General features: G+C 46.5%; 2 protein-coding genes across 3 annotated transcripts; both read left to right on the forward strand.

Moving 5' to 3' along the window:
- The first annotated feature begins 12,163 nt into the window (after window positions 1–12,163).
- Window positions 12,164–67,347, forward strand: LOC149875192 (gap junction beta-6 protein). 2 transcript variants are annotated; one of them, XM_090029237.1, is made up of 4 exons: window positions 12,164–12,458; window positions 19,807–19,945; window positions 20,328–20,549; window positions 65,549–67,347. In XM_090029237.1, the coding sequence occupies exon 4, from the start codon at window positions 65,571–65,573 to the stop codon at window positions 66,357–66,359; it is 789 nt and encodes a 262-aa protein (XP_089885363.1). In that variant the 5' UTR covers window positions 12,164–12,458; window positions 19,807–19,945; window positions 20,328–20,549; window positions 65,549–65,570; the 3' UTR covers window positions 66,360–67,347. The 2 variants fall into 2 exon arrangements, with proteins under 2 accessions (XP_089885363.1, XP_089885353.1); XM_090029227.1 differs by lacking the exons at window positions 12,164–12,458; window positions 19,807–19,945; window positions 20,328–20,549 and adding an exon at window positions 56,855–57,025 and having other exon boundaries at window positions 65,549–67,346.
- Window positions 67,348–96,234: 28,887 nt separating this feature from the next.
- LOC149875193 (gap junction beta-6 protein-like) lies at window positions 96,235–104,135 on the forward strand. Its single transcript, XM_090029250.1, has 2 exons — window positions 96,235–96,566; window positions 100,358–104,135. The coding sequence occupies exon 2, from the start codon at window positions 100,380–100,382 to the stop codon at window positions 101,055–101,057; it is 678 nt and encodes a 225-aa protein (XP_089885376.1). The 5' UTR covers window positions 96,235–96,566; window positions 100,358–100,379; the 3' UTR covers window positions 101,058–104,135.
- The last annotated feature ends 15,581 nt before the right edge of the window (window positions 104,136–119,716 follow it).

The following is a 119,716-nucleotide window of genomic DNA, read 5'->3' on the forward strand; positions in this document are numbered from 1 at the left end:
GTTGACTTTATCAATATTTTAAAATCTTAAAAAATACTTAAAAGCACAATTAAGATGTCTTAGCAGCAAGGTGACTTATCTATCCCATCATTTACAAAACATAAGCTAGTAAAAGAAAGGAAATAAATGTTTATGAATGGCATAAATGTATCAATGCTATTCACATGTTATTCATAGACACTACAAAAGAAAAATATCTCTCATTCTACCACAACAAACTTAACTTTGCCCCCCCCTTGGATTAATTAGATATATTATTTTTGTTATTTTGATTTTACTATTTAAACATTGCATTTGAAGAGATGGTGTTCAATGGGAAAATGGTCCATTCCTACATTAATCAACAGGAAAAATTGTGGTAATTTAATTATTGTTTGAAGCTGTGATTCTCAGGCTGTTGTTATGTGGTTCAGTATTACTTTTTCTGCTTATTACATCCACTTCTAGTTTTGTGCCTTCCAACTCCAAAATCTTTCCTTGACCTGGGATCTCATTTACGATACTATGCAACTGTTGATGAAATCCATTTTTCTCTTCCCTTTTTGCTGCTTTTATTGGAGTGGAACAATAGATTATCATTATGCAAAGTTTGCCGTAAGCAGTAGTAAAAGCTGGCTGTAAGAAATTGCTCAGATATCAGTTTTCCAGCTGTTTGCTGCAGTAACTGTCTTCTTGGTCACTGCTGTACAACCTCATCTCTATGGTTCATTTGTCCATGTGAATGTCCAGGTAAGAGTGCAATTTCTAGCTGTCACCTCTCCTGTACCCTGCCGATGTGCCTCCTACAGGGCAGCAAGGGTGACTTGTAACTTCCTTAATTCCTCCATTACTAGCTCATTCTGGCCTGAAGCAGAGTTTTTGCAGTCCAGCATGCAAGGCATGTTGTATGTTTACCTGTTGCCCAAAACCCATGACCATTTCTATTTGTTAGGCATCATAGGCTTCAGCTGAAATCCATATAAACTAGATTGGTTTAGCTGTGGAACAACTTGGTAGTCCGATTCACCCATTCCCACTCACAGACATGCCATGTCACAGCCTGCTGGACTGTCAAGAGCAGGTGACTGAGGTTCCACCCTTGTCAGCTCGCCTTTCAAGATGAACCAGCGTGGATGGCTCAGAGTGTTCCTTTCCCAGAAAGACTTGGCTAGATAGGCTCAGCACTCTCAATCTGCCCCAGCTTGAAATGAGATATTTTTTCTCAGCTTATTCATAGCATCTGATGAAGGAGGATGTCACCTAGGAAAGCTCCTGCCTCTCTGAACAAGCTAGTCTATGAGGTGCCATCCTGCCTTGCCTTCTGCCTCACTTTAGACTAACACAGCTTGCTGTGTCTCACTCTTTCTCATAGTTAGTGTAGGTTCATGGGAACTTATCTTGAATTTTCTCTACAAAACTTTTGGATTTCTTCATAATAACAGGAAAATACAGTAAAACTCTACTCCCATCTCCCTTCTGAAGATGCACCTCTGGCACACTGTCCCCCAGCACCAGCATAGGAGAAATGTTAAACACGTTCCATGAAATGCACAACCTGATTATTAATGGTAGTTTGTTCCTTCACAAAGATGTGCACAGAATTTTAGGGAACACACAAGAGGCTCCAACCAAAAGCCAGACTGACCACGTCATTATCAGTAAAAGCCACAAACAGTCATGGCTGGAAGTTAAGAGTCTGCAAAAGTGCTTAATGCACATACCATTTGTGGGAAAGATGAACTTGAAGTCCAAGAAAAGGGTGTATTCAAATTGGATCTTGAAAAGTTGAAGCACAGCTCTCTGATGCTGATGCTTGGAGGCCATTTCAAGTTATTCATGTGTGAGAAAACTTGGCAGACCAGATGGGAAATATTCAAGGAAGTGATGCAATCATGTCTTAAGTATTGACCTGGCCACAAGTTCATTCAATTATTGGCAAGATAAGAGAGGGAATAAGCCACAAGATTGTTACTTAAATTTGTGTAAAACGTATGGAATAGCTTTGTGTCTGGTTCCCATTGCACCTTAAATTGAATGTTTGTCCAGCACTCCCAGGCTCCAGAGCACACCAGAGCCCTTTAAAAGTCTGGTGCCCTCTTAAGGGCTCCCTCCAGCTGACAGCTCAGATCAGCTGATCTTGGCTCCCAGCTGGGGGAGCACAGAGGAGCTGTTTGTTACCTGCTGGTGCAGGAGAACCTAGGATCATGATCCCAGGCTCCCCCTGCACCGGCAATATGGCATGATTTGGATCTGATCCCCATATCCCACAATCGCACCTCCTGCTATGCACACGAGATCCCATAGTGCCTTTAATTTAACATCTGTCAATAGTCTCAGTAACATTAGGTGTTTTTTAAGCAAATATTTTATAAGATATATCCTTTGCATGTTGTGATTATAGAATCGTAGAAAATGAGGGTTGGAAGGGACCTTAGGAGGTCATCTACTCCAAGCCCCTGTTCAAAGCAGGACTATTCCCAACTATATCATCCCAACCAGGACTTTGTCTACCTAGATCTTAAAAACCTCTAAGGATGGAGATTCCCAGCCTCTCTGGGTAGCTTGTTCCAGTGCTTTACCACCCTCCTTGAAAGAAAATTTTTCTTAATATCTAACCTAAACTTCCCTTGCTGCAACTTGAGACAATTGCTCCTTGTTCAGTCTGATCCTGGGTTGGGGGTGGTGAGTGCATACGTGCATGTGCACCCCCTCCCCCCAGCCCAGCAGGTCAGTCAGTGGGGGAGGGAAGGGGCAGGAGCCAGATTGCAGCCCCCACAATCAGGGACAGAGTGCAGTGGAAGCAGGAGCAGACTGGTGAGTGGGGCCCCAGCCCGGGGCAGTGGTGGGAGGATCAAGGCTGGGCAGCTTGTCCAGGGCTGTGGGGGTTCCCACCGCTGTGTGTACCCCAGGGGGGCACATGCCCCTCCATCTCTGTGTGGTGCAAGTGATTGCTGCTACAGGCTGGGCTTTGCACCCTGAGCCCAGCTGCAGCTGGCCTGGGAGTGGCCTGAGGCCATGTATCTCCCCGCCTGGGTTGAGCCTCACTCCCTGCCTGCATGTGGCATTGGGGTGCTCCCACATGGGAGAGCTGCTTCCACAGCTGTCTCCACTGTGCACAGATTGGGAGGCACATGCTCCCTCCAAATGCAGGGCAGCTCAGGCGGCTGCAGCAGCTGAGGTAGGGAGTGGGGCTGGGGCAGACCCTGCACAGCCAGTGCAGGGTGGGGGACAGAGCCATGAGTGGCTCATATGGGGGGCATGGGGGGGGCCCACACAGCCTAGGAGGGCATGGTGGGGGCGTGTGCTCCTAGATCTTCCCAGTGGGAACTGGGTGTCAGTAGCAGTGGGAGCAGGGCCACGGGGGGCGGGGGGGGTGGGGGGAGGGAGCTGCAACACTGAAAGCAGGGGTTGTGGGGGCTACAGCAAATTTTTGGGTGGCTGCAGCCCCTTGCCCCGCCTCATGGCCCCACTCCCAGTGCTGCTGCGACTTGCCATTCAGGCCCTGCTGGGAAGATCTGAGGGCACATGCCCCCCATAACTGTGTGCCCCCACTCTCCCTGTGCCCCCCAGATGAGCCACTCATGGTTTGTCTGCTGTTCCACGCTGGCTGTCAGGGCCTGCCCCAGCCCCATCCCCTCCCTCACTGCTGTTGGGTAGGGGGGTGGAGGGGACACAGATTGAGGGTCCAGCAGTGAGGGCAGGAGTGGAGCTAGGGCTGGGGCTTCAATCTGCTCTGCCCCCAACCCTGGCACTTTTCCCTCCCCTATTCCTTCCCCACAGGCTTACCTGCTGGGTGGGGCGTGGGGTTGGGGGGAGATTTTGGTTTTCTTTTAAATTCCAAAACTGATTTCCAGCTTTAAAAGGTTGGAGACCACTGGTCTAGCTCCATCCTCTTTGGAATGACCCTTCAGGTAGTTGAAGGCTGCTATTAAATCCCCCCTCAGTCTTTTCACCAGACTAAATAAACCCAAACTGAACTTGTCCAAATGTACTTTGTCATGTATTATCATTGCTTGAATTGTGTTCCTTCCTGCAGGGCCAGACTGGCTATGAATTAGGATAAGAACCTTTCCATTGACTACAGTATGTGTGGGACTGGGTCTACAAATTCATTCAGATATTCATTAATCTGAAGAGGATCTTTCATTTGGGAGTGCTGTGTTATTTTTATCACATCAAAAATAGAAACCATTTTCAGGAGTCCTTTGCTAGGAACAAATTCCATCTCACAGAATAATAAAAATATAGCTGTAGGAGGGACTTTAGAGGTAATTTGGTCCATAACCCCACCCTGAGGCACACTGTTTCATGTTTGTTTAAATCACTTAAAAGCTTCCAAAGAATTGGCTTATACAACCTCCCTAGCAGCCCTTTGCAATGCTCCCTTGCCATTATAATTATTTTTTTCCTAACATCTAAATATTCTTTACATGCCTTCCTTTTCTGCATCCTTGTGACAAGGTATTTAGCAGAATTCACAGACTTGTTGGAATACTTCATGGCCACACTATGAGAGCTCCTGCTATGGCCTCAAACTCTCAATCTCTGGGCTTCCAGCTGTTCATCCCAGAGCACAGACAGAAGTATACCTCCCTGCTGTAACTCAGCATGCTTTTGCAGGAAGTGATCTGAGTTACAAGAATCCCCTGGACCAAACAGAAATTCACTGTTGGTTCCAGGGGTTAGGGGTATCTAGCTGCTGGCTGCCTCCTAGCCTAGCCTATGCTATTTTCAGAATGGGAGGGAAAAGGCAGCAGAGGGAGCTCATTTTAGGAGTTCTGTAGCAAGCGCTGGAGGGTGGGGTAGGTGTATTGGAGCCATCAGAGGGACTCCAATACACCCACCACACCCTCTAATGTCGACTGGGGAACCCCTAGAATAAGCTCCATTTCTTCCCTCCCATTCTGAAAACTTGGGGTAGGGGCAGCTCCAATATACTGGGCTCCAAAATTGTGGGTGAGGGGGCAGGTGGCCTCTAATATACCTGCCCAACCCTCCAGCAAGGGCTGTAAAAACAGACCGTACTCCCTCCACTCCCTTTCCCACCTCCCATTTTGAAAACAGTGAGAGGTTGGGGGGCAGTGCAGACACAAGTTACAGAAGATGCTGTATTTTGAAATGTCTTTATCAGAACCCTCTGAGGGTTCAGATTTTTGCCCTATCGGCCATGTTTTAAGTAGTCTTCAGCCACACACTTGTGTATGGCCATGGCTCTAGGGTTCTTTGCATACTAAGACTTTTTGAGTGGAGGATGAGAGTGGAGATCCCAATCTGGGGTCTGTTCTGCTGCAATTATGAACAATTATGAACCTGCTAAGGCACCAGTCAGTGGTTTATGACCCAAGGCAGAAACAGGGAATGGAAGAGCTAATTCTGGCGAAGCCGTAACTGTTGTGGAAACTGATCCCCTTGGTCTGGATCAGGCTTGGCCTGTGAAGGAGCTTTAGGGACATTTAGAACCTAGAGATCTCTGGGGTTGGATGCTGAAATCAGAAAAGCTGAGGATGCAGCAAGATGAATGGTCCCACTCTTGGGGCAGGATTGCAGTGTTTCCTGCCAGAGGGAACTACAGCAGATCAATTTTCACTTCCCAGCTGAAGGCTGGAGGACACTTGTCTTTTCCTTAGTACATTCTTGGCTAACTTTCATTAACTTACTAATGCACTCACATTGGGCTTGGTTATAAGCCTCATGAAGCATTAGTGCAAGAAGGTTCCCTACTACCTGCATGGCCAAATTCTGTGGTAACACGCTGCTACTGGCTGTCCTGGACAGGCGAGCAAGGACAGAGCGGGAAGTAGGTGGAGCTTTGGTTTGAATCCTCGGTCTCATAAGGCTCTGCCCGGAACAGCTAAGCCAACATGACAGGGAAAGCAGGGACTGGATTGCAAAGGTGAGTCAGTTTGGGGCCCTGCCTTGCTCCTGGGGCTCTATAGCTACATGCTGCCTCATATTGAGACTGAATTGCAAGGTGTAAATCCAGGCCTCTGTCCAAAGGCTTTGTGGAAATGGTGCTTTGATTAACCTGAAATCCATTGGCACTGTACAAATTGTATACAGCACAGCTGAGTACCCCAACCACTTCTACTGAAAAGTGGCCTGTAAACTTGAGGCTGGGGCTCCATGGTACTTGGTAGAAACCTATAACACAGACAGCTCCACTGCACTGACTAAGCAATTGTTTAATGAGTTTAGGTTGGTCCAGCGCAAGCATTCAGACCCACTGCAAAAGCTTGTTTGCGTTGTTGCAACATTAAAGGTGGGTCAGGCAGGCTAAAGAGAAAAAATAATAATTTAATACCATGACAGAAGTGCTCAAAGGCCCCACTGTTGACAGAGCCCATTGTCCTGGCAGTGGACAAACCCAAGCGAAGAGGCAGTCCCTGGCCTGAAGAGCTTAAAATCTACTTAGTAATGAGCAGCGTTTAAACACATTGCCTTTCTGGATGGAAACCTACTTTCTGACAGCTGCCATTAATGCTTCATAGGCAGAAAAGAAGATGGAGATATATGGACCTGATTATTGAATTAATAAGTGTGCTAAAAATATGATGAGATGCATATATAAATGTTCCAGTCCATCAGAGACTCCTCTTAGCCTAGGCCCAACATGCCACCAGTTGAATTAGTGTCTCAAAATGCTTCTTCCTCGTAATCACTTCATGTGTTAGGCATGGGTCACATGCAGGATCCTCCTGATAAGAGCTGTTTAGTCAGCCATTTTCAGTGTACCACAGTAACTTCAATATTGCTGGGAAGAAGTATTGAAATGTGATGAGCCAAGCCCTTCCAGAATGAGACCAGCTTAGAATTCATGATATTTATAAAAAAAGGTGTCATGGATTATTTCTGTTTGCCGTCCAGTTTTGAGCTTTTTGGGTATACTGATGTTACATTTTTCAGCTTCTGTCTGCAGGAATGAGACTAGAAACCAGCTTTTTTCTAAGTCAGGATTCTCGTATATTCACATGATTCCAGAGGTTGTAGCTTTAAGAAAACCACCAAGTATCACTAGTCACAACAACAGTGTGAAAACTGGCAAAATTATAACTGTTCATAAACAGTCGGACCAGCAATCTTACAATGGGGTATTGTGGAATTAAATGATTTTTGTAAATGAGATCATTCTGAGTGCTATACAAATATGAAGACATGGCGACTTGTTTTGGCTGTTCAGACTAGAACAGATTTCTCACGTCATTTCTTCCCTTAGTATAACCTACATATGCTTAGTAGTTGCGGTTAGGATTGGGGCAGGCAATTATTTCGGGCGGAGGGCCACTTACTGAGTTTTGGCAAGCCATTGAGGGCCGCATGACAGGCAGCCACGGGCAGATAAATATTAATTTTCTAAATTTTTAGGGGCCCCATGGGCCAGATAGAATGGCCTGGTGACCACCCCTGGGTTAGGATGATATGAAAACTAAATGTTTGACTATGCTTGGTAATAACAGGGTTGTAAGGGACCTTAAGGATCATCCAGTCTAACCCCAGTAAATGTAGCAGTTCCCTCTAGTCTTCCTGTCCATAATTGTGGTTACAAATTATACCTCAGTCCCAACAATATACTTGGCTCTGTATGCATACTGAAATATTTTGCTCTCAGGATTATAGCATTTTAGGGTATGTTGTCTTCCCTGTGAAGATACAGGAACACAGTGACCTGAGTCTTCTCATGTCAGGCCACTTTTCCTGTTCTATCACTTAGTAATGGAATAATAGTAATAATGTCTCCTGAATCCTCTGATTCCTGAGTGATTGAGCTTCTCCCTTCTGCTCAGGAGGGTGGGAAGGACCCATCTTCATTCAGCTCTTTGGGGATAGCAACAACATGCACCATCCTCTGGGTCTATTGTAGGTTGTCAGTAAGCGCCCCCTTGCTGTTTCCATCTTTAGAATCCCCCCACTTAGAGGGAGCAACCTAGGAAGTATTTGCTTTCTGTCCTCAGTGAGGACAGACTCATCCATCTGTCATGGTACAAGGTAAATCAAGGTGTGTCTATACCACCCCTGTGGTGCTCTGGAGAAAAATAAGCTTCACCTGCTCTTGAGATCTCTCTGCCATGCTTGAGAGCAGCAGTGCAAGGCATCCCTGATGTACCCTCACGGCCTCAGCTCCAGGGCTGCAGCCTGCAGAGTGGGTAGAGTGGGTAGAGGTGCTGACGGAGAACCTTGTTTCCATTGCTATCTCAAAGAATTACCAAGGGACTGTAGTGCAGAGGGCAAAGCCCAGAGCTAGAATGCCATCGCCTCTTCTGCGTTGGCTGGTCCCAGGCTACCAACCTTCCAAGAACTACTGCCTTCAAGGATAGCTTTAAGTAGCTAAACCTGGTCAGGGCACACACTTGCCTTTTATTTAGTGTTTCTCCTCCCACCCCTGCTAACCCGTGACACTATAAAAATAATCGTGACCTGAAAAGTACTCTAGGGGGGCAGAAGTAAGACCCCCATGCAGGAGGAGGAAACCACCAATGGTCCCTTCTTGCCTAACTACTGCTGCATTAAGGTCCTCTTTCCTATTGCAGCATATACCAAGTTCTCACATCTGATGCAAATGCAAGGTGGTACAGGCACTAAGACTTGTATCCTGGATACTAGGACTTCCTAGCAGGGTGGTGGCAATCCTGCCCAGCTGTACAACCACCCTAATCCTCTCCACTTAAAATTGATCTGGTTTTACATAGGCTTGCAACACCATTACCACTTGAATGGGAGCAGATATTAAATCAGTACTCTAAAGGTAACTCAGTCTGTTTGAGGCAATTAGTCATAAACTGTTTCCTAACTTCCCAGCTGCGCTCTGAAGAGACATGCTTGACTCACCTTATTTAAAACATCTTGAAGGTCTGGCTGGTACCAGCATGTAACTACCACACCCTCTCCTTACTTGTGATCTTATGCCATGCCAATGTCAATTGGAAAAGGAGCTTTAATTGGCTTTGAAGACTGACTTTAGCACAAAGAAGCATTTTAGTGGTTCCTTTAAGGCATTAAAATTGCCATGTTAAGGCATTTAAACTTTAATCCATCTGTGTGTGCACCCACCAAACTACAGCAATGCATTGTTTGCAACATTGCACGTATAAAGGGCTCTGTGTTCGGTAACCAGCTTGCCCCTTAAAACAGACTAATCCTCACTTCAGCTTTATTCAAGTAGTCATCCCAGCAGCCTTTACAGACAGTACAAGATTCTATATTGCCTTTATCTACCAGGTGATTAACATGCAAAAAACCAAAAAAGGCAATTCCTGTTTTGACAACTTACAGGTAGAACTACCCAGACCATAAAGCTGGCATACTTCATGGATATAAGCAACGCCCCTATGGTGTGCACTCCAATATCCCTTGGGTAATTTTTTGTCATTATTTATGCATCAAACCTGTATAATCAGATATGGTTATCTGCATAGGCATTGATTTTTTTATTTTGCTAGGAGGGGGCCTAAGATGATGCCCCCTTTCCCTGTGATGTCACAGCTGGATCAGAGTCAAAAAGAGCCCATGGGGGGAGAGGCAAATGCAGGTTGCCTGCTGCAGGCTCGGGGCTCCCTGCCCTGCTGCCCCCCCCCGGGAGCCCCTCGTTGGCTGTGCTGCCATGGCGAGGCACCCCTTGCCCACCCAGCAGCAGCAGTGGGGGGTACAACTCTGTGCTGCTCCCCCCACTGCTGCTGGGCAAGCAAGGGGCACCTCACCATTGTGGCATGGCCAGCAGGGGTGTCCTGGGGGAAGGGCAGCAGGGCAGCCCATATCTGCCCCTGCCCCACTCACATATCTGGGCGGGGCACGGCTCCCCCATACCGTTCTCTGGGAGTGTGCGCAGTGACAGGGACCTGCTCCCCCCACCCCCAAGACAAACTGCCTGTGGCTCTGTCCCACTCCCTGCCCTGGCTGGTCAGCACGCCCAGGCCCAGCACCCTACCCACCCCCTCCCTCACCGTGGGGGCCTCAACCTATTCCTCCCATAGACTTACCTGCAGGCAGCTGGGGAGCTGCTCTCCACTGCTTGGGGCATATTCCTAGTCACGCATGTGTGCACACACACACATACACGTGGCATCCCTGCAGCCCACTTCCCGCAGCCCATTTCAGGGGCGCACAGCAACCTGGGTCTGTCAGTCTTCCATCAGAGATGGTTGTCACCCTGGCCTCTTGCTGAGGAGGGTCATGGCCCTTGGGTCCCCATGTACTCAGCACCTATGGTTATCTGAGGAACAGGAAAGAGAAATATAAATCAATGGGCAACAAAGATGGAAAGAAAGACCATATTTACCCAGATTACTCTGATTATAAGATGACTCCCCAGTCTAATTATACATATATATAATTAGATTCTATATATGGAAAATGTATAAATCTGTTATAATTTTCAAAGTATAGAATCTAATTATTGGGGGTTGCCTTGAATTTGTCTCCTGCCCACTGCTACATAAGGGGAAAAATGAGGAGGGGGAGGAGGTCAAGTAGCCCTTTGCTCTCTGCTTCCCCCAAAACTTTTTCTTCCGACAGTCCCTTCCCTCACTCTTTACTATCATCAGATCCTGCTCTTCCTGAGCACATGGAAGTGAGGAGCAAATTTGAAAACAATGACCTTGAAATTAAACATAGCTGTAGCAATTTGCATATAGTGCCCATGCATTTGGTTTATTCAGGATTGATGCGTGTTAATTTATTTTTAAACAGCTGCAAGTTTTAGCACAAGTACTCCATAAACACACTTTTGAGCAGCACATTGACACCTACTTATATGTAGCACAAACTTTTTTTGTGAAAATATGTATTTCTCTCTCTCTCTCTCTCTCTCTCTCTCTATATATATAGATACATAACCCTAGCCATGGTGCTACCCACAGCCACGTCCAGATTCCTGGAGACTGGAAGCAGAGATCAAGAATCTGTTGGAGTATGGATTAAGGTGGGGAGGAGGGGATGAAAGAAGGTAGGGGAAAAAAGGTGTGATGGGATTAGTGGTTTTGGAGGAGGCTTTATTGAAGAAGGCAATGAGTGAAGAGTCCAGTGGCAGGAAGAACAGGAGAAGAGGAGGAGAGGAGGTCAAGATAGAAAAATGAGACTGAAACAGTGATTGAAGGGAAGAAGACGACTAGTGGGAGGAATAAGCCAGGCACGCAAAGAGAAAGAAGATGTGAGGAAGCAAGAGATAGAGAGAGTGGCAAGTAATCTGTGCTTGAGAATAAGAGCCGTAGTAACAAGGGAAGGAGAACAGAGAAGCTGGATGATGAATGGATATGAATTGACAGAAAAAATATTGATTGAAGTTTTGGATGTTAAAGCAGAACACTTGAATAGCCTTGTTACCTTTCCTAGCCAGAAGTCTTGGGAAATTTTGTATTGGAGCTGAGAAGGTTATGAGGATTTCTAGAAGATGTATGCAGCAGTAGGTTTCATAGATTTCATAGACATTAGGGCTGGAAGGGACCTCGGGAGATCATTGAGTCCAGCCCCCTGCCCAAAGGGCAGGAAGTCAGCTGGGGTCATAGGATCCCAGCAAGATAAGCATCCAATTTACTCTTGAAGGTGTTCAATGTAGGTGCTTGAACCACCTCCACTGGCAGACTGTTCCAGACCTTGGGGGCTCAGACAGTGAAGAAATTCTTCCTTATGTCCAGCCTGAAACGGTCTTGCAGGAGTTTGTGACCGTTCGACCTCGTCATCCCTTGGGGCGCTGTGGTGAACAAATGTTCCCCCAGATCCTGGTGGTCACCTTTGATAAACTTATAGGTGGCCATCAGATCACCCTGAGCCTACGCTTTTCCAGGCTAAAGAGTCCCATGGCTCTCAGCCTGTCATCGTAAGATCTGTTTTCCTGACCTCTGATCATGCGCGTGGCTCTCCTCTGGACTCTCTCAAGCTTCTCCACATCCTTTTTGAATTGTGGAGCCCAAAACTGGACGCAGGACTCCAGCTGCGGCCTCACCAAGGCCGAGTACAAGGGGAGAACGATGTCCTGGGATTTGCTCGAGAAGCATCTATGGATGCAAGCCAGCGTTTTGGTCGCTTTACTAGCCGCAGCATCGCATTGGAGGCTCATGTTCATCTTGTGGTCAATGATGACCCCCAAGTCTCTTTCTTCTGTAGTGCTATCCAACGTAGCACTGCCAAGCCTATAAGGAAGCTGCAGGTTTTTCCTCCCAAGGTGGAGAACCTTGCATTTTTCGGTGTTAAATACCATCAGGTCCTCATCTGCCCATTTGCTGAGCTTGTCCAGGTCAGCCTGGATCACCCACCTATCTTCTGGCGTGGATGCTTTGCCCCAAAGTTTGGTGTCATTGGCGAACTTGGCCAGTCCACTCTTGACTCCAATGTCCACATCATTAATGAAGATGTTGAACAGTATGGGTCCCAGGACAGAGCCTTGAGGGACCCCACTGGTCACAGGACACCACGATGAGTGACTGCCATCAATTACAACCCTCTTGGTCCGACCACGGAGCCAGTTTCCCAGCCAGCGGATCGTGGTGGAGGTAAGGCCACAACTGGCCAGTTTGGCCAAGAGGTGATCATGGTGAGAGAGAAGAACTTAAGAGGATAAATTTTATTTCAGGAGGGAAAACAAGAGAGAGGACAATAATTATTCAAATGTACATAGACATGCTTGAGATGGGGGAGACAGAGAAACAGTTGAAGTATTATATACAAAAAGTTATGTATGTTGAGAAGATACATGATAAATATGGTATATGGGTGGGATTGTGGAGAGCTTGGGTAACGAGGGGGGATGAGAGGAGTCCTGATGGGATAATGCACATACCGTCAGTAATTCAAGTAGGGCCACACCAAGGGTTTACAATTTGATTTGAATAGCCTAAACTCTATAGCAACTGTAGGCAGGAAGGACATCTGGCAGCATATTGCCAGCATGCAATATGCTACAGATGTGAAGGGAAAGGGCACAGGGTGGCAGGGTGCCAAGAGGTACTGAAGTGTGTTATTTGTGGGGAAGACAGACACTACAGTGGTGATATTTCTTCTCAAATAAATCTAGATCTACAGAAGGGAAGTAAAGACAGGAAAAGGAAAAGTGGGGATGAAGAAGGTGCTGAGTGAGAATGCATGACACTGGAGGAGATGTCCCAAGAAGGAAGATCAGGAGAGGAAGAGAGTGAAATTTCAGTTGTCAAAGTGACACAGCTGGTGGCAGAGGAGGGAAAAGACGGGAAGACAAGTGGAGCAAGTGACTTTGAGACACAGGAGAGAGAAGGGAAAGAGGAGAGAACGATACAGGAAGAAGAAAAAGGAGTGAGGATAAAGCAGAAAAAAAAAAGATAGCCAGATTGGGAAAAGAAAGAAATCATATGCTATGAAGCTTAGAAAAAAGTAGGCAGACAAAGAGTGAGGGAGAAAGACAGGCTGATGAAAAGCTTATCAGAGCTAATGTGTTCTGGGACTAATGGAGAGGGAAAAATGGAAGGAAAGAAGTGGAAAGGTAGGGAAACCTTTCTTGAATGTCAAAGCAATAAAACAACTGGCAAAAACTATGGAGATGTGAAGAGGGGGAGGATTAGAGCTGACTGCATCAAGCAGCAGCATAGAAGACTTATAAAGTGGCAGAGATGTGTAATTTAAATGGACAAGAATGACTTTGTGTCCCATAAATGTCAGAAGTGTGTTATTGAGGAAGAGGTGGGATAAAATTATGCCAATATTGAGGGGGATTAAATTGGACAGGAGTGTGGAATCCCATGGGAGAGGGATTTGTAAAGAGATGATGATGGGTACTGTCACAGTAGGTGGGGCCAGATGTAAAAAAAGCGTTTGGCATCGTGATTTTGTTCAAAAGTGACGAAGTGTGGCAGGTGCAAATGATTCTTGAAGGTAGACTGAAGTGGATGATGGTGGAGTTTGTAAAGAAGGCACTAGGGATTTTTAAATATATACATACCAGCTGGAAAAGAAGAAAGGATCACCCTGTTTAAGAAATTAGAGGTGTATGTAGGTGGATGTAGGCAGCATATTCTAGTGGAGGCTCATATCAAGGAGGGGGATAGGAGAGGGGATGGAGGGAAGGGAGAGCTAAACAGCTTGTCAAAGGTACTGATTAATCTAATAGAATGAGGTTTAAAGGATGTATGGGTTGGTAAGAAGGTGACTACAAGGATGGAACTGAGTGGGAGACAGGTGTCAATGACTGATTTTATATTAACCCCAAATGGAGTAGGGATCGGAAAGAAGGAGATCTTAGATGTGACCTTCAGTGATTAGCAGAGCTGAGAATGGAAATGACTTTAGATAAATGTGAAAGTAGGGATAAGGGATGTGGAAGTTAGATGTTCAATTATTACAAGATGAGAAGACCTGTCAAGAATATGGAACTGTATAAAGGGTGGAGGACTCTGAAGAGATACTAGAAAAGCATCTGGGAGTGGTGGATCAAGAGAAGAGGAGAATTTTTCAGAAATATTGGTCAAAGAGAAATGAAGAACAGGGTGGAAGAGCTAGAAGACCTGCAGGCAAGGAACAGGTATTATTAAAAGAGGTGGTAAGAGGAGTACAAGTGAAAGAAAAACTGGAAGACATAAAGTGACAGACTGAAAAATAGTTCAAAAGGAAAACAGATGAGAAAATCTTTCTGTCCAGAGCATCTTGGGTGAAGAAGGGGGAAGGATGGTGTACATATATTTCAATGAAAGTGAGGAAAGAAGGAAGGAATTGAAAGCAGTAAGAACTAAAGAAGAAATCTGAAGAGAAGAGAGCGTGAAGGTGTTGGATGGAGCGGCAGAGTTTTATAAAGAGCTGCACAAAAGAAGAGCAGTGGATGGTGGAAAAATGAAGATGTTACTTGAGGGGATAAAAGGAAGGAACGGGATGGAAAGAAACATAAATTGGAGAAGTTAAGTATGAGAGAAGTGGAGGACTGTTTAAAAGCTTGCAAGAGAGGGAAGGCACTGGAAAGAGACGGACTTCCAGTGGAATTATGTAAAAAATGTTGGCAATGGCTGGGGACAGATATAATAGAGATATACTTAAGCATTTTGTGAAACTAGAATCCAGAATAAGAGGGAGTTTGCTAGGCAGTTTGCTTGGAAACTCTTTCTCACATTCCTTCACTGTAAACTAGCTGAGATGAAAGTGGTTTGCAGGGAAAAGGGAACCTTTAGGATCAAGGAACAGCAAACAAGCCAGCTACAGAGGAGTTTGCTAGGGCAGGTCTTCTTGGAAAAAGAGGCAGACAGAGAGAGGCAGCAGATTAGAAGACCTAGAGAGATGGAAGAGCTACAAAGAGAGGGAAGAACATCTTCCCAGACAAGCTTACTAACCTAGTGAAGGGGGCTTTAAACTGTGTCTGCCAGGAGATGGAGATCAAAGCCCTGAGGTATGTGGGGAGGTACAGATCAGCAGGATGAGATACATGAGGCTTTCTTCAGACAGGAGGATGAGGTAGATGAAGCTTTCTTCAGACAACCAGCACAAGTTTCCAGATAACAAGCCGTGGGTCTCATGGGGGATTTCAGTCACCTTGACATCTTCTGGGAGGGCCGTACAGCAGTGCACAGGCAATCCAGGAAGTTTTTGGACTGTTGAAGACAACTTCCTGGTGCATGTTTGAGAGACCAACTGGGCACCATGCTCTTCTTGATCTGCTGCATACAAACAGGGTGGAAGTGGATGGCAGCTTGGGCAGCAGTGACCATGAGATAATCGAGTTCAGGATTCTGACAAAAGGAAGAAAGGAGAACAGCAGAGTATGGACCCAGGACTTCAGAAAAGCAGACTTTGACTCTCTCGGACAACTGATGGGCAGGATCTCCTGGGAGGCCAGGTTAGGGGAAAGGGAGTCCAGGAGAACTGGTTGTATTTTAAAGAAACCTTATTGAGAGTGCAGTAACAAACCACCTTGATATGCAGAAAGACTAGTAAATATGGCAGGCAACCAGCTTTGGTGAGTTTAACCACAAAAAGGGAGCTTACAAGAAGTGGAAGCTTGGACAGATGAGGATGTAACAGACTGCCAATGTGGGCTCACCAGATTGGCTTGAGATACTTACCCTGGGGTAGAAACAGGGCTGGTGAACTCTGAGCGACCCCAAGGGTAGAGCCGGGGAGCCCTGCGCTTGGAGCAGGATTGGCAAGCTGCGATGTGTGTGGGGTGCCAGGCCAGTCATCTGGGGCAGGGGTTTAGAGCAATGAACCCTGGGAGCTGCCTGTGCTGCTGACCCTCTGCCACTGACTGCCTCAGAGGGGACTTAGTCCTGTCCCTTATTCTGCAGCTGATTGTCATCAGATGGAGTCCCTGAGCTTTGTGCTTGGGTCATGCTGATTGCTGCAGGAACCTACTCTGTTGCTTGTTGCTTGCCTTTTTGATTGCCATGGAGGGTCGCCCTTCAGCCTCTTTGGGGGGTTGGGGTTTGATACAATTTGATTGCTGCGGGAGTGAGCACATTGCTTCCTTGTGGTAGCATCTCAGCAGTGGCTGAAAGCTGCCAGTTACCCTGCCTGTGGTTCTTAAGTCAAGGGTTGACAAATGCATTCTGGTTTGTTTTGTGATTCTGGTTATGCCATTTAAATTCACTTGTAAATAACCTTTCCTACTGTTTTGTAAATAAAGTGTAAATAGTTAAATCGGTTAAGTGTTAGACCTTCTTGGGACCACAGGCTGCTCTGTGGGGAGCAGGGGCTGACTGGAAAGTAAATTGGTGCTGGCCGGAAGCCCTGCCCCACTCTCACCACACCATCCCTGATATTGGGCAGGGGTGGCAACTATTGGGCCGCCACCCAGGTTACAAGTAGGAAAGAGTATAAGACTATTGCTTGGGCATGCAGGGATGAAATCAGGAAGGCCAAAGCACAATTGGAGTTGCAGCTAGCAAGGGACAGGAAGGGAAACAAGGATTTCTACAAGTATGTTCGCAACAATAGGGAAGTCGGGGAAAGTGTCCCTTGCTGAATGGGGGTGGCAACCTAGTGGCAGATGATGAGGGAAAGGCTGAAGTACTCAACACCCTTTTTTCCTTGTCTTCATAGGCTAAGTCAGCTCCCAGTCTACTGTACGGGGCAGCAAAGTTTGGGGGAAGGTGAGCAGCCCTCAGTGGTGAAAGAACAGGTTAGGGACTATTTAGAAAATCTGGATGTGTACAAGTGCATGGGGCCAGATGCAGTGCATCCAAGGGTGCAGAGGGAGTTGGCTGATGTGATTGCAAAGCCATTAGCCATTATCTTTGAAAACTTGTGGTGATTGGGAGAGGTCCTGGATAATTGAAACAGGCAAATATAGTGTCCATCTTTAAGAAAGGAAAGAAATAGGACTTAGAGAACTACAGACCAGTCAGCGTCACCTCAGTCCCCAGAGAAATCATGGAACAGGTCCTCAAAGAGTCCACTTCTAAGTACTTGGAGGAGAAGATGTTTAGGAACAGTCAGCATGGATAAACCAGGGTAACGTCATGCCTGACCAGCCTGATTTCTTCCATCATGAGATAACTGTCTCTGTGGAAGTGGGGAAAGCAGTGGATGTGATATATCCTGACTTTAGGAAGACTTTTGATATGGTCTCCCACAGCATCTTGCAAGCAATCTAAGGAAGTATGGGTTGAATGAATGGACTGTAAGGTGGATAGAAAGCTGGCTAGATCATTGGGCTCAATGGGTAGTGATCAATGGCTCAAAGTCTAGTTGGGTGAGATGGGGAAGGAGAAGGCAGAGAAGAGATAGAGAAAAAAAATGTGGCAGTGTTTTTTCCAGAAGGACAAAGGAATGGAGTGAAAGTTATTACTCCTTCCCGAGTTGGGGAGTTTCTGGAGAGGTTAGTGTATTAATGATGAAAAGGGGTGTACCAAGAACAAGGTATAGTTATAGGTGGAGCTTGTCACGTTTTGATGTAGTTTCTTTTAGTTGTTTTGCAATAAAAAAATAAGTTTTCCATCAGCATGTTTGTCCAATGTGGGCCATGTGTTTTATATCATGCTCAGTCTTGGCTGCATTTACTCAGCTTTATAGCTGGTTTCCATTGCTGAGCACATGCTTTTGGCAACAGTTTAATGATAGACCATGTATTTAGTGAGATTTCCATGTATGTGATTATAAGATGAGGGGCTTTTTTCCCCCATGCTAGTTGGGGGAAAAACCTTCATTTTGTATTTGAGTAAATATGGTAGAAACCCTTTCAATGCCTGCCTTCAAAAGGAAGGATTATAATAACATTGCACTGATATTCATTGGAGAAAAATGCATTTCCTCAAATACATTGGTTAGTTTATATAGAATGAAAACACTAATACAGTGTATTCTGGGACTGAGAAGTTTTTGGATAAACTATTTGGTTTGAGTGCTACTAGCTGTTAGGATTTCCTCCCCCTAACACTTGGGGAGGTGGTATTCATGCTGAGGGGAGTTGCTTGTGCAGTCTTTAAAGAAGAAGCAACAGGAAATGTTGGGTGCAGCAAACACTGGCATGACTCCTTTTGGCTGGTTTGTAGCAATGTTTCCTAGAATTTTGTCTTGCAGGCCATTACTTTTGTTACACCTCCAGAGGGATGACTGAGTTGTAGGTGTAGGTTGCCATATTCCGGTTATAGCATATTCCGCTGTCCTTGTGTCCAGGCTGTCAAATTCAGATACCTTTCATATCCAAATATCAGCTCATTGGACCACCTAACAGCCCTCTCCTGAACGCTGTTCTAAGAAGCAACGGAACCTCATTTATATCGGCAATCATCATTTTGGTGGAGGCACCTGGGAGGTTTTGTGTCTTTTTAAAAAAATCTTTGAGGACCCCTTGAGTCTCCACCTATCCTATTTCTTCACAAGGTAGCTATCTGACCTATGGCTCCATGTACTTGGGTCTTCCAATAGCAGCACAAACAACTTCAATATGGTCAATGGATACAATGGGACAAGCCAACCAAACTCTCAGTCACCCCAGTACAGCTGAAAATTCAGTGGGTCAGATGAGGATGGATTAAGAGGGCCACTATTCTTGCCCTTTAATGAATTTTATATTCTGTTTTCCTCTCCCAACAGTTTATTCTCCCTCTCTCCGCAGTTATAATTTCTAAGTCCTTGAGCTGGAAGAGGTACCTTAGTCTGATATGCGACCCGTCTTGATGAAAGGGAGGCACCATAGATCAAACCATCAATTTTGAAGTCAGTTTTGCAATTCAGGGTGGATTATAAAACATGAGCATTAATCAGATATTTCCCAAGATGAAAGGGTGATAAAACTTGCATAAGATTATTTTGGGGAAGAATTATCCTGGGATTAATACATTGTCCATGGATCAATATACTTTGGGTTTTTTTCAGGCATTATCACAGATCTCTAGTGTAACTTCAGAAACTTAACTCTTCTCTGGTCCACTGTCTCCCATCTGTTAAATGGAAATGCCATTCCCTTATCTAATGAAAGCCTTAGTTAATTGATGCTGGTAAAACTTTTTGAGAACTGGTGATGGAAAGTGCTATAGAGAAGCAACATTATTGATATGGCTATCTGATTTGGGGGATTCAAGTGTGATTCCTAATTGCTATCTCTCTACAAAGGCAGCTCTGGGGATAAATAATTCATGTGTGGCAGGGCCCTGCCTAGCTTACCTCTGTACTGTAGCCCAGGTGGCCAGGCCACCACTGGCACAGCTGCAGCTCTGTGGCCAGAGAAGCCAGGCCCTGATTGAAGCATGGCCCAGCAGCTGTACACTGAAAAATGGCCTAGAGCTAGGAATGTAGCAGGATGCATTCGGTGCTGGAACCAGAATCAGATGTGCTCCCCTCCACTGGGAGCACTCTGTTGCTGATGTTGCCAGCCAGTAAGCCAGGGAAACTGGCCCAAGCCTGCCTGAGCGTAAAGGGAGCTGACCCAGAGAGCCATCTATGTTTCAGGATGAAGACTGCCCAGAGGAAGCTGGGCACAGCTCCAGTGGCCCATCTGGGACCCGACCCAGGTGCCAGGACTGGGCAATCTGCACCGGAGCAGCTGAGCCTATCAGCCTACACCACTCTGGAGCCTGCTGCATTACAGGTTAGGCAGCTATAGGAGAGGGTGAACCAGGGGTCCCAGAGGGCACCTGACAAAGGCAAACCCTGGTGGGATGGCCTGCCATGCCCTAGCCTTCTGACAACCCAACCGCACACATGAAGTGCACTGTCAGGGGACACCCACCATGTCTGTCCACAAGCTGGCTCAACAGGAACCACATGGACCCACTGGGACACCTGACTTTGGGGTAGTAGGAAAAAGCCCTGGGAAAAAAGGAGCCACATAGAAGAAGGGGAATGAGGGGTTGAAAAAGCAAACCCCTAAGCCCCAATGCTTAGGAATGAACAGCTCATCATGGGGACAATGATGCCCCACCCATTGCTTAGCCTGAGCCACACTGAGTTATGTTGTTTTCTTGTGTTAGCAATTTTTCTGCAAGTGCAATAAGGCACGGCAAGCAACTGTGACACTGGAGCATCATCCCAGCTGTGCATCGAAACACCTGTAATGGCATCGAGGCACAGCCTGTGATCTACAAGAACACCCGAGTGGAAAGGGATAGGGTGTAGGGGAGGAAGAGCCCCACAGAAGACACACCAAAGGGTTGTCTCTGAACCGGCAAGAACCACTGAGCAACATCACAGAGGTACGAATAACACCCAAAGCTGTGGTAGGTGAGTAGACTCTGGGATGGTCCATCCCCACAAGGCAGAAGGGCTAGGGTCTGCCACACATGTCTCTTGACAATCAGCCCAGTGACTGCATCTGCAAGGCATCCCATCTCCCTTCTGCTTTGAGAGATTGCAATAGCATTCTGGGCCCTTCAGGGTGGGAACGGGGTAGATATGTTCTCCAAATTCTCGTTCCCTACAGGGATCCTCTGCTCACATGGCTAGGTGGTGGGATAACACCCTCCATCTGGAGCTTCCTTGAAGATGGAAATGCTACAGAACTGAATTACAATAGATCCTGGACCCTGGACTGCACAAATCATAGCTTCCTGTTAACTCGGTGAGATAAACCTTCAAACTTTATGGTGTAAGCCAGCCTCCAACTCAGGAGGTAAGAAGCACACCCTAGCCAGATCCAGATGTGAAGACACATGTGGTTTGTGATGTGCAGACCTCTTTGTGGTGCCACAAACTGCCTGCCCAGCACATTAAGATGTGCCCTATACTGAAAATGTTCAATGTGGGGGCAAAATTTGCTACTGGGATTTCCCAGTAGCAAAAAAATATGCTGAGAAAAAAGTGGCATGGCACATACCACAGGAGTGTGCAGTGGCAGACATGGAGGCTTGGTCCTTGAAGAAGATGCTCTGGCTGCCAGCCAGAGTGTCTCCCCTCCTTAAGTTCTACCCCAACTCCTCCAACATGCCAGCAACCAGGAGAAACAGGAAAATGGCAGTTTGCCCAAAGTGAGGCATTTTACCCCACACCAAAGCGCATGTGCAGGGGCATGTGCAGCGGCACAAAGTAGTGGCACAAATTTGTGCCACTACTATTTTTGCTGCTGCAAGCTCACACCACTGCATATGAGAATGTGCTCCGTGGGTACATCTACATGTGTGCTTTACTGCAGAGTTGACTAACTAGCTCCACAGTAAAGTGTCATTGTCTACACGTGCACCTATTAGGGCTCAGTAAATTAATTAACTCTGCTGTAGGATAGTACCATCCAGGGCAAGTACTACCCTACAGCAGAGTAGTTACCTGAGCTGAAATTCACATGTAGACAGTGACCAGGACTGGGTGGGGCATGAGGGTGCTACAGTGTCTGTCTGCTGGCAAGCCCCACACTGTAGTACCCTCATGCCCCAACCAGTCCCTCCACAGCATGTTGAACCAAGGCAGAGCAGCTCTGGGGTGGCAGACTGATCCCCTGGGCCCCAGCTGCTTTGCCCCAGGTCAATGTGCTGTGGTCCTAGGCACACTTAAATGCTGCGCCTGGGAGCAATAAACTCTGGCGTGAACTGCACTGGAGTTTATTGCTACATGCTAATTGCACATATAGATGCACCCTCCGTGCGCCATCAATCCCATAATAGCATACTGTAAGGTATCTTTTACTTTGCTCTAAAGCATCTGGTATTGGCCACCGCCAGGGACAGGGCAAGATGGATTTGTGGCTCAAGTTCCTGCTTTCCTATCAGTATTTTTTTAATATAGTGATAACCCATATTATAGTCATGGGTGGCCTGTGAGGTAAATGGTATGTGGATTGTACCATTGCCATCTTTCCCCCACACCTCAATTAAAAATAAAACTTTGCAATTAATGGTGTAAAGTGTCTTGTAAAAATGTTTACTGGTTGACAGTGGTCCATTTCTCCAAAATGTTTTGCGCATGTGTTTTGCACATTCATTAATGTTTTAATTTCAGCCAACACAGTTCATTTATAGTTGACAGAGAACACATCAACCTATTGCCTGCTTAATACGAAGATCAGGTCCTTGTTTTGATAAGGCTTTACATTCAAAAGACCTGCAATCCATAAACCAGGCACACCCATTGCAGACGACTCAGTTGGTGGAAAAAACCCCTATATACAGTAATTGTTCTCAACAACACCTGATATTCTTTTCTTAGTGCAAGATGGAGGTGATCCCAACTACCTGATGAGTCAGCACTTTTGCAATGTAGGAAAGTCACACCTTCTTCTGTTCCTGGTCTTTCTGTGCCAGTTCTGAGCTTCACAGAAGCAGGGAGGATTAGGGAGAATATGTACCATTGGCTCATGTGGAACATGCTTCCCAAAGATTACCAAATTGACCCAGGTTATATGAAAGTTGGGTGCCTGTTTCTTACAACACTCAGAGTCCATACTCATGTCCAAGCAACATTGTGGAGTTTCCTGTTTACTGTCTCAATAAGTCAACATCATATCTGCTCAAGTTACTAGAGTAAGGGTGGTTTTCCTAACTGCCATGCCTGCTAACTTATTGAGAGATCAGCAAGTCAAGCCGTTTCCTTTGCATTTATAGTACAAGAGATGCTCATACTCACCTTCCATACAGTCCTGGGAGCAATGACGAGAAAACAGGAAAAGGGAGGTCTGACATGTAACCAAAAATTCTCCTTTTTAACAAAGGTGGCCAGATAAACATGCATAGCAGAAGCAGACCCAGACTTTGAGGCAGTCTCTTAATTCTGGAGGGCCAAATTTGGGGCCTTGGAAGCAATGACACATTGGCTCCTTCTAGTCTTACATTCCTAAGAGGTTACCAGTCATGTGTGTTATGTAGGCTATGCTGTATAGCAGTGCTATCCAACTAGCGGCCCATGGGCCATATCTGGCCCCCAAGGGGGTAACCTGTGGTCTCTGGGCTACTGGTCCAGGCACAGCTCCCCCATTGTTCTTCTCTTGCTGTCTCCAAAGTCTCCCCCTCCCTCCTCCTACTTCTGCTTCCTGCCCCCACCCCTGTGGGCAGGGTGGGGCAGCCTATGGGGCTGAGGGAGCCCCCAGCTCGGGTACTTGGGGCATCAGGAGGCACTGCAGTGCAAGGGCAAAAGGGCACATCCTCAGCACAGCAGGGGATCCCAGATGGCATGGTTCAGTAGGGGAGACATTTGGGATGGGATGAGGGGGCAGTATGGTGCAGCAGAGGGGGCACCACACTGGGCGTGTGCCATATAGCACAGAATGTGGTCTGGGGAATATGCAACCCATGCAGCATGTATCTAGGGCCTGTGGCTCCTGGCTGCTCAGAAGTGGGACAGGCTCTGTTGTAGGAGGAAGAAGGGCAAATACAAGTATAATATATTACATTATTATCTTTTTTCTCTTCCATATAGTCAACTGTGCACGGGTCCCTCTAGAGAAAGCTAAAATGACAAGGGGATGTGCAGATGTAGGGTGACCATATGTTATGGATTGTCTGGGTGAATCCTGGATTTTGCAGGCCATCCCAGTGTCCCAGCTGCTTGGTGTAAATTGAAGCACGGAGAGGCTGCTGCTGCCTGCAATGCCCAGGCCAGCTCCTGCTGAACAGTGGCTGGAGGCAGGGAAGGTAGGCTAGGCTGGGCACCGCTCCTCAGCCAGGATGGCTGCCTGCTGCTGGCAGCTTTGTGCTGTGCTGTTGGGGCCCCTGTCAAGACCTGGTCTGCGTGTGGCAGCCCTGGGCATCTGCTAGCAGTTGTGGGAAGGGCCGTATCAAGCCGGGTCCAGCCCCCATGCATGGGAGGTGGAGCCCGGCTGTGGGTCGCCGCATTGTCCACTGTCCTCCTCCATCCCTGGCATCAGGGCCCCTGGGAGCTGCAGGGAAGGGGATGCATGTGTGTGTGTGTGTGCATGCACACGCACATGCAGGCACCCCCCATCCTGGATTCTCTTACACCTGTCCCAAATTTCCTTAACAAAATATGGTCATCCTAGAGAAATGTAACATTTGAAGCTCTTCAAACACTTTTGAAGCCCTTCAGGGGACAGCCTTACAGATATATGTGCCTTTCAAAGTGCTCCAAAAATGGCAGAAGTGAACCAAACCAAAAGGAACCTTGAAGGAAACATACTGTTTGGAAGCATTTCATAATGAAGTGCTTCCTGTTACATGGGCATGCTCTAGAGCAGTGGTCTGCAAACTTTTTTGATCACACACCCCTATCAGTAAAAATTTTTGAGCACACCCCCCCAATATAGTATATTTATATTCACGCACCCCATCAGTAAAAATTTTTTGAGCACGTACCCCCAATATATGTATATTTATTTATTTATAAATTATATACATGTACTACTGTACTAATATATTATGTACATTATAAAACATACACAAAAAATAGAAATTAAATCGTCATTGTTTTTACCTGGTAATGTGGCTGACAAAGAGCTCGTACTAGGAGTAGGAGAAGTGTCAGCTCTGCCATTTTCTTGTTGTTCACTTGTGCTTGCATTATTAGTATTAGTATCTTCAATCTGCGGTTTCTTTGCAGGAATCTCTTTAAGCCACTTGTCCATTTTGTGAGGGTTAGTTTAGTTAAAACTAGATAATATAATCTGTAAATCCACTTAACCGGGCACACCTAAGCTGCAATATGTTGCAATATGCTGAAAGCGAACGAACGCTTCTTCCCTCAGGATACCTCATGTACCGTACGTGACACATGACCGTCCAACATACGGACTGAGTGAGGGCGCCAGTGTCAATCTGTATATTAAATATTAGTAAAGCTTAATTTCTTTATTATTTTTTTATATACAAAATAAATAAAAATACGAGTTCTAATATTTTCTTTGTGCACCCCCTGGGATCATCTCACGCACCCCCTGGGGTGCGCTCACCCCACTTTGGAGACCACTGCTCTAGAGTGTAACAGGGGACCTCTGGGTCGCACAGTGGTCCTCTCCCTCTCCCCACCTGCCCATGGGGTGAGACCATTAGCAAGGGCAGGACAGGTTCCAAAAACAGGACTTCTCACAAATACCAAACATTTCAGTTTAGTTTTTTAATTTTATGAATCTTATTCCACCCAAGTATCCAGAATGACCTCGATAGTCTGGAGAAACAATCCAAAATCAATCAGATGAGATTCAACAAGGACAAGTGCAGAGTCCCCCACTTGGGACAGAAAAATTGCATGCACAAATACAGGCTGAGGAATGACTGTTTAGGCTACTATAGTCGTGCAGCGAGGACCTGGGGGTTACAGTTGACAACCAGCTGAATCTGAGCCAACAATGTGCTCTTGCTGCAAAGAAAGCTAACAGTATACTGGGTTGGATTAGCAGGAGGGTCACTTGCAAATCAAGGGAAGTGATTTGTTTGCTCTACTCGTTTGGTACTATTGAGTCCTCACCTGGCGTACTGTGTCCAGTTGTGGGTCCCACACTTTAAGAAGTATGTGGACAGATTGGAAAGAGTTCAGCAGAGAGCAAAAAAAAAGTATTAGAGGCCTGAAAAATGTGACTTATAAAGAAAGGTGGAAAGAAGTAGGACTGTTTAGTCTAGAGAAAACTGAGGGGGGACTTGAGAACAGTCTTTGAATACCTGAAGGGTGACTATAAAGAAGAAGGAGATTGACTTTTCTCCATGGCTGGAGTGGACAGGACTAGGAGCAACAGCTTCAAACTGCAGCAGAGGATTTTTAAGTCAGACATGAAGAACTTTCTGAGTGGCAGCAGCATTTTTAGTCAGGTGGTGCTAAAGGAGTGAGTCACATGACTACATGGTTCATAATCAGGGATCTGGATCTTCTGTCCACTGCAGAAAAACATGGGGAAATGTGGATTTTCTCCTTTAAAGGAGATAATCATGGATTTTCCACTTTAAAGAAGAAAAATGAAGGAAACCATGGGTTTCCTCTTGCAGGCTGGCAGTGTTTTAGCCTGTAAGGAACTGCTTGGTGCTAGGGAGAGCAGGGGGAGGGTGATTAGAGGCAGGGGTGCCACATGCGTGCTCACACACACGTGACCAGCATACAGCCAGGCAGGGTGGTGGGAGCAGCTTCAGCAGGTAGATACAGGGAAGTCTATGGGGAGGAGTTAAAAGACCAGGACTTGGGGACTGTTCAGGGGAGCTATGGGGATGGGGGGATGTGGGGCATATGTGTGTTTGTATGTGGGAAGGGTGTGTGGAGGGGATGTACGTGGGGTGCTGAGAATTTGGGTGCTGGGTATGTGGCAAGCCAGGGGGGTCTGAGGCAGCGCTTGGCACTGCCAGTGAACCCATCTCCATGCTGTTGCCAATGAGGCCTGCCCAGAGGCAACTGCCCTTTCAGTGCGGGAAGGGGGTGGGGGGTCCTCCAGGGGTGCTGGGGGCCAGTGCCCGTGCTCGCAGGTGTGGGGTGGCTGGGAGACGCTGTCCAGGGGAAGGCCCCTGTCAAGACCTGGTCTGCGTGTGGCAGCCCTGGGCATCTGCTAGCAGTTGTGGGAAGGGCCGTATCAAGCCGGGTCCAGCCCCCATGCATGGGAGGTGGAGCCCGGCTGTGGGTCGCCGCATTGTCCACTGTCCTCCTCCATCCCTGGCATCAGGGCCCCTGGGAGCTGCAGGGAAGGGGGTGCATGTGTGTGTGTGTGCACAGCATGGGAGCCTCAGCCTGGGGTGGGAGGTGCCATAGGCATCCCCTTCTCCTTCCTTCATCCCACACCAGAGCTAGACTCGCTTTGCCTCTGCCTACATGAGCTGGAGCCATCGTGCTCCAGTCTGGGAGGGACGGAGACCACCTGGAGCCCCCTTGCCCACCTGCTGTCTGCAGCATGGCCCAGGCCAGAGCTATACTCCACTTCACACTGATGCTGTGGAGTGTGGCACTGGTCCTCCCCACTGTGCTGCAGCCCCAGCCCCAGCAGGCATCATGGGGCAATGTGTGGTGCCCCAACTGCTGCCTGTGCTTCAACAAGGCATCACCTCACGCTGGAGGCCATATCTACCGTATCCCCACAGACCACCATCCTGTGAGTCTGCATGGGGCAGGGAGCAGCTGGGGGCCCCCACTGGCATGGCTGGGGGAGCAGTGGGCTGCAGGCTGGGAGTGAGGGGCACTGGCAGGGACAGGGGGCTGCAGGTTGGGAGTGAGAAGTGCGGGGGGGTTGGGGAACTGAGAGTTGGGAGTGAGGGGCACAGCAGTGCATAGCAGGGCTGCTCAGTGCCACAAAGCAGGGATGGGGGTGGGACACAGCCTCAGCTGGACCCGTGTCCTGATGAGTGAAGGGGGGCGGGCGGAGCTCTGATTTTCCATGATAAATAACCCCAAAATCAACCACCAAAATATATAGGTATTTAGAATTTATTTTAATGATTGAGGCACTCATAGGCTTTCAAAGTGCTTTAAAATGATAAATATATCAATAAAACATTTTGTTCAACTAATATCTATATACTGTATATAGTGGTGCTTCATTTTAATTACAGAAAAATGTGGATTTTGGGTTTTTTAATCAGAATTTGGGATTTTTAAACAGAAAACAAGGAACCCTGATATAATCTACTTAATCCCTTCTAAACTCTTTATTTTACAGGTGTTAGCCCTCTCTTCTTTCTAATAGTCTTGATGTTCCACCAATCAAGCTATCCTTTGTTCAGCAATTCTGCTGTCTATTAGCTGCTCCTGGTAACAAAGCTCCTATTTCACAGCTCTGCAGAGTGTTTTTAACTCATTCCAATGAGGCTATATTTGTTTGCTTCAATCTTAAACTGAATAATCCGGCCCTAATTTCCTAGGCCAAGGGTGGCCAACCTGCGGCTCTTCAGAAGTTAATATGCGTCTCCTTGAATTTTTGTGCAAACACATGACATGATGTAATGGCTATAGGAGCTGGTCACCGTGTGCTTGTGCAAAGATTGAAGGAGATGCATATTAATTTCTGAAGAGCTGCATGTGGCTCCGGAGCTGCAGGTTGGCCACCCCGCTGTAGCCTATTAGTAAAGCTAGTTTATTTTTAACTGGAGAACGTGTGTTGTCTAATATGTGATAACGCACCTCACCATCTGTATCCCCTTTGGAAAATTCTAGATCTGCCCATGCTTACGCGGTTCTTTCCAGCCATCAATTTCAAAGCGCTTTACAAGAAGAAGCAGATATTATCACCTGCATTTTACAGATGGAGTCTCTATACCACAGGGCTTACCCAACATCACATAGTAGGTCTGTGACAAAGCATAAAGTCAGATGCCCTGGTTCTTCCTCTGCTGTTGTGCCTTCTAGACCATGCTGCAAGCTGAGTAACTTTATTGTCTCCTCTTGCCATGTTGCCACCCATAATCCATTTCCGTCATAAGGATTTGACAGTCTGATCTCTTGTTTCCCCAGTACTGCAACTCCCATAAGGAGTTCCCCAGACCATATGCCTTCTATTATACTTTTCTTTTACATTAGTTCCTAAACATCTTTGGTCTGAATTTAGCCCCTTGTGAGACAGATGGCCCAGCCCAAACCCAAACTCTGAACCTTTGGTGTTTCCCCATTACTAGCTAGCATTCCTTATTACCTCCTCCTCTGCACTTTGCTGGGCTTGTGCACCTTTGATTCCATGCCAGTGATATGTAATACAAGTCATCATGTGGGATAAACAAATGAGTAGCTCCTATTTTGCATGTCTCCTTGTTTTGGTTATGACACAGCTCTTCCCAGCTTCTGAATTGTTGTGATATATAAGGTGTGTTCCAAATTTATGTAGTGAATTAGGTAATTTCTTGGCCTCTGCATTCAATCTTAATAACATCATAAATACTGGGAACAAATGTTCTCCAGCCTTTCCATTCTGTGGACCACTTTGTCAGGAAGCGAGTGTTTTAACTAGGAAAAATTTGTGCGTGCTATTTAGGTCTAACTCATTTTCCCCCTTTCTAGACATGTGTAAGCACCTTTAGCTCAAATTTAGTCAATCATGAATCCCTTGCCTACTTAAAGTTGAACATGTCCTTTAGTATTTTCCTGAACTGGGCTAATGAACTTGCTGGAGCAGGGATTTTTTGTTGTTGTCTGTTTGTTTAATTCTTGGTATAATGGAGGCATCAGTCTTGCTTTGGATCTGTAGGCACTTATAAAATAGATGTAATGGATGAAATAAGAACAATTAATGTCAGATAGATGCAAACTGACTAGAGAAGGATGTTAAAGGAAGTTAATGATCAAACAAGTCCTAACAAGCATTAGATACTGATTTCTCAAAATAATTATTTTATTACTAATTGCTTTAAGGGAAAATCCATGCTGATTACCCACACTGGCAAAATCCTTCCTGCTTTGCAATTCAAGTTCCTTGGCAATGCAGTGGGCAGGACCATTGTAATGGCTCCCCTAGCCTTAAAAATGTTTTAAGACCTATAGTATATATATGACTTACAAAACAACACCATGCCTTCCGGACAATGATTTTACAATTCGGTTTTGTTCTGCGACTATAAGTCCCCATCCTGCACACTTAGCTTTAAGCAACTGAATAATCTCTTTGATTTTGGTACATTTACTTCTGTGCAAAGCTAGGCATGTGTGTAGGCAGTATCAGGAGAGCTGGAAAATCATATCTAAAGAGACCTGGAAAATGTTCGTGGTGTTTTGGTTTGGTCTTAGGTTGTGCTACAGAGTTTAGTCTACCCAACCTGGTGACTGAATCTGGAGATTATAATTCAGTTATTGTAAGAAGGAAAACTGACAGAATAAGAAAGTCCAGAATTTAGATTTATACTTTTCCTGACTTTCTTATGTTTTTTTTCTCTACAAGGGTTTACATTAAAAGTGCTTAATTATTTTTATTTGTAAGTAGAATTTGGCAGCACTACACCTATACCCATACTCAGGAAATAGCTTAGGATTCAAAATGAGCACATAAAAACAGTAGCATAACTTGGGAGGTGGGTAGGCAGGGCACCGGTCCTGGGCGCTGATTCAGAAGTGGCACTGGAACAGCAGGTTGTGTTCGGGGAGCTTACGCTAAAGCAGCAGCAGACTGCGCCACCACAGCAGCCCATGTGCGAGCATGTGAACCCTTGCTTCCCCCTGCTCATGCACCGCCTGGGCTGCCACAATTTTAAGTTACGTCTCTGCATAAAAAGGTCTCATGGTTGATGTAAAACCGGGGCAGGGGAAGAAGAATCATAAATCCGGTGTCAGTCTGCCTGAGGTAACTCATTTAAATACATCATTATTGTTACTGCTTATTAGAAATCTGAAGCATAACAGATTTGGGGGAATCAGGCAGGATCAAGATATGACAAGTCACAAGGGAACAGCATAAACAGACATGGGGCAAGTTTGAAGAGGTGAGACAGTGGAGCAAGGGTGACAGGAAGGGGATTGTGTGCTAACTCAGGCATGTGAACATCTTCAAGATTTGGGTCAGTGTTTTCCTGGAGAGTTGTTATCTTTCTTTCTTCTCTTTTCTCCTTGATAAGTTGTGAGATATAAGTTAATGTGTAATTTTTATTACTTGAAATATACTTAGTCCAGAGAAAACTGTTGCATCATTTTGGGAGGTTGGCATTCCTAAGGACTAGAAATAGAACCTAAAACTCTAGCTGAACTTCTCAGGCAGCTCAGTACTGATACAGGAGAGTTTGTTTGCTCTCCTGAAAAGCTAAGAGTAAGCAAGTAGTTAAACACTGGTAATTTTTTGCTACTGATAATGAGTACAGATGGACTCTTAATTGGGCTTGCCATTCCTCCCCAGCAGGGAGCCACTTTTTGACAGAAAAATCACACTGGTTCGTGCTTCCTACTTAAAGATCTTAATGGAGATTTCATCTTTTGGGAGGCCTGTTAACTTTAGCTTTTGCATATTAACCTCACCGTGATTAGGCACAGGAGGCTTCTATAGTCAGGGCTTGATTCTGCAAGCACTATGCATATGAATAAATTTACCTGTGCAAATAATCCCAGGTGTGTGCACCATTATGCAGGATCAAATAAGGATCCCCCAGCTTGTACAGATTTTACTAGGACTCCACCTGAAGTTAGTGGAGCGGTGACAATTAACTGCCAGCCATGAATCAGCCCCTTAAGTGTTCTGATTCTTCCCTATCCATCTTCCAAGAAGTTAGATGCAATATGCTGTAAAGTTGATTTTTTTTAACTGCAATATTTAATATTATTTTTGTTGGGGGACAATTATATTCTCAAGAAGGGTTACCAAGCCATGGGGTATAAAATCAAAGACCAAAGAAGAGTCTGTTAATCACACCACAGTCACCATTGTACCTCAGTTAAGGACGTTTTCTTGTGCCTGAAACATATCTGTTTTTTCAAAACCTTTCACAGGATCAGCAAGTCATTTGAAAGCCTGGATGTGTAACAATGTGATATCTGTAAACAACCATAGAAGAAAAAAAATAAGGCGTTTAAGACACCCTGATGCTAATTTGGTTTCTTTCTCTTCTTGATTTCACAAACCCTCACATAGACTACAACTCCTTTTGCAGCTCAGTCAGCTAATCTCATATAGCACCAGGCCCCTACTACATGTTACTTATGTTACACAGTTAACTGATTAATTGTGCAGTAAATTTACAAAGTAAATGCAAAGTAATTATCACATGATAAAAATGATGATCCAGCTATAACAAGTCAACTAGCTATTAAGTTAGTTCTTGGAAATGTTTAACAGCTCTGTAGCTGGTTTCTATCCAGCTTTAATTTGAACTTGTAACAGGGTATTTAGTTACATAAAACAGTTTAAAACAGGTACATGTAAAAGAAAAGACAGAAAAATTAGAATTAGCAAAACTTGAAACGGAGATGTGCCTTTAGATAAATCCTCAGAGTAGAGGCTACAAAAACTAAGGTATAAAGATGGAGTGGTGAGAAGAAATGTACTCAAGGCGGAGTTCTGAACTGGGGCCTGGAGAACGCCAGGGCTGGAGTTGTTCAGTGTAACTAGGTCATCTGGAAATCTTCCTCTGACCTCTTATAATCTTAAAATAAAATATTAAAATGGCTTAATATTTGGGAGGTTTATTTAGTGTCCTGCTTTCTTTAAAATATGAACATTTCACACAAGTAACTAAGATTAATGAAGTTATTTTTTTCTCTTGACAGAATGTAGCTTCATCATGGTTATACAAACCACATGTTAGAAATAAAGCTAAAAATATTTTCACTAACTCACAAAGCAAAGCATTTGTTTCCCTTTTGAAATAGCTGATGAGAAGTCTGCCTGACTGATCCAGCAAGGATAACAGTTGTTTTGTACAGTCGTGATGTGTGCAATCAAAATTCTCTACCTTATTTAATCATCATCCAGTTTTTAGTAAATAAAAGCACTGCAAGTTTTTTGGTCAAATTCAGCTATTATTTAAATCAAGATATCTCAAAAATAATTCCACAGACAGCATTTGATTTCTCTCATGTGAAGGCAGAATTTGGTCAAATTTGACTTGTTCTCAGGGGTGTATGAGACAGACAGTCAGAGAGACAGACAGACAGAAGGATTCAGTTTGTTTGGATCACTAAGGGCTAGATGGGTGCACCATCCCAGGAAGAGCTCCAGGAGAAACTGTACATAAGAGACACCTCACCTGGGGCATGGTTGCCTTCACTTTCTCTTTTGTTTTGTGGGGAGGAGTGATAATAAAGTGCTGTCTTCATATACTAGCAACACATGGTAACATCTCCCTGTGCCATCTCAGACATATTGGTCAGTGCCTTGGAGCTAAGGAAAAGCCAAGGCTTTGTCCCTACCTCTTCCCATCTGCCCTCTTCAGGCCTGGTACTAATAAGGCCTAGAGCACCTGCTCACATCTCTGTGCTTGGCCCCACATCCTGGCTTGTCCGCTCACAGAAGTAGGCAAAGATTCTTATTCCCCTGTGTAGCAGGCACACAGGTCAGGCTCAGCATAGCCCAATGTGTGAAAAATTTGTGCTAGAAGAATACCGGTAGCACTTATTCTAAGAACAAGTTCTCCAAATGGTCCCCAGACAATACTGGGTCTGGTATAGGCGTTTTCCAATTCCATGTATCATTTTTGTTTTCCTTTCTAATAGTTAACTATTCATGTAGTGAATGCAGAGCTGTCCCTTGGAGAGAGGAGCAGGTGAATTGGGGCAACCACCTGCGCTTTGGGGGGGCCCCGTGGACTGTGCCATACAGGCTCTGTGGACAGCCCCTTTGGCACGTGCGGAGGGTGACACTACTCCGCGCAGATGCCACGGGCTTTGTACTCCAGCCGCTTGCCACCCCACCCCCCCCCAGCCCCAGACAGGCTGATATGCCGCAGGCCGATATGCCCCAGGCCCTGCACACCCCTAGGGTTGGCTTTGTGTATATGGGTCACGTATAGCTGAGGCTGGGGAACACACCATGTGTCAGCAAGGGAGCATAGGTAACGGGCACCCTTGTGCTCCCCAGTCCTTAGCCAGTGTGTGCTTGCCTGATCTTCTTAAGGCCCCAGAGGACTGTGGGAGCTTCTGAGATATACAGGAATGGAAGCCCCACTCCATTTCCTCTCATCCATGTACATTGTGCAGAGACATCTCTGGATGCTGTAGAGCAGGGAGGAAGTAATGTAGGAGCCATTTGGGATGGCTGGGATGATCCCAGGAATGATCATGGTTACATGGAATTGGCTGTGTTGCACAACTCTGACTTTTCAGAACAGCCCTAATACAGCTGGGTGGCAGGGTCACTTTGTACAAATGGCAGCACTATTTTATTTAATTCTTAGGAAACATCTTCAATAGTTATCTTGTACCATCTTATGCTCCTGCAAAAAGGCTTAGCAATTTTGGCAGATGCAAAGCTTTTATCATTATTTTTCTTATGAAATTTGTTTCCCTTAAGAGGCCTCAAGTACAAGCATGTTGTTAACTATATCAGGGCCAGATCTTACAGCTGTTATTTATCAGGACTGTGAATATTTGGAAGAGTTTGAAGATCGGGCCCTGGGACTATGATACAACATAACATTTCCTTTGTAGTCAACTACTTTTGAATGCCAGGCTAGACAATGAAGAATATCTAAAAGCAAATATTTACTTAAACTACTATTTAATCCAGGAAAGACAAATTACCAAGAAAAGAACACCTTCTGTTTCAACAGAATACAGCAATGGTTTCCAAGTTAGGAGCACTTAACAACCCCCAGTCTGATTCAACATAGATATGCGCTAGCTTCAATTTCCTAGAACTGAGGTTGTCAACTGGGGTGTGTGTACCCCTGGCGGTATTTGGGAAGGCCTCAGGAGGTATGTGGTGGCAGTGCGGTGAAGCAGGGTACTTGAGAAGTGTGCCACCATGCACTGTTGCTGCCACCTGCTGTCATGCACCTGCTGCCATGTGCCTGCTGCTCCCCTCCCCCACATCGACTGGCCACCAGGGGACCCCCTCTCCCACCCTTGTCAACCCGGGGGTACAGTCCATGAGGGGTACCGTCCATGAGGGGTACCCACCAGAAGGGTGGTGTCTTAAACCATAAACAAAGAAGGTTGAAAACCCCTGACTTAGAAAAAAAATCAGAGAATAAACATACCATAATAATACTTGAAGTGCACATATATGTAGTGCACCTGCATAAATCAATAACAACATATGCAGCATTTGGCATTTTCCAGCTACTCTGTGAGTGTTAACTAATGGTTGGCACATTAATGTGTCCCATACTCATAGTAATCATCTGAAGTAGGGAAGTAACATTAAGTTAATTATCAAACCTTTGGTTTTACTCCTAAGAAAAGAAGAGAACATGTAAAAGAGATTCTTCTGAAATATCATCATCATCTTGTTTCTTGCAATGTACCAGTGCATATATAGAAGATGCCAGACTAAACATCTAAGCCAGGAGCAGACAAAATATTCCACCCAGCCCATGGGGCCCATCCATAAGCTGAAAGAATCATCATGGGTCCTGACCCTTACTGTCCCCCTGAGGGCCAGCACCCCCATGCAGGAGGTGCAACTCTGGTTGCTAAGCAACCAGCCTGGTCCCCACCCCAGTTTGGCCTGACCCACCCCAGCCCCAGCCCCAAACCAGGGGCAATAGAGAAGAGAAGCTTCTGTCTGGCAGAGGCTTTTACCTCCCCCCACACCCCAGCCTTCCTGCCCAGACAGTGGGAATTCAGGTACAGGCCCCACTGGGCTGGGGCCATAAACTGCCATTGGGAGAAAGGGGGGTGGGAGTGTGGGAAGCCACATGCTATGGGGACAGGCTGCGCCGGCCCCACACTGCCCTCACATGTGGCTGGGGACTTGGGCAGGAGCTGTATTTTATGGGGCTAGGCTGGGCTGGGCTGGCCCACCATGCTGCCACTATGCTGCTGCATGCTGTATCTGAGGACTTGATTGGGAGCACAGGAGCTGCATGCTGTGGGGCCAAACAAGGCTGGCCCTGCTCACTTCTATCACATACAGCTCCAGGGACTTGCACACTCCAGGGACTATGAGGACTCCCCCCAATCCCCATCCCCTCCACTATACCTTCCGACACATCCACACCCTCCCACAGGCCCCATACACTCCCACATCCCCCACCATACCCCTCACACCCACTTTTTCCCACAGCTCCCACACATGCTCTCACCTCTTCACCATACCCACACATATACCCACACTCTCCCACACCACACATTCCAGACCCATAAGCCCCCACACCCACACTTACACTCACACCCTTCCCCCACACACAACCCCATCACACCCTCCACCCTCCCACACACACATTCACACACCCCCACACCACACATACACACATACACTCTCCAACCAACCCCCCTGCACACTCCCCCTTGCCCCTGCACACAATATACAAGAATAGGATTGTATTTTAAACTATTATGCAATTGCTTCTAGATACACTATGCAAACACATATAAATCAGGACAAAAATATTTTTTGTCATAAAATTAAAATATGTTGTATTAGATGTTTGATTTTTTTTTTTATATGATTTGCTTTTTTTCCAGTTCCAAGATGACAAACTGCTCTTCTCCCCCAAAAAGGAATATTTCCAGGGCAAGGGGAGGGACTTCAGGTGCCAAAGGTCAGAGGTTAGGAGTAGTCCCGAGATGGCAACCAGGAGGCAGGGCACCTATAAAGGGGCGGGACTACCTTTGCAGCCCCCAACAGCTCACCAAAACTCATTAAGTGGCCCTCCAGCCAAAATAATTGCCCACCCCCAGTCTAAGCTGTGTTTGCTTATTCCCAGAGCAAGAACTTCACTAAGCCTCATCATCCTGTTTGCTCTGGTTGGATATAGACCTAGTTGGTTAATAAACCCTCATTTTCACAAAGGCTAAGGAATCTAAGCCTATGGATTATTCAGGTTCTACTGTACAGGCAACACCCACTTAATGCTGCTTTGCTTGGCACTATTTTGATATAATGCTCATTTTAATTTGATACCTAAGCATTCCACTTAGTGCTCAGTGACTTTCGTTATAATGCTGGCGGTTGCCATCTTGTGTCATTAAAAACACTTGCAGTCGCCATCTTGAGCCATCAAAAACTTTTGATTTTGCTTAAGGCTCGGTTTTTCAGGAATCAATTCAGAGCACTAGGTGGGGGTTGCCTATATTCATGTTTTTAATGTATTTGTGTAGTTTGAGACTCTTGATTAAATTAGGCACCAACAAAGCTCATTTGAAACTGATGGAGCTAAGCCTATTAAACCAATGAAGGATCTAGCCCACGAGTGGGCAGTTATTTGGGAAGTTTTGTTGAGCTGCTGCAGGCTGGGTCAATGCCTGCCCAACCCTCCCATGGAGGGTCAGCACTGCCCCCACCCTTGGCTCGCAACAGCTCACCAAAATTCCTTAAGTGGCTCTGCCCCAGGCCCCAGGCCCCAGCCCCATGCTGTCAAGGGCCAGAGATCCTGACCCTAGGGTCTCCATGGAGACCAGCCTGGGACCTGCATGGGCAGGGTGGATAGGATGGGGCCAGGGACAGTGGAGAGTGGTGTGCTCAGGAGTGGGACGGGCAGGCTGGGCTGTGTCCAGGGCCAGGATTGCAGGGCAGTGACAGCGTGGGGCTGGGGCCTGGGGCAGAGCTGCAATCCACTCACAGCATACCCCTGCCATAGGCCAAGACACAGACTGCCCTCCACACCTGGGCCAGGTGGGATTGAGGGACCTGCTGCAGGCCAGAACAAATCCCTTGGCAGGCCAGATCTGGCCCGTGGACTATATTTTGCTCACCCTTGATCTAGCCTATTATATTTTTGGATTCATAATAATCCTTGGATGCCCAGAGAAGTTGAAAGAATATTTTATTTCCTTTCTTCCCTTCCTTCTTTTAGGTTATAATAAAACAGTACCTCATCATGTTGAAACACTTCTTAAAATTTATGATTGGATCTGCTTCAAACAAAATATTTATCTCCTGAGAAACAAGCCTTCTGCCTTATATTGTTAAAGCTTACATTCAGCAAGTTAGTCTGACCTTAATTATATACAAGGATGAAACACTAGTTGGTGACATCATTATAACACAGTATAGTCTCAAACTGATATAGTATGGCAAGGGACTATCATGTTTACTTATGCAGGAGATAGGCAGCAAGATGGGCAGCAGAACATGAAGCAGTGCACTATGAAGCCTGGTGCCCCCTCCTCTTTCTCCTCCTCCCCAGCGCTGTGCAGGTCTGTGCAGAGCAGCCCTGTGGGCAGACAGCCTCACCCAAGCACACTGCCTCCCTGAAGCTACCGGGTGGTTCCAGGAGGGTGGGTAGTGTCCTGGGCCTCACTCTGGTCTGGGCAGTCACAAGGGCACCCATCACCCTGACATCTGGGGAAGCCCAGGGCCTCCAAAGGCAGGCTTAGCTGCCTGTACACAAGTGCCAGGAGCATGGGGAACAAATAGGAGTCACTGGCCCTTCTGGTAAGCAAAAACAAATACAATCTCAGAGGGATAGCAAAGACCTGGTGAGACTCTACATATGACTGACCACAGGTATAGATGGCTATACCTTGTACAGGAGGGATTGTGTTGCAAGGAAGGGCAGGGGTATAGCACTCTATGTGAAGGAGCGGTACACTTCCCTACAAGCAGAGATTGGCACCCAAGGAAGGCGACTTGAGACCCTCTTGGTTAGAATATGGGGAGAATGTGGTGAAGGGGATATAACTATAGGAGTCTATTATGGACTTCCTAACCAGGAGGAAGAGCTTGACTATGAATTCGCTAGGGAACAGGCAGAGGCTGCATGCTCTCGATGCATGGTCATCATGGGCAATTTCAATCACCCTGACATCTCATGGGAAGAGCATCCAGCCAAATTTGATCAGTTGTGAAGCTTCCTTACTTGCATTGACAAGCTCTATTTGACTCAAGAAGTCTATGGGCCAACAAGAGGTAAGCCGCTGCTGGATCTAGTACTGGCCAAAGGGGACAATCTAGTCAGCAACCTGAGGATCGAAGGGAAGCTTGATAATAGTGATCACACGTTGATTGCTTTCTCTATTCATCACAAAGCTGGCAATTCAGTCAGCAATGCAGAAATCCCCAACATCAGGAAAGCTGACTTTCACAAGCTCAGGAGGTTGGTTGTTGAGGCCCTGAGAGACCATTGTGGCAGAAAGCTACCTTGGTTTCTCCCCAAAATCTCTGCCCTGTGACTATGTGATTAGATAGGCCAGCACAGAGAATTCACACCTCAGCCTGTCTCTTTAGGTAACCTGAGCTGGCTGCATTCCTGAGGGAGGGGGGAAACCTGCTCCCTCTGCCTACATGACTGGCATCAGTTACCTGGGTGAGGGGCATCTACCTGGTGGGCTGGAATCTGCCCAGTAACTGGTGATGTATTTCAAATTGGTTGGTGGACAGCCAACCGCAGCTGGCCTCCACTGGACCAGGTGAATGAGGTCACAGGGGCTATATAAGTTAGGACGGGCTAGGAGGCAGCCTCTTCGGCCATGAGGTGAGGCAGCAGCCAAGCGGGGGACACAGAGGAGCATGACCATCTAAAATTGGCTCTCTCCCCTAAACTCACGAGCTAGAAACCGCCTGCCTCCAAAGGGAAACTTCACCAGCCTTTGGAAGATGCTTGTGAGTAAGCTACTCGAGATCTGATTAGATATCTAGCTGGCAGTAACTCAGATGCGTGATGAAAAGGCTACCTCAGCCAGACTGTTTGCTCTTTAGGATTTCTAGAATATTGCTCAATCTTGTACCCTATTTTCACCCTACCCCTGTAACCAATAAAGTCTTCCTTTGTGACTGGTGTGGAAGACTTATTGAGGGGTGGGTGTAAATTATGCCTAAGAGACCCCTTAGGTCTGCAGACTAAGGGAGACTTTACTTTTTGCCCCCTGACTTTGGGAAGTGCCCCAAGTGGCTGTACTGGGTTGAGTACCTGTAGGACATTAGACCTGTGTTTCCCCAAGGACACAGGGCTGACAGTGAGTCCATTCTTGGGGTGGTGGCAGCTACGTTACCCCCAGGCTAGCGAGTGTGCTCCAGAAAGGGGGTCATCCGGACATGAGGCGCCCCTAGGGAGGCATTCGGAGCCTGGAAGGTGGTCGGGCGCAGGGAGGTGGGCGGCTTAATGCAGGAGCGCCCCCTACTGGCCCGTCACAACCATTATCTGACAGCGAGGGGAGCCCATGATGAGTGGTAACTCCTTAAGGACATGATCCTAAAAGCAGAAGGGAAGTCCATTCTGGCCTGTAGGAAAGGTAGCAAAAGGGCTGGGAGACGCCCTCAGCTCAACAGGGAACTCGTGGACCTCCTGAATCTGAAAAGAGAAGCTTATAAGGGATGGAAGTTAGGAAATACCACTAAGGAGGATTATGCAGTACTGGCCCACACCTGTAGGTACTGGACCAGAAAAGCCAAGGCTGAAACCAAACTCAAACTGGCTATGGGAATCAAGGACCATAAGAAGTCCTTCTTCAAATATGTGGGAAGTCAAGTTAAAAACAAGGGTAATGTTGCACCCTTGCTGAACCAAATGGGGCAGCTGACAACCGACACCCAGCTAAAAGTTAATTTCCTCAACAATTACTTTGTGTCAGTTTTCAGCCACCCCAAGTGGATCATCCTGCCTGACAGGACACAGGACTATCAGGGTAGGGGCGGTCATGCACCTATAATTGGCAAAGATCTTGTGAGGGAACAGCTTGAGAGGCTGGACATCCGCAAGTCAGCTGGCCCAAATGGCATGCATGCAAGAGTGCTAAAAGAGTTGGCTGACATCATAGCACGACCAATGGTGAGGATATTTGACAACTTGTGGAGCTCAGGAAAGATTCCTGAAGGTTGGAAGAGGGCCAATGTGGTGCCTATCTTCAAGAAAGGAAGGAAGGAAGAGGATCCAGGGAACTACAGGCCAATCAGTTTGACCTCAATCCCTGGAAAGATCTTAGAAAAAATCATCATAGAAACCACCAGCAACAGGCTAACAAAAGGCAACACTCTGAGAGATAGCCAACATGGCTTAGTTGCAGGTATGTCTTGCCTGACCAACCTAATTTCCTATAATCAGTGGATGTATCACCTAGACAAAGGAGAAGAGGTTAATTTCATATATTTAGATTTGACTTGGTCTCCCATGATGTCCTCATAGTAAAATTGGGGAACTGCAGCCACAACAACCTACATTCCCACTCTGATAGTTGGGGAACTGGCTCCGTGATCAGACCCAGAGAGTGATAGTTGATGAAACCAAGTCAACATGGTGCATGATGACCAGTGGCATCCCCCAGGGCTCAGTACTCAGGCCAATACTCTTTAATATATTCTTAAATGATCTGGATTCGGGTGTCAGAAGTGGACTGGCTAAGTTTGCAGATGACACCTGTTACGAATTATGCTCTTAAAGCCATGTGCAGTTCGCTCTAGGCTGGGGCAATGATCACGCAGAGCAAGTATCTAAAGTCCAATACAGAACCTTTATTTGCTGCAGCGAGGTGCTTCCGAGGAGGGACCCCGCCTACTAGATATAATACTATTTTATACTTTGTTAGTACGTCAGTGTTAGTTCGTGATTAGCTCGTGCTTGTAAAAATACCCAATTATCTATTAACTAAATTACTATTCTATCTAATCAAGTGGCACTGTGAGTGTGAACACTGAAGTTTAACTCTCATGACTACATGCCCCATATATTTTTGCCAAGATGAATCTTATCTTACAAAAACAATCCTTGTACTGCCTCTAAGGTTTCTCTGTTGACGAGACTCCTCTGTTGACTGGATTCAGCTAGTTTCATATCTTATCAGTAACCCTTACACAGTACCCCTCTTCCCCCAGCTGTCTCATAAGTGCTGTGTCCGCTTTAATGTAATGGAGGCAAAAGGACAAGGAAATAGCCTCACTGGCTAAGCCTTGCTTTAGCCCTACAAGATTCATATACAACACACCAAATTATGGGGAAGTGCGGTTGCGCCTAGGGGGATAGGTGGCAATTCAGGCCAACCTGGACAGGCTCACAAGGTGGGCGGATCAAAACTTGATGACATTCAACATGGAGAAATGCAAGATGCCCCCCTTGGGAGAACAAACCCACATCATACTGATAGGCTTGGCAGTGCTATACTCAGTAGCACTACAGCCAGAAGAGACCTGGGAGTCATGTCTGACCACAAGATAAACATGAGCCACCAATGCGATGCTGCAGCCCACAAAGCAAATAAAACTCTGGCTTGCATCTACTGATGCATCTCAAGAAAACTCAAGAAGTCATTCTCCCACCTTGCTCGGCTTTGGTGAGGCTGCAGCTGGAGTACTGCATCCAGTTTTGGGCTCCACACTTTACAAAGGACATGGAAAAGCTTGAGAGAGTCCAGAGGACAGCTTTGTGCATAATTAGAGGTCAAGAGAGCAGGCCTTATGTGGAGAGGCTGAAAAGCCCCTTTTTTCCATGCCTTCACCCATATGATCAAGCCACAACCATAGAATCTGTCACTGGCCTTTCCCTTGCCATCTGGCCCTCCTTTCTGAGCACTGTCCCCCATCCACTCACACCCCTTTGCCCAGATTCTGATTAAGCTAAGTTCAAGAAAGGATCCCAAATGTACCTCCTCATGTTTATTGAGCAACAGCCCTTGAATGTCCTGTGATAAAGTACCTGCTCTTTGTTGCCTCTAAGTATGAATACAGGAAATAATTTCAACTGATGACTTTAGAAAATCTTATGCAGTTTTTCTGTCACACAAGCCTTCCAAAAAAAACTTTTTTTGCTGCAAAGAAATTAAAATTTCGTCCAAAGCCCCTGGAAGAACCAGGACTTTGCATGACCATGACACTTTAGTTCCTCTGAAACCTTTTCCAACAGTTTCTAAAGTTTCAGTGAGCTACATCTGGCACTTCTTACAGTAGGAGGAGACAGTAGGTCATTTCAAACTGCAAGCACTGTCACTCCAGTAAATAACTGCAGAATGGCTCTGATAGTGCAGCAAACATCCCATATGAGATATAACATGGGGTTTCAGATACAGAAAGTGCTCTAATGGGCTGTAAAATTACAGAGTAAGGCTACCTTTTCCTTGACTACTGGATAGGTGTCTCTGCCCTTTCTGTTACACAGATCTCTGGAGCACCACCTGGTAAACAACAGCAATGCATATCTGGCACGATTCTCCTTAGACTTCACAAATAAGTATTTTCTGTTGTTTTATTATATGGAGTTGGAAAACATCCTCCAAGGTTGGGAATGCCTGCAGAAGCACTAGTACAACCACTAACCTGGCCTCAGCAGTCCGCTGACTATCATCCAGCTGTCCCACTAACACTGCCTTTGGAAGCTCCCTATGATAAAGCAAGCACAGCATCAAAGTAGCATGTAACCCACACTTCTGACTACTAGCACCACGCTTAGCTTATTCAGGAACTGTAAAGCATCTGCAAGTGAATGAGCACAGAAGGAGAGCTGCAAAAGGACTCATACCCTCCACTGTCTCCCATGAGAGAGGCTCTGGTGACAATATCCCAAAATTGCGGCCTGGACAAAAAACTTTTACCTTGGAAACCAAACAAGGAACAATAACTGCTTCTTACAGTTCCTCTGCTTCTCTTCCCACCTTTCAGGATCAGTATTCTTGAGTTTTTGACCCTGATGGCCACTAGCACTAACCATAGTTTAGCACCTGGCTATCTGAAGGGTCCAGAGGAAACAAACAGAAGCAGAAATTTTGTAATCTTGTTAGCAAAGAACAGGAAGGCTGCCAATGGGGTTGGAGAAAGGATGGGGAATGGAGAGATTTCCTAAAGCAGAAGAATAGTATGACAGTCACTAAGAAGGGAATGGGATAAGCCAACCTTGTGTAGAAGCAAGATTTTACTTTAATGCAAGGAACCTGGCCATAAAGGAGAAAATGGTGGGACTGGAGAGGGAACAGCAGGGACAGCCAATGGACATAATGAACAAATGGACAGTTATGCTGAAGGAGGAATGTCCCCGCTCACATTCCACCTCCTCCCAGCCTGACACCCCACATCACAAGGACACACCCAGCAGGTCCTGGTCCTGCCACTGCTTGAGAACTAGGCTACTGAACCAGGCTTTTGGCAGCAGACATCCAGCCACAGCTGCCTCCTCCTGGGAGAGCAGCATCCCAGGGGAACCTAGTGTCTTTTAGCAAGCCAGCACACATGTTGGCCTGTTGCCATGGACCCTCCACTTTTAGAGCTCCTGACGTTGTGCAGGGAGAAGGGACTATGGAGCACCATCTCTGAGCTCCTTCCCTCAGCACTCTGTTTCTTTTAAAAGTTGTGTTTACTCCTCCTTCACGCCCCAGACCTCAGTCATACCTCTCAATTTCTTTGGCACATTTTGCACATTTTTTAGTTTTTACTTTACAGATGAATCAAGTCTGCCTTTTGTTTCTTTCAAAAAAAAGGCCCCCATATGCAAGCAGCTAGTGTTCATATAGTTCACAACAGACATCACTGGAAAATGAGCCGGCCTCAGCCTGTATGAGCTGGCCTCAGCCTGTATGGGCAATGACTCCATATACACATTCCTGCCCAGAGAGCTAAAGGTACAGAGTGTTTAACATTCAGAAAGGCACACAAAGGAGGCATAACAAACCCAAGAGCCCACTCCACAGAAATCCCAATTGACTGTACAGCACTACTCTTAAAAAAAAAAATCAGCAGAGCCACAGGACTCTGAAAAGCAGCATGCTGTAGCCAAGAAATCACAAGTTGGGTCTTTAGGCTTTTTACTCAGAGTTAGTATACTTGGCTTCCTGTAAACTCATTCCAACAAGGTGTCTTGGGGGGTCTATCAGTCATGAATGGGCAGTTTGTAGGCTGTTCAAATCATCCAGCAAGTTTCTTTTCCTCTGTCTTCTAGCCCCTGCAGAGGGCTCACCTCTGTTCTTGCATGTATGCAGAATGCAGTGTGGTTATAATTCAAGGCATGTATGACTCAGCTGCCTCTAGTCTTCCTCCAGGCACCAGCCATCTACCTTCCAATCTCCCATAGGCAGGCTCCACTCTCCTCCTGCAGCTGCACAGTTGATAATTAAATAGTCCTCCTCTATGATCCACATGCCCAGTTCAAGGCCTGGTCAGCCATAGTGTTAGAGTGTAGTCAGGGTTCCCAGGAATAGGAGGAGGTGTGCTGACAACATTGATATTAATGCCGATTACTGGACTGGCAAACCACCCCTTTCCATTAGGAAAACAAGCAAGAATTATGAAAAATTCGGGCATTATGAAGTGTTCCAGTACAACCTGAACTTACGTTAGTGAATCTGCTGTGGTGGTCAACCATGCCTGCATGTACAATGAAGAGGTTCCCCTTTCTCCTGATGAACTCTAAGGCCCAGGGTCAGGGGCAAAGAATGGGGATATGGGCTCCATCAGTCATGCCAACAGAACTGGGGAACTCCAGCTTTGTGAGCCCTGTAACATGTTACAACAGTAACTTTTTAATGGTACTGTACACCTCCATCGCAACAGCCCCAGTTGTCTTCCTATGGGACGCTGATTCAAGAACAATGAGTGAGCATAAAGGAGAAAAAGTGGCAGTCACTGGGTCAGAGGTATCCTTAATGGAGAAGCTGATGCCCCCAAAGGATAAGAGGGGAAAATGAATAGAAGAGGAAAGGACAGCTAGGAGCTGAAATCAGAGCTGTTTTAAGAATTAACTAGAGAATGGTAGGCAACAGCTCCAAGGACAGAAGAAAGGAGGCAAAAGCTGAATGGAGGATACTTTAAAGGAGAAAGGAGAGATACAGGGAAGGGTTGGAAGAGGCAGGGACAGAAAAGCATCAAGCTAGTGGGGCTCTATGGCATAGGTGGGGAGTATGGGATGAAGAGACACCAGTACAATGGGGCAGCCAGGGAGACAAAGGAGGAGCTTCACTGTGTGAGAGGACATGGAGGGGATTCCCTGTAAAGCAGTTTGCCGGTGTAGCCTGGGTGTTCATGAGTTTGTACTTCCCTCTCCAGTTGAGGGAAGTATTGGCAGGGCAGTGTGCTATGGAGGGACACAGCAGCCCAGTGGCTGCCTCCATCCCCTATAGAGTCAGGTCCAGTCAATCAATTACTTAACTATATGCAGATCTATTATTACAACAAAACCATTAAAGGGTAGGGACATAGATTATATGTACAAATTTACAAAACAATAAACCCCATAATATATATATACACAGATATACACACACCTAGTTATCATTTAAAATACAGATGAACAATAGAACAAACCAGACCAAAGGGTATTGACTGGGCAACCTTATAACTATTCATATATGAAGTATTAATTCAAATTATTCACATAAACTGTAAGGCACAGTCCACAAATATAATCAGCAGTCCTTAGACATCCTGGGTGCTCTCCAGGGCAGGGGCCCTACTCCCAAGGTACCACTACAGAAAAGGAGGTGAGGGGAAAGAAAAAGGAGAGGAAGACCCCAAAGACTCCTAAGCTCCCCCGCTATCACCCAGGAGCGGCCCACGTGGTGCCCCTTCACATCCCTCAGGGTGGGGGACCTTCTCTCCAGGGTAAGTTACTACTCCACAGTCCCAGAGGGTTGCCTCTTGTTCTCCAGGTCAAGCTCTGCTGCCTGCTGGGTTTTCCTGCTGCCTTACTCTGCTGCTGCCGTCCTGGCTTAGGGCCACATGCACCTCTGTGTAGTGGGCGCTTCACTTTGTGCTAGGGGTTGGAGGCCTGGACAGCCTTGTGCAGCACTGGGGCTTGGTCTGTTCCAGACCCTCTGGGCAGCGTCGTCTGCACTGAGCTGCTGCCCCGTGTCAGCAGCTGTAGACCCGAGCCACCTCAAGTGGCTCGCAGGGTCTCTCACTTTCCATGCAGCACCTCCTCCACTGAGCTCCCAGCCTCATTCCAGAGGTTGAGGATTCAAAGATCCTGCTCCATGCACCAGCCTGTGCATCGTGTTTCTGGCTGCATGCCAGAGGTTGAAGACCAGAGCTGCTTCACGCAGCTCCCAGGGTCTGGACGCCATATGCCATGCTGGGCACTGAGAGCCTAACCACTGGAGCTGTACCCTGCTCCTTACTAATAGAAGTTTTCAGGGGTTTTTCCTGGGCTACTGCTTCGCCCTGCTGAGCAGCTCTCCTTAGCTTTTCTAAGCCCGACTCTTCTCTCTTCTCCACCCCTGACGCATCTTCTTGTGCTAGGCTTGCAGCTCCTTTTATATGCTTCAGGGCTCTGCCCGAAAGGACCTGACAGTTTGCAGTCTTCAATCAGGTCTGGGGGAGCTCTTCTTCCCCCGCCCCCCGCTCAGGAAAGGGGTGTGAGATTATTTCTCTTGCTGCCTCCTGATTGGTGGATGGGCTCCACCAATCAAAACAGCAGGATCTCAAGCCTGGGACTCAACCCGAGCTCTGAAAGGTGCGCCTGCTACACTGGGGCCAGAAAAGAAGTTCCAGAGAGCACAGGAGACTGGAAGGAGGGTGGTAACAGGTTTCTCTGGGTCAGGGTTAAGTGGTGGGAGGAGGGATGGAAGCTGGACAAGGGCTGGGACCAGGAAGAGAGAGGAAGAGATGTGATATGGATTCCTAGGGACATGGGAGCAGCAAGACTAAAATCAAGAGGTCTGAAGAGAGCACAGAATGTGTGTGAAGACAAGAGAAGGGGCACAGGGGGAAAGCAGAGGCAGCAAGCTGGTCATTTAAACTAGGCAACAATTAATTAAATCAGATCAGTTAAAGTGGGTGACAATGACTCAAGTAAGTTAGACTGGCAGACAGTGAGCTAATCATATCAAATCAGGAAACACTGAAGCCATGAAATCAGTTTGGGCCTCCATGTGTACCTCCAGAGACTGGGCTACCTGCCTCAGGAGTTGAGGAACAAATGACACAGCTGACCCCCTCATGAAACATCACACGGACAGCCTCCTTACAACAATGACAGCCTCTCTGCTCCCCACTGCCTCATGGAAGGAGAGAGATGTTAGCAAGACATCTGAAGAAATCATTTGTAAGGATGATGTCTTGGCAGTCAGAAAGGAGCCCTCAGCCTTGCTAACTGAGAAGAAACGTGGTTACTGGCCATTCTAAGGCTGGAAAACATCCTACCCTTCAAATCAGGCTGATAATTGGACTCCAGAGCTATCAGTCATAACAAGATATCAAATGAATGGAGAGGCTTGGTTATACTGGTGACAGGAATAGTATAAAAATGATACAGATAATGCAGCTTCTATGTCACAGCACTGAAACATCAGCCTTTCCTGACATGCTCTGCAACTCCAACTAGGGCTGCAGGGCAAAGCATTTTAAAATGATGCGTCAGGGGAACTGGGCTAAATACATGGTTTTTAGACATCTCAGGGATTGGGGACCCCAGGATGTGGGGAGAGGCTCCCTTATCCTGGGGTTCTGGTGTCCTGGTGCAACTAGGCAGTCCTAGGGTTGTCCAGGGGCTGTGTCCAACAGTCAGTTGATTGTTAGCCTCAGCCCTGACATCCCCCAATCTGGAAGCAACTGGAAGCTGAGGGGCAGTCCTTGGTCTGGGACAAAGCCACCCCCTACCCAATTTGCAGGATCAAGCTGGGGGCAGCTCCAGAGTGGAACAATTGGGACAACAGAAAAATAATTTTGTGTCCCATCCCAAACTGCATCTCCTGCTATGCACATCTAGCATGGTAGAAGGCATGATGTGACATAAAGGGTTCTAACAGAAGTGATATTGGTTGTGTGGTCCGCCCATTAAAACTGCTCTGCAGCCATGCCCTAACAGAAATGCATGGTTGCAGAGTGCTTTAAAAGTGCTCAATTACATGATAAATTAAACCTCATTTACTGAGGGTTTAGATGAAGGCACTCCAAAGCAAAGCACCTTTATTAACTTCTGTCAGTCCCTATTATAGACTGTGTGTAAACTCAGTCTGTCCCGGGAAAGAATGGGGGGATGGACCCCAAACAAGAAAAGAAAGTTATGGGAGGCAGAAGGGACAGGAGAAAGAGAAACAAACAAACATAGAAGCTAAAACAAGGAAGAACTACTTACCCTCAGTCGGAGTCGTGACACCACAGGAGCAAGGAGACAAGCTTGCGCAGCTCGTTAGCTTATTCAGCTGAGGCTGGCCGATGATGTCACCAGCGATAAAATGGCCGGTGGAAAAGGAAAGAGAGAGGAGAGACACCAGAACCTCGAGAGTGTGGGGATGCCAGACCCACGGTGGGATTCTCCCAGGGAGGAAGAAGCAGTGGAGGAGGAGCCAGAAGAGGCTCCAGATGCCAACAATGGCAACAGTGGCAAGGAACAAACCGCCAACACTGGAGGCGAACTAGAAGCAGCCCCTGCAACCTGTGAGAGCAGCAGCACTAGGAGAGGCAGCAAAGGGCATGCGAAGACCCTCACCACAACAGGTAGGAGTATTGGGAACAGTAGGGAGGAGGAGGAATTCTCCCTGCCGGGACAGTCCCGGCAAAAGCAGCAAGAAGGGCCACAGAGAAGCGGGGCACTGACCCCGAATGGAAAAAATAGCCAGCCACACGCCAGGGAACGGCGAGACACCCGGATTGGGACACTCCAGAAGGGAGAGAGGGGCAACACCGGGTTCACCAAGGAGGTAGAAAGGTGGGAAAGAGACGACCTGAGCAGGAGGCCACAAGTACATGACCTCGAGTGGAGGTTGGTGCTTAGCTAGACCATAAGGAACTCAGCACGCGGTATCCTGGCCCAAGGAACCAAGGGAGGGAGTTACCCTGATTCCTAGCAATATGTCAGACATGTTGTAGTATATTTTCTTTCATGTTTTTCTTTTGTGTTGCCCCAGTGTGAAGGAGTTGAGAGTCAGGAGGGGCTAATAGAGATAGAATAGATGGTGTAAGGCCTGTAGGGCTTTGTATTGGATTAAGACCTTAGGGCGAGAGTGCACCCTATGCGAGTACAGTTTCCACGAGCGAGACCTCCAAATGTGGACAGCCCATGGCAGAGTAAGGAAATTGGCCTCAGGGGCTGACATCCAGGATGGGAAGAAACTTGAGAGGCTCTTCAGGGGTGTAAGAAGAGGCCCATGGTCACGAAGATCAAGCAATACATCGAGGTGGCGTGAGGATAGGGTGTAGGGGTGGCTGAGCCCCATGGGTGACTGTCAGGTAGACAGTGCGCTGCAAAAGGACCCCAGGTAGCCAACCCTCCACTGAGGAACATTCAAAGTCGTGGCAGGAAAGATAGGGGATGACTACCTGCAGAGGGAACACCTACTTGAGAATTCACAAGGCATACACCACCCAGTGCTTGAGCCAAGGCTGCACGGGACCGAGTGTTTGAGGCCTGGTGGTCATACAGTCTTATTCTCTTTTTCATATAGCTGAGTAGTGGATCTTCCTTTTTTTCCTCTCCAAGATGCTCCTCCTTACACTCACAATGGCTACAGGGTAGGAGGACTGAAAGCCTTGTCTTCATGAAAAAGTATCACTGGTTTAAGTTAGCTTCTGAATTTAAACTGGTGTAATGAATGCAATTCTCCCGTATAGACGCAGCTTCTTTTCCCTTTTGGGTCTCTCTATAGGCATAACTCTATTAGGACAAAATATTTAACAGGGTTCAGACAAGTCTTTATACATGTTAGAAACCTAATTTAGACAGGGCAAAGTGTCATTAGCAGGAATCTGGGTTTTCCATTTGCCACAGAAAAACAGAAAAAAACCCCATGGATTTTCCCTTTTAACAGAGTAAAAAAAGCAGATTGTCCATTTTAATGAAGATACCTGTGGATTTTCCACTTCTGCAAAAAGCTGTCTTCAGGCTGGCAGAGTTCCAGCCTGCAAGAGCTTCTTGCAAAAAGGGTGGCAAACCCTAAGCCCTGTCCTGAAGGAGAGGGAGAGGGAGAAGGGGTAGGGCCTGAGCCTCTCAGTCACCAGGACTTGGCTCAGGCTCACTTTCCTTCCTGGAGCCTTTAAGGCAAGTGGGACCTGGGGGCAGGGGAATGAGGGCCAGCTGGGGACACCCTCCAGCAGAGCTGGGAGGGGCTGGGGAGATGTGGGTCAGGAATGGGGGGCACTGGCAGGACTGGGAGAGCCCTGTGGGGCAGGTGCAGGTGACTTCCAGGACTCTGGGGTGGAGGTTGGGGCTGTGAGAAGAGCCAGTGGGGCAGGTAAGGGGTAGGGTGGGGGTGTGTGGGGAGAGGTTGAGGGAGTGGGAAGGTGTCCATTGGAAGCCCCACATGGAGAGCTGGCCTGGCTCGATGGTGCATGGACTGGGAGCTGTGTGCCATCAGGCCTGGTGGAAAGCCACACATGGAGGCACAGAGTTGTGTACCATCAGGCCAAGCAGGCTCTGTGCCTCCATGGGCAGCTTCCTGCTGGTGTGCTGGAAGCCCCACCTGGAGGCATGGAGCCCACCCAGCCCAATGGTACATGGCTTCTGGTCCATGTGCCATCGAGCCAGGTCAGGTGGCTGCATGCTTCTATGTGGGGCTTCCAGCAGGAAACTGCCCATGGAGGCACAGAGCCCAGCCAGCTCAATGGTTTGCAGCTCCTGATTACAGTGCTGCTATCTGCACATGCCAGCAGGACGGTTTGGTGTGAAGGTGTGTCCCAGTGGGCTGGGCCGGCCCTATGCCAGGACATGTAGGCCCTGGGACTCAGCCAGAGGTGTGTGCCACCAGGGGCTCTGCCTGCCATGGCCATGAGTACCCTGAGGGCCTACTGCCTGCTGCTACTGAGTCACCGGTGATGGGGGCTGTACACCATGGAGGCATTATGTGTGGCAGGGGGCCCATACCCACCTAAAAACCACACACACATGCACACCCCACACCCCTTCAAAATCCCATCCTACAAACACCACACCTGCCAGCAAACCCCACATACCCCCATACCCACACACAGACACCCACACCCCTTCACAACCCCCAAAAACCCTGCATACTCCCATACCTACCCCCTCCAACTGCACACCCCCACATACCCACCAACAAACCCCACACATATCTGGCGATAGCTGGTGCCAGAGGGGAGCAAGTGGGAGGTAGGCAGGGGCTGCAGGTCTGAAGTGAGGGGCACTGGTAGGGCTGGGGGTGCTGTGGCTTGGGAGTGAGGGGCAATGGCATATTAGGTCTGCTCAGCACCATAAAGCAGGGGGCAGGGCAACCGCAGCTAGACTCGTGTCCTGGTAAGTGAGGGAGACAGCAAGAGCTCTGATTTACATGATGAAAAACCCAAAATCAAATGCCAAAATATATAGGTATTTAGAATGTATTATAGCTACTGAGGCACTGGTAGGCTTCCAAATTGCTTTAAGATTATAAATATATCAATAAAACATTGTGTTCAACTGATACTTATATATATAGTGGTCTTTCATTTTAATCATGGATTTGGAGTTTTTAATCAGAAATTTGTGATTTTTTTACTAGGGAATTTGTGATTTTTTTATCAGAGAAAACCAGGATCCCTGGTCATTAGCTGTCCAAAGCAAACATTAAGCTTCTTCTTGGGCAATGGATTCTACACTTCTTACACCAATGGGCCCCTGCTAACTGTCCAAATGGTCATGGATCATTGGGCACAGTTATCTTCAAATTCTTAATTGAAAAGGAGGGAGGAAGGACTGGTGTGATCTGTCTTGCAGATGACTACTGTCTTGAACCAGTTTGGGAAACACTGGCCTAGGGTTTACCTACCATAGGATTGTAGGTCCAGATTTTATTGTACTTATTGGGCATCTGAGTGCCTAAGGGCAATTCTTTTCCACCCTGTTTAAGTCTTGAGAATCAATTTATACATCTACATTTTTAACATCCCACCATCTTGCCCTTAAGACTGAGTCATAAAAGAGCAGGGAGGAAGAAGAGGATCCACCCACCTTTTGCATTAACAGTTTTTCAGGGACTCAAGCAGGGGGAAAATATAGTCAGTCCACTTTTGTGCTTAAGAGATGGAATAGATTCTGGCCTGTCATGTGTGCATTAGCACATGCTAACACAACACTTGCTCCTTGACTAGTTTATGCACATTATAAACTTCTATAAATTAATAAGTTAGGCCTTGTCTTCTGTACTATGAAAACTACATTTTTTTATTTCAGGATAACTTACTCTGAGAATAAGGGTGGCAATGTTTGGCTTACTTTTTATTTTTATTTTTTTGCTGTTCTTCTTCACTCTAGTGTTGCTTTCAACTCCTAGTGGAATATGAAGTTGACTTTGTTTAGTTTGCCTTATAGCAAAACTAAAGTGTTATGTCTTCACTGTGTTCTTACTTTAGGATAGCTTGTGAATGTTAGATTACCTAAGATAAAACAGGTAAGCCTTTAAAACAAAGTAGAGGAGTGATGGGAACAACTCCATGTCAAAGATAAGGATATCTGGAATCTGTTTCATTATTCAGATCAGGTCACAAGGTCTATGAAGCCCCCGCAGCTGAGAAAAACGTAGTGCTCTTCACAATATGTGCTCTTCCTATTAGTATGAACTACATGTAAAATATTATGCTGTAATGGTTAATAAACAAGAGTGTTGCATAGGACACATGATAATACATGTTGTCATTAAAATAATTAGACTAAAAAGGAAGTGACTCTTCAGGTGTTGTTTTGGAATTTGCAACTTTGTTGTGCTTTTGTGAATGCTTCGGTTGTGCTTTAGTGAATATCTGTGACAGGCACAGTGAGCATGCATGATCAAGGCCTTGCTAACCCCTCTGCATTGGTAAATTGTACTTATACAGAAAAAAGCCTGCCTTAAGATTCAGAATTCCACAAACGTACATGCAACAATAACTTTCCACTGCAACATCCAACAGTGCTGGTAGTATACTTAGTGATTAGGTGTAGGCAATTATTTAGGCTGGAAGGCCACTTAAAGAGTTTTGGTGAGCTCTTGAGGGGTGGGGGGGCAGGGAAATGCCAATTAATCCTGCTCAGCCCACCAGCCACTGCCGGGACCCTGAGGAGGGAGGGTTGTGCCCAGCATGCAGACTCCTCTGCCCTCCTCCCCCATATTCATCCTCCCTGCTCCTGCCTGGTCTCCTGTTGGCGGTGTGCAGTCCTGGCACCATGGCTGCTAGCAGCCGAGCCTGCACAGGTTGGGGTGTGAAGCAATGCACAGAGTAGCCATCCAGCCCATCACAATGAGCCACTGCCACCGTGCCACACCAGAAAAGTTGGGTTGAGCCCCCCTGCAGCCAACATAGATTTACCTCCCAGTGGTATCGCAGCAGTAGTGGCTCAGCATGGCAGGCAGGTGGACAGAATGACTGCTCCACATGCTACGTCGCACCCCATCCTGTGCAGGCCCGGCTGCTGGTGTCTGTGGTGCGAAGACTACAGCACCAACAGGAAGCCAGGCAGGGTGGAGAATGGATGGGGGTTTGGAGGAAGAGGACTCTGTGTGCTGTGCAACCTGGCCAGGTCCCAGCTACAGCAAAACAGAGTGGCACGGGGCACAGCCCTCCCTTGTCAAGCTTTTGATAGTAGCTGGTAGGCAGGATAGGATTAATTGGTGAGCTGGATATGGCCTGCAGACTGTATTTTGCCCACCCCTGGATTAGCATATAGTACAGTATTAACTGCACAAGTGTGTCCCTAAGAAAATGTGCCAGAGGAAATCATTTACTTTGTACCTGCTAAGGCAGCAATTTCAAGGTAACTTGCTGGAGTCAGATCTTTTCAATAATCCACAAATAAAGGAGGCATGTGTGTCTTGGGGGTACAGGTGGTGTGCTGTTTTCCATATAGTCATTTATACCTGTGCCAAATAGGTATCAGCTGCTACAAAATTACAAGTGTAGCATTATAGACACCCTTTTCCCTCAGTTTGTAAACACCTGCAAATCACCACAAAAGGTGGAAGATGGCAGAGTCAGACCCTGCAGGCTGGGTCCAAAGCACAGTAGACAGAGGTAGCTCTGACTCATCTACACAATAGCTTCAATTTTGTTCACTGTTAAAGCATAGGCATGTGAGAGAAAGCTTTGTCCTCAGTGCCAAAAAGGTGCATTTTACCACTGGAGAGCCAAAAGGTATCAACTCCTCTATTGTAACCTATGCAGATAGACAACCTCTGCCTTGTTGTTTTTACTGGTGCATAGCTGGATGAGGTTCACACTTTACCACTGTCCCCTGGTTTACCTCACCTAACCTACTTCCCAGTAGGCATGTCTACATAAGACACTTACTGCGCATTAGTCTAATAACACTGTGCAGTACCCTGTCACAGCACAAACCATGCTAATAGCCTGCTGTGCAGTGTTGTTAGGCTAATGCGCACTAAATAACTGTGTGCCGGAGCTATTGCGCAGAAATTCTAGGTACTGTGCATTTAGTTAGTACTTTATTAAGGAAGTACTAAACTAAATGTGCAGTATTCAAGGTGGATTAATGAATGTGTGGACACACCCACTGAGTATGATAGGGCCTTGCCTTTAAGAGGCGAATGCTACAAAAAACAGCATGAAGACAGCTAGAAAAGTCCTGTTAAGCTTAGGACCCCCAGAGCAGCTGAACTTGTCCTTTGTCCACACTATTACTGGACTACTGGAGGTGAAAGAAGAGATGGAATATACATTTCTGATCGGTAGCTGAGGTGGGGGCTAGAGTGGTGCTTTTGCTAAGGTGACTGATTGGCAGCTCAGAGGTTGCAAGTTTGAGGCCACACCAGAAGTGCTCACTGTGTGGCCCTGTCAGAGTCCAGCAAATCTATGAATTCTGCCAAATACCTTGTCACAAGGACAGAAAAAAGACAAGGAAGTAGCTGAGGCGAGGATGCCCCTCCTACAGGAACTCTCACAAGAAGAAAATATTGACAGCTCTAGCTTAATTTTAAACCCATTTTGCATTAGGAAAAAGTCTTTTCCATAGCAGAGATAAGGTGCTAAAAGCCTAGGGTTCATGTTGCTAAAGAAAACACATCCCTTTGTGACACAAGCTGAATATGACCCTTGAGCTTTGGCTGGTCTTGCAGTCACCCCATGAACACACTTCCCTCTGAAGTCTGTTTGTGGGAAAAGGATCAGGGATTTACTTCTCTTCCAGCTCTCAGTGGGGCCTGATCCTGAAGCTTTCTTTGAGTCTCGGGCTCCCAGTGAAGTGAAAAGCAAAAAATCTACCAGTCCAGGTGCTGCTGGCTCCTTCTACCTGCAAGATGGCATTTGGTGATGATGACCCTACTGTCTGATTAAAGTGCTCATTCTAGACATTTCCACCCCGTGCTTAATCAACAGACCAAACTAGCTTTTCACTGCTGTAAAGCATTTATCTGGGATTTTTTTTTATTCCTTTGAGTGAAAAGGGTAGAGAAATTTAGCTGGATGTTGTTGATCACCTAGGCCCTGATGCTGGTATCCCTGACAAGAATAAGCACATATCCTTCACCTGAAGCACAGGGCAGCAGTGCTAGTGGTGTCAGCCACTGTTCTGCTTCACCGGTGGCGGCACTGATCCAACCATACATTTTGTTTGGGAACTGGGAGGCAAAGAAACAGGCCTACAGATGATTAATAACTGCAATGTGTATGAACAAAGCCAAGGGATTTTGATTCCTATAGATATGGGAGCTGGGGGGTGTATTTCCTCCGCAATTTTACCCCATGGTAAACACTAGGCAAATCCCAGTCTTGTCTCAAGTTTTCTGCAGCTGGATGAAAGCTTTTACTTCTCCATTTCATTTTGGTAACGTGCTCAGACCGGGGCCTGATCCTTCTCCCATTTGCCAGTGGCAAAATCCCTGTGGACTGTGATGGGAGCAGGCTAGAATCCCTTTTTCCTGCAGGAGCAGCTCGTTTTGTTCTCGAAATAGGAAGGAGCCTTTCTTTCTTCAGACTTTATGCCTATCTCTTCAGCGAGAAGGACAACATAGTAACCAATACAGATGGGGAGAGGCACCACTCCAGACTTGAACTCCTTATATCCCGGGCCAAACCTTGCTCTGGGCTAGGCCAAGGCCACCCCAGGGAAGGCACCGAGGGAGACCTGGACCCGTGCTCCTGCCTGGATACACCTTGGCTTTGGCTCGGATCCCCGCTGCCTCCGTGGGGCCCGGGCCGTGCGTTTACCACGTTTCCCACCCGCTTCGCCGCCCCGAGGACCGTCGCAGGGGAGAGGCCACCATGCTCCCGCAGCGGCGGGGCTGCGGGGCGGGCACGGGGCACCTGCGGCCCCAGCGCGGCTGCGGCCCCGCCCCGGGGCCCGGCCCCGCCCGCGGCGCCCGGAGCCCGGGGGAGGCGGCGGCAGGCGGGTTAAAAGCCGCTGCAGGTGGCCGGGGAGGGACCGTCGAGCGCCGGGACCTGCCGCTCGCAGCCCCCGCCGGCCCGGCCCGGCCCGCAGCGACACCGCCCGCGACCCGCCGCCCGCCCATGGTGCCCGGCGCCCGCGGGCTCTGATCTCCGACACAGGTGAGGCTCCGCCGGGGCGGGCCGGGACCTGCCTGTCCCGGGCCCCGCTGCCGCCCCGGCCCGGCCCGGCTGCCGGCTTGTCCGACGGGCCGCGCGCGGGAGGGCCGGAGCTGCTCGGCGCGTCTTCGCCCGGCCGCGGCCGCACAGCGGAGCGCGGCGCTGGCGGTGCCGCCGGGCCGTGCCGCTCCCGCGCCCCGGCTATGCCGGGGCTCCGCGGGCCCGGGGCCGGGGCCGGGGCCGGGGCGGCTGACAAACGGGAGTCGCAAGGGAGATGCGCCCGGAGATCGCAAGCCGAAACCCGCCGCAGCGGAGGGGCCGCGCCAGCCCTTCCCCGCGCTCCGAAACCCGAGGAGGCGAAGCGTTGGCGCTTTCCAAGAGGTGCCTCCAGCCCAGCCAGGGGGCCTCGCAGCCAAACCCGTGAGAACTGCTGAGCCAGGACTCGTCTCTCCTGTGCCTTGCCCTGCAACACGGGAGGAGGTTTCAGAGCCTCGGTTCTGGCGCCTTTCGGCTCTTTGAATGTTTGCATTTGGGGGAAGGTTTAACTCCAAAGAGCGTCCTTGGTTTAGTTCATTAAAAGAACAAAACAAAACTTCAGTTATTTTTCCCAGAGTTACTTATTTATCCAGCAGTTGATGGTGTGCCTGTGAAGCTGGCCGGCCCATGATTTCAGGGAGCTGAACAAGCGCCTTGTATACAGATTATGCAAAGTACAGGGTAAAACAAAATGACAAGCAGAATGAAGACCTTGGCAATTAAAGATAATCTGTGACGCACCTACTCTGATGCACTTATTTTTTTTTTCAATGGAGACTCCCATGAGACTAAACACCTTGCATTAGTATACTAGACGGGTCCTGTGACCATTGGGTCACACCACCTCAGACATGCTTCCTTTTCACTGAGGAAATGACAATAAAACTGTGGGAGTCGGGACAAATATTTTGTGATGATTGGGGTGGCTGAGGTTGACAAGGACTTCATCACAAAGTCCTTATTTAGCCAAACTTTTGCAGATGCCAGTGAGAAGCTTGCCTGAGTACAGGCTATGTACTGTACAGAGCCCACTGTCGCTGACAATGGTTGAAATCTTCCCCATGGCACTCTGGGCAGATCTGTCTTCTTCCAGCCAGGAAGCGGGTGTCATTAGTACTGACAGAGCCAGATTCTGCAGGATTAAGTCCAGTTTCTGCTTCCATCTATGCAATATGCTCCATCACTCTTCATCCCCTTGCACAGAGCTATTCTGAGTAGAAGGGACTGTTGGTGATTCTCAACCAGGGTGACCCAAGAGCCTTTCCAGGGTGCCCTGGGGTACTACTCAATATGAGTACTGTTAGGTGTGTAAACATGATGTACGTGATAACCAGGGTTTTCAACTAGGAATCCAGTGTTAAAAACATTCTGACCTGTTGTAGTCTTTCTGCATCCCTTGCAACAGAAAAGCTGTTCTGCTATTCTTCCATAATCTGTGAACACCAACCCTTTGGCTGTGGCGTATGCAAAATGATGTTGTACTCTCAGTCTAGTTTCTAGTACAGAATTACTGTAAGAAGTGTGGGTGTCATAAGTCGGGCATGGGAGCAGGCTGCTAGAGATCTAGGCTTGTTGCTCATGCTAATCTATATTTCATGTATGATACACCTCTCTGCCTTTACCCAGTCTGTGAAATGAGGCTATTGGCATTTATTTTCAGCTTTTAAAAAAGGATGCTGTTGTCAATATTTGTGGGATGTTTCAATACTAGCAGAGAGGTGAAAAGCAGGGAATGTTCAGGTTATACAATCTGCTGTCCTTACCACTGCGTTTGTTCCTAGCTTCTGCTGAGGAGACCAGGTTCACTGCTACAGTCAAAAGTTTCCTGTTGCCTGTAGAGGTGGTTCCTCCAGATGTTGGCAGGGCACTGCAGAAACTCATTGCTCTTCCAGATGGGATTTGGGGCATGTCGGCAGGGCACAGTGGGGAGGCTTGCATTCATACTACCCATTTTGTCTGAGTTCTCTAACCCAAACTAAAAAAGGTTTTGTCCTCCAGGATTGTCACCCTAGTACGTCTCAAGGGGACTAAATAATATGTCAGAATGAGAACTGCTTAGTTCTGATACTCCTAGAGTGTATTTGGTACCCGTGTTGGTCTGGGACAAGAAGACATACAAAAAAAACTAGAACTCTCTTGTGATTTCCCAGTTGGTCTAATAAAAGGCATCACTTTGGAACCAAACATTTTAATTTTTTGTGTGATACTCTCAGAGAGCACTTTCCTCCCCTGCAGTGACCTTACATTTTCTGATCTTTGGACCTCTGCCCTGAGCTGCTGTTGTGCATCCCTTTGTGTATTTGGGAGACAGCTTTGGATTATTTATGTAAGATGTGATAGAAATGTAACTTGGAGAAGTGGAAAAAAGTGTGCACCAAAATCTTGTAGCACGGCTCATGTCTCCTAATAGGAAAGGAAAGGCCTAAATCAGCATAGCTTTCCTTTTTTATTGAAGCAATTTAATTGAAATTGTCTAAAAAAAATTTAGGTACAGTTTTATTCTTTGGAGACCTTTCCTCCTTGTTAGTTGCTGCAGTCTGATCAGGATAAAATGTTGTTTGAAAGGAGAACTCTGTGTGAGATTCACCTGACTGAACCCTGATTTGTTTAGGAAAAATCTTGTAAAGAGAGACTGTGCTGTCAAAGTAGAAAGAATGTAAAACGTATAAAGTTACATGAACTTCCTGTTAAATAACATCAAGAGCATAATACCAAACTTGATGTTTCCTACAAATTATGTCTGTCTTCCTCTGATACCCTCTTTAAAAAAAGAAGACAACCTGATTTTTGCATTTGCCAGAAATACTGTACACTTTTCAATGATGTATATATTTGGGAGTCGAGAGGGAAACTGCACTACAATAAAAACTCGTATTTCCCAAATTCTGTCAGCGCATGGTTCTGAGGAGGTTAGTCAGTAGCACAGAATTTTATAGATCAAGGGACGCAGAGAGATTACAGTTGATTTAACTTTCCTGAAAAGGAAGGAGCTCATTGTAATCGGAAAGATAATTAAATGGAAGTACAATGCAAAATGACCAATGTCTTAACTATAACTTAATGTTGTAACTATAACTGCCATCTTCATAGTCTGCCATGAAACAAGATTCAGAGTTCAAATTCACCCATGAAGAAAGCCGATCAAATGCTGTTGAGCTTAGGGGAGTTGCATCCACTTGCATCAGAACTGAATTTATCTTGAGGAATTTGGTTTCTGTTAAAATGCTCATTAATCCTGCAAGGTAAGTTTTTACAAGGTGGGGGAAGGGTTAATTAACTAGATTCAGGCAGGGAATCTTGTGCCTTGTTATGCCTTCAAGTGAGATCTGCATTCCTTGCATCCTTCTTTGCATAACTGGGAAGGGTCTTCTGGAGAGAAGAACAGCGAATGGGAACTTGTCACAAGCCTTCATTTACAATTCTGGGGCTAGTGAAACAAGTGACAGTGACTAAAAATTTACTTCAAATCTACATTCTTATCTATGTGAATTCTACAGGGAGTTGTGCCCAGGATAGTCATCATCCTGAGGCCTTATCTAATTTACATGTACACACTGCTACTTGCTTTGCAGTGATACCTATTAATCCATTAATTAAAGGGGTAATTATCTTTGAGTTCTGTGTACCAAGTGCTTAGTTTCCCTAAGCCTTGAGATGAAGAGCAAGGAAAACATGGCATTGCAACTAATGTTCAAGCCTGACCTGGTCATGGTCTGGTGGTGGGTACTTGGGACACAAAGAACAGACTGCCTGATCCTGACTTCTGTGTCAGATACACTGTGATCACTACTTGTTATAGTAAGTTTGTATATTTGTTTTTTGTGAATTGTTACCAGCCACTGGCAACAGATCTGGAACACAGCTTGAGAGCTGCTAGAGAGAATTTCACTGACTACTCAGATGGTCAGACTGCTCTTGATTTCCTCCCCCCCAACAACTCATAATTCTTTAATAAAAGTTGAGTGGTTTGTGAAGAGTACTCCAGTTGGATGCCCCTTGAGACTGATACGATTTGCAACTGTCATATTACAAATTGTTGCATTTCCTACCTGCCAGGAGCTGAGGTGCAAGTTAAATGTCCTTCTACAACAGAATGTGACTGAAAATTTAAAATAACATGGGAACCTGTATTCTTTTCAGCTACAGCCATGTTATCAGTTGTTGAAGGAGAAAAAATAAACCCTGATTTTTTGTCTTGGCAGATACTCATTTTAGTACTTTAGTTCCCCTACCTCCACCCCGCCCCCTTGTTTATAGTGTCTGAGGGTCTGACAGTCTTTAACATATTTATCTTCATACGTCTGGGGGGGCAGGTATTATCTACCAGTTATGGAAGAGCAGCAGAAGTACAAAAGCAAGCATAGCGCAAACCCAGAAGTGAAGACTAGAACTAGATCCTTGTGCTCTAACCTCCTCCTTCAGAAGTATTGAGAATTGCTAAGCATGAGTTAGGTCAGTACTGGGGTGGGCAAAATGTGGCCTGGGAGCTGGATATGGCCCGCCAGACCGTTCTGTCCAGCCCACGGGGCCCCTCAAATATTAATTTTCTTAATTTTATCTGCCCCCGGCTACCTGTCATGCGGCCGTTGATGGCTTGCCAGAACTCAGTAAGCGGTCCTCAGCTCTAAATAACTGCCCGCCCCTGGGTTAGCAGAATCTGTCCCACACACCTGCTTAAAATGACAAGTTTTGCCATATTGTTAGCTAAAGTATAAAGTTTCCCTGTGCCCCCCTGCCTTCCAGCATTGATAACACATGTATACAAGATACAAAAATCACCATTGTAGCTTATTTGGGCTAGGGAACCAAAACAAGGTACACCAGTATAAGACACCTTAACATTAATATACTTGTATCTAGATTTAGGTTTTTACTGGCTTCTGGGCTTTTACTGGCTTAGGCATCTAGGCAAAATTCACACTCCTGTCAGTACCATCAATAATACTTGAATGCAGACCAGCCCTCAGTATACAGTAGGATTGTTTGTTTGATAGGGGGCTCCAAGAACAGGCTAACTATGCTAGTGATATGGGATCCCAAAGAGTTTAACAATTCTACGGCTCTTTTGTGGAAAAAAAATTAGCATGAGAATTGCCACATTAGGACAGATCATTGAGTCCAGGCACTGACCTCCCAGCATTTGCTGATGCTAAATGCTTCAGTTGTAGATCTATGATAGGCACTTAAAACTTAAATAATAAGTTTTGTCTTGGCTGCTTGCTATGCCTTGGAAATGTGAAAAAGCATGCTGCTAGGTGCAACAAGAAAGAGATTCGTGGCACACCCAACTCTGGAGAAACCTGACCAGTAAATGGAATCACTGTATGCATTTATCCACAACCATCTATGGTTCAGAGAAACAAGTACGTCAGGAACCTACTGGTAGGCACACGTGAGGAGTGATATTATTCTGAATTTGTACAGCACCTATCACAATGGTAACCTTGCTCCTAACTGCATATTCCAGGTGCTACTTAATGCAAATACATATCATATATGTTTGGCTTTTTTAATGTTACTAAACTATTTGACTCCACTGTAGTAGTGAATTCTGTAAATTAGTTGTGCACAAAAAGAACATGCCTTCTATTGTATCTTTTTTTCACCGATCTAGTTGATATAAAACAAGCATATCTACATGCATCTGGTATACTGAAGCCATGTTTTTTTAAACTTCTGATTAAAAGATGGATATAGAAGGGGACTTGAGCAGAGAATGCAAGAGGCTTCCGATTTAATTGGGAAATGAAGCGACTATGATTTTGTAACTACAGGACCTTCATAGCATAAGTGGTGCTCTCTGTTAGAGGCTTTCTGTGCAGGCCTAAGCATCCCTATTCCTTGTGATTTGACTGGCTCTCCACTTCAGTGTCGTGATGGTCCATGCATCAAGTACCTCTCCCCCTCATGAAGGCACTGCTGTGCAGCTGGAGGAACAAAAACCCCAGTTGTAGAGCACTGATTGATGTTGAAATGCAAAAAGCTTGAACCCTACATCACTGTTTTTACATGGCTATATGTTGTCACTTAGGCTACTTAAGTGTTGATTTCCTGTAGCATACTTACTGAAAGCTGTTACTTACCACTAAGTTTTGCAATTGTTCTCCCTGCATTATGATCTTTCAGCTTCCTTCTTTGCCTCTATTCGTTTCTGCTTCCCTCCCTTTTTTGCTCCACACTTTTCCCTCCTCCTCCTCCTCCTCCTCCTCCCCCGCCCTCCCCTGTACATGCCTCACAACCTTTCTTTTTCTGATGGTGTTTACTGTTAAATACATTGTTGAATCTCGTCTGTGTACAGGATTGTAGTAGCTGTAGATATCTGTGCTAGTTCTAAAACATATGCAGTCATTGATGAGGCTGAAGGTTGGTTTACCTGCTTTGGTTGTTTTCCCTGTCTGTTTTGGCCGAGGGACAGAGGTGATTTAATACTTGTTGGTCAAAGGGCCTCAGAAGCAATCTTGGGATAAAGATAATCCACAGTAGTCAATTTTTAGAACCCAGATTCACATCACACGTACTAAAGCAAATTAATTATCTGGAATCTTCTTTTCTTCCAGTTGGGAATCTAGTAGTTTGCCATCCTTTATTTCCTCTGATGTGAGCCATGCTTGACTGAGGCCTTGAGCAGAGCTAACATGACCTCCTGGATTGCTGGCAGCAGGGAAGGGAGTGGCAATATTGACACTGATATTGGTTGTAGGAAGATCAAATTGTAAAAGTGACTATGGGCACTGACAGGTGTGCGGGGCCCCCACTCATCTAAGTCATGGCACAATGAGTTAGAGCCAACCCCCCTCCCCCCACCAGGAAAGGTGCGGGGGCAGGACTGAGCCTGCCTGCAGGTGATCAGTAAGCCCAGGAGCTGCCCCTCTCCTGGAGGGGGAAGCCTGAGCTGCTGGCTTGCCTGGCCTAAGCTTGGGGGTGGGGGGCAGTGGATTGGAGCCCAGATTCCCACCCCCACAGCTGAGGGATGTGGAGGGGGAGGCAGGAAGCAGGGGTGCTCCAGTCTACCTCCCCACCCTAGCTTGAGTCTGTCCAGCCAGCAGCTCCCTGCTGCTGTTACGAATCCAGATTCGTAGAAACTTGTTTCTTGCCAGACTTGATGTTAGTGCCAGGTCCCCAACATTTGCAAACCAAACATTTCTAGGACTCTAACTGTGGGGAAAAAAATAAATATGAATATATATAATTTCTATGACTTTTTTTTTTTTTTTTTTGAGTCCTAACTTAATCTGGTTATCTCTAACATTTAAATAAGTTAGTTACTAACCAAGCTAAGACTTCATAAATCAACAAGAAAAAGGGTTGTTAATGTTAAATATGAAGACAACTCCTTTCTGGCTATTGCTAGTGTTAGTTCTCAGTTCCTTTTGTTTTACTAAAGTAAGAGACAAAAGGGCTTACTCTACATATAACGCTAGCATAGTAGGTCAGGTTTGGACAACTAGAAGTTCACTGTTTGGAAACCTCCTGATTTTTGTTTTAACATTCTTGATATAACACTCATCAGGCTAACAACATTCTTTACTTCTTTACATTTCCAAAATATTGGTACTATATTAGCTCCCCCACCCACGCCCGAAACATCTTCAGTGTTCTAAGGTTCTCTAAAAATCCACATCAACAAAAGAGAGCACCTCGGTTACAACTCTTAAAACTTTGTTGCAACTTAAATATTTTTCAACCAACAGGTCTGTATAATTTTGTAGTGCCTGCTGCTGTTTAGGTATTGTTAGAAATATTTACTGAGCACTTCTGCATCTTTCTGCATTGTTGTTAACAATTCTACCGTGTCCCTATAGTAATAAAATATTACAAGAACTATTTTTGTTCCTGATGTACTTTAAAAAGCAGATTCTGTCTTATGTCTGTTGGCTTCTCTTTTTGATTTCCCCCCACCCCCATAATCCCTAGCATGTCTTCTATATATCCTGCTGTGTATCCATTCTCCTTTCTTCACTTGTTACATGGTTTTTATTTTTATTGTTTTTCCTTTCTATGCCAGGGCTTGGGTGTATTGAAACTACAGAAACAACATTCTTTCTGAATTGTAGGTGTTTATGTCTTTTGAGCTTCTAGTAAAATGTTCTTTAACAGTTTTCAGTTGTCATTTACATTTTCCTCTTTGTTTTCCCCCCTCTCTCTCTTCCCCCCCCCCCATTGAGGGGGTTTATTGTTTTCAATTTTAGTGAAATTAACTTAAAAGCACTCTGTGTGTGCATGCACACTATTGATTTGGAGCTTCTTGTTTTTCATGCGCAAACAGATAAGCCATGATCATTATGAACTATCCATGTATACTACTTCATTTCCAGTATTGGTTATGGCCACTTGTGGTGACAGTGTCACATTGTCTAGGAAACTGTTACTGTTGTCCCCCAAGATGCTGCAGTTATTTAACAACTCCTATATTCTGTGTCAACAGTGTCAATGGAACTGATTTCCTACATCTATTGATGATGACTTGTTGTTTGTGTTTTGTCTTACTAGGTAACGGGAGTTAAACAAGACAATGGATTGGGGATCACTGCAAGCTGTGGTGGGAGGTGTGAATAAACACTCCACCAGCATTGGAAAGGTCTGGCTCACTGTCCTGTTCATTTTCCGTATTATGATCCTCATAGTGGCTGCAGAGAAAGTCTGGGGAGATGAACAAGAAGACTTTGTCTGTAACACACTACAGCCTGGATGCAAAAATGTTTGTTACGATCACTTTTTCCCCATCTCTCATATTAGACTCTGGGCCCTTCAGTTGATCTTTGTCTCAACTCCTGCACTGTTGGTGGTAATGCATGTTGCCTACAGACGACATGAGAGGAAGAAGCAATTCAGGAAGGGAGATCAAAATTGTCAATATAAAGACATTGAAGAGATAAGAGCCCAAAGATTTCATATTGAGGGACCCTTGTGGTGGACATACACTGGCAGCATATTCTTCAGGTTGATTTTTGAAGCTGCCTTCATGTATGCATTTTACTTCGTGTATGATGGATTCCGAATGCCACGTCTAGTGAAATGTAGTGCTTGGCCTTGCCCAAACACAGTGGACTGTTTTGTTTCTCGACCTACTGAAAAGACGGTGTTCACTATTTTTATGATTGGTGTGTCTGGTATTTGCATTATGTTAAATGTGGCTGAATTCTGTTATCTGCTGATAAAATGTTTCCTTAGAAAGTCTAGAAGAGCAGGATCTCAAAGACATTCCCCCAGCCTTGAGAATAAAGAAGAAACTAAACAAAATGAAATGAATGAGCTAATATCTGATAGCTGTCAGAACACCGTTCCAGCATTTTCAAAGTAGCTAAGGTGATGTGAATGTTGGGATACACTCTTCAGAGAGTGAATGCTCATGTTTAGAGGTTCAGATTAAATCAATTGTATTTAAAGTTTTAATATATATTGTCAGGTGGGAATTTATACAACTAATTTGAAAGTCCAGAAAGCATGAAGATGGGAAAACTGAATAAGGATTAAGTAGGATACTACATCTTCTAAGAATATCCTTAACAAGCTGACTATGACAAATGGAAACTCAATAGTCTGTTTATACTGACATGAAACATAAAAACAATGTATTTAACAGCCACAAGAACAAATCTGTTTTCAAGCTAGATACTCTAGTATCTAGCACTTATAGCAGTGATAGGTTTTTACTCACTTGTGAACTTTCAATTAAATATTTTTGTAAAGTATGAGATTCCTTGTTACTTAAAGTGTTATAGTGTATAGCTGAGTAGCATGTATTTTGTTTTGGGGGTCTTTTTTACAACACAAGCAGATGCAACTACTAATGCCATTTTAATAGAGAAAGATTGGCTTAAGTATATCAATTTCAAACATAGAGCAGGTCCTGCTGTAAATAATTCTATTAGTATTTTTATATTGCAAACTGCCAATTTTATTAAATCATAGATATTATTGAAATAAGCCACCTATGTTTTCTAATGAATTAGACATGTTTTATTTCATGTACTGTATAAGGCTATGGAACCTTGTGGGTGGGGAAGTGTTTTGTTTGTTTAGACTGTAGACCGAGAATGCCAAAATGGTGTGACATTAGGGACTTGCTAGTTCCCTAACTAATAATGGGGGAGGAAAGCTGGAATCTGAGCTGTCTTTTGAATAAAAAGCAAACGCTATAACTTCTTGCAATGGAGTGTAATTATTTTTTCTGTGAGGTGTGTTGGTGACCTATGACACTCTGGAATCTTTGTTCTGCACTTCTATTACCTGCTTATAATTCAGTTTGTAAAGTCCTGGATATAAAAGTAAAATACGTCAGGCTAGCCTGCACTACCACTGAAGCTTAACCCATTTGTAACACCTCACCAAGATGTGGTAGAATGGTTTCTTTCAGAGTTAGCAGGGAATTGGGACCATCTTCCTGTTGTGTGTATGTGAAGTGGTAGAGCACCTGCGTTCAATCCTAATCATGGTCATCTGTTTTTGAGAGGATGATGGTGCCCAAAGTGAAGGAGAGAGAGGAAAAAAGAAAAGTGAATGCAGTACACTGGTAATATGGGAGGGGACTTTTCTATGAACGTCTCACTCTCCTTTTGTGAATCGCTGGGTTCAACTAGTTTTAAAAAAATAGTTGTAAATCCTTTGACTTCAACAGTTACTCCTCTTTACCCTAGCATAAACAGCAGCAGAATCTGATCCAAGGGCTTTGATATTATGATGATCTGCCTTGAGTTGACCAGAGTGGTTTACAAGAGAAAAATTATTACTTAGAGCAGAAAGTGAATGAATGAAGATGAGCATAGGTCCTTAACTCTCATCTTTCCTTCTACTAATATAATCCATTCCTGATCTTTTCAGGATTTTCCATGTCATTTTGTGAAAAGACACTGTGATTTTTCTTGGTATACTCACTGGCAAATGAGTGCAAATGCCAAAATTAAAGGAAGTAAACAAACAAATTAGACTTATTCTTTCTTCCTCCTCTAAGACTTTTCAGTGGGAGCTACAGGAAGTGGGAGTGAGATGTTATAGGCTTTATTCCTGTCCTCCTTAACTGTAGCTCCAGAACTCCACCAACACCTTTTTATAGGGTAAAGGTCTGGGGAATGATGTAACTAGCTAAACACCCATTTTAGAAAGAATAATGGAGCCAGTGCACTGGATATCATTCAAATTTTTCTCTTACCAGTGAACGCCAGGGCCATGTTAATTCAGACACCAAGACAATGCATGGTTAGCCTGAATGAAATAATCTTGTGCTAAATCATATTCCTCAATGGATTTTTATCCAAAAAATGCTGTGAATAATACCAGACAAAACATATAAACAGATGTCACTTGGACATTCCTAGGCATAATCATTAACTATCTTCAGTTATCTGATTGAAATAACCTTTACTCTCTGCTGTAAGGAAAGTTCCTATAGTTCAACTACAGTTTCCTTAGCTGAGGTATGAGGTTTCTTCAGATTTACAACAGAGTAGAAACCACTTAAATCCCAAGATTGTCATGTGACAATGACTGGGCTTCCCCCACTCCCACCCTAGTTTACAAGATTTATAAACAGCCTTTTTTATTCTAGTTTTCTTGCAGAAACCTCCAGCTCTTCCAAATGTTTTACATTAACCCCTGGTAAGCAGGCAACAGAGTAATATGGTACTTACCAGTTGAAGTTTTAGGTAACATGAATAGAATTGTAGAAATCAGTCATACATAAACTACATTCTCTTCTATATGCCACACCACTACGTTCTGTGCTCCCAGCAGTAAAAATAAAAAAGCCCTTATAACTAAACTATGTTGAGAGTTATCATAAATAAAGAGCCAAATGCTACGTGAATTGACTTCAACAAGGTTGTTCAGTCATCACCAACAGGACTCTGGTGATATAACTCAGGGTTGTCTCAACTAGAGATCTGTAAGGAATTACCCCATGGTCCCTGGGCTCCTGATGCAAATGCTGCATGGAATCCATTGCTTTCTTGCTGATGCTGTCACATGTTTTGTCTTCTTCACCCTCCTCCAGTTTCCTCTTCCCATCCAGGGAGCTTGTGGCTTGGGAAACTTGGAGGGCAGGGGTGGAGGGAGGCATTGCAGCCCTGACATAGATGATGAAACTATCAAACTGTTCCCTGTATCCCTTTCACTTTTTGAAACTACCCTTCATCCAGACTGACTTCTATTGATTACACTGAATAGTCCTTCAAGTACCTGAGCACTGCAGTACAAATTTACCCTCCTTCACTGTGTTAAGGTTGAATGTCTTAGTTCTGCATTATAACAAAAATACTTGCAGTAGCAGTCGTTCTGCAGTTTTCAATGGGCAAATCTCCATGAGAGATTTACTGTGGAGCTGCCTTATTAGCTGTGCAGTGAAGTCTCAGCATCTATGCATGCAGCCTTATTAGCCCATGGTAAACTAATTAATTCTGCTGTAGGTTAGTACTTGTAAACACAAGTGCTATCCTATGGCAGCGTTTTTTAGTATGCAACAATGCACATGTAGACACTGACGGGGCTGGCTGGGGGCAAGGGGACTGCCTGCCAGCTAGCCCTGGACTGCTGCACCCTTGTGCCCCAGCCAGCCCTTCTGCAGCACGTTGAGCCAGGTCAGAGCAACCCCGAGCTGGCAAGCTGACTCCCCAGGTCTCCTGCCAGCCGGGGCTGCTCCAACCCAGCTCAATATGCTGTGGTCCCAGGCACGCGTGTAAACACTGCCCCCAGGAACAATAAACTGGCGATTACTGCATCGAATTAATTTCACATGTAGATGTTCTCAGTGTCTGACAATCTGCTTCCTGCTGAGTATAATCAAGTAAAGCACATACATAAGACTGCCGCCCTCTCTGTACTGGCACTGTACTGTAGTGAATGTCATCAAAACTAGGGGATTGTCAGCTGGACACCATCTGATAATTCATAGAAAGAAATTATCCTCTCTCAGAGTGATCTGTTGGTAGATTTTTACACTGCCGAGGCCTCTGCAGCAGTTCACTTTTTCAAACCTTCCTCTATGTGTCCTTGGGACTGTTGCAGCCCTAACTGGAGTAGTAAAACTGTGTTTGACCAATGCTCACCATTCAGCCAGTCTTACACATGGGATAAAGCAGAGCAGGTTTTGCTCCATTCATTGAAAATAACCCCCTCCTCTTCTCAGGCTGGCCCTCATCAGTACTCTGTATTCCCTCTGTTTAAGTGCATAGGTACCAACAGGTCACACCCCTGTCTATCACTCAGAGAATTTTCCCACCATTTTGCTTCCCTCAGACCCAACACCTTCCCCAGAGTTGCTTGACACAGGGTCTATCTACATATGCAATTAGCACAGGGGCTAATGCGGCCCAGGGGCCGGATGCGGCCCGCCAGGCCATTCTATCCGGCCCACGGGGCCCCTAAAGAATTTAGAAAATGAATATTTATCTGCCCCTGGCTGCCTGTCATGCAGCCCTTGATGGCTTGCCAAAACTCAGTAAGCAGCGCTCTGCCCAAAAAAATTGTCTGCCCCTGAATTAGCACATAGCGATAAACTCTGGCACAGCTTGCACTGGACTTTATGTCTCCTTGGTGCAGTGTTTACACATACGCCCAGGACTACAGCACTTTGGGTGGAGCAGCCCTGGGGTGGCAGGGAACCTGGGGGGGGGGGTCAGCCTGCCAACCTGGGACTGCTCCACCCCAGCCCAGTACTTGTCCCAGACAATACTATCCTACAGCAGAGTTAATTAATTTCCTGTGCCCTAATAGGGGTGCATGTGTAGACAGTGATGCTTTACTGCTGAGCCCATTAGTCAGCTCTGCAGTAAAGCGCACATGTAGATGCACCCACAGGGTTCTCCCTATCCCCCAAAACCACAAGTCTCCCCTTTTCCTCCAAGCTCCCTTTGCAAAGTCATGTGACAGACTGAAATGCCAGTGTCAGGCAGATCTGTGGTAGTGGACAACAGAAGAAACTACTAGTAAAGGCAACAGTTTACAACAAAATTCCCACCACGGGTGATCTAACACATCCTGTACTCTCTTCCCCATGTTAGGTGGGCCTTAGAAAAAAAGAAATTCCAGGAGAGAACCAGAAATGCTAAATAGCAGGAGCAAGTGCAAGCAGCCATTTCAGCAGGGCCTGCTGGAAATGGATGAGGTCTGGCCACTCTCCATATTTTTCATGCTGGATATTCCCTCCCTATACTCACTGTTTTGTTTTTTTCCACCAGCCCTGTCCCTCATATGCACTTTTCTTAGCTTCTCCCTACCCTACCTGCATGATCCGCTTCTCCCTTGGCTACTCCCCTGCTATCTCTGCCTGCTCTTGGTTTTTCCACATACTTCATGTTCTCCAAATAATATCCCACACCTCCTCTCCCATCCTTTATCTGGTCTGCTTCCACTGGCTATACTTTGGAGCAGGGACTGTCTGGCCCAGAGCCTTAAAGGTAGGGAGGCACTCCCATTGAAATCACTAGGTGTTAGGTATTTAAACACTTTTGAGGATCTAGGCTGCTATTACTCATGTTTGTTACAGTACTAGTGTAATGAGACCCCATTCTCAACTGGCTCCAAGCATTTCATTGCAAAACACTGAATCATGATGACAATCTGTTGTGAGATTAAACTACTACCTCAGATTGCCTCCTACATTTTTCTAGTCTCTAAATGCTGATGTGCCCTGAATTATTCCTTTTATTAAACAACTGGAGGGGAAAAAACCCCAGGGCTGGCAGTAGCTTGTTTTCAGTACAACTTCTGGGAAAACTGGGAGCACTTTATAAAGTAACCAAGAATCAGGTCTCTTTAGTGCCATCTGCTGTAGCTGTGCGGCAAGTCAGGCAATCTTAAACCATATCCTGAGGTTTTAGAGGTCTGACAACAGCTACGTGACTCTGCATCCAGGGATAACAATCTTTAGTCCCTTCAAATGCCAGCAGATGGATGGAGTGAACAGCTGGTGATCCAGATAAATAAAGATCCCCTCACCTGTGGTCAGCTGTCCCTGTCTGCCTGTTTGAGGGGTGCTTCTTGTAGCAAAAGCCTGGAGGGGACCTAGTCTAAGGAGCTTTCTAACCACAATTTTTAAGTGAAATTAGTCCCAGAAGTCTGTAGGAGTGGTGAGCTCATTGTGGACAGGCGTTGTCTGTGGTTTCATAATTTCAGAGAGTTTAAGGACAGAAGGGACAATAAGATAACCTCATCTGACTCCTTGTGGATTGAAGGCCCTTACATTTCACCCCATTCCCCCTGAACTGAGCCCTACAGTTGGGACACAGGGAACAATAGTTTCAAAATAGTGATGTCAGCTCAGCCAGGAGGGATTTGCAAACAGAGCCCAGCTGATGTCCATCCATCCAGGCAGTCTGTTCCACTGAGACTCTGTGTAGGACCTGTGCTGCAGGAACCTTGCATCTGATGATGGCATCACTTAGCAACAATGGGCAGCCCTACATTTCCAAGTGTAGGGCCTAAATTTATGCACCTGAATTCAAGAGGCCTGATTACCAGATCCTCTTGGAATCAAACCTTGACAATTTCAGACAAAAAGTCAATCATTTTCATAGAATCACAGAAAATTAGGGTTGGAAGGGACCTCAGGAGGTCATCTAGTCCAACCGCCTGCTCAAAGCAGGACCATCCCCAACTAGGTCATTCCAGTGAAAGCTTTGTCTAGCTGGGTCTTAAAAACCTCCAAGAATGGAGATTCCACAGCCTCTCTGGGTAACCTGTTCCAGTGTTTCACAACCCTCCTAGCGAGAAAATTCCTCCTAATAGTTAACCTAAACTCCCTTGCTGCAACTTGAGACCTTTGCTTCTTGTTCTGTCATCTGCCACCACTGAAAACACTCCAGCTCCATCCTCTTTTAAACCCCGCTTCAGGTACTTGAAGGCTCCTATTAAATCCCCTCTCTGTCTCCTCTTCTCTAGACTAAAGAAGCCCATTTCTCTCAGTCTCTCCTCAGAAGCCATGTGCCCCAGGCCCCTCATCATTTTTGTTGCTCTCTGCTGGATCTTCTCCAAATTGTCCACACCCTTTCTGTAGTGGAGGGCCCAAAACTGAACACAGTACTCCAAAAGTGGCCTCACCAGTGCTAAAGAGAGGGGAATAATAATTTCCCCTGGCCTGCTGGCAACACTCCTACTGATGCAGCCCATATGCTGTTAGCTTTCTTTGCAACAAGGGCACACTGCTTTTTCACATTCAGCTTATTATTGTCTACTGTAACCCCCAGGTCCTTTTCTGCAGAGCTGCCACCCAGCCAGTCCAGAGGCTGTAGCAGTGCATGGGATTCTTCCATCCTAAGTGCAGGACCTTGCACTTGTCCTTGTTGAACCTCATGACATTCCTTCTGGCCCAATCCTCTAATTTGTCTAGGTCACTGAATCCTAGCCCTATGCTCAGAGCCAACCTGAGCAGGATGCAGGGCCTGGGACAAATCAGTCCATGCAGAGCCCCACCCCCACTTTGATCCCATGCGCCCTAGACCTGAAGAAGCTGCCACTACAATCGGCTGCAGTGGCAGTGGCAGTGGCAGTGGAGGTGGGTAGCGAGCAGCGGGATGCAAAGCCAGCAGCGGTGTCGCAGAGTCATTGTGGCTGCTCTGCCTAGCTCTGCGGGGACCCCCTGATTTACCCCTTCCCTAGGAATGGCCCTGCCTACCCTTCAGCATATCTACTACTCCCCCCAGTTTGGTGTCGTCTGCAAACTTGCCACCTTCCATGTTGTTGATGAAGACATTGATCAAAATTGGCCCCAGGACTACCCGTGGGGCACTCTACTTGATACTGTCAGCCAACTAGACATCAAGCCATTGATTACTACCCTCTGAGCCCGATGCTCCAGCCAGTTTTCTATCCACCTTACAGTCCATTCATCCAGCCCCGTACTTCCTTAACTTGCCTGTGAGAATGTTGTAGGAGACTGTATCAAAAGCCTTGCTGAAGTCAAGGTCTATCACATCCACTGCTCTTCCCACATCAACAGAGACAGTCATTTAGTCATAGAAAGCAATCAGGTTGGTCAGGCATGACTTGCCCTTGGTGAATCCATGCTGACTGTTCCTGATCACCTTCTTCTCCTCTAAATGCTTAGAAATGGATTCCTTGAGGATCCACTTCATGATTTTTCCAAGGACTGAGCTGAGGCTGACTGGTCTGTAGTTCCCTGGATCCTCCTTTTTCCCTTTCTTAAATATGGGCACTATGTTTGCCCTTTTCCAATCATCTGGGACACCTGAAAGCCATGAGTTTTCAAAGGTGATGGCCAATGGCTCTCCAATCTCATCAACTCCCTCAGCATGGTCAGGTGAATCCCATCCTGGCCCGTGGACTTGTACATGTCCAGGTTTTTTAAATACTCCCTAACCTGTTCTTTCACCACTGTTGGCTGCTCATCTCCTCTCCAAACTGTGCTGCTAGGTGCAGTAGTCTGGGAGCTGACCTTGCCTGTGAAGACTGAGGTGAAGAAGGCATTGAGCACTTTACCCTTTTCTGCATCCTCTGTCACAAAGTTGCCTCCCACATTCAGTGAAGCACCCACACTTTCCCTGATCTTCCTCTTGCTACCAACATACTTGTAGAAACCCTTCTTCTTACCCTTCACATCCTTTGATAGCTGCAACTCCAATTGTGCTTTGACCTTTCTGACTTTATCCCTGCATGCCCGAGAAAATACTCTTTTCTATTTATTTGTCCAAGTTTCTTCTTCTTATAAGCTTCCTTTTTGTGACTTTGTTTACTGACTAGTTCCTTGCTAAGCCAAGCTGGTCTTCTGCCATACTGGCTAGTCTTTGTGCATATTGGGATGGTTTGTTCCTGCATTCTCAGTCAGACTTCTTTAAAGTACAGGTTCTGAGATTTTCAGGCAATATTTTCAGGCAGAATTTCTCCTGCTCCCCACCCACCATCCTGTGTTTGCTTTTTCTACAGCAATGGAGTAAATTTGCCACTTCTAAGCTTCATGTACAGCGTGGGTGCCCCTCATGCTGGAGTTTCTTCTTCCTTAGCCCTCTCTTAGATTCAGCAGCATTGAAGGTGAGCACCTGGGGACAGCTAGGGCAGGAGTGGTAAAGGAGAGGCGGCTGCAGAGGACATGTTCAGATCCCCAAATCCTAGCAAAAATGGCAGTCATCCCCCTGCTGTATATGTGCAAAGTGAGGCACATAAATCAGACTACCACCTCCTCAGTTCTTGGCACTACAGGCAGAGGATTACCCTGTCCATACTGCAGAGTGGCTTTGCCTCTTCTGAGCTCAGAATTTCCACTTTTTCTGCCTGCAACAGTCTGGAAATTGCAAACCAATGTTGAAAGTGTCCAGAAGTGCAGCAGAAGTCCTAAGACCTGATTCAAAGCCCACTGAAGCCAGGAAGAAGATTCCTAGCAGCAGGACTTCAATGAGGTTGGATCAGGCCTTAACAATGGGCGTTCCCTCTTTGCAGCACCATAATACTCCTGGAACACTTTCCTATAGGGCTTTGTATCATCAAAGCCCTTCCCACAGAGTAGCCAGTGGCTCCTCATAACACCTTGGTGAGCAAGAGAAATAATTATCTCCTTTTAGCAGGTATCCACCCTTCACAGACATGAGTGCTCTCCAAGTGCAGCTCTGACTGACAAACCTAGTTTGACATTTATTCACTTTTTCAAAATCATTTTAGGCATTCCCAGTAATTTCTGCTCAGGCATCTGGGCAAAATAGCCAGTGGGAGTGAGAGAACACCCTTCTGCTTTGCTGTTATGGAGTAAAATTAATAAGATTCATATTGAGGCTGTATCTCCCACTGGCTTCCAAAATTGGCTAGTTCTTTGGACCTCTACCAAGTAAGCACAAAGTGGGTCTAAGATGCTACTAAATTAGAGTAACAGAACTTTACACTCACATTGCAAAGTGCTAAATGCCTCCTTGGTGTAAGCCAGTGGAGAACCAGGTTCAGACACTTCAGACGAGGGAAACAGGGCTGATGATATCAGCTGTAGTTCAGCTTAGTGTGTTGTAACATTGCTTTATTTATTATTATACAATGCACAGAAGACCTGGCTAATCTAATCTCTCTGTGTTATTCCTTTTCCCTGTTCTCCTCTCCCTGTCTCTTTTTAGATCATAAACTCATCAGAAGAGCAGGTCTACCTCTCTATAGTTCTGGGAGGCACCTAGTAAACTTGGAGAATTGCTAGGTAAGCACATCTACTACTGATGCAATCAGGCAAAAGAAAAGAATTGAAATTGTGCCTTTTTATGATTCTGTTTGATGTCTAGAAATGGCTGTAAAAAAGAAGCAACAGGTCAGATCCTTGGCCTTGGTTAGTTCCCTTTGTGTTACTGGAGTTCATAGATATACAGATTTTATGGCACAAAGGGTATGTCTACATGTGCTTTTATGTGCACCAAACTTTAATGTGCATTTGCCTAATGTGCGTTAAAGCAATTTAGACATGCATCTACACATACATACGCTAAGGCACATTAACAGAGAGTGTGGACCGACTTGAAACTAAGGTTAGTCCCAAGTCCCAAGTCAGTCAATATACACAGTGTTAATGTGCCTTAGTGCATCTACACATGTGTTAAGGTGCTTTAGCTATTTATGCCTAAATTTGAGGTATCAGATTTACGAGTGAATAACCTGAAAAACTCCTTAAAAATGGCCAAGGCGCCTGAAATTGGTACATGTAGAGGCACCCAAGGAGCCATCAAATTGTTTAATCCAGTGATTCTCAACAAGGGTGATATGGCATGCCCTGGGGTGCTTTGAGATCCTTTCAAGGGTGCCACAGAATGCCACACAATGTTAGCATCATTAAGTTTACAAATGTGATTCACAAGATAAACCCAGAGATTTTGAATAGAAATCCATAGTGTAATCTTTCTGAGCTTTTTGCAAAAGAAAAACTGCTCTATTGTTTTTCTGTAGGCAGAAAAGAATGAAAGCCAAGAGCTGGCATCAAGTCTATCCAGGGATGCTTCAGGTCTAAAAAAGTTGAGAACCAGTGGTCTAATCCTACTCTGGCCTCCCTCTCAGGTTAGTACCCTAACCATAAGACTCACTCCAGCCTAATAAATATTTAATTATCTATGCAAAGAGGCATCATTTGGACAAGAGAGACTTAGAGTTGGCAAAATCTTCAGATGACACAAAATTAACTTGGTTAGTAAAGACTACAGAAGACTGTGAGGGACTTCAGGGGTACTTGTACATGTGATGGGGGGTTTAGTCCTCAGGGTTTTGTTCTATGCCCCCTAAATTGAAATGGTGGGGCACAAAATAAAACCCTGAGGACTAAACTGTTTCAATTTTTCCACCACATTAAGTCGAGGGACTCAATCCTTTTTTTTTTTATCAGAGCCAGAGCCTCCCCACAGCCAGGGGGCAGGCTGTGGGTGGGCTGAGTGGCCCCTGAGCTGTGGGGGGTCCCAGTCCTTCCATCTATGGCAGCAGTGCCCCCTGGGGCTGTGTGGGCTGGTTGCTAGTGGGCCAGGTGCTACCCCAGTTTGGAGGCAGCATCCAGTTCTATCCAACTATTCCCCAAGCCCATCCTCTGGAAGCCAGCTGGGCACTGCTCCCTGGGCAGGTTTGGGGAACAGTTGGATTGTGCTGGGTGCTGTCTAAGAGCTGGGGCAGCACCTGGCCCACTAGCAACTCACCCAGGCAGTCCCAGGGGGTGCTGTCACAGCAGAGGAAAGAACCAGCCCTCCCCCTCCCCCCACTTAGGAGCTGCTAAACCTATCAGCAGCACACCCCCCAGCTGTGGCAGAGGCAGGCAGGTTCTGCCAAAAAAAAAAAAGGATCAGGCTCCTCACCACTTCTGCCTTCAGCAGGCTCCTATGGCTGGCAGGACACCTGGGGCCACCTGGGAACAGGCTGGCTTGCCCCGATGTAGTGTGGGGAGGGAGCAGGAGGGTGACTGGGTTTGCTGGCAGCCAGAGAAGGCAGCAGGGATGGTATATGTTGTGTGGGACCTCCCAGAAGGGCTGCTAGCTGGCCAGGTGCTGCCCTAGCTCACTGGCACCCGATCCAACACTTCCCAAGACTGCCTGGGCTTTCTGTGTCCTGTGCACTTTTCCTGATGCCTTCTCCAGCCGCCAGCAAACCCAGCCACCCTCCTGCTGCCTTCCTGTGCTGCCCTAGGGCAAGCCAGTCCATTCCCAGGCAGCCCCAGGTGTCCTGCTGGCAGTGGAGTACCAATGGGAGGAGGGGGGTTGGAAGGGAGGCCATGCCCTCAGGCACTAGCCGGGGGGGGCACTGGTTGGGCCCTCCACGGGGTACTTGGTTCTCCAGCGGCACTTCCATTTCACTGCCAGCACTTCTGGTTCTGCCGCCAGCATTTCTGAGCTTGGCAATCAGCCATGGGGAACCCCCCAGCTTAGTGATTGGCCTTTTGGGACCACCCCTCTCCCTGCTCAGTGATTGGCTGTAGATGGTAGGAGTGCAAATGCAAGTATTGGCCCCGAGGCATCGGAGATCCATGGTACACCACTGCATGCCAGCCGCAGAAGCCTGCTAAAGGCAGAAGCAGTGAGGTGCCTGATTTTTTTTCTTTTTTTTTGGCAGAGCCTGCCTACCTCTCCTAAGGCCTGGGGGGTGAGCTGACAGCTGCATTGTTGCAATTTGCAACATTGCAAACTAAACTACATTGGGTGTACTTTAGTTTTCAACAATGCAAACTCATTTAAAACCCCCAAAACTCTTGCACATGTATAGTGTGATGCCATTAAGCTACACAAGTGACAGTTTCATCATGTGTACATGGTAATGGCGTCACATGTACAAGCACCTCAGAATACTGGAGGGCTGGTTGAAAACAAATGGAATATAAAATGCATCACAAGGAATAACTTGAGCTATTCATATTACTTCTCGTGTTCTGAATTAACAGCAGGCACTAAAGTTTGACCCGAGTGCCCTGTTAACAACTCAATGAACACCTCACCTCTATGAGGAGCTGCAGTCTAGAAAACAATCTAAATATTGGGAGGTATATGGAAGCAAAAATCATTTTGACAATGAGATGACCCCACTCATTCTCATCATCTGCTGGGTGCAGCTGGGGATATGTTATCTCCAAAATATGTGAGGGATGAGCAGAAATAGAGGAATTCACAGACAGTTGATGAGTAGACTTGGCAGAATACAATTTTTATTTTTTTATTTTTTTGATGAATAATATCAATGCTTGTTTTTAAGCTTTTATTTTGATTTTTATCTATTTAAATATTCAGGATTGCACAAAATTATGGGTATGGGGGGCGCACAATTTATTTTGTGACTGAATTATTGAAATGAGACCAAAAAATCTCCACTATTATTATAAGGCAGTTTAACCACCTGCTGCAACAAATGTTAACTATTGTAGGACTGCCACCAGGTGAGTGGAAGAACTGCTATCAGTCCCGGCTCTGCTCTCCCATAGCCTTCTCATCTGTTTTGTCATTTCCTCTTCCTCTGCTCCCAATCTCTTGGGGTTTCTGGACGTTGCAGTCCAAACTGCAGTCAGCACCAGTCTGTAGGACTACTCCCTCTGTCATCACACACTCCATCAGCCATCGTTTTTCTTACTTTCCATTTCTATAAATTTTGATTATTAGCACTGGAAATATTTTCCCATCCATCTGTGAGTGTGAGGTGTGTGGCGGTCAGCAGTCCGGAGCTCCGGTGCTGGATGACGAGCTCGGCTGAACAGGCGGGGGCTAACAGGGCAGAGATGGCGCTGACATGTAATGGTTGCAAAGCTGTTTTATTACTTACGCTTGTAGAAAGCGTAGGTTTCGCAGTTACAGCAGTTGTAAACTTTTAGTTGTTTAGTACGATCAAACTTTAATTTGAAAATATGAAAACGACAGCTGACAAAAGCGAGTCAACTGGTTCCGAGCATGCAGGTGCGGGGTACGCCGGGAGACAACGGTGGCGGAGAGACCCTCACAAGTGGCTGGCTTGTGAGTGAGGTAGCCCAAGGTTTCTCTGAGCTGGTCTCTCCCTTGGGGGGGAACTGTGTTGACTTAAATACTTTTCAAGTAGCCAATCATATGATCCCTTTTGTGGAATGTTCTAGTCTGGTTACGTAATGGCTAACTGCTTAGTGCATGACTGGGCATGCATGCTCTGCCAGTTTGAATACCTTACTCCATCACACACTGGCCATGTGTGTGGCACGTATTTGAACATGCGCACTTGTCTTAGGGGCTTCCACCTGCATGTTCATAGTTGTTCCTTTTAACTCTGTGTCATCAGCACTTTCCAATTTTGGCTTAGACAAGGTGAAACTGACATTTGTCAGTGTTTACCAATAAAAATCGAATCCTGCCAAGCCTATTGTTGAGACTGCTCTGAGGCACGGGGAGGATTTTTATGTGAGCAAACATAGAAAGACTGAGGCTATCTTAAGTTAGGCTTGTCCACAATAGGCAGCCCCCAACACCAGAAGTTCTGGCAGCAGACAGCAACTCACACAGGTAAGCTGCCAAAGTATATGAACACCCATCTGGCTTTTGGATGATTCATGCATGATCATGCAGCTTTACTTAATCAACTGTCAGCAGGGTGTCAATCACACCTCAAGTAGGTAAAAGGTCTGTGGCAATTGAACAAGTCTGGTATGAACATGTCTACCTCTTCCTGTTGCAGGCTGCCAGATAGCAGCAATGACAACAGCAAGAGACTTCTTTTGGTCAGAGTACTGGTGTTGTTCTGACAGCAGAGTAGTTTCTGCCACCACCGGGGAACTGTGAGTATAGATGCACTCACAGAACCTGAGTGTGCTATGTAGTATAGAACATGACAAATACCAGGGGACATGATGGGGTATACAAAATGTAGCAAGTGAGGCTATGTCAGATTTGCTTTAACTTTTCTCAGTGGGGGTCAGAAGACCAGAGGGAATTCCATTATATTTTAACTCATCAAGTTTAAATCTTTAACACTGGAATTACTGTATGGAATTAACTGCTACAGGATAGCATTGCACCCAAGTCTTTAGCAAGGGTCTGAAAAAGGACTGAATTATAATATAGGTAATTTTCTGCATTTACATTAGGCTGTATGTAAGCCTTCCTACTTCAGAGTAAAAGCAAGTTGGTAAGGGAGCAGGTTAGGAAAAAATATCTCTCCGGTGGACAGCTTATACAGTTCCCCACTTCCACATTCCTATACCCTCCTCTGAATGAAATATCTGAGATAGCATATTGTGCCAGGTGAAGCTAGAATCTGCATATTCCTAGGCCCTGGAGGAGTTTTCCAGCTGTCTGTCTTGTACCAAAATCACACAGGTGTAGGGATGGAGAGTATAACACCACCTGGCATTGCCATAAATCACTCTTCTTACATCATTTTCAAAGGAGTATATGTCAGATTATGGAAGGATTATCATTTTCAAAGGATTATTCAGATTATGGAACACACCCTGATTTTCTTCAGCAATTCCACTTGTAAACTGTGCCTCATATGTAATGTGATAGCTTGGACGTGCGTTTTTCCACATCCATTTCTCTTTGAATTCTTCTGAGCAGGGGTGGGCAATTATATGGGCTGGAGGGCCACTTAGGGAGTTTTGGTCAACTGTTGAGGACTGGGGGGCTGGGGTTGCTGACTTGACTTGGTGCAATGGGGAAGTGGGGGTGGTGATAACCAGGGATCCTGATTTTCTGTTTAAAAATTGCAAATTCTCTTATAAAAATGTGCAATTCTCTGATTAAAAGCCTCCAAATCCACAAGTTTCCACCATTAAAATTATATATATGTATGTATTTATGTATGTATGTATGTATGTATGTATCAGTTGAACACAATGTTTTATTGATATATTTACAATTTTAAAGCAGTTTGGAAGCCTATCACTGCCTCAATAACTATAATAAAATAAATTCTAAATATCTAAATATTTTGGCATTTGATTTGGGTTTTTTTTTATCATGGAACATCAGAGCCTCCCTGCTCCTTTTGCTCACTGGGATGCAGGTTCTTCTGTGGCTATCCCTCCACACCGCTTTGTAGTGCTGAGCAGCCCTGATACACTGGTGCCCTGCCCATGACATCACCCCTCACTCCCGACCCACAGCCCCCCAGCCCTGCTGGTGCCCCTCACTCTTGCACCCACAACCCTCTGCCCCCCCAGGCCCGCCAGAGGGGCCCCCAGCTGTGAGGGCTATGGGGCCAGGGATTTGGGTCTGCAGTCCCCTGTTCCCCCACAGGGGTGCCCAAGCCCTAGCTGCCACCCAAGGGAGGTAGTGGCAGCTGTGGCAGAACGGCATATGTAGCCCGGTTCCCCCTCCTCCATGTGTGACGTGGCCAAAGTGGTGCCTGTTGAGGGGAGGGCAGGGGGATAGATGCAGGCTGCCTGCTGCCGGCTTTGAGCTCCCTGACCTGTTGCCCTCCCCCTGGGGCATGCGCAGCCCAGCAGCTGGGACCCAGCACAGAAGGGCAGAGGAGGGCCAGATGGGGAAGAAAATGCCACCACCAAAAACCCTGCACCACCACAGCAAGGCATCTCCTTCCCACCCAGCAGCAAGGGGCACAAATCTGCACTGCCACCCCCACTGCTGCTGGGCAGGCAGGGGGCACTTTACCATGGAGTGGGGCTTGCAGCTTCCCTGCCTGGCATTGAGCTACCCTGCCATGCCAGGTCCCACTCACTAGATTGCGGAGGCCCCTGGGGGAGGGTGGCAGGGTGGGGAGCCTGACCCCACAGAGGGCAGCCTACCCCTGGCCTATGGACAAATTTGGGGAGAATGCGCCCCCCCCATGCCACTCCTGGGTGGTGCACACAGCAGGGGGGAGCCAGTCGCCCCCTCAGATAAGCCACCTGCAGTCCCGTCCCACTCCCACCCCGGGCCCTGCAGTCACGCATTCCAGCCGTGGGCCTCAAGCACCACACAGCGCCTAGGCTGGGCAACAGCCCCAGCCCCTGCTCTGCCCAACTCCCTCCCTCCCTCACTATGGGGACCTCAATCCCCACCCCCATCAGACTTACCTGCAGGAGCTGCTCTCCAGGCTGCCATGTGCATGTGTAAGCATGCACATGCACATGGTGCCCCCTGCCTGACTGCCCTTCTCCTGCTCCCCGCAGCCCCTTACAAGCTGGAACTCTGCCAGCCTGCAGGGGAACCCCCCCCCGTTTCCAACGTTTTTCCCTTAAAATGAGGAAATACAGGTTTTACTGCATTCTTCTGTGGCAAATGGAAAGCCCAGATCCCTGGTGGTGACCTAGCTTGGTGTAGCAGGAGAGGGAAGGGCAGGGCAGGGCAGGCAATTGATCCTATCCAGCCCAGGCTTATCCACCCTGTACCTGCAATCGGGGCAGCAGACAGAGAAGGTGGGCAGGCAGGATCTTCATGGAATCCAGTCTGAGACTCCCATAGGTAGGGTGCACCCAACTGGGCAGATGGAATGGGGCTACAGGTGGGGGAATGGCAGGTGGGCAAGGCTAGGGCTGGGGCTGAGTTCTCAGGGCTGTGACACACAGGGCAGGGGCCCATGGCAGAGCCATGATCTGATCCCCACATCATGGCTCTGGCACTGTCACCACCCCATGATCCTAGTCCCAGCCCCACCCATCCATTTGTCCCACTCCCAGATGCCACTCCCTGCCTGCCCATGGTCCCATCCTATCTGCCCTGCCAACTGCTACCTGCTTGCAGCGGTCCTGGGCCAGTCTCCATGGAGACCCCACCCACCAGCATCATCTGGTGCCCTCAGTGATAGGTGTGGGGCCAACAGGTCAGGCCGGGGTGCCTGGGCAGAGGGACCAGGTCCGATGGTGGCAGTAACACTGGCAGCAGCAGCCAGAAGGAGCCACCACCACCAGGGCTGCCAGGAAGCTGAGTCTGGCTGCTGCACTGCCCCAGCCCGACTGCATGCTTAGGGGAGGCAGGACCAGACACATGAGCCACATTTGGGCAAGGCAGAGCCAAGGGACCTGCTGTGGGCTGGATAAAATCCCTTAGTGAGCCAGATCAGGCCCATGGGCCATATTTTGCCCATTCCTTGTTTACAGCCTAAGATGTCACTTAAAAATAAGTTTTACTTCTCAGAGTGTGCATCAAGTGTACAATCAGGCAGTCATGTCTGCCTGAGACTGCAGACAGTTGGAAAATGATGCTGAGGAGCATGAACTACCATTCCACAACAGGAAAGCCATTCCAACCTCTGACAACAATTCCCTGCCCAGCGTCCAAATCTCCATCTGCCTCTTGGTTTCCGGGAAACAAGAAGCATCTCACAGGACCTCCTGGGTGCACAACCAGTTGTTGCTAAACAATCCTGGCAGTTAGTTGAACATTTGTGGCAGCATAAAATAATTTGAATTTGCTATAAGAATAAATAACAAAGGGGATTGCATTGATTGTGTTATACTAAATGCGGGGGGGAGGAACAGGAAAGAGGAAAGAAGTTGTAAGGAAATGTTGTATAACTTAGGGGGCCCTACCTCATAACCTGGGTCTGCCATATAGGAATCTGGGCCTTCCTTATGCGTGTTTCAGTGACTATCCATATTGGCTATGCATACAAGATGCATAGAACATGTGTAATATAACCAAGCACACGACTCTCTTCCTGTCACTTGCACTAATTTTCCATGCTCATCATGGAGCAAATTCAATAAAAGCTGTAGGAATTGGCACCATGTAGGGCATGCACACGGGTGCATGTGCACTCCCTGAGCATGGCGGTGCCTGCAGGTGGTTGCCGCTTGCCACCCCACCGCCACCAACACCACCGATGGCTTCTGTGGGTTTTCCAGGATTACTGCTGGCTGCCGCCGCTGCTGCAGGTGCCATCTGCACTTACCACCCTGCCACCAACAGCACCGCCGCTGCCTGCAGAAGCTCCCCGCTTGCCACTGCCACGGTCCCAGTGCTGACACCGCCTGCAGGGGCTTGTCATGTCCCCCCAGCCTCTGGGGGCACACAGCATTCACGGCCATAGGTGCCTACAACTTAGGCACTGCAGGCCCTTGGAGTAGAATCTGGAGCCTGGAGTTGCACACCTCTTCTCCCTCTATAGCGCTTGGGGGAATTAGTGCTTTAGAATGGGATCAAGAACAGTCTGCAGGCTGAGCAAAGACCCACCTATAGTCAGCACAGGTGGCTAAAGGTAGCTAGTAGGAGATGCTGAGCACAGGAGATGCTGCCCCTCTCTGGAGTTCAGGTGCCAGTCAGGGCAGCAGGAATGTGCCACCGTCCACTCAGGACCCAGATCCTATAATCCTCTCCTGAGGGTAAGGACCTATATCTAGCCTTTCAAAGAGCTGAGCAGCACTCAGTGGTTTGGTCATAAATAGTGATGGTAGTGGGGCCCACTTTTGGTAAAGTAGCTTCCTGGAAACAAGAAACCAGGATTCTTCTACCAATTCAGACCCCAGTTGCTTTTAGTATCACTCTGCCTACCTCCCTGGTACCAACAGGGACCAATAAGCCAAGCACTTGGCTGTTCAGGCAGGACAAGAGCCAAAGCAAAACTGCAGATCCCTTAAAGAACTTCCAGAACAAGCAGGGGAGTGCCTGAAGAATGGCCATTAGGGGGAGGCTGGCTAAGCAGAGGTTGTTTTGGATCATCATTCTGGACATAAGCAGCTAAAGTTTGTACAAGTCATGTTTAGGTGCCGAAGTCCTTCTTTGATGTAGCCCTCACCATTTTTGGCCCTTTGGCCCTCTGCAAAACAGGCTGATTGAGGTCTTGGCAGTCATAGAAACAATCCTCAGCTAAGCTATTTGCTAAACTAGGAAAGAAATATTTTTACACTAGGATGTCACATAGAAAAGAGAAGTTGACCCAGAACAGATCCATTTTCCCTAGGCCTAACCAGTCTTTCAGCACCATCCAGCTCACATATGAGTCACTATTTCTGAATTTATTCATGAGAATGCAATTCAGCCTGGTACTTTTTTTTTAGAACAATTTTCTTTTATAAAGCATTCTTCGTTAAACAGCTGCAAGGCACTATCCCATTAAGCACTGGAAAATAATCAGTAATTAAGTATTATTAAAAACAACAGCAAATGCATATTTTAATCCAGATTTTAAATGTTGATGAGGACACTACCTTTTATCTTCAAACAGAAATGCTAAGGAAAACATAAAAATCATAGAAATATAAGGCTGAAAGGGACTTGAGATGCTAGGGACAGAAGTTACATGCAAACTGGCGTAAGTGATTGCAAACTAGTTCAAATCTGTAACACAACAGAAATTCAGTGCACATAAACTGGTTAAATCAGTTTATTTAATTGCTGTCCCAGATCCTCCACCAGAGTCAAACTAACTCTCAGTCTCCCAGCATCCCAGAATGCTTTGCACCTCCCCGGCAAACTCTCTTTGCAGGGTGGGTGGCTCAGCCTCGGCCCAAGATGTCTGCTCCAGCCAAGTAGAGAGGTATGCTGTAGCACCCCCCAGCTTCTGGCCTGGGCCACTGCAGGCATGTGGCTGCACTCCAGAATCAAAAGTGAAAATAGGCACTGACTTTGGTTTTTGCACAGCTGTGGCTCATGGTGTTGAGCACCCTGCTATTTTTTTTTGTTGGGTGCTTGAGCCCCACAGCATCCACGGAGTTGGTGCCTATGAAAGTGAATGTCTGTTCACTTTCTTATCAGTTCTGTCTATATAGCTTAGACTAATCTGTGAAGATTGAATTGATTCAGCCTTGGGCTTTTTGACTGTCTGTACTTAGCCCTAGTCCAACGGTTCCCAATATTTTGGGGGCAACGGTTCTCACAGTATCCTGTGGGCCACCATACACATTTGCCATCAGGCTGAATTGAAAGCTGGGGCAGTGTGATATGCAGGCTGCTTGCCATAATTTCATGAGCCACCAGTTGTCCACACACACAGTGTGTGGTGCTAACCATCTAATCCATTCCCCTGCTCTGTGGTCAGATTCAGTATATGTAGCTCATCCCTGACAACTAAGGTGTTGTCTGGATTAGAAAAGTTTCCCTGGATTAACTACAGTGATTTTGTAATTATTTAAACTGGTGGAAGCTTCTAATTGTAGGTGCTTTAAAGAAAGGTAAGCCTTACATGAAAGAATTCTTACTTCATTAAAGTGCCAGGACAGTCTAAGGCACATGGAGTAAGGGTCGAACTGTTAATGCTAGTCAGACCCTCAGGAAAGCAGAATCAAAGTCTGCATTGGGCACAATTCTGTTCTTGATGCAACTTTGAAAAGCGAGCTGCAGCAATTAAATGTTTCTTCCCTGGTATAAATGTATCATGAGGCTGCACTGCTTTCACTAAACTCATTGAAAATGAGCTTAATGACAGCAGTGCTATGAAATCTTTTGAAGGGTACAACAAGAAGTATAAGGAGATAAGTAGATAAGGGCTGATTCAGGTTCTTCCTGACTCACTGCTCCCCTACCTCTGCTACCTGGGTCTTCTGCAATGAGGCAAACACTGTAATAAATAAAATCATTATTAAAATGGGGTGTTGTTCAATCCACAAAAGTTATGGGTGGTGCCTTGAATCTAATGAAGTTAAGAATTACTGTTCTAGTTGATTCAAAGTCTTACTTTCATGTACTGCCCCTGGCTCAGAATCAGCAAAGCCAGATATGTGAGCCTTGCCTTTGAGGGGTGTGTTGAAGTAAGTTATAAATTGGAAGGGGTTTAGACACATAGCCAAGACCTCCATTGGCTCCACCTGCAGCAAAGATGCTGTTGTGTCCATAAGGATCATAGCAGTTGGGACATGAGTTAGGACTGCCCTATCCTAAACCAGAAGCCAGTGGGCTCTGATTGGTCCAGGACAGGGAAAGAACTTTCCTGAGCTCCATCAGTTGTTATGAAACAACACCTATAAATTGAAGACCAGCAAAATGGGGCTGCTGCTAAGTTTCTCAAGTATGGCCAACGTACAGGTAATGCTAAAGAAAGTGAAGAAGCAGGAAAAAAAAGGTGTGTCCTTAATCAGGTGGGCTAACTAAAATTACAGTGATAATAAAGACAAGATAACTTGGGTTCTACTCAGGTTATTAGCTCACAGTAACGCTTATATGGAAACCTAAAGTTAAATTCAAGTGCTAACTTGAGTTATGGTCCAAGTTTCCTTGTTTTCATTGCTCTTTAACTTGAGCGACCTACATTGAGGTGAGAAGTTCTTCTGAAAGGAAAAATTTATGATTTTCAAATTTCCAGTATCACTAAAGAATGACTCCTCTTCCTCCCTAACTATGTAGATTGAGGTCAGCACTGATTTGTTAAGCCCTTGTCTCCAGAGGAGGCTGTATGTAAACATCAAATCAGCCAGAAATCTAGGTCTGGCTACTATGTAGATGCTGCTGGTTGATCCCAAGTGTGGGATGGCAGAAGTCCCTTTGAAACTCAGCTCATATCCCTGGGCTAAGACAAAGAAAGGAACAAAAAGGATAATAGGAAGGGAAGGCTTTCTCCCTCCAAGGACTCAGAGAAACATCTCCCAATAGGTCTCAAGAAATGGACACCCAAATACTTTAAAGAAAATCAACCCCTTGGTTCTGTATCTTTTCTGAGGGTGCTTAGAAGGCCACTGGGCACAGGGAGAGGACAGGGCGTGTTGAATTGTTGAAGGCAGATGGTGGCTTCCCTCTCAGGAAGAGCACACACATGCTACTGAACAAAACATTCAAACAAAAAAGAACAAATCAGGAAATATAATTCGCTCCATTAGTTTCTATTATTGTTTCATATTTGTATGTAGTACAGAAATGGACATGGATGGTGCCTTGCAGACAAAAGAGAGGCAGAGGCCCTGACATGGTAAATTGGTTGGTACTGTACGTAGCTGTGTGTTGCTATATGGTGTGGGATTTTTCATCCTTGAGATCATGCAAACTCTTGCGTATTTTTGCTGAATCTCAGCCATTTTCCCTGTTCCAAGCAGTTTACAATTAGGCTAGACTCTAACATGTCTTAACACAGGAAGAGATGACATCAGTGGAGGAGGAGGCTTACCATGTGGAAATGAAAATGAAATGTTTCATCAGCAATTGTAATTCTAAGTGAAATCAGGAAACTGAATAAGATATGGCTCTGCCCTTTTTCAGGAGTTTCTTGAAAATTTCAATCAAAACATTTTTATATTACCTTTCAGAAATATTTGATAAAATAAAATTCCAATTTCATTCTCATTTTCCTGACATGCTACCCCCAACAAAACACTCTGATGAAAATGTGCCCAATAATGTTCATCACTTATCTGTACTAAAAGTTCGCACGGTCAGAAATCACGCACTGGTACTGCATGCTTTGACACAAAAATTTGATACAGGGTGGCTGAAACCCAGCTCTTGGTTGCCCATATAGAATAATCTCCCCAAAAAACACAAGCTATCAGCTAACATACAGCCACAGACATGATGCAGATGGACACTGTGTTTGTCCTAACAATCCTACATAGACAAGCTTGCGTTGTCTCTGCCCCTGCAACAATGATTCTGAAGTCATACTTTTGAACTCTCAGCTCAGGAATCCCAGGGACTGGAGGTCCACCCTCCTCACTTGAAAATCTTCAGCATGTTTTGGAAATGCTCTTTTCCTGCTAGCTCACCCCTGGGAGCATACCTCCCAGCTCCCCTTTGCAATCAGACAAGCATGGCTCCATTTGAAGAGAGATCATGAGCTAAACTTTGAGCTCCAGTGCACCCAGACCAGAAAAGCTTTCATCCACACTGTTGAGAGAAGTGTCTATATCAGCACACCCTGTGGGGCAGAGGAAGAACGGACATGCCTATGTGGACATGTGCAAGGAATGGGAGCTAAGGTGTGACAGGGACCAGAAACAATGTCAGGTGAAGATGAAGTCCTGTCAGAGGAAACACAGTAAACGGAAAATCTGGGGTCTTCACAGGAACCTGCTGGTACTGAGACGAGCTCTGTGCCATACGTGGCAAGGACCCCATCTCTACCCTGATTGTGATTGTGGACACACACATGACCTGGAAGAAGTAACTTCAGCAGAGCACAGTGAGGATGAGGGAGAAGTGGGTGTGGGTGGCAATGCAGAGACATGAACTTTTCTCTACTCAGATGGATTAGGGCCAGAGCCAGGGGAGCCAAGACAAGTCTGGTAAAGAAAGGCAAAGGAGCTCAGGTAGGTATCAAACGGCATGCTTTTTAAGTGTATGGGTTTTGTTTTTTCTTTAGGATAACTGAAATCCACCTCCGTTTAAAAACAGTGCTCTTTCATGCAGTTAGAGAACAAAAGAATAGATTTGTAAAGTAGCCAGTTTACTTTACAACTAGTTATTAGTAAGAAAATATGTGAATACTGGTGCATTTTGGTAGCTGGCATGTTTTAGCAACAAGATAGAATTTCAAGTATCCAAACAGCTATAATATATCTGAAATGTGTTTCATAACGAACAAACAAGATATATTTACCTAGACACCTGAGCATAACAAAAGAAGCTATACAGGAATATAAAAAAACCTATAGGTACACACCTGATGTCAACATTGCAGAGGACACTGTTTGGTTTAGAAGTCCTTTTTCCCCAGGACCAAACCAGTCACTCTCATATAATGCTTGGATGGCAGCAGAGGCAGTGTTCTGGCTCAGCTGTTTGCTTGCCTTTGGCTGCCACCATGCAGATGTTGCTTTCTTCCATCGTGACTCAAGGGAGGACATGTTCTTAGTGGGGATGTCCAGACTGCTTGTGTAGCCTTTCAGGAGCGTTCTTGAGTGACCTCCTTGCCTCTTCCACCTGGCACCCACCAAACCTGGAAATGAGGCAGAGAAGCTGCTCTGACAGAACTTCGGATATAGGGCTGGCCTTAGGGAAAATGGTGACCTGAGCAAACTTGTATTTTGGCTCTCTTTCTTTGAGTTGACATATGCAGTAGTATTAGCGAAAGTTACAAAATAAAGCCCAGGAGGAGCTACTGGGTTGGATCGCTAGACTTGCTTCCCCATGGCATTCCCTGCTGGTAGCCAACCAGGCCAAGAGGAGAAGGGCAGGGGAGAGAAATGGGGGGTTCATCTCTTACCAGCCCAGAAAACAGTGAGTAGTGCCAAATAGGCACCCATGACATGAACAGCAGAAACACAAGGCTCATACAGTAGTAGGACTCATAGAGCCAGCCATGAGTACAGCGTGTCAGGCACTGCTCACAGCCCGCCTGCTCCCACCTGTCCAGCAGGTAGTGGTACCTCCTTCTCATCGCTGAGCCCCGTAGCCAGCCAACTTCCACCACCCCCCACCCTAAGCCAGCAGTGCTGCTGCAGGCAGAGGCAGGGGTGCAGAGTGCAGTCTGGTGGGGTGGCAGAGGCAGTGCGTGTGAGGTGGGGGGAGGGTGATCCCTGACCTCTGCATCCTGGGCAGTCACCCACATTGTGCACCCATAAGGCCAGCCCTGCCTTGACACTACTCATGAGATCAGTCACTGGCATGCTTGAAAGCAGTGGGTGAGTGCACCCTGTGAGCAGCTTTACAGTGTCTCATTGCTGGGTTTGGACCAGTCAGAGCAGAGCAGAGCAGGGAATCACTGAGAGCAGCACTCCCAAAAGCTCTGTGGAAATGGTATAGAGATACCCAGGGATTCTCCAGGCCACAGAGGCTGCTGACCAGGAGCATAAGGAATGGGATGAAATAACTGTGTGTGGAATAGCAGGCAGAAAGGCTGGCACTGGCAGGACTGGGCTCATGTTGCAAATATTATAGAGCTGATGTGCAAACACTTTGTCCCCAGCAGTCACTGGTACCCAAAGAACAATTCACTGTTCACAGATTCATCTAATAATGCCAGGTCACATCTTTATCCCCTCCACTTCACTCTAAGGAGCTCAGAATACTCATGCAAACCTTTGATTCATACAGGAACAAGCTTTTAGTACTTTCTTTGGTGAGGCAATAGTAGTTTACACCATCATAAATTATTCTTTCCTTCCTTATCAGTGAATTGCTTGTATTTATTGTTTTTCCACTTGTACTCAGTAAAAAAATATGGTACTTGAATGCCATGGTAGTATTATTGGCAAATATTACCTGACAAAGAAAACAAAAGGGTTATTTTTAACTAATTTAAACTCAACCCTCAGCCCCAAATCCCAAAAGATTCATGGTTAAAGCGTTCTTTTAAAGCTTTCATTAACTATATAGCTTCTCCCTGGGCTTTGTCATTGCCCTGGTATCTGGCTGTTCCAAATCAGTAAAGTCTTTTCAGGGTGCAAGCAAGGGACCTGGGCTACGTGTCCTATCTACTCTGTCAGCATAGTTGCCCAGAGTCACAATTCTGTACAGCAGAATATGCCCAGTGACTACCATACCAGATGACAACCATCCCCACGGTAGATTTTTCAACCCCAGATTGATTGCCCACTGATTGATAGCAGTCTGGGCTTGCAAGCTACCAGAGTGGGATTGCCACTTCCATTTCCACTATCAAGAAGCTTTGATGGGTCTGAACAAGAGGGCTGGAGCTAGCTTTGCACTTGACTGGGGTGGTGGCCTTCCATGTCCAAAATTTTTTCAGCCTGTCTACACCACAATACAGTCCCATCGTGCAGTGCTCATTTCTTAAACACAATAGCACCACTCCACCATGTGCAGCTACCCAGGAAGTGTCTATCTCACCCTGATAATTTTATGCACTCTCTATATCATCCACTTGTCCATTCATTGCCGATTTCTGTCTCACCTTCATGCACACCATAATCACTGGGCACTAGTCACTGAAGTTCTGCAAATAAAGCAAAACCATGCAGTTCCTCTGTAAAAATGAACTCTGTGGATCTATGCAACATCCACATTGATGGAGTGAATGAAAACCAATTCAAGGGACTGAGGATTTTAAAAAATAGCTGGAAAATTGGGGCGGGTAGGTGCAGAAAATGTTATGAGACTGGGTGAAGGGAACTGTGAGAATTTGACCCTGCTCCAGACATTGGCATGGGGACAGTGGAATGTCTACCCGTGCGGTGCTGGAGCTTCTGCTGAAGCAATCACACGCAGCAAAGACATGGGGGCACAAATAGCCAAGTGTAAATCTGATCCAGTGAGACAGTGAGATATGGAGACTACTAGCATAGACTTAGCCTGTGAGTCAGACTAGGAAGTTTTTGATAATAGACTCTCCCTTTGTTTAACAGCTTCAAATCTTATTAGCAATGCCTTCGTTCTATGTGACACTTTCACAGAACAGATTTTCCCAGACTAATTTCAACTTCCCTGTGTGTGCATAATTTGGCAAGACGAGATGGCTTCCATCACATTTGCATGCAAGACACTACCTGGCAAGTATGATGCATCAGTAGGTGTAACTGTTTATTACTAAGTCATGCTATTCCTGTTTTTTCTGATTCAGATCTTGAACCTGAAGCCCTTGGCAAATCCTGTTGCATTACCTTCCCCCTCAGAATCATCCAGTTGCTAACAACAGAAGCAAAGAATGGATTTTAATTTCTAATTATGGTAACATAAACACCAAAATTCACTTTCTACACAGAAATTCTCCATGAAAATCCAACGTGTTGAATCAGACTGGAGTGTCCATCCAGCTTTTGTGCCCCTCCCACTCCACTGGATCCACAAGCTTCAAGAACATCATCTTACTCAAATATTGGGGCTTCTACTCTAATCTTTTCCTCCTTACCTGACTACTGGTTCTGATAAAATTGACTGCTCTCATCATTGATCCCTTTCAGCCTCTGTAGCACTGACTCTCACTACACAGTCTGCATTTATTCCTTTGTCATTACTTGTCCTTGTTTCTATAGATAACCATAGATTTCTGTCTTTGTCCCCCTTCTCTGCTCATCCCATTCTTTATCTCTGAGCTAGCAAACTCACATGGCTTCAGCTAGTGTCTGTACACATATTATATCTCAAGGAGAAGCAGCAAAAAGAGGGAATCTAGAGATGGGCAATAAAGATTATCTGGGACCTGAAAGGGCTTTCAGACAAGGAAAGCTTGAAACGAAAAGGGCTGGTTAGTGTAGAGAAAAGACAACTAAGAGGGAACATGAGGAAGGTATGGATAGATTAATGAATGGAATAGCGAAGGTATGTCAAACACTTCTATTGTCCTTTGCCATAATATAAGAAAAGTGGGTCTACCAGTGAAGCTAAAAGGCAACACATTTAAAAAAGCTACTGGGAATTTCACTGCTTTCAAACCTACTTGTCCTGCTCTCTGCCCAGCTCTTCAGTCCAATATAGCATTGATCTCTCCAACTTTTCTTCTTGGATCACTGACAACTCGCTGACATTGTCGGGATACCTTTTTTTAAAATCAAAGCCTTTTATATTTCCTCAGTCTGTCATGATTAGTGAAATGCCTCTCTTTCTCATTGCCCATGCTTACCACATGGAGGTTATCAGCCACTTCTCCCTCTCCTTTACCCTACACGTTCAAGCTTGGGACAGATAATGCCACTTCTTCTTTGGTAGTATAGTGCATCCTGCTCTGGTCATTTCTTGTCTTGATTACTGAAACCTCTTCTTCCTTGCAATTCCCAGTCTTTTGATACATCTTCCATGCCATCCATATCACTTCTTCCTTACCCACTGATTTGATGTCAGTCCCTTTACAGATCCCTCTACCATTTCCCCTATATCCACTACATCAATTTTTACATTTCCTGGGTTCACTGTTAGCATAATCTGCCATGAGCCTGTACCTCAGAACATGTGGTTTCTAGCTGCTTTGCTCCATCAAAGATGTCAGCCTTGATGACTATAAATCTTCTCCCACACCAGCCTCTGTATGTTATTGATACAACTACCCCATGTGGACTCTACAAGCCACCAGTCTCACCTTTCAGTTCCTTGCTTTGCTGTAGACCTGGGTATGGATATATGGACAATTTATTGTGGGAGAAAAGGGGATGGGGTTTTACTGCACATTAGATGTCCCATGGGCCTTGGAATGCTCTTTACCCCTTTGATAAATGGAAATCAAACCAGGGCAACTTAACCCTTAATGAAAGAGGGGTAAGTTATTGTAGTTTAGTTTCCATTTACTAGGGGTGTCTACATGTGTTCTAATGCATGCCTAAACTTAATGCGCACCCCCCCCCCAACTCCTGGTTGATGAGATTGGCCATGGGGGGGATCCCCTTGGTTGCTGACTGGTCACTGGGGGCAAGGGGAGGCACATGCCTTCCCTGACTAAGGTGGCACCAGTTGCCAAAGAATGCAACTTAGCTAGTCACATGCAAATTTGATACCTACTTTATGTAGGTATCAAATTAATGCTTGACTAGTCTAAAATTGCCGTTTTAAAGGTATATTAAGGGCATGTGCCCTTAATGTGTCTTAAATCGGGCTAATGCACATTAAATGTATGCATGTAGACACATCCACTGTGGGGTAAAAGTATGCAGAGGGATTGTGGAGTATCCTCTTGTATCCATAGTATGTCCATACCTCCTTGTGTGTTCAGTACAGAGATGCCCACTCCTGAAGTGCCACGGCTTGAGTCAGGCTAGCTGGAGGAGGGGTGTCTACAGACTAGCACTTGAGTCACTGTATCCACTTGGGCACTGTACTCTCTTGGGCATGGGGCTAAGATTCCTTTGTGCTTCATAGCATGACAGTCGGTTGGATCTTTCTATGGATTCCTTCCCAGTAAATTGTGTCTGTCCTTTCCAGGCACAGGGGAGAATGGTGGCAAGCCAGTGGATGTCTAGCAGGACCTGACTAGAGCTATGCTGCCTGCACCCATAGCCCAGTGGGGCATGTTGGCAGCTGATGGTTTAGTTTGGCAACCGTCAATCCTTCTGGATCATGCCATATGTGTGAGAGGCCACCCAGACCTTCGAAACATATGCTGAGGCAGGAGTATGGAGAAGTGGAGGCTGCCCAGACCTTCCATGCCCCCTCTGGACCATTAAGACAGAATCCAAAGGGCAGTCTGAGCCCAGACGTTTGGTGTCTGCATGGCCAGCTGATAAGTTCTGCTAAAGCTACCGACTTGTAGGGAGTAAAATCCAGGACACAGCCACAGACCTCCAGAACTGCCCTCTGAACTGTGGCCACCTCCCGTATCAGAGGTGAGATAGCCAAGTGCGCGCGGCATGGTGCTCAAGCAAATCTGCTCTGCCGCTCTGCGGCTCAGCAGAGCTAGTTGGTATGAACGTGTTCAGGACTCTGCCTGGTGCCATGGGGACCTCTAGCAGAATGAAGCAGATGAGGCGGTGGTTTTGTGGGGGTGGTAAAATCTTTCCCTAGCGGATGGGGTGTGGCGGCTCGGAGGCACAAAGGGCCCTTCTTCCACAACCAGCTTCAAGTCTGGGACAAAAGACCTGGCCCGCGTGTGGGCCTCAGGGCTCGCGGTCCCCCGCCCCGCCCGGCTTAAGGACTCGTGCTGGGACCCGCGGACGCCAGCACAGGCGAGGCCTCCCTGGGAGCCCGCCCGGCCCGCCCTGCCCCTCCGCGGCCGGCTGGGGCGGGATCCTCGGGGGCAGCGCTCCCAGCGCGGCTGCGGCCCCGCCCCGGGGCCCGGCCCCGCCCGCGGCGCCCGGAGCCCGGGGGAGGCGGCGGCAGGCGGGTTAAAAGCCGCTGCAGGTGGCCGGGGAGGGACCGTCGAGCGCCGGGACCTGCCGCACCGCAGGGGCCGCCATCGTCCCGGCCACAGGCTCCGCGCAGCGCCCGGGCAGGTGAGGGGCCGCGGGGGCGCGGGGGCGGAGCGCGCGTGTGCGCGTGTATACGTGTGCCTGTGTGTGTTTGTGCACGTCCCTGTGCGCTCGCGCGTATTATATATGTGCACACACGCGCATGTATATGTGTGCCTGTGTTTGCATGTACATGTGTGTATATATATGTGTGCACACGCGCGCATGTATAGGTGTGTGCCTGTGCATGTCCGCGTCTATATGTGTGCCTGTGTGTGTTTGTGCACGTCCCTGTGCGCTCGCGCGTATTATATATGTGCACACACGCGCATGTATGTGTGTGTATATGTGTGCCTGTGTTTGCATGTACATGTGTGCGTGTATATGTGTCCACACGCGCGCATGTATAGGTGTGTGCCTGTGCATGTCCGCATCTATATGTGTGCCTGCCTGGGTGTTTGTGCACGTACATATGCTTGCGCACGTGTATTACATGTGTGCACACATGCGCATGTATATGTGTGTGCCTGGGTGTGTGTACATGTGTGCATGTATATGTGTGCCTGGGAGCGTGTGTTTGTGCACGTACGTGTGTGTGTATACGTACGCATGTATATGTGTGTGCCTCTGTGTGTGTGTGTGTGTGTGTGTGCATATGCTCGGGTAAGGGGAGGAAGGTGGGCTAGGGAGCATGTTACATGCGCACAGGAGAGGAATCTGGACTAGCGGGAGATGAATGGACACGTTAGGGCGAGGGGGGATTCATATCACATCACCCGCCCTGGGGTACCTACAGGAGTGTGAGCTCTCCCGCTCGCTCACTGCCTCTGCCGGGGCCTTCTCGTGGGGCTTCCTGAGGCGGGCAGTGCGCTGTGTGCTGGGGGGCCTGCGGGAGACCTCGGGGCCGGTGGGGCGCTGAGCCCGTGTGGGCAGATCAGGACAGGGATGCGGGTAGGCAGGTGTGTTTGAGGGTTTGCGGCCTGCAAACATGCTGTCTTCTGAGGAGGTTCCTCCTTCAGCACCAGGTTGCATCTCTGCTCGCAGGTCTGTTGTGGCCCCTGATAGACCACAGTCCTCGAACTGGGTCTCAGCCTCCACCATAATCCGGAACAACACATCTAACAATCAAAGCCACAAACTCCCCAGTTCAGAGTTGCACCAACCCAGGGCCTCATGGTTCAGATCTTTTTTCAGGGGTCAGTTTGCTCCAGTGATCACCCTCACTTTGATTCCTTTTTGCTCCCAGCTGGGTTGAGGGAGGTTGGCAGCCCTGGGATCAGAACTGTTCTGCGTGAGGTAGCTGAGGAGTAAAGTGAAGAGAGACGTGCTTGAACAACTCTCTCAGCACCCAAGTGAAACCTCACTTGGCTTGTACATATGCATTCCTGCAAAAAAGAAACACCCAGTTTCCTTCAGGGTGAGTAAGAGAATCTCTGCAGAGAGCAAATTTACATCGTGTTTCTCTCCAGATCAACGGCAGTCTGCCTTTGCAGCCAGTATTTAAATTAAATATACTGTACAAGCATTAATCCATTCCAGTTTTTGCAGTGTCAAAAGTTTCTAGTTCATGTTGGTTTGACTTCTCACTGACATCAACATGAGTTCCACTACCGAGTTCAGCTGGGCACAGGCAGAAGAATATTCAGTGGTTTTTACACAAAATCACAGCCTATATTTAGCCCATAAAACAGTATCTTCAGACAATTTCTCATCCTTTATGGGAAGATAATGACAATGTAAATATCCAGGGCAGATGTCTCCATGGCTCACAATGTGTTTAGATATTTCTGTAGTGGTGGATGAGGGGCAGGGGGAAAGTGCAAGTGAATTCATAGGTATAATGTGTTCAGGTTGCATGACATGCTGGCAGATTTTAAATTGGTTTTGTGATGGAACATCCAAGATTTTTCCTCTTTTTGGTCAGCTGTGATTAGTCCATTTCAAAGGGGTTTTTTAATTGTTAGGTTCTTATATAACATAAGTATAATTAGATAGTAGATTCTTAACAGAAAAAAGTAGATTCTTAATAGAAACAGGAAGATATCTGGGCATGGGCAAGAGAGATCAACTCAGCAAACACTGTAAACTATTATTCATTTCTTCAGTGGGAGAACAGAAGGGGGCTAAGGAATTTCAGTCACCTTTTAAAGCTGACTTTCCCCACTTACCCAATTTCAACTTCCCTCATCAAAGCCAAATATCTCTGACCACTCCCTTTGCTTTAGGGCCTGTCTATACAGGCAAATTGACCATCTCAGAGGTTTGTGTTAGAACATGCTAATTCTCTGGTTATGTTATAACTAGGTTAGGACGTTCTCTTACCACTGTGCAAGAATTTGGGATTTGAAAAGCTTTTCCCAGCCCAGATTGTGATGAAAAGTCAAAACCTGAAAAAATAAAACAAAACAACCCCCCCCGCCCAAATCTAAACAACTTTCAGTGTGGGTTTGTTGAAATGTTTCCCTTGGATTATAATATTTTTTCGTAATTGTTTTTAGTAGAAATTATTAAATTAAAAAAGTTATATTTCAAACCAAAATACTAAAATTTTGTTTTGGAAAAGTGAGTTTTCATAACTTCAGAGGGGTTCAGAATTTAAATGAGGAAATTTTTTGAAAATGATCCCTTTCTTGCAAAAGTTTTAGTAGCAAATACTGGCATCTTTTGTTAAAAAAAAATTCACAGAAAAAAATCCCAGTTAGCTCAATTGCCTGTGTAGACCTCACTAGACCATGTTACAACATGTTCAGGAGACCACAGTATTGCAACATTCAACACATTCAGCACATTCAACTTGCATGTAGTGGACAGATAACCACGTTGGGTGAAGAGAAGCTCAGTAATTGCTGGGTGCTGTAGGGCATGATGTTACAAAGGAAGGAGAAGTAACAGCGTGTTCCAGCTAGCTTTTATCCATGGCCTGCTTGAGTCTCCCACACAGCAAGGCTTAGCATTATTTTTAAAGGATGATGAACCAGCCCTTCCAGGAGTTCACTGTAGTCTCCAGTACTTTGTCTTGTTCCTCAATAATTTCGAACAACTCTGTTCAGTAAATGAGTGGGGTCTTGCAGCTGAATATCGGCTTCAGAAGAACTTAAGCATCTATCCTAGATAAATAAAAGTTTCTATCGAGTTGTAAAGAAGAAAACCTTCCACATGGAAAGAAGAGTAACAGTTGCTGTATCTGCTGGAACAACACTGTTGAGGCTTTGACCTACTCCAATTTATCTCCCTGGGGTATTAGCTCCAAAGACTAATAGCATATAGCATATATACAATGTGAACATTAACTCATTAATGAGAATTAATTTAGCATAAGCGTTATGCTCCTAGAATATGTTTCTCCACTGTGGATGGAGGCAATGTGGATGGGTAGGGATTGGGTCAGCCTTATGATTCCCCTGTCCTTCCAGTAATACAGAAAAGTACTGTAAATCCTGAAGGTGTCCTGCCAGGTTCTCTTATCTCTTCTCTGGCTCTGTGGGAAGGTTGGAGAGAGAAAAGCAAACGATTGTGGGCTCCTCCCACAGTGGGAAGGGTAAGAGAAAGAGAAGAGACTATGGGAGAGAGACAGAGGGTTCTCTCTTTGATCCTAACTTATAAAGAAATGTATCAGATTATACTGGCACCAGCATAAGTGATGAGAATGTGTGAATTCAATAAAGTGTTTGATTCATGTTCTTTTAACAATATGGAGAAAGGGAATTAAAATAACTTGCATTTACCTGTTTGCTTACATTGGCAGATGCTAGTAAACCTCCTACTTCAAAGAAGTTACGATCTTTGGGTTTTTAGCTCTTGAAAAATGATTTGATGCATTTCTCTTGCTTTCTTAGGTCCAAGGAGACAGAAGCAAAGATGGACTGGGGATCACTGCATGCCGTGTTGGGAGGTGTGAATAAACACTCCACCAGTATCGGAAAGATCTGGCTCACTGTCCTGTTCGTTTTTCGTATCATGATCCTTGTAGTGGCTGCTGAGAAGGTCTGGGGCGATGAACAGCAAGATTTTATCTGCAACACTCTGCAGCCTGGATGCAAAAATGTTTGCTATGACCACTTTTTCCCCATCTCCCACATCAGACTCTGGGCCCTTCAGCTCATCTTTGTCTCGACTCCTGCACTTTTGGTGGTGATGCATGTTGCCTACAGACGCCATGAGAAGAAGCAGCAGTTAAGAAATGGGGAGAAGTTTGATATTGAAGAGCTGAAACGAACAAGGTTTCATATTCGGGGGCCCTTGTGGTGGACATACACTAGCAGCATCTTCTTCAGAGTCCTTTTTGAAGCCGTCTTCATGTATGCATTTTACTTTATGTATGATGGGTACAAAATGCCACGCTTACTGAAATGTAGTGCTTGGCCCTGCCCAAACACAGTGGATTGCTTTGTCTCTCGACCCACTGAGAAAACCATGTTTACTGTCTTCATGCTTGTTGTGTCTGCTGTTTGCATGCTGCTGAATGTGACAGAATTGTGTTACCTGGTGGTAAAAGTTTGTGTGAAAGAGCCTAGGAAAACAGCAGCTTTAAAATAATTCCCCAGACATCAGAATTCCCCCTTTTTCCAACTTTAGGTTAACTGTCAGAAAACAATGACTAATATTTCCAGGCTCAATGAAAAAAGAAAAGCAATGTGTAATTTGGTTGCAAAAGCTGTCAGCCCTCACATTAAACTGTCACTGCTGCTATTCTTAAAATTCATTTGTGTGCTGAGTTCTCCCTTATCCATAAAGTAAGAGCCTAACCCTGGCAGCAGGAGTTTTTCCAAGGCTTGCTGCTGTTCTGACAGTAGCCTAAAGAAGACAGTGGAATGTAAGTGCTTTGCAAGTGACAGGCTTATCAGCATCTTGCTTTGGGAAGGGTTTTTGGGGCCAAGGGAGATCAATGCACTCCTAGCACGCTGACATCTGTAATGAAGAAACTAGTGTTAAGGATAGAGGCTTGAGTTTGATAGTTTTAGGAATTCTCCTTGCTGTATTGGGGATGGAAGAAGGTGGCAGAGGGGCAGTGGAATTCATAGAAAGGTACTTGTTTCTCCTTCTTAGCAGTCCTTGTAGTCATGGTTGGTGACTAATGGGTCTGCCACTCCATGTTTGGGGAAAGGGGAGGACAGGGATAGCCAGGGGCAGGGAGCAGAGGTACACACAGTTTCAAGGCTCAACCTTACTAGGAATCTCTGGATACACATTGACTTTTCAGCAGGTTTTCCCTGCACTACAGAACTGCCTTGACATGGAATGGGGTTGCTAGGTTCAGCCAGTGGTGAAGCAAGATATGGCAGGTTCTACAAGGAAGTAGATAAAGTAATGGAGGGCCAGACCATTGAGTTGTGTCCTCTGACATCTCTAAACTAATGCTGGTTGATGCTAGGGAGGGGTATGGATTACACTAGATGTGCACGTACTTACAGTCTACCTCTAAAGCATTTACTGCACACCCCTGTCAGAGGTGCGATACTGGACTAGATGGACCATTGGTCTGACCCAGTATGGCACTTCTTCATGGTTGAACTTCTTCAAATGCAGTTTGGTGTTGTGGTGGGCATTACCTGAAATAAATGAGAAGGTGAACTTCATCTTTCCATGTAATAACCTAGAGAAAACACAAGGAGGCAATGCCCAAAAGCGTTTTCTTTGTCCAGACTTGGCAGATTTTTCCATGCAGGTGGGAAGCCGGATGGCACTGATACTGGGAGCTTCTGTTAGGTGATTTCTGGCATTTGATAAAGACATTTTTACCAAATGATGGGACTGCCTTCAAGTGCTGTTTTAGTGATGTGTATTGACTAAAGAACAAGCAAAGTTGTTGCTGTATCTCATTACATATTGTATGGCTCAGGACAACTACTTTACCACTTCATGCATGAAATACAGCAGGATGAACACTCCCTGTCTGCTGGTGTAGCTCCTTTCTTTTTATGCATCTCACATAAATCTTCACCATAAAACCTCTTCCACTAATCCCTAAAGGGATGACAGCATCCTCTCTCAACTCGCAATGTTGCCAGCAAGCATTACATAAAACCATAGCACTGAACCTATTTCAGTGAAAAATGTGTATGCAGAGGAAACCTGGTATTTCCCTAAAATTCCTTATTAGGATGTAAATTGTCTGTAACTAGGTAGAGGCACAGCCTTCTATTTTTATCTTTCCATCTGAGTAAGCCTTCAAGTTTCTTCATGTTTTCTTTAGACATTACCCCATTTGCATGTAGCAGTGCAATTTTAACACATCTTCTCAGTGCTTACCCAGCAAAGCTAACTCTGATGGCCAGTTACTTCTTGTTGTTGGCCACAGCAATTTGGAGTTCCATGACAAGGTGGAAAGTATCTAGGGTTTTGTCTTTACATCCATTGCCTCCACCAACACATCCCAGTTTGCTGCTGCTTGAGGAAACACGCATGCACTGATTTAGGCAGGGTAGCCAATGGAAATAGTACTAATCCTCCTTATTGTGCACTGAAAATAGAGCATGAACAGGCTCTTCCTCCTGCTGAGAGATAGAATATCAGCTGGTAGGTCCGGGCCCCAAACCAGTTATGTTAATTATAGGCTCAATGTGGTCAGACTTTCAGGACATACCAGCAGATGGAAATCTGACCGTAATATGAGAAGGGAGGGAGAGGAAAATAAATCAGAGCAGCATTATCAGATGTATGATTAGAACATGAAAAGTAATTAAGAATTAGCAAAATGGGAAACTGTGAGAGCATCTTTATTCCAACTCTAGATGAACAAAGACTGGCATGTATCTTGTTTGTGCTTAGTAAAGATCCTGCTTAGTTACATGTGCCAGTATTAAGAGAACAAGCTTCCTACTTGAGAAACAATTTAGTATTATGTTTGTTTTGTAACAACAATATATATATAGTTTTGTAACAACTATATATATATATTTTTATATATATTTTTCTCTCTCTCTCTTTTGTCTAGAACCTATATCTAAAGCATTCTTGTCATACTGAAGATGTTACAGCATAGAACTGTCTAGTGAAAGCAAAAAGAGATGCATTTTCTAATATCACTTCTAGTAGTATTAACCAAGAACTGCTGTATATAGAGGCATTTTTAACTCTACGTGGCAGGTTAGTTTTGTAATGGTTATACTGCTATACTGCCATTTTTATGAGCTGATAATGGAAGTGTATATAACCTGCTCTACAGCTGGAAAGACTAGTGATAAAAGTATTACTGCCTGGTGATGTCATTTTCTTACCCTGCCTTTGGGGAATGAGTCAAGACATTCTTGCTAGACAAACTGCAGTTCTCAAGGAATTTACAAGCAGATGATATGAAGATGTGCCATAATTGATAATGCTGCCGGGTTAAATGCTCTCGCCTGGCAATTTGATTGCCTGACACAGAAAACTGGAGATTGGGAAAGTAGGCGTTCTGATCATGCATTTTATTACTGGGGATAATAATCTGAGTAGGGTGCTCTCTGTGAGACTTCCCTTGTTTATATTTTATGTGACCAAGAAGCGGCTTTATAGAAAACTTTATTTGGACAATTCATAAGAAATAAGCCTTTTGAACCCATTTTGTATGGTACATTGCATGCCTAACCTTTTACAACTGTATAGGATTTCAATTAAATATAACAGCCTGCTGGAGTTCTGTGTGTTCTTTCTTGAAATGCAGTAGGAGCATTTGCTTTCCTAGAGTATTTTCAGAATAAAAGTGACAAGTGGACAGGTGAACAAAGGTTTATTTCAGTGAGCTTGAAACAGGAGTTCTCAAGGGGGCTGATTCCCCATTGCTTTGAGTTTTGTGTAATTATTTTACACTAAGTTTGTGTCATGTGTTCAAAGTGCAAGGCACAAGAAAAATGGAGTCTCAGAACCACGCAGCCTGGCAGGGGGAAAGTCTAGGAGTTAAATAATGAGCAAAACCTTCTTTCAGCAGAAGTCAATGGGAGTTTTTCCAGTGATTTTGATGAAGCCAGAATTTCACTCAAGAATCATATACTAAGGTGAAAAATTGCATAAACAATCTGGAAAGAAATAGTCAGCTTTTAAGACTAAGGAAGCACTCAGTCCTCTCCTTTAATACACAGCCCAACACATCATGTAGGGAACAGGGGAAGTTGGCTAATGAGACCACAGAAGATCACACTGCCATGAGAGTGAGGTGGAAGATTTGCTCCTACCATTGCTCTGGAACAAGGAAAATTCACTGCCCAGAAATGTCATTAGGTAACCCCGGCTGAAACATGTTTGTTCTTGTAAGAGCCAGGGGCAGAGTTACAATCAGTTCAGTGAGGAGTTGTGCATACTGTACTTCTTTAATTCCTACTTTTTTGATTTCAAAATAGGGGTGCACAGAGTTCTGGAAGAAGACCGGATGAGGCTGGTCTGTCTTCATGCTGATTTAACAACATCTTGGGGCAGTAAACGCATAAACAAGGAGCTGCTGAAATGAGAAAATAACTTTTCTACAACAGTCCCTTTGGGGGAAACACAGACTGTGTTTCTATAGGCTACAGGTATCTATTATATACTAGACAAATAAACTACCAGGCTTGGAGTGACTGCTAATATGATGAACTAGTGTTAGCAGAACAGTGACAGTGCTAATACATGGGTAAAAAACTCTGTGCTTGTCCCATGTGAACTAAATGTTCCCAGAAGCCTAGCTAGACTCAGGCTGTGCCTCATGACAAGGGCTGCATCTGCTTTATGCATGATGGCAGCACTTAGGTGGCTGGACCCATACTACTGATACAGCTGTACCAGTCAAAGAAGTATTCCTGCTGCCAGAGTTATACCAGGACACCTCTCCCCGCACTGCCCTACCCACTGCCCCACACACTGTAGTGTCCATCTCTGCGTCAGACCACGAGGCTAGAAGCCCTGATCTTCAACAGATTCCCTGCTTGCAATGCTAGCAACAGGGATTTCTGAGAACTTGGTGTTTTTATTTTATAACTACTTTTCATATTAGTTTACACTTATATTGGATAGGGTCAGTAGTAGCCTAGGATCTATTCTATATATAGGAATTTAGTTTATATAGATATATATATTTTTATACATCATTCATTCTTTCCACCACACCAATGCTTCTCAATATATTATCTACAGGCACAAACACATTTACATAACATCCAGAAATCTAATCCGCGGCGCGCAGCACACTTAGAGGTCCAGTTTACATATGAAGGAACACATTATGAAGCGGGGTGGAAAGGCAGGTGGCCACACTGGGCAGCCTGCATGAAAGGGAGCAAGGGGGGTTGCAAGCGGGAGAGCTGCAGTTTCTCTCCCCACCAAACTCAGACGCAGCCTCTTTCCTCCCGCTACAAGGGCTGAGGCTGCTACAAGCAGTAAAGAGAGGGGAGCAGCAGTGCCACCAGAGCCACTGCCTGTGCCTGAGACTCTCATGTCCAGACACAGCAGCCACAACCTCTCCCACCATAACTGCAACCAGCACAGCAGCACACTTCACCCCTGTGTCACTGCCTATGCTGAGCCTTCCAGCCCCAGAAGAAGAGCTGGCGCTGGATCGAGATCTCAGTGCCCTGGCAAGGGAAGTTCAGGGGAAGGAGGGGGAATCAGTCGAGTTTGTACTCGACATCCCTCAGGTTTTTTCCTTTCAAGCCAAGGGGTCTTTCCCAGAAGGCACTTCAGAAGGTGCCTCTGTACAGATGAAGGCAAGCGGCAAAACCGAGTCCATTCTTTCTCTTGCTGTGCCTCTGACTGCTGAAGAGGGGGAGAGTTCAGCAGCATCCACAGATGCACCCGCACGCCAGAGGGAAAGGCCTAGTACTAGCATGGTCTGGGATCATTATGAGCTGGCAGATGATCCCACGTTTGCTATCTGCGTGCACTGCTGAGCCAAAATCAGCCAGGGCAAGGGAACAAAGCGCGTGACCACCTCGGGGATGCTGAATCATCTCCGTAGGTACCACCCCTTTGTCACAGGAATGGCCCCCGCTCACTCCACAGCCCCCATCCCCCACAGCAGAGGCAGGGCACCCTGGAACACTGGGGGGAAAAGCGACCAGTTGCAAATGCGAGCAAGGTCACCCAGACCACCGGGGAGATGCTTGCTCTGGATGGCCAGCCCTTCACCTTTGTTGAGTGGCCAGGGTTCAGATGGCTCCAGGCACTGCTGGCTCCATCCTACCAGGTGCCCGCACGCGCCACCTTCAGCAGGATGGTGGTGCCCTCCCTATATGAAGCATGCAGGGAGCACTTGAGGGAGGAGCTGCACAAGGCAGGTCCGCAGGTGACCTACACTTCACCTCGGACATCTGGAGCAGCCGGGTGGAGATCATGTGTACCTCTCCCTCACAGGGCACTGGTTCATAGATTTCATAGATTTCATAGACATTAGGGCTGGAAGGGACCTCGGGAGATCATTGAGTCCAGCCCCCTGCCCAAAGGGCAGGAAGTCAGCTGGGGTCATAGGATCCCAGCAAGATAAGCATCCAATTTACTCTTGAAGGTGCTCAATGTAGGTGCTTGAACCACCTCCACTGGCAGACTGTTTCAGACCTTGGGGGCTCGGAAAGTAAAGAAATTCTTCCTTATGTCCAGCCTGAAACGGTCTTGCAGGAGTTTGTGACTGTTCGACCTCGTCATCCCTTGGGGCGCTCTGGTGAACAGACGTTCCCCCAGATCCTGGTGGTCACCCCGATAAACTTATAGGTGGCCATCAGATCACCCCTGAGCCTACGCTTTTTCAGGCTAAAGAGTCCCATGGCTCTCAGCCTGTCATCGTAAGATCTGTTTTCCTGACCTCTGATCATGCGCGTGGCTCTCCTCTGGACTCTCTCAAGCTTCTCCACATCGTTTTTGAATTGTGGAGACCAAAACTGGACGCAGTACTCCAGCTGCGGCCTCACCAAGGCCAAGTACAAGGGGAGAATGACGTCCCGGGATTTGCTCGAGAAGCATCTATGGATGCACGCCAGCATTTTGGTCGCTTTACTAGCCGCAGCATCGCATTGCGGGCTCATGTTCATCTTGTGGTCAATGATGACCCCCAAGTCTTTTTCTTCTGTAGTGCTAACCAACGTAGCACTGCCGAGCCTATAAGGAAGCTGCAGGTTTTTCCTCCCAAGGTGGAGAACCTTGCATTTTTCGGTGTTAAACACCATGAGGTTCTCGTCTGCCCATTTGCTGAGCTTGTCCAGGTCAGCCTGGATCAGCCGCCTATCTTCTGGCATGGATGCTTTGCCCCAAAGTTTGGTGTCATCAGTGAACTTGGCCAGTCCACTCCTGACTCCAATGTCCACATCGTTAATGAAGATGTTGAACAGTATGGGTCCCAGGACAGAGCCTTGAGGGACCCCACTGGTCACAGGGCATCACGATGAGTGACTGCCATCAATCACAACCCTCTGGGTCCGACCACGAAGCCAATTTCCCAGCCAGCGGATCGTGGTGGAGCCAAGGCCACAACTGGGCAGTTTGGCCAAGAGGTGATCATGGGATACCAGATCAAAAGCTTTTTTGAAGTCAAGATATATGACATCAATCTCTTCTCCCTTGTCCAGGTGATAGGTCACCTGGTCATAGAAGGAAATGAGATTGGTCAAACAAGACCTACCCGCAACAAACCCATGCTGGCTATCCCTTAGAATGTTAGCCTGGGCCAATCCATCAAGGATGGCCTCCTTAATAAACTTTTCTAAGATCTTCCCCAGGATAGAAGTCAGGCTAATGGGCCTGTAGTTAGCCGGATCCACTCTCCTCCCTTTCTTGAAGATCGGCACCACATTGGCCTTCTTCCAGTCTTCGGGCACTACACCAGAGCGCCAGGAGTTTTCAAAGATCCATGCCAGGGGCTGGGCTATGACGCTCGCCAGCTCCTTGAGTACCCTGGGGTGCAGATTGTCAGGGCCAGCTGACTTGAAGGTATCCAGCTTCTCAAGGTGTTCCTTCATGAGGTCAGCATTGATGGAGGGCAGGGGATCCCACTCACCCAGATTTCCCTGTCCCATAGCAGGCATGGGCATCCCGTGTGACTGATGAAAGACTGACACAAAGTACCTATTTAATAGGTTGGCTTTTTCCTGGGCGTCAGTTGTCAGTTGCCCCATTTGGTTTAGCAGGGGTCCAACATTGCCCTTGCTTTTCCTCCGCCTCCCCACATATCTGAAAAAGGACTTTTTGTTGTCCTTGATGCCTGAAGCTAGTTGGAGTTCAGTTGCAGCCTTGGCTTTCCTGGTTTGGTCCCTGCAGGACCGGACCAGCGCGGTGTAATCCTCCTTGGAGGTGAATCCCGTCTTTCATCCTTTGTAGGCTTTCCTTTTTAACCACAGTAGGTCCGCTAGGTCCCTGTAGAGCCAGGGGGGCTGCTGTGCCTTCTTGCTGCCTTTCCTCCGTGTTGGAATAGATTTAGCTTGTGCATTGAGGATCGCTTCCTTGAGAAGCAACCACTCTTCTTGAACTCCCAACTCCCTGGGGTCATGGTCCTTGAGGGCCTGACTGACTAGCCTCTTGAGCTTGTCAAAGTCAGCTTTTCTGAAGTCAAGGACTTCTGTGTTGCTGACTGACTTGCCAGCTTTACGGCGGATGGTGAAGGTGATCAGCTCGTGGTCGCTGTCACCCAACTTCCCATCAATCACTAGGTCGCCGATTAGGTCGTCCCCCGTAGCCAGTACCAGGTCAAGCAGCGCTTTGCCTCTCGTTGGCCCATAGACTTCTTGAGTCAGGTAGAGGTCATCCACGCACGAGAGAAAGCTTTGTGCCCGCTCAGATTTAGCTGAGTGATCTTCCCACGAGATGTCCGGGTAATTGAAGTCACCCATGACAACCAAGGTGCTGGAGCAAGCGGCCTCAGTCAGTTCCCGGGCGAACTCCTGGTCAAGCTCGGGACTTTGAGTGGGAGGTCTGTAGTAGACTCCCACCGTTGTGTCCCCTGTGCCGAATTCCCCACGAATTTTTACCCAGAGGGTCTCTAGCTGTCCATGCCGGTTGCCAACATCAGCTTGCAGGGACATGTAGCTTTCCTTCACATAGAGAGCTACACCCCCGCCCCTTTTGTCAACACGATCCCTCCTGTATAGGGTATAGCCCTCTATACCCGTGGTCCAGTCATGGGTGGAGTCCCACCAGGTCTCCGTTATCCCAATGACATCATATTTCTTTGCACTGAGCAGGAGGATGAGCTCGTCCTGCTTGTTGCCCAGGCTCCTGGCATTAGTGTACAGGCAGGCAAGTGTGCCCTTGGGGGCTCTTGCCTTGCCCACAGATTGTGCCAGGGCTGGGGCAGGGGTGGGCTCCCTTAAGTGCCCCCTTAAGTGCCTTGGTCCACTGGCTTTGCAAGGGCCGTTCTGGTGGGGCCAGTCAGGCCATTGGTGGGCTCTCCTTCACGCCAAGGTGATGGATGAGTCCCACACAGCAGCAGAGGTAAGGGGGGCCATGAACCACATGGTGCAGGGGTGGCTGGGTGTTGGGCAGGCTGCGCTCACCTGCGGCTTCATGGTCACCAACAATGGGGCCAATATGGTCAAGGCAGTCCGTGATGCCAACTTTGCTGGTATTCGCTGTGTGGCACACAATTTACATCTGATTGTGAGGGATGCCTTGGAGGGGGACAGGGCTGCCGGTGATGGCACCAGCAACACCAGCAGGCTCATTTCCAGATGCAGGAAGGTGGCAGGCTACTTACACCGGAGCATCAAGGGAGACAAGATGCTGTGGGACAAACAAGCAGAGCTAAATGTCCTGCAGCACAGACTCATCCAGGATGTGGAGACTCAGTGGGACTCCACATACCTGTTGCTCAAGAGGCTGGTGGAGCAACAGAAGGCCATCCATGAGCTGGCCTTGCTTGGGAAGACTGGGATCAGCGGCCCCCTGACTAAAGCTGAGTGGGATGCCATCTCCCAGATCTTACTGGTCCTCAAGCCCTTCCTCGAGGCCACTGAGACCCTCAGTGCTGCTGATGCCTTCCTCAGCAAGGTGGTCCCCATAGTGAAAGAGCTCTGCAGCCAAATGGAGAGCTTCCTGGGGGCCAATGTTCCTGGCTGGGGCAGGCCGCTTTCACCAGATGTGCAGGCACTGGTGAGGCGGCTGAAGGAGGGCCTTAGGAAAAGGCTTGAACCCTTGGGGTCCGACACAGTGAATATGCTGGCTGCCATCTGTGACCCAAGGGTGAAGGGCACCATATGTGGCAGCAAGACACTGAGTCACTGGAGGGAGGACACAGCTTTAAATGTTTTTCTACATATCTTAAGATACCAGGCAGCTCATGAATGCTGAGATGCTGGGGCAGATGGAGCATCCCACAGGAGCGTGGGGGGCTCCCCACATGCTTGGCAGCAGACCCGGAAGTGGACCACTTCTTGCCCACTTCTGGGTTCACTGCTGAGCACTTGGGGGAGCCCCCTGCACTCCTGTGGGATGCTCCATCCGCCCCAGCATCTCAGCATTCACGAGCTGCCTGGTACCTTGAGGTATGTAGAAAAAACATTTAAAGCTGTGTCTAGGTCCAAATCCCTGAATCTTTCTGAATTGCTCCTGATTGATTTGGAGGGTTCCAATTCAATTCAGGGAGATTAAAGGGTCTCCTGATTTGATTAGGATTTGGAGATTCGGCCACTGAATCGGGCTGAATCTCCACCGAATCAAATCAGGGACTGGAGCTTTGCACAGCCATACCAGTTACCTGGGTTGCTTTATACGTGCCACCAAATGTCCAGCAGGGGATGTAGACAAAACAAGCAGTCATTTTAACAGCTCTAACAGATACAGACCCTCATATCCCAAACAAAGTTTTTTCCCCTTCTCTTTGCTGCTCCAAAGCTCAATTACCTAAGCTCCTTTTCATGTGAAGTCAGGGTGACCCTTAATTCAGGCCATGTCATATGCAATACCTATGAGTCCTTTCATGAGTAGAGCATCAATAATCATGTAATCTCTTTGCACTTCAAAACAAATAACCCCCCAAAAAACAATGGCACTAGTAGGTATGAGCATTGTAACTCACAGCACGCAGGGTGGCACCCTAGAGACTAATTAATTCACATGCATCAGCTTTTGTAGGTGGTAGCCTACTTTGTCAGATACTATGAATTCCTGATGAAGTAGGCTGTCAAACCAAATTAGTCTCTAGGGTGCCACCCTGCCCTGTCTTTTGCCTGACTTTAGACTAACAGGGCTAACTACTTCTCCCTATTTAACTCACATAAGTGAAATTGGCCAGAGCTGGCCTTTCCTCTTCTCTCCAATAGAGGGAGCAGAGAGCCTCCATCTCCCTAAATCTTCTAGCCCTAGAGTTTACATATGCCTGATGATGATGAGCAGTGAGCTTTGTACAAGCCTTTTAATTCTTCAGGAGAGGACCTGGAACAAGCCACTAAAACTGAGGTCAAATTTCACTTTCAACAAGCTGTGCTCAATTTACTGTAAACACAAGTGTCACCAAAGTTAATAGCAGTCTTGTCTGCAACTGATAAATGTTTCAGAGCAGTAATGTGTCAAGCAGTAGGCATGTCTACATGTGCTATTGGGGGGCATCAATAAACTGTGGTGCATATTGTGAAGGAATTTATTGCTTCTAGGTGTGCTATTTGAATGTGTACTCAGTACTGCAGCACATTGAACCAAGTCAAAGTAGTCTTGACTGGCAGGAGGACTTGGGGGTCAGCCTGCCAGCCTGGGCTGCTCTGACCCGACTCAATATGTTGCAGAGGGGCTGGCTGGGGCATGAGGGTGCTCCAGTGCAGGGTTAGCTAGCAGGCAGCCCCTGCACTGAAGCACCCTCATGTCCCAGCCAGCCACGTCAGTGTCTACACATGCACTGCTGTGAAGTAAAAAATGCCAAAGCAGGCTAAGACTTGTACATACAAATACTGCCCTGCTTTAGAGTTTATTAGTTTCCTGTGGCCTGGTAGGGCTGCACGTGTAGATGCAAGACGTTTACTGCAGAGCTAATCTGCCTACTCTGCAGTAAATGTCTCAGGTAGACACACCCAGTGATATCTTTCTTTTTCAATTCAGTGGTACATTGCCACATATTGCATGATGTTCCTTTTATATATTACCATCCAGAGTCATAACTAGTAAATGTTGTGTCTTGGGCAAAGGCAAAGGCAGTCACCTTTCTCCCTCTTTAGCAAGAGATCTGTTGTGCCTGCATGTCCAATTTCATCATCATTTCAAGAAAGTATTTTAAAGAAAGAGTTGGGGAATTGGCCTGTGTCTGAGGTTTGTAGTTGATTTCCCAGCTCTGCTGCTCGCTTTCTATAGAACACTGGACAAGTCCCATAAGGTATTTAAATGCCTAACTCCTATTTAGTCACCTAAATTCCCACTGAAATCATGAGAATTTAGGCACCTGACCTACATACTTTTCTGTATCTGATACTTTTCTATGCCTCAATCCTATAGAATGGGAAGTATAAAAATAATCTTTCCTGTTGCCCACTCCTTGTCTGTTTAGTTGACAAGCTTTTGGGGCAGAAGTCATCTCTTACTAGGTATTCATGCAGTGTTTGTTCCAACAGGCGTCTAATTGCACAATAATTTCCATTTGCTCTGGGAACAATTACTGCCTCAGACTATTTCATACAATTTGTTAGCGATGGTTTAGACAGGAATGTCCCTGCCATGAGCAGGGGGTCGGACTACATGATCTTCCGAGGTCCCCTCCAGCTCTTTTTTCTATGATTTTATTAATTTTGCTCAGTAGATTACCACTGCTAAATAATGAAGTTATTTAAGTTAGTCTCTTCATGAAAGGCCTGGAAGAAAAGAACAGGTTTTACTGCTACTTCCTTTCAACTTTCAGCTTCTATGAGGAATTGGAAGCTCTTCCTAACTCTTTAGTTCAGTGTTAAATATTTCTACTGCCACCTTCTGTAACAGTATGAAACATCAAGTCAGTTCATTTAAATTAGCATATTATACCTGCTGTGGGAGCTCACTGAACAGTCATGCTGTGCTCAGCTGTAGTAATAACTGCCCTCTCTTCTCCTTCAGATAAGAAGCGGCCTTGGCAATTACAACAGTAACAGCACTTAGCACAGTTTAAAATGATACGCAAATAATACAGAATAAAACATTTTTTTTATTCAAATAAAAAAGAATGGAACTCTTAAAAGTTCTATTCTCTTCTATTTTAAACCATAAGGAGAGTGGTAACTCCCAAACACAAGAATGATCTCCTTATTAAGCCTCTGCATCAGTAATTCTCAACCTTCTTAGATTCAAGGCACAACTCCTTAACCTCAAGGCACCCCTCTGAAAGGGGTGCCTTGAGGTTCTTAGTTTTTGCTCATTTTTTTTTATTACAGAAAAGCAATAGAGCAGTTCTTCTGATGGAAAGATCTCAGAAAGACTACAAAAGGTCAGAATGTCTTTAACACTATAAATTCACATTTGAAATCTCTTGAGTTTATCTTGTGAATCATCTTTGCACACCTAACAGTGTTAACGTTGTGTGGCACTTTGCAGCAGCCTTGAAAGGATTTCAAAGCACCCCAGGTGCCATATCACCCTGGTGGAGAGTCACTGCCCTATATTGTTCCAGCATAACATTGCCATGTAGAAAAGCTGTTTTCTTCTGGATCTGCTCCAATCTGGTTTCTGACCTTTCTACTGTGCAGTCTATTTCTCTGATGCCATCCCCATAGCTCCTCTGTCCTCAGCACATCTCCATTCCTGAGCTTTTGTGGCCCATTATGTACCACAGAATCTGGGTTCTGCACAGGGTTAGCTTCCTTACTCCATTATGAACATGAGAAAATGTGAAATGTCTGAGGCTATAAATGGCCACATCCAACAGATGTGCTGGACCCCTGAAGTGCTCTAACCATTTGCTGGGGGTTTTATTTCAAGAGGCACTACTTGTCCAATCAGCTGAACAGGATGCTGATGAATTCCACTTGATTGGAGAAGTAAAAGTTGCAGTAAAAAATTAGAATCATAGGGCTGAAGGGAACCCCGAAGGATCATCGGGTCCTGCCCTCTGTATGAGCAGGAAAGACATCTGGGGTCAGAGGGTCAGTTGAGCGGTTTGTCCTCAAATCAGCCACCTGTGCTAGATTAAGTGTGTTGTGAACTACCCGGGTAGGAATAAGCCAGATTCCACTGTAACTGGTTACTCTTCCTAGTTCTCCAATGACCCCTTTAGGGTTTCTCTCAGTGGTTCCTCATCCTTGCCTCTCTTGCTCTCTGTTGGCCTTCACAGAGTATCTTTGGTGACCTCCTCCTTTCCTTCCAGACTGCATTGCTTGGGGGCCTCATTCACTTTTATGGCTTGAGGTATTATTTTTATGTAAAAACAGCCAACTCTACTACTCTGTTCCTTCTCTCACCTCTTCTAGTTGGTTCTATACTTGCAACAAGTCAGTTTTCTCTGTGACTCTCTCTCTCTAACTTCTATTTGATCACCAGCTCAGAAACTGACACATGGGAACATTACTTACCAGTACTTATGTAGATCAGAGTCCCACCTCTTCTGTTTGAGAAGAAATGTTCCATATAATTCCAGGCAGCTAGCATTATGAGTGCACCTAATGGAAGTGAAGAGGCACAAAATACAGTGGCTTGTTTTCAGTACTATTCAGTTCTTGGCTCCTTCCTTCTGGCTTCATTCAGATGAGAGCCTAATGTAGGATGGACAGTGATGGGACAGAGAGAGAAGGAGCAAGAAGTATTTAATGCAAGAAAGAAGACAGTGACAAAGAAAATTAGTGGTAAGTAATCGTCTCTGGGAAAACATCTTCTCCTAGCCTAAAAAATGTTCCTGAAAGCTAGTAAAAGTGGTGAGCAGTCAGAAGACAAAAATGCATCTCTTTGAAAGATCTATAGGATCTGCTGGCCAAAAGCATCTAAAAAGTAGAAACATAATTTCACCCAATAACAAGTGATAGCATGAAGAGAAAGCTGAATCACCCCTCCCTATATGTACCCCTAGGCAAGAACTCTCCTAATAAAATATCTTGTCTCATGGGAAGATACTTTGACATTAAGAGGAGTTTGCTTTACAGTTTGTAAGTTTGGTTATTTCAGTCTCTCATTCAAGAGGGGATGGATGATCTTGAGGTTTAGAGCTTTTTTCATAGGACTATGAAAAACAAAACCTGGCCACGTCTACACAAAATGCTGACTGTGCGCACGGTAGCATAGTTTCATAGTTTCTAGGGTTGGAAGGGACCTGAACAGATCATCAAGTCTGACCCCCCTGCCCTGTACTGGAATGAATGCTGGGATCATAATACCTCAGCCAGATATCTATCCAACCTCCTCTTGAAGACCCCCAAGGTAGGGTAGAGCACCACCTCACTTGGAAGCCCATTCCAGAGCCTGGCAGCAATAACCCTAAAGTAATGACTCCTGATATCAAGCCTGAACTTACTTTCAACCAATCTGTGTCCATTATTCCTCGTTATCCCAGGTGGTGCCTGGGGGAACAGGGCCTCGCCTATTTTCCACTGGTCCCCCCGGTGAGTTTATAGATGGCCACCAGATCCCCTCTCAGCCTTCTCTTGTGGAGGCTGAATAGATTCAGCCCCTTTAGTCTATCTTCATATAGCCTGGCCTGATGCCCCCTGAGCATGTGAGTGGCCCTCCTCTGGACCCTCTCCAGGTTAGGCACATCCCTCTTGAAGTGCAGTACCCAGAACTGGACGCAGTACTCGAACTGCATGCAGCCTGACCAATACCGCACAGAGGGGAAGGATCACCTCCCTGGACCTGCTTGTGATGCATCTGTACATGCACAACAAGGTGCGGCTAGCCTTACTGACCGCTTCCTTGCATTGGCAGCTCATGTTCATCCTGGGGTCAGCAATGACTCCAAGATCCCTTTCAGCCACTGTGTTGGTAAGAAGGGCGTTCCCCAGCCTATAGGTGTGTTGCTGGTTCCTTCTGCCTAGATGCAGCACCTTGTACTTGTCTGTGTTGAATTCCATCTTCTTCTCATCTACCCACCTCTGTAACTGGTCTAGATCTAGTTGGATTTTGTCCCTTCCCTCCAGTGTGCCCACTTCTCCCCACATCTTTGTGTCTTCAGTAAATTTGGACAGCGTGCTTTTCACACCCACCTCCAAGTCACTGATAAAGATGTTGAATAGCACAGGCTCCAGGACCGAGACCTGGGGAACTCCACTGCCCACATCCCTCCAGGTCAAAAACAAACAGTCCATGACCACTCTCTGGGTATGACCATCGAGACAATTTGCCACTCATCTGATTGTGTAGGCATCAGTGCCACAGTTGCCTAGTTTTTTTTTTTATGAGAATGGGGTGAGAAACAGTGTCAAAGGCCTTCTTGAAGTCCAGATGGATGACATCCACCTCAACGCCCACATCCAAGGACTTTGTGACCTGGTTGTAAAAGGAAACAAGGCTAGTCAGGCAGGATCTGCCCACAATGAACCCATGTTGGTTGCCTAAGCATTACCTCCCATGCTGGGCCCCCACAGATGTGTCGCTTGATAATTTTCTCAAAGGTCTTCCCAAGGACTGAGGTGAAACTAGCTGTCCTATAGTTACCCAGGTCCTCCTTTCTCCCTTTCTTGTATATGGGGACCACATTGGCCCTTTTCCAGTCCTCTGGGACCTGGCCCGAGTACCATGAGTACTCATACAGCCGTGCCGGGGCCCTGCTATGACCTCTGCCAATTTCCTCAGTATCCTTGGATGAAGAGCACCCAGACCTGCTGATTTACACATGTCCAGCTTCTCCAAGAGTTCCCTAACTAGATTCTCCCAGACCCTAGGCATGGCATCGTGTCCCCTACCCTGTCCTTAATCCTAGTGGGGGAGTTGTCCTGGTTCCTGCTCAGAAATATGGAGGCAAAGAACTCGTTGAAGAGATCAGCTTTTTCCTTTGCTGCAATCACCAGATTTCCAAGCCTGTCCTGTAGGGGCCCCATGTTACCTGGTGCCTTCTTCTTACTCCCTATGTATTTAAAAAAGAACTTTTTGTTATCCTTAATTCTGGTCACCAGCCCTAGTTCCGTCTCTGCCTTGGCCTTCCTAACCGCTTTGCTGCAATCACGCAAAGTGTGACAAGATGCTACTGCACAGTAGTAATGAGCTACCGCTCAGTCAGCATCACATAAAAGCTGTTTGGTGATACTACTGTGCAGTAGCTTTGGTTACTTGTATAAACAAGTACTAAGTGACCATGCAGTAATTACTGTGCAGCCAGCACCTTGTGTAAATGTGGCCACTGAGGCTGGAATAGTAGAAAAGTCTGAATCCAATATTTATAGCATTTAAGCCATACTTAATATCCAACACATACCACTTTCTCGGATAAAGTGAAACCAGATCACGGGAGACACAGGAAAAAATTGACATGCAACTTCTGTGCAACCTTAGAAAGAAGCTCTCAATAAGTGCAAAACCACCTTGCCCAGACAAATCTTCAGGTAAGCTAGAACAGGGGTATCAATGATCCATCCAATGGGCCAAATCTTGTCCACAGAGCCATTTCATTTGGCCCACGGGGCTCCTACAGGGTGTAGGAATTTGAGGCAGGGTGGGCAAGGACAGGCCCCGCCGTTGAATTTTTGGCTATGGAGCCTCACTGGAAACATACATTGGTGGTGGGAGGAAAGATGGATGGGAGAGACACGCCTGGGCCAGGGGTTAGCGAGGAGTTAGTTAGGGTACTTCTGGAGAGGCTGGACGTGTTCAAGTCCGCTGGTCCGGACGATCTTCACCCTAGGGTTCTACAGGAACTGGCCGAGGTCATTGCGGGACCCCTGGCGCGGCTCTATGAGCACTCGTGGTGCTCTGGTGAGGTGCCGGAGGACTGGAAGAGGGCCAATGTGGTCCCTATCTTCAAAAAGGGAAAAAAAGAGGACCCGGGAAATTACAGGCCAGTTAGTCTTACCTCAATCCCGGGTAAGCTCTTTGAAAAAATTATCCTGGCACACATCCAGGAGGGCCTTGCGGGGGAATGCATGCTCAGGGGCAACCAACATGGGTTCATCAGTGGCAGGTCTTGTCAGACCAATCTGGTGGCCTTTTACGATCAGGTCACCAAATCATTAGACGCAGGGGTTGCTGTGGATGTAGTCTTTCTGGACTTCCGGAAGGCTTTCGACACTGTCTCTCACCCTGTCCTCATCAAAAAGCTGGGAGACTGTGGTGTCGATGCCCACACAGTCAAATGGGTCGCCAACTGGTTGGAGGGCCGCACCCAGAGGGTGGTAGTGGATGGGTTCTTCTCGACCTGGAAGGACGTGGGCAGTGGGGTTCCGCAGGGCTCGGTCCTTGGGCCCGCACTGTTCAACATCTTCATCAGTGACTTGGATGAGGGGGTAGAAAGCACCCTGTTCAAGTTTGCTGATGACACTAAGATGTGGGGGGATGTGGGTGCACTAGAAGGGTGCAATAGGCTACAAGCTGACCTTGACAGGTTGCAACGGTGGGCGGATGAGAATAGGATGGGGTTTAACACTGATAAGTGCAAGGTGTTGCACATGGGGAGGAAGAACCGGCACCACACTTACAGGTTGGGGAACTCCCCTCTTGCCAGCACGGAGACGGAAAAGGATCTTGGAGTCGTCATTGACTCCACGATGAACATGGGCCGGCAGTGTGGGGAGGCAGTCAAGAAGGCCAACCGTACCCTGTCATGCATCCACAGATGCATCTCGAGCAGGTCCAGGGAGGTGATCCTCCCCCTCTATGCGGCACTGGTCAGGCCGCAGCTGGAGTACTGCGTCCAGTTCTGGGCGCCACACTTCAAGAGGGACGTGGACGATATGGAAAGAGTTCAGAGAAGGGCCACTCGTATGATCAGGGGTCAGCAGGGCAGGCCTTATGAGGAGAGGCTACGGGACCTGAACCTGTTTAGCCTCCACAAGAGAAGGTTAAGGGGGGACCTTGTGGCCTGCTACAAACTGGTCAGGGGGGACCAGCAGGTATTGGGGGAGTCCCTGTTCCCCCGTGCGCTGCCAGGAGTGACCAGGAATAACGGTCACAAGCTGGCGGAGGGTAAGTTTAGATTAGATATTAGGAGGCGCTACTTCACAGTCAGGGCGGCTAGGGCCTGGAACCGGCTTCCAGGGGAAGTGGTGCAGGCTCCTAGCCTGGGGATTTTTAAAAGGAAGTTAGATGAGCACCTTGCCGGGGTCATCTGACCCCAGTGCTCTTTCCTGCCAAGGCAGGGGGTCGGACTAGATGATCTACCTAGGTCCCTTCCGACTCTAGCTACTATGAAACTATGAAACTAACTCCCACATTACTGCTTGTCCCATCACAGCTCCTTACTC

The sequence above is a fragment of the Crocodylus siamensis genome, chromosome 1 (genome assembly GCF_052110815.1).
Source record: "Crocodylus siamensis isolate JL-2025a chromosome 1, ASM5211081v1, whole genome shotgun sequence".
NCBI classification, from domain to species: Eukaryota; Metazoa; Chordata; order Crocodylia; family Crocodylidae; genus Crocodylus; species Crocodylus siamensis.

Bases quoted from the DNA above. Each gene is read 5' to 3' on its own strand.
- LOC149875192 (XM_090029237.1), top strand. From the start codon at position 65,571: ATGGATTGGGGATCACTGCAAGCTGTGGTGGGAGGTGTGAATAAACAC.
- LOC149875193 (XM_090029250.1), top strand. From the start codon at position 100,380: ATGGACTGGGGATCACTGCATGCCGTGTTGGGAGGTGTGAATAAACAC.